Consider the following 144,179-nt stretch of genomic DNA (forward strand, 5'->3'; position numbering starts at 1 on the left):
TTCCAGTGCTGCACTGATTTTTCTGGATTCTGAGTCATGGGGAATGCAAAAGAATTGTCAAAGGATCTGCAGGAAAAGGTAGTTTAACTATATAAAACAGGAAAGGGATATAAAAAGATATCCAAGGAATTGAGATTGACAATTAGCAGTAGGGATGAGCCGAACAACCCCCAGTTCGGTTCGCAGTAGAACATGCGAACAGGCAAAAAATTTGTTTGAACACGCGAACACCGTTAAAGTCTATGGGACACGAACATAAATAATCAAAAGTGCTAATTTTAAAGGCTTATATGCAAGTTATTGTCATAAAAATTGTGTGGGGACCCGGGTCCTTCCCCAGGGGACATGTATTAATGCAAAAAAAAGTTTTAAAAACAGACGTTTTTTCGGGAGCAGTGATTTTAATAATGCTTAAAGTGAAACAATAAAAGTGAAATGTTTCTTTAAATTTCGTACCGGGGGGGGGGGGGGGGGTGTGTGTCTATAGTATGCCTGTAAAGTGGTGCATGTTTCTCGTGTTTACAACAGTCCCTGCACAAAATGACATTTCTAAAGGAAAAAAAGTCATTTAAAAGTACTCGCAGCTATAATGAATTGTCGGTCCCGGCAATACACTTAAAAGTCATTGAAAAAAACGGCATGGGATTCCCCCACAGTCCATTACCAGGCCCTTTGGGTCTGGTATGAATATTAAGGGGAACCCTGAACCAAAATATAAAAAAATGCGTGGGGGTCCCCCCAAATTCCATGCCAAGCCATTCAGGTCTGGTATGGATTTTAAAGTGGAGGTCCATGAGAAAAAAAATTGCATCAAAAAATTCCTAAAAAATTGGAGGAAAAAAAAATTTTTTTAACTCACCTGAAATGGCTGTTGCTAGGCAGTCTTCCTAATCTGCCTCTTCCTACTCTGCGGTGATGTTCAGTCTTCTCCTCCCCGCGTTGTCTTCTGGGGAATGGGGTGTGTTTTGGGAACTGTGTGTGTCCCACAACAGATCGCGTCCCATTCACAAAGCGCTGCGCGACTCCCTTAGTTAGGATGGCAGCGTCGGGACCCAAGAGCCGAGGGACGGGTCGGCCTCGGGCGGCCGACATCGCGGGCACCCAGGACAGGTAAATGTGCTTATTAAAAGTCAGCAGCTACAGTGTTTGTAGCTATCGACTTTTAAATGTTTTTTTCCCACGGAACCCCCCTTTAAGGGGAACCCCACGCCAAAATTTTTAAAAAAATGGCGTGAGGGTCCCTCTAAAAATCCATACCAGACCCTTATCCGAGCATGCAACCTGGCAGGCCAGAGGAAGAGGAAGATAGAGGAAGAAGTGGGAGAAGAACAAGATGGAGGAAGAAAAATAAAACCGAAGGAAGACCAGAAGAATGTGGAAGAAGAAGCGGGGAAAGAAGAAGACATTAATAAAGGAATTGTCAAATCTGGCTATTGTCTTTTTTAACATTTTTGACACTTTTTTTGTGAAATGGTGTACCCCATTACCAATTCACACGGGGGGGCGGGATCTGGGGGTCCCCTTGTTATAGGGGCTTCCAGATTCCAATCAGCCCCCCACCCGCATACCCCCACCGAGCAAGGGTTGTGGGGATGAGGCCCTTGTCCCCATCAACATGGGGACACGGTTCTTTGGAGGGCTACCCCAAAACACCCTCCCCATGTTGATGGCATGTGGCTTTGTTTGGTGCAGGAGGGGGGTGCTCTCTCGTCCCCCCTCTTTTCCTGCGGCCTGCCAGGTTGCATGCTCGGTTAAGGGTCTGGATTTTTGGAGGGACCCCCACTCCATTTTTTTAAAAATTTTGGCGCAGGGTTCCCCTTACTATCCACACCAGACCTGAAGGGCCATTTTCTTCAATGACTTTTAAGTGTATTGCCGGGACCGACAATTCATTATAGCCGCAAGTACTTTTAAATGACTTTTTTTCCTTAAGAAATGTCATTTTGTTCTCGGACTGTTCTAAACACAGGAAACGTGTGCCACTTTATAGGCATACTATAGACACACCCCAGGTACAACATTTAAAGGAATATTTAACTTTTTTTTGTTTCACATATTATTAAACTCACTGTTCCTGAAAAAAACGTCCTTTTTAAAACTTTTTTTTGCATTGATACATGTCCCCTGGGGCAGGATCCAGGTCCCCAAACACTTTTTATGACAATAACTTGCATATTAACCTTTAAAATTAGCACTTTTGATTTCTCCTATGGACTTTTAAAGGGTGTTCCGCGGCTTTCGAATTTGCCATGAGCACCCCAAATTGTTCGTTATTCGGCGAACGGGTGAACAGCCAATGTTTGAGTCAAACTCATGTTTGAACCAAACATAAAGCTCATCCTTAATTAGCAGTTTTCAAACTCTAATCAATAAGTGGAAAATGAGGGGTTCTGTTGAAACCAAACCACGGTCAGGTAGACTATAACGAGCCCCTTGCTCGCTAGATTCCACTCTCTCGACACTCCTCTGCGGCTATAGAATCAGATTGCAGATCGCAACATCTGATGGTTCAGTCATCCGATGCTCCGGGAATTGAACTACAGCTATGTGCCGTTCAAATCCAGTTGTGATAGCTCAGAACAAACACCAGGCAGGCTGTATGTAAGTTCAACCAGGAATCTCTTTTATTGAAAGGAATACAGGCTCTTTTATACAGTAAAAGAGGAGGTGCATACCTCCTGCTCATATTACTCTGAACATACACCTGTGACCAGAAACCTAATTAACATGGGCTAATTAACTAATCCCTTTAGACAGCCTAGATGACTCAGACATGACCTTTAGGCCAGACTGGCCGTCTTGTAGCTCAGAAAACCCAATCAACATTATCAGACAATAGCAGAGTTAATTAACACAAACAACAATGGGGATCTAATGACTCTTAGATCCCATACTAGACTTATTTACAATAGACATTCTAGCAGGCAACAGAAAGACAGGTGGCTGGAATTGACATCAGCATCTCCTAATAGTATTTGTCCCAGCATTATGAATCAGCCACTATTTCTAATGTGGCAAATCCAGGGTCCCCAGAGTCTGTGTGGGGGACCAGGACCCGAATCCACAATAATACCACCTCAAGGGTCCCCAGGCATACAGCTCACAAAGAGCACCGTTCCCCCAAATGCCAGGGCCCATGATCGATTGGCAAGAGGCTAGCATTCAGCCCCCTCCAAAAGTCTCTCTCCCGGCTAGGTCTGTCACATAGACCAACTAAAATTTCAGCAACAACTGCCAGGAAAATTGTTCAGGATGCAAAGAAAAACCCACAAATAACTTCAGGTGAAATACAGGACTCTCTGAAAACATGTGGTGTGGCTGTATCAAGATGCACAATAAGGAGGCACTTGAAGAAAGATGGACTGCATGGTCGAGTCATAAGAAGAAAGCCATTACTACTCAAACGCACAAAGTTACCCTTCTTACAATACGCCAAACAGCATAAAGACAAGCCTCAAACCTTCTGGCACAAAATCATCTGGAGTGATGAGACCAAAATTGAGCTTTTTGGCCACAACCATAAACACTACATTTGGAGAGGAGTCAACAAGGCCTATGATGAAAGGTACACCATTCCCACTGTGAAACATGGAGGTGGATAGCTGATGTTTTAAGGATGTGTGAGCTACAAAGGCACAGGAAATTTGGCCAAAATTGATGGCAAGATGAATGCAGTATGTTATCAAAAAATACTGGAGGAACACTTGCATTCATCAGCCAGGAAGCTGCGCATGAGACGTACTTGGACATTCCAACATGACAATGATCCAAAACACAAGGCGAAGTCGACCTTTCGTTGGCTACAGCAGAATAAAGTAAAGGTTTTGGCATGGCTGTAGGCTTTTTGTCAAGAGGAATGGGCAGTTTTACCATTTGAGAAGACAAAGAGCCTCATCCTCAAATAACACAAAAGACTTCAAGCTGTCATTGATGTTAAAGGGGACAATACACAGTATTAAGAACTGGGGTATGTAAACTTTTGATCAGGGTCCTTTGGGTAGTTTCTGTTGTTAATATGATTTAAAAAGAGTAAACACAGTTGATTGATAATAAATGGCTTCAGCCAAACACTAACCATGAGTGAAAGAAAAGTTTTTGTGTTATCATTCATATTCTTTGAAAAATGGCCAAGAAATCATAAATTCTGCCATGAGACCACAGGGCATGCTTCCAGTAATCTATGTCCTTAGTCTGCTTGTCTTCAGCAAACTGTTTGCAGGCTTTCTTGTGCATCAACTTTAGAAGAGGCTTCCTTCTGGGATGACAGCCATGCAGATCAATTTGATGCAGTGTGCGGCGTATGGTCTGAGCACTAACAGGCTGACCCCCCACCCCTTCAACCTCTGCAGCAATGCTGGCAGCACTCATACCTCTGTTTCCCAAAGACAACCTCTGGATATGACGCTGAGCACGTGCACTCAACTTCTTTGGTTGACCATGTCAAGGAGTATGAATACTTTTTCAAGGCACTGTATGTACTGTATATATATATATATACAGTGGGGACGGAAAGTATTCAGACCCCCTTAAATTTTTCACTCTTTGTTATATTGCAGCCATTTGCTAAAATCATTTAAGTTCATTTTTTTCCTCATTAATGTACACACAGCACCCCATATTGACAGAAAAACACAGAATTGTTGACATTTTTGCAGATTTATTAAAAAAGAAAAACTGAAATATCACATGGTCCTAAGTGTTCAAACCCTCTCAGTATTTAGTAGAAGCACCCTTTTGATCTAATACAGCCATGAGTCTTTTTTGGGAAAGATGCAACAAGCTTTTCACACCTGGATTTGGGGATCCTCTGCCATTCCTCCTTGCAGATCCTCTCCAGTTCTGTCAGGTTGGATGGTAAACGTTGGTGGACAGTTTTAGGTCTCTCCAGAGATGCGTAATTGGGTTTAAGTCAGGACTCTGGGTGGGCCATTCAAGAACAGTCATGGAGTTGTTGTGAAACCACTCCTTCGTTATTTTAGCTGTGTGCTTAGGGTCATTGTTTTGTTGAAAAGTAAAACTTTGGCCCAGTCTGAGGTCCTGATCACTCTGGAGAAGGTTTTCGTCCAGGATATCCCTGTACTTGGCCGCATTTATCTTTCCCTCGATTGCAACCAGTCGTCCTGTCCCTGCAGCTGAAAAACACCCCCACAGCATGATGCTGCCACCACCATGCTTCACTGTTGGGACTGTATTGGACAGGTGATGAGCAGTGCCTGGTTTTCTCCACACATACCACTTAGAATTAAGGCAAAAAACTTCTATCTTGGTCTCATCAGACCAGAGAATCTTATTTCTCACCATCTTGGAGTACTTCAGGTGTTTTTTAGCAAACTCCATGCAGACTTTCGTGTGTCTTACACTGAGGAGAGGCTTCCGTCTGGCCACTCTGCCATAAAGCCCCGACTGCATCTCTGGACTGCATCTCTGGAGCTCAGCCACAGTGATCTTTGGGTTCTTCTTTACCTCTCTCACTAAGGCTCTTCTCCCCCGATAGCTCAGTTTGGCCGGACGGCCAGCTCTAGGAATGGTTCTGATCATCCCAAACATATTTCATTTAAGAATTATGAAGGCCACTGTGCTCTTAGGAACCTTAAAGTGGAGGGCCACCCTGAAAAAAAAAAAATTCAGCAAAAATCCTAAAAAAAAATTTTTTTTAAATTTGAAAAAAAAAATATTTTAAACTTACCTAAACCCTTGTGGCTAGGCAGTCTTCCTAATCTGCGTCTTCCTTTTCCATTCTTCTCCACGGTGAGCAGCCCCATTGTCTTCTGGGAACTGTGTGTGTTCCCAGAACACCACGGGGCCATTCACAGAGCGCCGCGCCGCTTGCGCATGCGCAGTAGGAAACTGGCAGTGAAGCCGCAAGGCTCCACTGCCTGTTTCCCTCACCTAGGATGGCAGTGCCAGGACCTGAGAACCGAGGGACAGGTCGGCCTCGGGAGGCCGACATCGCAGGCACCCAGGACAGGTAAGTACTTATTTAAAGTCAGCAGCTACAGTGTTTGTAGCTGCTGACTTTTTTTTTTTAAGGCCAGAATCCCGCTTTAAGTACAGCAGAAATTTTTTTTGTAACCTTGGCCAGATCTGTGCCTTGTCACAATTCTGTCTCTGAGCTCTTCAGGCAGTTCCTTTGACCTCATGATTCTCATTTGCTCTGACATGCACTGTGAGCTGTAAGGTCTTATATAGACAGGTGTGTGGCTTTCCTAATCAAGTCCAATCAGTATAATCAAACACATCTGGACTCAAATGAAGGTGTAGAACCATCTCAAGGATGATCAGAAGAAATGGACAGCACCTGAGTTAAATATATGAGTGTCACAGCAAAGGGTCTGAATACTTAGGACCATTTTCTGTCAATACGGGGTGCTGTGTGTACATTAATGAGGATAAAAATGAACTTAAATGATTTTAGCAAATGGCTGCAATATAACAAAGAGTGAAAAATGTAAGGGGGTCTGAATACTTTCCGTCCCCACTGTATATATATATATATACATATCAGAAAAGGGTATTAGACAAGTGAGCCGGTGGTATCTATCCCGTCAGTGCATAAAGCATACAATATAGATAATATAGGGAGATGCTAATCTACTTGTGTTATATTCAATCACACATACATCATGTACCATACTGACCTACAAAGCTGGAACCATGATGATAACAGTGTGTGTCTCCAAGATGGTATAGCAGTCACTGGCCCAGCATGCATCAGTCGGTGATATCACTAGGGGGGTGATGTCACCAGGTGGCCCCATCCCTTATCTATTTAAGCCATGTCACATGGCGGTTCAGGCATTCAGCAGTTAGCCTTTGTCACAGGTGGAGCTTTTTTTTCTCTGGGTCCTGAGGTGCAGCGGGTGTCATGATTGTTGATGGATCTACATCGGGAGGCATTGTTTTTTTATTTTTCAAATAAAGGAATTATCAAAAACTGCCTCCTGTCTTTATCTTGTATACCTATACCTTATCTCTCATTTTGGTAAATGAGTAGGGGTACAATGTACCCCATACTCATTCACATGGGAGGGGGCTGGGATCTGGGTGCTCATTGGTCCTGATTCTGATAAGCTTACAGACCCCCACAACCACCACCCAGTGTTGTCGGGAAGAAGCCCTTGTCCTCATCAACATGGGGACAAGGTGCCCTCCCCCCATGTTGAGGGTATGTGGCCTGGTATGGTTCAGGAGCCCAGGGCTGCATGCTTGGATAAGGACCTGGTATGGATTTTGGGGGAGACCCCAAACCATATTTTTAAAAAAAATTGGTGTAGGGGTCCCCTTCAAAATTAATACCAGACCTAAGGGTCGTATGGATTTTGGTGGGACCCCACACCGTTTTTTTTTTTTTTTCATTTTTCTATTGTCGGCAATGGGTTTTTTTTTTTGCAACTGGGAAAATCTATTTAAATGTCATTTTTTTTTCTTTATATACAGTATCTCACAAAAGTGAGTACACCCCTCACATTTTTGTGAGTATTTTGCAACACTGAAGAAATGACACTTTGCTAAGTAGTGAGTGTACAGCTTGTATAACAGTGTCAATTTTCTGTACCCTCTAAATAACTCAACACACAGCCATTAATGTATAAACTGCTGGCAACAAAAGTGAGTATACCCCTAAAAATGTGAAAATGTCCAAATTGGGCCCAATTAGCCAGTTTCCCTCCCCGTTGTCATCTTATCGCTCTCACTCTCTCATACTGATCACTGGAAGTTCAACATGGCACCTCATGGCAAAGAAGTCTCTGAGGATCTGAAAAAAAGAATTGTTGCTCTACATAAAAGATGGCCTAGGCTATAAGAAGATTGCCAAGACCCCGAAAGTGAGCTGCAGCATGGAGTATCTTTTCAGAGTTGTCAAATGAAAAGATATTAAAAATAAAAATAAATAAATAAATAAAATATCTCTCCACTCCCCAGCTCTCTCCATTTGTTTCCTCATGCATTACCAACTTACTAGCAGACATATCATCCTGGATGTCACTTCCTCAAACTCAACCTATCCAAAACCGAGCTCATGATATTTCCTTTCTCAGGTGCCGCTTCCCCTGATTTCTCTGTCAATATCAACGGCTCAACTATCAACTTGTCCCCCCACGCCAAGGTCCTAGGTGTAATCCTGGACTCTGAACTAACCTTTCAGCCCCACATCGTATCGCTATCCAATATTTGCCACCTCAACCTCCGCAACATCTCCAAGATACGCCCCTTCCTAACCAATGTCACCACAAAGCTTCTAATCCACTCCCTGATCATCTCCCACCTCGACTACTGCAACGCCCTCCTCATTGGCTTACCTCTAAACAGGCTATCCCCACTTCAGTCCATCATGAACGCTGCTGCCAGGCTCATCCACTTCACAAACCGCTCAGCGTCTGTATTACCCCTCTACCAATCCCTCCATTGGCTGCCACTCAGTCACCGAATTAACTTCAAGATACTAACTATAACTTACAAAGCCATCTACAACCTGGCCCCCAGCTACATCTCTAACCTAGTCTCAAAATACCAACCTAATCGTTCTCTTCGCTCCTCCCAAGACCTCCTGCTCTCAAACTCCCTTGTCACCTCAACCCATGCTCGCCTTCAGGACTTCTCCACAGCCTCTCTCATCCTCTGGAATGTTTTACCTCAATCTGTCCAATTTTCTCCTACTTTATCCACTTTCAGATGATCCCTGAAAACTCATCACTTCAGAGAAGCCTATCTGGCCCCCACCTAACAACTGTACATTTATCTTCTCAATCAGCACATCTCCCACAGTTATTACCTCTTGTATCTCTTGACCTTCCCTCTTAGATTGTAAGCTCTAAGGAGCAGGGCCCTCTGATTCCTACTTCATTAAAGTGTATTGTATTTGTACTATCTACCCTCAAGTTGTAAAGCGCTATGTAAACTGTTGGCGCTATAAAAATCCTGTATAATAATAATAATAATAATAATAATATTTACAAAAATGTGAGGGGTGTACTCACTTTTGTGAGATACTGTTTTTCAGTTTTGCTGCAGCAGGTTCTATACATGGTACAGATGTGTCGTTTTACAGTCAGACTAAGGAGACCCACAATGTACTATATTTAACCACTTCCCACCCGGCCTATAGCAGATTGACGGCCAGGAAGTGGTTCTGTTGTCCTGACTGGGCGTTTATGATGTCCAGCAGGATAACATGCGGGCGCACACCCGTGGGGAGGCAGCGATCGCGAGTGTGGCATGTCAGTCTGACACGCCGAATCTCCGATCGTGGTAAGAAGCCTCTGACAGAGTAAACGACATTCCTCGGTTCGCACTGACAGGGAGAGACGATCGGCGGCTCTCCCTGTCAGAGGGGGAGTCTGTGCTGATAATCAGCAGATTGATTATCAGCACAGCACCATCAGATGTGCCACCACAGCTGTCAAAAAGGTGCCCATCAGCTGCCATTCAGTGCCCCCTCAGGACCTCCTGTCAGTGCCCAATAAAGTGCCAATTAGTGCCCACCACAGTGCCAGTCAGTGCCCATCACATTGCCAATCAGTGCCCTACAGTAACACCTGTCAGAACCTCATCAGTACCTCATCATCAGTGCTGCCCATCAGTGCCACCTTTCAGTGCCAATCAGTACCGCCTATAGGTGCCAATCAGTGCCTCCTGTCAGTGCCCATTACAGCCGCCTGTCAGTGCTCATCACAGCAGCTTGTCAGTGCCCATCTGTGCCACCTATCAGTGCCCATCAGTGCCATCTATCAGTGCCCATCAGTGCTGCATGTCAGTGCTGCCTATTGGTGCCCATCAGTGCTGCATATCAGTGCTGCCTATCAGTGCCCATCAATTCTACATATCAGTGCCTCCTATTAGTGCCCATCAGTGCCACCTTATCAGGGCCAACTCATCAGTGCCCATCAGTGCCACCTCATCAGTACCCATCAGTGAAGGAGAAAACAAACTTTTATAACCGAAACAAAGAAAAAAAATTTTCTTCTCAAAAATGTTGTGCTTTTTTTTAGTTTGTTTAGCAAAAAATAAAAACCCCAGTGGTGATCAAATACCACCAAAAGAAATCTCTATTTGTGGGAAGAAAATGCAAAAAATTTAGATTGGGTACAGTGTTGTATGACCGCGCAATTGTCATTCGATGAAAATTGTCCTGGGCAGGAAGGGGCGAAAGTGCCTGGTATTGAATTGGTTAAAATAATTTTTCATTTTTATTGTTTTACTTTAAGCATCACTAAAATCATGGCTCCTTTTAAAACAATATTAAAAAAAAAAAAAATGTTTGCGTTGATACATGTCCCTCATGGAAGTACCCAGGCTCCCATGCCCTTTCTATGGCCAAAAACTTGCATATAAGCCTTCAAAATGGGGACATTTGATTTTTCAGGTTTGAGTCCCATAGACTTTACTAGTTTGTGGCTCAGGTCTGAACTTTTTCTCTATTCGGGATTTCTGGTGCGAACTGAACTGGACGGTGTTCAGCCCATCACTATTTGGCATTGACTGTCCAAAATCACAGATTTCATTTGTAATGAAACACGCATGACAGGACGAATAGTGCTGGACAAAACTGTGCAAGGTACACAGAGGAGTCACATGGCTGTATTAGTGCTCTAAATACTAAAGGAAACGCTACAGAATACTGACCCCTGCATGGAGTACGCATAGGGCCTTGCCTTTAGTGATGGAGAGTTTTTTGGGGACAGACAGGACAGAGGTTACAAAGGTTACCTTTCAGGACTTTGCTGGAGCACTATGAACATCTGAGCAGTAAAAGATATGAAGATATTTATTCGATTTAGACTTGCCTAAAGCCACCATGTTGGAAAGGCATCTTTTTTTATTTATTTATTTTTTTATATATTTATTAAATTTTCGCACAAAAGTATACAATTTTTGAATCAGGAGTAGTATGCAAAAAAGATAAAGACATAGTACGACATAGTAAGCAAGATAGAACCGCGTGGCTTGGAGCCTACAAACATTCATATGATAACTAGTAACATACCTGTACCTGGTCTAACAAGAGTAACTAACCAATAATTCTATCAAAGAGGTGAATTAAGGAGTGGAAGCTGGTGAACATTCCGACCGGAAACGGTTAGAAAGATTAATAAAGATATGAAGACATAAAAAACATTTCACATCAAATAAGGTACAACTTGATCACATAGAGTGGGTGGAATGCCTAGGGGAGGGAATATGGGTGGTGAAAGAGTTGGAGGTGTCCTGGATCCTAAGTTTGCCCAGTGTATTGACAAGGTCTGCATGCAGGTACCAGTCCGTATAGCAGAAGGGAGTCATGTAAAAAGAGATCTCTTCTGGAGAGAAAGAATGTTCCATGAAGCAATGCCATCTAGCAATAAAGCATTTTAGCAATGTGGAATGTTGGGTGATCGTGTCCAATTTCTCAATGTGAAAAAGGGTTTGGAGTGCTTCTTTCACCAAAGCAATTTGAGACAGAGAAGGGTGGATCCAAGCTCACATTAGTGCCCTGCGAGCTGTCAGAAGGTAGATATGGACCCATTGAGGGAGAGAGTCACAGGTAGATGTCGATGAGGAAGCCTGCAAGGTGTCACAGGGAAAGGCATCTTTATGAGAACAAGATTGTTTGATGACAGTTGTGTTGCATTAAAGTTGTTAAAATGCTCCCTAAACCAGCTGAGTGTTCTGTGTCTGTAATGTGCTGGGGTGAAGAGTGAGTGAAACTGCAAATGGGCTCTGTGGGGAAGGAATCGTTGGCCTGTACAAGGGATGGCACTGTGATGGAGTAGTTCTCTTGGGTTTACCATTACTTGAAGCAGACTGGCTGCTTAGGGCTGTAGGATCCCATTGGCCTGGTGGAGTGTTGGTAGTGCCTGGAGCTACTGGGAATCAAGAGGCCTCTGGAGTCAAGAAGTTCCGTTTCTGATGTTGGACTGAGTAATAATGAGCCATGGATATGGCCTGAATTACCAAAACCCTCTATATCTGAATTTTCTGGAAAGCCCTTCCAGGATTCTGAGGCTTAGATGATCCTGCTGGAAAGGTGTTTGCAATTTTGACAAATCCCAGTCACTAGGGTGAGAGCCTGGTCTTAACAATCTGCTATACATTGGGCATAGTTGGCCTTAAAAATGACTGTAAACAGTTCCAAAATTATTGAAGTTTTTTTATGTTATCATAATGTATGGAACGTTTAAAAGCATCAGGTGTGCAGTAGTGTATTCAGGTTTTGTGCTGCCCTAAGCCTGACTAAACTTGTGCACCCCCTAATTTAAATATGACCCACCCCTTCATGTCAAGACCACACCTCTTGTTGTTTAAGACCCGCCCTGAAATTTTTGAGTAGGGACACTAGTTTTGGGGGCCTGGGAGGGGGGGGGAATGGATTCCCTTAATTTGCATAGACTTCCTCTCACTTCCTATTTGGCTATGGGGCAGGAAGTGAAGGGAAATCTCTGCAATGGGACAGGGATGGTAAAAAATAAACTGACAGGGGTTATAACCCTCCCTTACTCTATCCAAAATGAAAAAAAAAAAGTGTTGCCTATAGTTCTACTTTAAGCACAAATTTCTGATAATTTTATGGAGAGGACTAAGAAGATAGAACCATGCCAATGGTGCAGAAGAAAACATAAAGCACAGTGAGGAAGGTTTGTGGTCCAGGATGAGAGGACAGTCAAAATTAGAGGCGGCGCCCGCCCCCCTCCACAGTTGCGGAATGCCAGCCACCTGCATACTGGAAGCAGTGAGGCCACTTTATTGGGGTGCTAGACTAATTTGCCCAGTCCACCCCATAAGACTGGTGCTACACTAACAGCGTAGCGCAAGTCGGCGGGGACTCTTTCTGTGCTGCACCCCTGCAAAATGCTGCCCTAGGCCTGGGCCTTGTCGGCCTAGGCCAGGATACAGCGTTGCAAGTGGGTAAGAAAACAGAACAGACACATAATCATGAAAAGAAAGAGAGAAAAATGCTTTTTATCACATTACATATTTTATTAGAAATGCTTTATTTTCTATTTTCTATTTAACTATTGTTTTTAGAAAATCTTTTCATGTACATTTTAAGCAGACAAAAGCTTTAACTAAAATACAAAGACCTATTTTCCTCTTTTTTACAGCTAAATAAACTTGAGGTTCTAAATCTCTGCATTACACGTCTTTATAAACTGAGCACCGAGGGCTCCGAAGTGCTGCACCGACAGACACGGCAGCTCACACCATCCAGTGTACAGATTTTTTCCTCTGCATTTGTTCAGATTTAAGGAAATATTTAATTTTGTAAAACAATGTGGCTTGTTTTATTTGTGTGTTTAACATTATGTCTGATCAATATCCACAGTCCATCACCAGCTTGTCACCTGCAGATTGTACCAGCGTACGAGGATTATGAATTTTTTCAGGATGGAGACATCATCATCGGAGGAGTCTTCACCGTCAACTGTCTCACGGCCGGATACAAGATCCCTGAGAAGCCGAATCTTACTAAAATATTTTGTATAAAGTATGTAACTTGAACAAAAAAAGCATTTTGATACTCATATCTGTAAGGTAATGAAATAATGATGAACTGAACAATTGCAATCACGTCTAACAAACATAATTTATGATGCCAGATTATTGGATGACGGATTATGTATTGCTGCATTTTCCATATCATTTGCTCCCTTTATTCAAAACAAGTGACTGTGTTGCTTTTACTAATGCAAGAAAATTCTCTCTAAGTTGGTAGAAAAGTCTATACATTTGTCTATAAAACATCTTAAAAGAGGCACCCCCCCCCCCCAAAACAAATGAAAGTATTCTGCTGTAGAATAAGAAATCTATTGATCTTTCTGAAGACCCATGTCTCCTACCTCTGCCCTGTTGCAGAAATTACATATATTTCAGCAATCAATTGCTCTTCTATTTCAGGGACCGTTCACAGTCACTTTAAGCCCAAAAGAGTTTTTCCAGTGTTTTTGATTCACAAGTTTTCTACCATATAGATACTAAGGTGAATCTTTCAATAACTCAAATATTCCAGCAAACAAGCTAAGTTGGGTTACAACTCTTATCTAACCCGACCCGAATGTCTTCCCTATTCTCAGCTTTACAGTCATGATATAAAAATGAATCCATCACACATACCTCTGTGGGAAGCTTCAGATTCAAGCTGACTTTTTCTCACTTTTTGGCTCAGGTTAGTTTTAGGGCAATTAGGCCGTGCATATTATTGCTATTATACTACAACAGAGTTCAACCCAGTCAGACTTCATAGATCAATTTTGCTAACTTTATTGACTGGGGAGTAGGGATGGGCCAAACACCCCCCTGTTCAGTTTGCAGCAGTACTACCCAACAGGGGAAATGTTCTAACCTGAAAGGAGAACCCCATTCATGTCTATGGGAGCCGAACAGGATAATTCAAAAGTGCCCATTTTGAAGGCTTATATGCAAGTAATTAGCCATAAAAGGGGTATGGGGGTCTGGGTACTGACCTGGGGGACATGTATCAATATATATATATATATATTTTAAAAGCAATCATTTTTCCGGAAGCAGTGATTTTAATTATGCATAAAGTGCAGCAAAGAAAAAAAGAATTCTTTTAAATATAAGAAAAATCCCATTTAAAATGACTTGCGGTTACAATTGCCGACACCCGGCTATTAACCACTTGCCGACAGGCTCATGCCATTATATGTCAGCAGAATGGCTCTCCTATGCAAATGGGTGTACCTGTACGTCAGTCCACAAAACCAGGATAGCGGGAGCGCCGCGTGAGTGTGCCTGTCGGTCCCACGGACTCTATGTCTGCCGACAGCCTGCGATGTCCGCCAGCAACCTGCGATTGCGGCAAGGAGAGGCAGAACGGGGAACTGCCTATGTAACCAAAGCATTTCCCTGTTCTGCCTAGTGACATGACAGGGATCTGCTGCTCCCAGTGATTGGGAGCAGTGATCTCTGTCCTTTCAGTGGTAGCCCATTCCCCATACCATTAGAACACGCTGAAGAAACACACTTAACACCTTGATTGCCCCCTAGTGTTTAACTCTGCCAGTGACATTTATACAGTAATCATTGGCCATTTTTAGCTCTGATTACTGTATAAATGTCAATGATCACAAAATACTGTCAAAAGTGTCCGATCTGTCCGAAAAAAATCGCAGATCACAGCCATTACTAATAATAATAAAAAAAAAAATAATAAAAATACCATAAATAAGTATACTTTTTTTATATAGTTTTTCAATTTGTGTCAGCAGCAGTCCTCAATTTATAGTGCACCAAACACCACATTTCATTAAATAGAGTGCAACGAATCACCCATTTCCTATTATGTAATATATTTGTGTAATAAGCCACCCCTCATCATCATGGGAGGCCAACAAGGAGAGACAGATGTTCCCATGCCACTATGAGGGGGCGATCAGTGTCTGTATCCACAGTAAAGGTGGACGTGGTCCGTCCTCAGGCAGGGCACATTTGTCTCTGTTTACTGATATTGGCCATGCTATCCAGCCACAGCATGCAGAGGTGGTGGTGGACTGGCTTACTATTCCATCATCCTTGCTTGAAGATGTAGCTTAGATAGATTGAATTAACTATTTAGGCATAGGAGAATACCACTCCTGGGATGAAGGAAGACAATGATTTTTCCCTCCCCATTTTTCTTCCAATTAGTTGAACCAATATACCTTCAGATCTTATAATAAATACTTAAAATAAATTAATACATATACATATGACCAGATCAAACCAACATTAAAACTATTTCTGTATTTAATTTTGTATATTCTTCCAATATTATGGTTTGGTATTCAGCGTTCATCCTCCATGGACCATCGCATCCAGCCCCGTGACACTGGGTGTGTGTTCCCCTTTCCATCCGGCTTCCCCTTTCCATCCGGCTTCCCGGCATAGTGGGGAGACACAATCATTTTTGCGGTTCTCCCCAATTTGTGTTCCCCACAGATGAGCCCTTTCACTAGGGCCATTGTGAGGAGCCTTCTTCGTGCCGGCAGCTTCCCTTGAACACTGCCGGATTGTCAGTGACCTCACACGCACGTGGGTCATCCCGCACTCGCGCGTGACGTCGTGACGTCACATAATTGCATCGGAGGTGACGGCGAATGTCGGGGCTCACCCCTTCTGGAGCGCTGAGGGGGCCATGAAGATGGTGCTATCAAGCAATGGGAACGAGCAGGGGAGGTTTTGACGAGGAGGAGTCAAGCACCTGCAATTCACGGGCAATCAATTGAGACACAACATAAACCGGCAGTTCCCAGATGACCCTGAGGTGATCTCGGGAATGCCACCATTACATATATGAAGAAGCAAGCACTAGATAAGCGCAGTGCTTTGAACACACCAGACTGGCCGATATCGGTACTTCCTTGAACATTTCATCTACCCACATTTTTCCTCTCTGGGGCTCTTTGTATAACAATTACTGAGCACTGTTACTATATTTTGTTATTGTTGTAAAGTTATGGTTCTATTTACAACATTTCAAAACTCTCACCCAGCACTTTACACTCTTCATTTTGTTTAGCTTAACCAACACATGGACTTCTTCACCAGCACAGGCACCTAATGTATACTTCAAAGCTCTTTTTAATTTCCACAACTATTCAACATAGGTTTATTATTAACACTATATTGTTTTTTTTTCCACATCACCTTTACAGTGCTTTGTATCACGTTCGCATCATACCCCCACACTCTTTTTCATCATCACTTACACTACTGCACACTTAGCACATTCACTTTTACACCTTGATTAAATCGGGTACCAATACCCCCTTTTTTCATCCTATTCTAATTTAATTTATTCTACTTATATTAATCTGAACTAACTAAACTATAAATTAATCCAATTAATGGTTGAATCATACAATAAAACTAATATGTCCAATCAATATGAATTAAATATTTGATTCAGTACAGGCCAGTCTGTAGTCGTAAAGCTGTAGTAGATACTCACAGAATACCTGAATAATAAGATTTCTCAATGCCCAATTGCAGGTGTCTTTCCCCCTGTCCTCCCCTTCAGGTCCAAGAGCGTGGCCCCTTGCAAGTCCGATGGACTGTGGATCCACCTGGAGGGCGCCGAGGGGAGGTGTGGAGTCGGTGTGGTTGCTGAACACGAATGTTTTTTAACAATCTGGTTTGTGCGATACATCCTCACTCTTTCATCTACTTAATGGTAAATATACCTCCATGTATATGGAGATACATTTTTCGCACAATTTGAAATGTTGTAATGATGTTTTGTATATTATCAAATGTCTTAAATCAAATTTTATTTTTCGATATATTTCCCTAGAATATAAATGCCCCTGAAGAAGACCAGAATGGGTCGAAATGCAATGGGATAGTCATGTGGCTATTAATGTTGTTAATGCAATTGGCTAACTATGTTCTCCTGGGGGCCTCTTTGCTATGAGTGATGTTTTATGTTGTTGTTTGTAACGTGAACCAGAGTTTGTATTTTATAATAAATCTACTGTACAGTGGAACCTCGAATTACGAGCATAATACGTTCCAGGAGTATGCTCGTAATCCAAAGAACTTGCATATCAAAGTGAGTTTTCCCATTGAAGTCAATGGAAATGAAAATAATTGACTTCAATGGGATGCAATACCGCATGCGGCCAGATGCGGGGGCGCCAGAGAGCCTCAGAAACGCCCGAAAAGGTCTGTTCATGAGTCTTTCTGAGGTTTGCCGAGGTCAGTCAAACTGTCCTCGGGCCTTTCCGTGCATTTTCGAACTGCGCCGATTGGCGACTTTTGACTCTGCTCGGCTCCGGCGCCCCCCATCTCAGGCCAAAAGTTGTACTGCATACCACTTTTGCCTGAATCCTGCTTGTCTTGTGAGAAAAACCGAGTTACGATTTTTAAAAATTTAGTGCTCGTATTGCGAAAAGCTCGTTAACCGCGTTACTTGCAATCCGAGGTTCCACTGTATATTTGAACCTATTTTTAATTCTTGATTTATCTAATATTCCTATACAAATGTCTAAATGTTTTGCTGCTTAAAAAACCCCTGGGGAAACTTTCCATTCTTTGAACTAATACACCCTCATCCTCTATCACCCAAGCTGACACTAGTTCACAGTCCACTGCAGCTGGCCTATTCTGCCTAATTATCTACAGCTACTTCTGCCATAGGCTCAGCATGATGCACAGAGGAGTCAGCTGAATTATTTGAACACAGCATCAGCCACTTGCTTCTTGAGGATGCACAGACATTACTTGATTCTGATGTTGGTTCTGAGGTTGGGGAAGGGAGTAACATGAGTCCACAGAGAGAGGAGAACACTGATAAACAACAAATTGGCAGTCATATTCCCCCAGCGTATTGCCAAGTTGGCTCCAGTGATGAGGATGGAGGGGATGATGATGATGAGGTCACTGATGTTACTTGGGTGATGGTTAGAGCAGAGGAGGAAAGTGAGGGTGAGGCACAACACCAATTAGGCAGGATGTCCTCCAGAGGCAGCCATCATAGAACAGTAGGGAGCAGCCATCCTATTCCATCTGATTGTAGAGCTCTCTTCTTCCAGCCCACTTCCCACAGCTCAGCTGTGTGGGCCTTTTTTAGCACATGTGCAGTCGCTCGCACTGTTGCAATTTACAATCTTTGCCTCCAGCAGATCATGCATTGGAAAAACACCAGCTATTTGGGTATCACATGCATGAGAAGACATTTAAAGTGGTGTTCCGGCCAAAATTATACTTTTTAAATAAAAGTACCCCTATAATACACAAGCTTAGTGTATTCTAGTAAAGTTAGTCTGTAAACTAAGGTCTGTTGTGTTGGTTTATAGCAGTAGTTTGTTATTTTATAAACTTACAGCAGGCCGTGGCCATCTTAAGTGTGGGCATCTGAAGCCAGACTGTATTTCTTCCTGGATCTCATCCTTGCAGATCTCGCACATGCTCAGTGCAGCACAAGCAGTGTAATAGGTTTCAGGTCAGGTTCCCATAGCAGCAACAGTGTCAGAGGGAGTTGCCGCCCCTTCCCAGAAGGCACTGCAAACAGGAAATGATGCGATGGGCCACGGCCAGGGAGGAGAAAGTGAAAAATGAATACAGCAGATATACAGTAGGTGCTGAGAAATTTTTTTTAAAAATATCCAATTCGTTTACAGTGCACAGTTTAGTGAGGGATGCTGAAGAGTTGTAAAAGTGGGTGGAACTCCACTTTAACTCCCCAACACTCAGCCTATTGGCAACAGAACCCAAAGCCTAATTTTTCTGCAACTGTTTGACTGGGGTGTCAAATTTCTATTTTTTATAGCAAGGCCAATTATTGCTTTCATCAACAGTACCTCTAGAAAGTTATGGGGTGAAGGCACTACCAACACCCAAAGCCCAATTTTTCTGCACGTGTTACTCTGCAAAAGAGACAACAGACTTGTACTATAATTTGGCTTCTTCGCATAAGGTTTGCTCTCTGTGGTGCAAAACATTGTTATTTCCATCCATCCAAAGTCTACCAAAGAGACACCAGAATTTATCCAAAAAAATCTCTAATCTTGTTCCGAGTGCACTAAATTGTGGCCTAATCATACAGACTGGATCCCCAAGCCGTTGTTGATAAATTAAAGAAAGTTTGCAGGAAAAATCCATTTAAATGTCATTTTTTTTCTTTATAAATGTCAGTTTTGCTACAGCAGGTTCTATACAAAGTACAGATGTGCCACTTTACAGGCTGATTAAGGGGACCCCCCAGGCACTATATTTAAAGCAATTCTTCAATTTTATTGTTTCACTTTAAGCATCATGAAAATCACTGTTTCTTTAAAAACAGTATTTTCTTAAAGTTTTTTTTGCATTGGTACATGGCCCCCAGGGCAGTACCCAGGCTCCCATTCCCTTTTTATGGCCAACAACTTGCATATAAGCCTTCAAAATGGGAACTTTTGATTTTTTAAGTTCGGATCACATAGACTTCAATGGGGTTCATGGTTCGGGTCCAAACATTTGCGATGTTTGAGAGTTCTGGCACGAACCAAAACATAATAATATCACTTAGAAAACATATTTTTATTTTAATGACATTAAAATCACAGCTGATGATACTAATATCAAGGTCCTTGTTTGGGCACTTTGGGATTTATTTACTAAAACTGGAGAGTGCAAAATCTGTTGCAGCTCTGCATAGAAGCCAAACAGCTTTCAGGTTTTATTGCCAAAGCTTAATTGAATAAGCTGAAATTAGAAGCTGATTGGCTGCCATGCACAGCTGCACTAGATTCTGAGTGCACCGGTTTCAGTAAATCTACAATTTTCTGAAACCGCCCCCCCAAAAATCCATACCAGACCCTTATCCGAGCACGCAATCTGGCAGGCCTCAGGAAAAGGGGGGGACGAGAGAGCGCACTCCCCCTCCTGAACCGTACCAGGCCAGATGCCCTCAACATGGGTAGGGTGCTTTGGGGTAGCCCCCCAAAGCACCTTGTCCCCATGTTGATGGGGACAAGGGCCTCATCCCCACAACTGTTGCCCGGTGGTTTTGGGAGTCTGCGGGCAGGGGGGCTTATTGGGATCTGGAAGCCAATACTCTGTCTCTACCAGACACAATCTCCCACTTGTAAATTATCTTCTCTCATGCTTTCCCAAAGGAAACTATAAACTTTTGTGCTCTTTCACATTGTCCAGCTATAGGCGTATGAAATCCCACAGAATGCACTCCAGCAGGGGCATATCCTCAAAAGCAGGCAGGTCTGAGGAATGGTGACATCCTCACAGCGTCGGTGTCAATAGGATCTTTTGAGTAAAAGGGATGTGCAATATGCGGTGAGAAGAGCACTAATTTTAGAGGGCACTTTGATAATGAATCCTGAGGGGAATTGTAAAGCCCCTTTGTGAGTTGAGCAATGGCGGTCAGAACACAATTTTGCCAAGAGCTTACCCGTTTTGTTGCCATGTCTATGAAATTGGAAAGCTGAGTAAGACTGTTTTGTTGCTTCCTGCTGTGCAGCCCAGTAATCAAATCAAAAGTGCAGTTGGTTGCTTGCTAGGCTCGACAGTTAGCAGGGGTATGGCTCTGGGTCAGGGAAAGATGAGCAAGACAAAGATATTTGCTGGCCTGTTGGTATTTAAGATGAGAATGTCTTTTGAATTGGGAGGTATAGGAGATAATGCACTCTCTGAGAAAAAACCTTGCCAGGTTCCCAAAATAGATAAGGGGTAGTCACATGGGCTCCATTGGTTTCAGAAAATTCCACCCAGCCATCAGGTGTGTTTGAAGTCATCGTTGTTTGCAAGGTAGGAGAGGAAGTGCCACTTGCCCACGGGACGAGGGGATTTGAGCCCTGACAGCTGCATGATGATAGAACTGTGGTCTGAGATGACCATGTCACCTATGTCAGAGGAGATCACCAGAGGAAGTAGGGCAGAGGAACAGAGGAACAGAAAAGGTATATTTATGGTTGGTAGGATGAGAAGTGCACCATACATCTAAGAGATGGAGCGTAGAGATCGAGTGGGCACGCATAGTGGAGGCTGTGGTCTGAGGAGTCCATCAATTGAGGCCCGGAGTACGAGCCTTGGAGGGGTGCGTAACTGAATTAAAATCACCACCAAGAAGATTACAGAGGTGTTAAGGGGCCGTCTGCTACCAGGTGAGTCTCCTGAAGGAGACAATATCTGTCCACAGGTGTTTCAGGTGTCACAAAATTTGCAAGCATTTATTAGGGGAATGCAGCCCTTAACATTCCATGAAATTACCTTCAGATGATCCCCAGCATCCAAAGGAGCCATGGCTTTTGCAATGAAGTGAAGTAAAGCAGTCCAAAAAAGGGCAATACCGCATCAGGTATCGCCCTGTCGAGCTCGGTATCATTGTTGTACTGGTAGAATCTTACGAAAATAAAGAAAAAAAAGCAAATAACAAATTAGGCAAAACAGAAGCAACAAGAAGGATAGGCCTCAAACAGAACATTATGGACTTTACATCTTTCCACACGGAGCTAACTCCCAGAATGCTCCCGCAGTGGGTGCTTCCTCTAGGACAAAGAGCATTGAACAGCTACAAGGTGGGGAAGAGGGCATAGGGAAAAGATAGTAGGATGGAAGAATAGAAGGAAGGGGAGAGGAGGAGGGGGAGAGCGAGGGGAAGGAGGGAGAGGAGGGAACCCAGTAATTCAAGGTGCCTGTGCAGCAGATGAAATGGCAATTGGTGAAGGCGAATATAAGAGAGTTTATGCAAGAGAAATAAAATGGGCCAGATTCCTACTTTCCATAATGGGGAGAGCCCATATGTTCAAAGAGAGAAACCAATTTGTAGTATCTAGCAGATAAGAAAACAAACTAAAAACCAACCAGAGGGCGTTAACAAACAATTAGAGTAAACCAAGTGTAAGCTTAGATAGAGTAGTTCAGCAGTTTACAGAGATTCCATCTGGAAGGCCAAAATGAACACGCTTATGAGAAGGCTTCTGAGGGCTCTGTGGATTCCATGAGGATAAAGCACATGTTCTAGGGGAGGAGGGTCCATGAGAGGGGGAATATTCTTCTTGATCCATAGCTGTGAGCTGAGTAGTGTTGAGGTAGTGCTCCTCCTCCGAGGGAGATATGAAGAAGATGCAGTCTACAGTGGAGGGCTGAATATGGAGAACAGCCAGGCATGCCAAGGCAAATTTGACATAGTTGTTGTAGAGGTAGGAGCAGATGCATGAGAAGGCTTTCCGTTGGAGCAGCACCTCAATGGAGTAGTCAGCAAAAAGTAGTAGCGGATGATCAGTGGAAAGATTACGTATCCACAGGAATTTTTTAAGAAAGGCATGTTTGTTGGCATAATTGAGGTAGAGGACAATTAGCGTTCAAGGCTTGAAATGGGACTCTGAGGGTTGCCCAATGTGATGAGCACGCTTCACCAGGCATTTTGAGCGGAGATGGATGAAGGGAACTGCTGCGCCAACTTAAGATGCGGAAGCAGTCAACACTAACAATAAGACTAATTGTGCAAAGCAACTAAGAAAACAATAAAGTGTAGCGCTATAACTGTTGTAAAAATCTACATTGGGGGTGTAGAATCACAATGGTGAGAGTGATATCAGAAAACTCACAAGTGTATAAACAACCTCTGCGTTTCGTGCTAAAAACAGAGAGTAAATGTTTTCAGAAATTCACGACTAGGTGAATGTCTTTAAACAGTGCAAGTGTATCTCATTGAAGGTCACATCCAAAAGAGCAAAAATTAAAATAAAAAATAAAAACAAAAAATTAGAAATAAATAAAAAAGGCTAAACCCAAGTGTATGGAAAGTCTGGGATATTACACCAACATGTTCATGCAGACATATAAAGGCAAATCTATATGTCTGATGTGGCTACAAAAAACAGAAGTTATAAACAAAGGAATATAATGGAATGGCTGATGGACATATACATAATAAAAAGTCTGTATGGATTGACAGTTCTTGGAGGTACAGGATGTTCAAAACTTGTGTATATGTCTTTCACCGCAAGGTGTACGGTATACCAGTATCCAGGGCCAAATCTTCTTACAAAATGCACACTTCAACTGAGAGAAATGAAATGCCCTTACCAGAGATGTTGGACTCACTGGCCATTGGCGGTGAGTCATATAAGCTTGTACCGTCTGAGCAGTAGGGTTAACGTTGGTTCCAATTTTGGAGAAGTGCCGGATAGGCAGGTAGGACCTCACGGCTTTAACTCTCCTAGAAGGGATGAAGGTAGGCCTGATACTCCTCTTCTCGTTTTCCTTAATCAGGTTTCTTATCCGGATGTAGGCTGGGATCTTCCACCGGGTTCTACTTGCTCAGCGGCAACCCCCCACATATAGTACGGAAGAAACAAAGAAACAAGGCTTCCACATAGTGTAAATTTGGTAGTACAAGGAAAAATTTATTGATAAAAAATATTTCCAATAAGTAGTAAAACGGGTGGTAAAAATGTGGTTCAACTGAACAGAGTTAGTGCAGTAAAAAGGTAGCTGGGGTAGCGTACAGAGCCCGACGCGTTTCATCTGCTAAGACTTCGGCTGGGGTATAGGCTAACCAGCCACCAACTGCGCTTTATATAAAACTGAAATACAAATCATAAAACATCAATTGGGAACACTTGTGCGGCGTGACTTCTGGGTTTACGGGCAGTCCATGTCATCACGTATGGAGAAGGGAATGAGGAACCAAGCCTCTATGTCGTCCTCCAATCAAGCGCTTCCAAGTGTTCATCAGTGATAGGAGTCACATGACCGCCACGTCATTCGGCGTTAGCGTGATGATGCGGTATACACTCAGAAAGAATGCATCATCGGAGGCAGGAAGTGCAAATGCATACCAGCTCAGTTTGGAATGCAAACACGTTGCAAGAAACCAAAACTGGCTGCTTATTGGATAGATGTAAGCCAACACTCAGCTTAAAAGAAGACAAAGATTATAAATAAAAAATATAGAAAGGTATAATACTATACTTTGATCGACGGGCCCTCACACCATACATACTGCATCAAAGTTACATGCATGTTAAAAACACATATCGCTCAAAACGAAAATGTCAGAACGGGCAACTGTATATGGGTGGAATATACTGTGTCTTAATCAGAGCCTTATGGGTGGAATATACTGTGTCTTAATCAGAGCCATTTGTGATAGGTGATTAGAAAACAATGAATGTGTATAATACACTCAATCTCTATTAAGAGAGAGTAATGGAAGAACATAGTAGTGTGTATATCAAAATACCAAAGTGACATCACAGTTGGGGTAAAATAATAGGAGCTCTATATAGTAAATGGTGTAGAAACAGTAATAAATCACCAATAATATTAAACATACTCAATTCTCATAAGGAGATAATAATGGGAAAACATTGTGGTATATATCTCTAGTAGTACTAGACAAAAAAATGTGAAAAAATACGTAGATAAAATTAAAATTAAAAAATAAATAAAAAGGGTAAAAGTAGAAATAACGGACGTCTACACTAAACGTGATCCCAGACTGGATAGTAACCAAATAAATTCTACCAGGTACTTAAAATGCATCTATTAAATTTAAAAAATTTTAAAATATATCCTATGGTTGTGAATCACCCCCAAAAGGGAAAAAATCTACATTCTAAACGACACAAACAATGGTAGACATTCAAGATTGATTTATAAATGCATTTATGTCCCAGTCAATATTTAGTCCGTGGGGCGTATAGCATTTCATTTGATGAACATGTTGGTGTAATATCCCAGACTTTCCATACACTTGAGTTTAGCCTTTTATATTTATTTCTAATTTATTGTTTTTATTTTTTATTTTATTTTTTGCTCTTTTGGATGTGTCCTTCAATGAGATACACTTGCACTATTTAAAGACATTCACCTAGTCGTGAATTTCTGAAAACATTCACTCTCTGTTTTTAGCACAAAGCGCAGAGGTTGTTTAGACACTTGTGAGTTTTCTGATATCACTCTCACCATTGTGATTCTACACCCCCAATGTAGATTTTTACCACAGTTATAGTGCTACACTTTATTGTTTTCTTACCTATATTGAGCGGAGACCCAACTGCTCTGGGGTAGTAGTGGAATGTGTAGGATTCTGATAGCCCTACGATGCGCAAATTGTTGCATATTGATCGATTTTCCAGGTCATTAACCTTATCTTGAAGCTCCCTTTGAATGTTAGAGAGTCTAACCACTCACGTTTGACTCGAACATCAGCTGTTCGCCAGTTCGCCGAACAGCGAACAATTTGGGGTGTTCGCGGGAAATTTGAATGCCGCGGAACACCCTTTAAAAGTCTATGGGAGAAATCAAAAGTGCTAATTTTAAAGACTTATATGCATGGTATATAATAAAGATGAATTTTGCACAATATTAAATAACTATATGTAACTACATACTATCACTTTGAAACAAGTTTAGCATTTCATCATCCAACGAGCGCGAAGGACATTTTTATTCACTTATATGCATGGTATTGTCATAAAAAGTATTTAGGGACCTGGGTCCTGCCCCAGGGGACATGGATCAATGCAAAAAAAAGTTTTAAAAATGGCTGTTTTTTCGGGAGCAGTGATTTTAATAATGCTTAAAGTGAAACAATAAAAGTGTAATATCCCTTTAAATTTCGTACCTGGGGGGTGTCTATAGTATGCCTGTAAAGGGGCACATGTTTCCCTTGTTTAGAACAGTCTGACAGCAAAATGACATTTCAAAGGAAAAAAAGTCATTTAAAACTACTTGCAGCTATTAATGAATTGCCGGTCCGACAATACACATAGAAGTTCATTGATAAAAACAGCATGGGAATTCCCCACAGGGGAACCCCGAACCAAAATTTAAAAAAAAAATGACGTGGGGGGTCCCCCTAAATTCCATACCAGGCCCTTCAGGTCTGGTATTTATATTAAGGGGAACCCCAGCCAAATTTTTTTAAAAAAATGGCGTGGGGTCCCCCCAAATATCCATACCAGACCCTTATCCGAGCACACAACCTGGCAGGCCACAGGAAAAGGGGGGGACAAGAGTGGTTGTTGGGCGAGTAGTTTTAAATGACTTTTTTTCTTTGAAATGTCATTTTGCTATCAGACTGTTCTAAACACGGGAAACATGCGCCCCTTTACAGGCATACTATAGACACCCCCCAGGTATGAAATTTAAAGGGATATTACACTTTTATTGTTTGACTTTAAGCATTATTAAAATCACTGCTCCCGAAAAAACGGCCATTTTTAAAACTTTTTTTGCATTGATCCATGTCCCTTGGGGCAGGACCCAGGTCCCCAAACACTTTTTATGACAATAACTTGCATATAAGCCTTTAAAATTAGCACTTTTGATTATTCGTGTTCGTGTCCCATAGACTTTAACGGTGTTCGCATGTTCGAACAAATTTTTTGCCTGTTCGCAAGTTCTGGTGCGAACCGAACAGGGGGGAGTTCGGCTCATCCCTAGCCACCACTGCAGATACTTCTGCAGCTTCATCTTCAATAGGGGAGATCAGCTGCTCAGTCTGTGTGATTCACAAGGCTTGGATTTGTAGATCCTGATGCCGTTGCTCTAGGCCTTTAAGAACCGCTTGGTCCACAGCCTCAGTGATCATGGGGGTGAGGAGTGCTACCACTGCTTGGGCAATGCCAGCTGGAGAAGCAGGATCCATCAGTGCTGGCAAGCCATGTGTCTGAGGCTGCTGACATGCCACTGAGGCGCCAGAGTCAGTGTAAACAGTGGGTGACATATTGGCTGCATTGGGAGCTGTGTCCCCTGTGGCTGTTTGGGAAGCCAAGACTGTGTGGAGGAGCAATCACTCTGCAAAGCAATGCATGGTGTTTCCCTGGGCAGTGTTGTGGCAGCAGGGGGTATACCTCAGGTGGTGGTAGGCTTGAAAAGCAGGGAAAGAAGGAGCGCAACGGGAGCCAATGCAACCTAGCTCCTCTCCATGTGGCGTCGGAACTGGAATTCTCGGTTTTAGTTTAATGTTCAGAACTTCAGCACAATTCAGCAAAACTCCTGCAGAACAAACTGAGATACATTTTACTCCCAGACAAGCTTCCCTCCTGGTGTTGAGAGTGGAATGGTCTGTTATGGTTCAGGAAAGGGGTCGCCTGTTAGCTGCCCCTTTGCCATTCCCTTCCAGCTAGGCTGCACATAATGGTCTGGAGTTGATTCCAGGAGGACTGCATCCCTTATTTTTTTTTGTTTTTTGAGTGATGCCCCCTTCAAAACCCATAAGGAAAGGACTAGGCTATGACCATATCTGATCAATGAAATCACCCAGGATAGCTGCTGGATTGGTCACAATTTAAAACAAAGATGGGGGGCAGCTGTAAACTGACTAGTTAGTTACTGTACTGATACCAACATTAAATGACTTCCTTCTTCAGTAGCCAATAATTCAGGTGGTGGGTGAACTTACCAATACAAACCATTTAGTTTGTCCACTCAGCAAATGGCAAACAGCTTGGGTTGAGGTTGAACTCATGACTGACTTGAACCTGAAGCTCATGCCTATTGGTAAGCCAGTTTATGAGATATTAACACAAACAATACTGATTTCTGTATCTGTCTAAGTTCAACTTTAATGGGTTGGTATAAGCTTTTTTCATTTCCCTTTTGGTATTAAACTAAAAAGTGTTAGGAAACTGGTGACCTCTTGTACCCATATTATGAATCAATTATATTAACAGACCCATGCAACATTACTACAAGAATATTCAAATGTTCCTTTTTGCCATTGACCAAATGAATAAAAATCCAACAATCCTGCCTAATGTGACCCTAGGATATCATCTTTATGACTCCTGTTCTGATCCCAGAAAAGCCATTAAAAGTGTTTTACAGATTTTATCCGGAACGGGAGAGACTATCCCAAATTATTCCTACCGAGACTACCAGAAATTAGCTGGTTTTATTGGAGACCAGAGTTTAACCACAACCTTGCCTATATATCAACTGTTATTTGTATATAACTACATGCAAGTGAGTATAATAACATGAATTATGTCTGAAGTCTGGTATATCAGGGCTGTTTTGTCAGTCTCATCTGTTATTTATTTATTTTTGCATAAACATTTTCATAAAACTTTTTAACATTGCAGAAGTGCAGCATATCTATCATATGCATAAGCATACAGGTACAATTAAAAACATATATATATATTTGTAAATATTTTATTCTATCTTTTCATGTGACAACACTGGAGAAATGACACTTTGCTACAATGTAAAGTAGTGAGTGTACAGCTTGTATAACAGTGTAAATTTGCTGTCCCCTCAAAATAACTCAACATACAACCATCAATGTCTAAACCACTGGCAACAAAAGTGAGTACACCCCTAAGTGAAAATGTCCACATTGGGTCCAAAGTATCAATATTTTGTGTGGCCACCATTATTTTCCAGCACTGCCTTAACCCTCTTGGGCATGGAGTTCACCAGAGCTTCACAGGTTACCACTGGAGTCTCTTCCACTCCTCCATGATGACATCACGGAGCTGGTGGATGTTAGAGACCTTGCGCTTCTCCACCTTCCATTTGAGGATGCCCCACAGATGCTCAATAGGGTTTAGGTCTGGAGACATGCTTGGCCAGTCTATCACCTTTACTCTCAGCTTCTTTAGCAAGGCAGTGGTCGTCTTTGAGTGTGTTTGGGGTCGTTATCATGTTGGAATACTGCCCTGTGGCCCAGTCTCCAAAGGGAGGGGATTATGCTCTGCTTCAGTATATCACAGTACATGTTGGCATTCATGGTTCCCTCAATGAACTGTAGCTCCCCAGTGCCGGCAGCACTAATGCAGCCCCAGACCATGACACTCCCATCACCATGCTTGACTGTAGGAAAGACACACCTGTCTTTGTACTCCTCACCTGGTTGCTGCCACACGCATCAGACACAATCTGAACCAAATAAGTTTATCTTGGTCTCATCAGACCAAAGGACATGGTTCCAGTAATCCATGTCCTTAGTCTGCTTGTCTTCAGCAAACTGTTTGCGGGCTTTCTTGTGCATCATCTTTAGAAGAGGCTTCCTTCTGCGACGACAGCCAAGCAGACCAATTTGATGCAATGTGCGGCGTATGGTCTGAGCACTGACAGGCTGACCCCCCACCCCTTCAACCTCTGCAGCAATGCTGGCATCACTCAAACGTCTATTTCCGAAAGACAACCTCTGGATATGACGCTAAACATGTGCACTCAACCTTCTTGGTCGACCATGGTGAGGCCTGTTCTGAGTGGAACCTGTCCTGTTAAACCGCTGTATGGTCTTGGCCATCATGCTGCAGCTCAGTTTCAGGGTCTTGGCAATCTTCTTATAGCCTAGGCCATCTTTATTCAGAGCAACAATTCTTTTTTCCAAATCCTCAGAGAGTTCAGGTGCCATGTTGAACTTCCAGTGACCAGTATGAGAGAGTGAGAGCGATAACACCAAATTTAACACACTTGCTCCCCATTCACACCTGAGACCTTGTAACTCTAACAAGTCACATTACACCGGGGAGGGAAAATGGCTAATTGGACCCAATTTGGACATTTTCACTTAGGGGTGTACTCACTTTTGTTTCCAGCGGTTTAGACATTAATGGCTGTGTGTTGAGTTATTTTGAGGGGACAGCAAATTTACACTGTTATACAAGCTGTACACTCACTACTTTACATTGTAGCAAAGTGTTATTTCTTCAGTGTTGTCACATGAAAAGATAGAATAAAATATTTACAAAAATGTGAGGGGTGTACTCACTTTTGTGAGATACTGTAGATATACATTATTCAATATTAATGCCAAAATGTCTCAATTTATGCCAGGGTATGCAAACTTTTGAGCACAGCCCCGGAAGATTTTACCCCCTTCCTGACCAGAGCACTTTTTGCGATACGGCACTGCATCGCTTTAACTGACAATTGCGCGGTCGTGCGACGTTGCACCCAAACAATATTGATGTCCTCTTTTTCCATAAATAGAGCTTTCTTTTGGTGGGATTAGATTACCTCTGCGGTTTTTATTGTTTGCGCTATAAACAAAAAAAGAGCGACAATTTTGAAGAAACTGCAAAATTTTTTGCTTTTTGCTATAATTAATATCCCCAAAAATATATAAAAAAAACTATTTTTTTCTTCAGTTTAGGTGGATATGTATTCTTCTACATATGTTTGGTAAAAAAAATCACAATAGGCATATACTGATTGATTTGCGCAAAAGTTATAGCGTCTACAAAATAAGGGACAGTTTTATGGCATTTTTATTATTGATTTTTTTTTTATTAGGAATGGCGGCGATCTGTGATTTTTATTGGGACTTTGACATTATTATAAAGGACATGTCGGACAATTTTGACACATTTTTGGGACCATTGGCATTTTTACAGCGATCAATGCTATAAAAATGCATTGATTACTATAAAAATGTCACTGGCAGTGAAGGGGTTAACCACTAGGGGGCGATCAAGGGATTAATGTGTTCCCTATTGTGTGTTCTAACTGAAGGGGGGAGGGGACTGTGCAGGGGAGATGACAGAATGCTGTTCATGCTCTGTATGAACAGACGATCTGTCTGTTCTCCCCTCAGATAATCGGAAACTGTGTGTTTACACACACAGATCCTGGTTCTCGGTGTGCCCCTAATGATTGGAGGAGCCCGGCGGTGATGGCGACCGCCAGGCACTCGCATCGGCTCCGTGGGCGAGCAGGGGGCATGCACCCGCCCCCCTAGTGGCCGAATATGTTACCGACGTAACATGATGGTGATTCACGCAGCCGAGCCATGTTGCCGCAGTACAGCTGCGGCGGCTGGTTGGCAAGCAGTAAAATAAAAGACAGTTGTTTGGCATGATCAGTCATATTTTCAATAATAATGTCAACATTTCACAATTTCTGCCAGGGTATGCAAACTTTTGGGCACAACTGTATGTATACCTGTACTCTCCACTACATCCATTGCTCCATCAGAGAACATAGACACATAAGCAGTGACTAGTAATCAGTAATCATAAATAGTGAACATAATTTAGCTCCTTTCATTTTGATCCCAGCAGAGGATCTGGCATTAGTAAAGATAACTTAGAACAAAAACTAAAAGGCTCCTAACGGGTCCTTGTGTTTTTCTATGGTGTTCCACACTGTGTATTGCCATATCCCTCAACTGTTGGCTCTAGCATAATGTTGGACTATAGCTGTAAACACCTCCTACAGGTAACGGAACCTTTACACTAAAAAAAAAACAGTTGGTGTAAAAGTGGCAATGGCTAGCTGTAGGCTGAAAGCTTTTTTTTTTTGTCAATGAGGACCATAGCCTACATGTGATCACTATGTCATATGTGGATACTGATGATCATTAGTTGCATTCCATCTGTCAGTGACAGAAGGGATTGAGAGGCAGCAGTCATGCAAAGTTTCCACTAGTGGCCCTCAAAGGGAGGCAATCTTTATAGCTTTATGGATCTGCAAGAAAAAAGTTTTTAGGTGGCTATGAGGTGAATGTCACTTTTTCCTGCTGAAGTGCAGATTTTGGTGAATGAGGGTATATGTTGCTTGGCCCACTGAATGTGCAGATTATTCTTTATGTGGATGTATTTCATGGACGCAGCTAAGGATTTGTATGTAAATGTTTAGAGAATGTGCAGTAAATCTCATTTTAGAAAAAGTGTGTCTTCCTAAATCCTTTGAAGCTTAGCCATTTCTTGTAAGTTTATAGCCAAAATGTTGAAACACATCGTCCTGTGTTTTAGGTCAGTTATGGGGCAGTGGATCATACTTTGAACGACAGAGCTAGCGTTCGCATTTTTTACCGTACAGTCCATGATGACTTTATGATTTATCATTATATATCAGAATTACTGAGACATTTTGGATGGACTTGGGTTGGAATAATAACATCTGCAGATGAAAGTGGAGTAAAAGAATCATCTTGGTTATTTAGAATTTTGTCATATTTTAAGTATTGTGTGGCATTTATAATAACAACTGGTATCAATGTATTAATGCCTGATAGTCGTGCTTTGGAAAGTGTATATAGCACCATTGAGAAATCATCGGTAAAAGTGATCATACTCTGTGGAACATATCATGATGCCATATTTCATTCCTCACGGAGAAGATTATTCAAGGATGTAACATTCATCCTCCCTCCTAATTGGGCCTCAAATATTCCTCTTTTAGAAAAGTATCCAGATATTTTGAATTGTAGCTTATCCTTGAACTTTTGGTCTGAAGCTGATAAGAATTTTAAGAATTTTGTTGATGGTTTCCATCCAATGATCCGCCCAAAAGACAAGTTACTTGAAAATCTGTGGATGACAACACTTTTCTGCTTGTCAGGGAACACAAAAAAAGATACTTTGTATGAAAATCTTTATCGTATTTCTCTTCACAATTGTACGGGTCAGGAACATTTACCAGACTCCGGAGATTATTCATCTAACAGAACTACAGATCCTGTGTATCGCGCGGTGGAACATGTGGTTAATGCTCTACAAATTCTGTACTCATCTCAGAATTATTCTTCTCTTAAAGGTCAGACAGATGAAGGAAAATATAGACACAAGGTGAGCACAAATGTGGCCAAAAAATAGACTTTTATTAGAATCCTTCAGTGGAGATGTGTCAACGAGTCATGATTTGTGACAAGTGACCAACTTGCAGCTTACTGTTTGTAACATTAGGTATAGCAGATTAGCCATCCCAATGGACAACTAAAGAAGTAAGTACAACAGGTTGACAACACTGCTGAAATTTGTGAAGCATCAGCTTAGTGTTGTCAACCTGAAACAGGAAGTGCTGCTCTCTGGCTAAGAAACTTTGCAACACATTTACAAAAAAAGAATATGCTTAACCACCTCAATAAAGGGCACTTACACCCCTTCCTGCCCAAGCCAATTTTCAGCTTTCAGCGCTGTCGCTGTTTAAATGACAATTGCGCAGTCATACAACACTATACCCAAACAGAATTTTTATCATTTTGTTCCAACAAATAGAGCTTTCTTTTGTTGGTATTTGATCACCTCTGGGGTTTTTATTTTTTTCTATCAAATAAAAAAAGTCCTAAAATTTTGAAAAAAAAAGTTTTCTTTTTTTTCTGTTATAAAATTTTGTAAATAAGTATGTTTTCTCCTTAACTGATGGGCACTGATAATGCGGCACTGACAGGCACTGATAAGGTGGCACCAATGAGGTGGCACTGATGGGCACTGACGGGCACTGACGATGGGCACTGATAGGTGGTACTGATAGGCACTGGTAGGTGGCACTGATATGCAGCACTGATGGGTATTGATAGGCAGCACTGATGGGCACTCATGGGTGGCACTGGTGGGCACTGATGGGCACTGATAGGTGACACTGATGGCCACTGAAAAGCTGCACTGATGGGTACTTAGTGGTGGCACTGCTAGGTGGCACTGTTGGGCACTGATAGCCGGCACTACTGGGCACTGATAGGCGGCACTTCTGGGCACTGATGGGCACTGATATGCGGCACTGATAGATGGCATTGATAGGCATCACTGATGGCACTGGCACTGGCTGGCATTTGGGATGGGCACTGATTGGCATTTCCCTGGTGGTCTAGGGTGGCATACCTGGTGGTCCAGGTTGGTGCCAATCCCTGCTGGTTCTGGCAGCATCCTGGTAGTCTTGGGTGGGCACCTGAGGGGGGCTGCACTGATAAACAATCAGCACAGACCCCCCCTGTCAGGAGAGCAGCCACTCAGATCTCCTGTACTCGCATCTGTCAGACGCGAGTGAGGAAAAGCCGATCAACGGCTCTTCCTGTTTACATTGTGATCAGCCGTGATAGGACATGGCTGATCACATGGTAAAGAGCCTCCGTCAGAGGCTCTTTACCGAGATCAGTGTAGCGGTGTGTCTGAATGATACACTGCACCACCGATCCCCGCGATGTGCTCCTCAGGGGCACGTGAGAGCGGTCGTTCTGGGAGGACGTCATATGATGCCCACCCAGAACGAGAGCTGCGCCGCCTGGTGAGGCAGTTAATAACACTATATATAGTGAGGCATCATATGAAATATACCAAAAATAAATTTAGCGTTCACATACTCTCTTCCTGTTGTCTTGTCTAGATATATATTTAGGTGTCAGGAAAAATTAATGGTGCTACAAAAAGGTTTGGTTTGTGCCAGAACTCTCGAACATCGCAAAACTTTGGTAACAAGCCACTAACCATATTGAAATCTATGGGACCCTGAAAAAATTTAAATTCCTAATTTTGAAGTCTTATATGCAAGTCATTGGCCATAAAAAGGGTATGGGGGCCCAGCTACTGCCTTGGGGGACATGTATCAATGCAAAAAAAAACTTTGAAAAAAGATTGTTTTTAAGGGAGAAGTGATTTTAATGATGCTTAAAGTGAAACAATAAAAATGAAAATTCCTTTAAATATAAGGCCTACGGGGTCCCCTTAGTCTGAATGTAAAGTGGCCCATTTGTACCATGTATAGAACCTTCTGCAGCAAATCTGACATTTATAAAGAAAAAAAAATACATTTAAATTGATTTTCCCTGCAAGCTCTATATGATGAGGCCACAATTTAGTGCACTCGAACAAGATTAGAGATTTTTTGGATACATTTTGGTGTCTCTTTGGCAGACTTTAGATGGAAATAACAAAGTTTTGCACTACAGTGAGCAAGCCTTATGTGAAGAATCCAAATTATAGTACACTCAGGACAAGATTAAAAAATGTTATTAGATAAAGCCTGGTGTTTCTTTTGCCAACTTTGGATAGAAGTAAAAGGTACGGAAAAATTGGGTGTTGGTAATGCCTTCACACCATAACCCTCATAGAGGTACTCTTGACAAAAGCAAGAAATGGCCTTGCTGTAAAAAAATGAAATTTGGCACCCCTGTCACGCAGCTGCAGAAAAATTGGTCTTTGGGCGATGGTGGTGCCTTCACCCCGTAACCTTTTAGAGGTACTCTTAATAAAAGCAAGATTTGGACTTGCTGTAGAAAATTAAAATTTTATGCACCTGTCAAACACAGAAAAATTGGTCCTTGGGTGTTAATTGTGCCCATGAGGTCAGAGATGGGAGACGTGAGGATGTGGGGACATAACGTCCGTCATGGAAGGAGGGGCCTGAGTGTGTTAGCTGGCCGGGAAGCGGACGCCGACCCGAGGAGAGCTGCAGCTGTACACGGCGGAGGAGACGATATGAGAGACGCTTCGTCCCCGCAGAGGATACCTACGCTGGCCGATCCAGAACCCAGACGCCACAGCGGCGACCCCCGCTCATAGAGAGATATGGGATCAGCTGGACTGTGACAGAGCGGGACGGCATATGAGAACGGTGGGGGGCCGACCCCCCCTACCTTCCCTCACCGAGCCTCCACCCCGATTTCCCTGTGTGTGAGCGCCCTAAGACCTATTCATTGTGGCCCCTGCAGAACCCTCGCAGACCAAGAGGTTCCATGTGGCTGACAAGGTGAAGACTGGGAGGGAACCCGGATATGTTGAGTAACAGGAGCCGATGAAAAAGAGCACGGAAGGGCAGAAAAGAGAGGTACCCCGTAAGGGATGGTAGAGGATAGCACTGGATTTGTATCATTGTTACAGTATATGAGAATAATCTGCCGGTTACTAAATGGGATTGTATCATAGACAAAATAACAATTGGTGGATTGAAGAGGTAAAGTGCCATATCCCAAAAAGGATTATCGAGAGGTATGACTTTGCCTATTGCACAATACAGAGAACTTATGAGGTGGTCTGTTCTTTTGTTGTTCTTTCACTTTTAATAGAGGAATAAATAGCAGTGTCGGAATTATACAAAGCCAAGAGGAGTACTGCATTTGACCAAAGAAGCAGCTGAACCTGCATATGATAAGAAATGGTGACCAGGTGTACTATACTTGAATGACGCATATCTGGTTAAATTATTCCTAGTAAGCACATCAAAGAGCAGTTCACCACATTGTACTGTATTGTTTGTGCGGGAGCACAAAATATAAACTAAAAATCTTCTTGGCAATAGCATGTAATGCAGTCAGAATTGTAAAATCATACCGTCTTTATACCCTTTACTTGTATAGAAAAGCAGGGGCCCCGTGACAGCCGATCTCAGCTATTTTAGCAGAGTGATCCCCCGCCCCCCTTTTTTTTTTCTCTTCCTCCATTTCATTAAATTGATTTGGAGGGAGTAGAGGGAGTTAAGGCTGGGAAAACGGATAAGAGGGATATAAAGGAAAGGTAACATGAGTAAAGTTTCAACCAAATCCCCAAGTCCCCTAAAGATAAAACTGTGGCCAGTTCGATCAAACAGTTTATGTCACAGGGAGCCAGTCCCAGGAGCACGGATACGGAGAAACAGGGATCAACTAAAAGGGAAAAAAAAAGGTACTAAAAAAAAACTGGAGAGACATCATACCACTCCAGGTAGAACTTTACTACAGAGAGCGAGCTAGAAATGAGCAGAGTAGAGGGGAAAACAGTCGAGACAAAAGGAGAAATGATGGAGATATTCCTGAGGTTGGAAAATTCAATAAAATCAAACATAAATATGCTGAGAGGGGACTTGGGAAATCTGCTGGAAAGATTAGAGAAGAAAGAAAAAAAGAACAGAAAATCAAAGACAGGAGCTCTGCAACCACAAACAGCAAATTAAAATAACACAACAAAAACAGAAGAAAATCCTATACAATCCTATAGGAACAGAAGGCAAAACATTAGAATTCGCTCAGCCCCAGAAAAAACGGGAGAGGACTCGAGAAAAATTATTAATACAATATTTGGCCCCCTTTTAGACAAAGGAGCAGAAGAACCCCTAAGAATAGAGAGAGTGCACTGGGTCGGAAATTTCTACAATTCTCAAACAGAAAGGCCACATATTAGTAAGATTTAGATTCTATGAAGATAAAATAGAAATCTGGACGAAATTAAGAGGAAAACTGCCTTTGTCCTATGAGGGAGCTGAGTTACAGGTGTGCTCTGATCTGGCCCCAGAAAATCTTGCAAAAAGGCGACTACTTAGGCCCCTACTGGAGATGATGAGAACTCAAAACATTAGATATAGCTTAATCAGCGACATCGGCATCAGGGGCTTAATAGCTGCTGCTAATCTAGGACTGATTAATTTTGACAATTATCAGCCAGTCAACAGAGTCTGTGGACAGAAGTGCTCTTTTATCTGTCACAAAACCACCAGCAGCACTGAATGCCCATTCGGAAAGCATGTTGGATGTGGGGCAGCCCAGCAGCTCAATTGCATACTGGGCAAGTTCTGGCCAGTGGTCTGTTCTCATGACCCAGACACCCAGTGGATCATCTACTGGAAAGCTCTCCATGTTTATTCCCACCCCTGAATAATCTTCCACCATATGATGCAGATGCTGACGATGGAATATGGAAGCTGACAGTAAACTACCAGAGTCTGGAAAGGCATTACATAAACTCGTCTTTAAGGTGTCCTCAAGATATTTCATCCTCTGCTCCCTCTGTGAGGCAGAATGAGTTCCGTGACTTTCCCCTTGTAACGGTGGTCAAGGAGGGTTGCCAACCAATAATGGTCCTTCTCCTTGATGCCACAAATTCTCAGGTCTTTTTGCAGGCTTTGAAGAATAAGGGAGCCCATGCACTGCAAGTTTGTGGAGGTATGAGAAGCAGAGTCCTTGGGGTCACTGAGGTAAACAGTATCTGGAACTACCTCCTTCTAGCCACGTACTACTCTCAAGATTTCTGGGGATGGAAAACATTCCTTTAAGGTTTGACGTATGCCTGCCTCTCCTTCTATGCCTCTATGCCTCCAAAACTGTCAGAATCCTCCTCCTCTTCCCTCTCCTCTTGTTTATTTTGTGGCATCACAAATATAGTGCCTGCATAAACTGGGCCTTGAGATGAAAAGAAGTCCTCCTTTTCCTCCCGCTGCTCTGCCTTGAGCGCCCTGTCCATAATGCCTTGCAGAGTATGCTCCAGCAGGAACACAACTGATGCATGCTCACCATCCTTGTGGCCTCCTCAAATGGTGACAGTACAGTGCATGTATCCTTTATCAGCATCTATTGGCGTGGAGAAAAAGCTCTCCTGAGCCTTTCTTTGTGCCATACTCACACAGGTACTCATTGATGGCCCTCAGCTGCATGTGCAGCAACTGCAGCATTGCCAAAGTTGAGTTCCACCTGGCAGACATGTCACAAATTAGGTGGTTTACAGGCAGGTGGAATTGTCGCTGAATTTCAGCCAACCGAACTGGTCTGGCTGTGTATGACTGGCTACAGACTTTTCTGGCCTGCCTTAGAAGATCTTGCAAACCTGGGTATCTGTTTAAGAGATGCTACACCACCAAATTGAGGACATGTGCCAGGCATGGCACATGTGTCAATTTTCCCTGTCGAAGTGCGGACAGAAGGTTAGTGGCATTATCGCACACCACCATTCCTGCCTCAAGCTTCCATGGTGTGAATCACCTCTGGGCCTGCCCCTGCAGAGCTTAAAGAATCTCTGCTACAATGTGGCTCCTGTCCCCTAGACAGACCAGCTGAGGCACTGCATGACATCTTTAGTCTGACTCGTTGAATGGCATGAGGCATGTATGAGCACTGATGGGCACAGAGGAGGCATAGATGAGCACTGATGGGCACCAATGAAGCATGGATGAGCATTGATGGGCACAGATGAGGGATGGATGAGCACTGATGAGCACTGATGGGCACGGATAAGGCATGGATGAGCACTGATGAGGCACGGATGAGCACCGTGGGCACCCCAATGCAACCTACTCAGGCTGCTGCAGTCTCCTCACACGCTGTATCAATCGGTGTGAGGAGAGCACAGAGATGAACTGGACATGGCGCCAGTTTGACAAAGTGATTGCTCCATCATTGAACTGAGTGATCACGTGGGAAAAGGCCTGTGATTGAACCTTTTCCCTAATGCTTCATGCGCTGGGTCCTGAACACCCAGCCATCATGGACACTCCCGGCTGCGAGCCCCAGGGGGCATGCGAGAAGGACGAAACGTACGTCGGAAGGCAGACGCGCTGACATCATCGTTTCTACCCCACTGTGAACGGGTGCATGCAGGCCAGCCGGCTGTCCTACGATACATGCTTTTAATTCGTTCTTTCCATGTAAGTGCAATTACTTTTATTTAATAAAATTGTCTATGCGGATTCACACTATGGAGGATGTGTTTTTTATTTCCCTGGGTTCCTCCTGCTATGTTTTGGTTTCTTTGGACGGAGAGTTCCGGGTTGTCCTCCCCCTGTGCTGAGACCGATGGTGGTGTCCCTGTAGAGTGGATTTCTAGCATAAGCTTGAATAAAGCTTACCTCTGGTAAGCGTACATCATTATAGGTGGCGGATCCTTTTCACTGGGTGTTTGCTGATTAAACCTTCAATCACTACTGGTGGAATCATCTGTGTTAAGGACTTTTTTTATTTAAAGTCACTATCAGTCACTGATTCATTTTTTATCACTTTTTTGAGGATTCATTTGTTCTAAGGACTTTTACATTACAGTCACATTATTCACCGATTTTTTTATTAAATATTTATTTTATTTATTTAGTCACACAAGGTGTTCAAATGTTAATATTTGGGTTTCAATATATATTGTGTTGTTTCAATCCTGGCACAATTTGTGAGATATTTTGATAATGTTAATTTTATCTAGATATAGATTATTCACGGTTATATAAATATCTCTTTACTAGCGTGGTTCTGTTTATTATTCTAATTTATGTGATTTTGGTACCTACAAATTAGAACTGCAGCTTGGGGTTATAGGGAAGCACAGTAATTTTGTATTTTTTGGTCTATTTATCTATTTTGGTTTATTGCTGCTGCTACCGATTATAGGTTTACACTTGTTAATTTTAAGGTGTTCACATATTTGTTGGATTACTAGCACCTATGGATGTATTTGATTACAGAGCCACTAGGGTGGTTAACACTGAAGGTGTGTTCGAAATATATAAAGAGGATGAGGGTGACCTCAGTGGCCTGTTCATGAGGCTTAAGAATCTTACAATTTCTGAGATACACACTCAGTGGGATATAGGCTACCTCGACACATATGTGAAAGGAGGTATGGTTCCCAGAAGTCTTAGGTGGGAGGTTAGCCCGCAGAAGGGCGACGTCCAACTTGAAGATTGGTTTAGATATTTCAATACAGCAGGGATCGACTTTTTGAAATTTCTTATCGATCGTAAAAAAGCTAAACTCACTAGACTAGATGAAGAAATAAAAACTATTAAGGATAAATTGAGCCCCCTCAGGGAGAGTAATGAATATAAAGAAAGATCTCTCTCTCTCCTTACTCTTTTGGAGAAGGAGGAGAGGGATCAGAGAACCAAGAAGAAAATATAACAGAGATTTGTTAGATTACCAAGGGGCAGTGGTATTTGAATGGCAAAAGAAACTGTTGGCTGAACAGACCTCCACTAATCTTGTCGATATGGAGGTAGGTTCGGCGAATATAGGGGGATTGCCTTCCTCTTTGCCATATGCCCCCCCCCCACCACAGCCTGGCAATGTTAAACATTTCCCTGGTGGCCCTAATGGTCCCCCGGGGAGATTTAGACAAGGACCTCAGCAGTCCCCTGCAAGACGGGGTGGTGGAGGGAAGAGGGGTACTACATCCAATTATCCACCCACATTCCCACGACGGTCTCGTGGGATGGGCGGTTCCCATCAGGGGGGACGTGGTGGAGGTGCTGGTCATGGCAATGGTGGATCCTTGTTGGCCCCACAGTTTGGTGATAGGCCATATGACCATTATAATACCTATGGGGATTATCCGCCCTCTCCTCGGGCTTTTGATTTTGGACCGTACCCTGATCACAATTACGGCCCTAATAAGGCTTTAAACATGATTATTATGATGGGCAGGTGCGTGGTTTTCAAAATCCTGGATTTTTGAACAATAGAAGAGGTTATCCTAATTATAATATCAGTACCTCCAATCAGTTCTATCCCCTCAGTGATCTTGAGGGACCCTTGCCCCATTCCAATTCAAGGGATGATCAAAATGAAGGTGCTTTACAGCCTACCACCACATTGAGGGGATCCACCGTTGATGGTGGCAATCCGGGCCCTTCGGGTTCTAGTTACCAACAGTGGGGTTTTCACAGGCCAAGTCAGGGCACCAAAAGGTCGGCAGACCAAAGAGAGGATCTAGAGGGGGGCGGCGATTGCGAGCTAAAAAGGAAAAAACCGTAACTACTGACGGGATATTTAACTTGAGTTCAGTCACGTTAAGTGATTCCGAAAAAACCCTGCTCAATAAGGGTCTTAAATTTGCACCTCCTCGGGGTTTGGATAAATTCCAGACCTATATAGACATACATAAATTTGTACGTAAAATTAATATCAAAAGATATATGGCCTCCAACCCCATTTCAAATACTGTGACCAGCTCTAGTGAGTACCGCCATTCGGGGTTGGCGAATGCGTCTCTATTTAACCCCCCTGGTACTATGGCCCCCTCTTTGAGGGTGTTTAGGGACCTAATGCTTAGGGATTTGGAACAACTACCCCTGAGAAAAATACATTTCGATAAGGATTTGAAGTCTGGTTTAAATTCTCTATGTGAGAATAAGAACCTAGTAATTAGACCTGCTGAAAAAGGGGGAGGCATCATCGTCTTAGATAAGAAGGACTATCTTGCTGAGATATCCAAGATATTAGGGGACCGAGATACATATACCCCCCTCAGATCGGACCCCAAGGCTCAGTATAAGAAAGAGCTTGAAGCAATTGTCCAATATGGTTTTGATCAAGGTATTCTGAATGGTAAGGAGAAATCTTATTTGGTACCCAGGGCTCCACGTACCCCGGTGATTTATTATCTGCCAAAAATCCATAAGCATCCTACCTGCCCCCCAGGACGCCCCATTGTTAGTGGTATTGATTCCATCTCATCCCGGGTGGGCAGGTATATCGATTTCTTCCTACAACCATTGGTCACTAAGATGCCGTCACATCTGAAAGACTCCCGCCATGTGATTCATTTACTCTCCAATTTTACCCCCAATTCAAGGTGGTGGCTGGTGACAGCTGATGTCGCCTCATTATACACGGTGATACCGGACAATTTGGGGTTATTCGCGGTGGAATATTATCTGAGGCGTGAGTCCACATTATTTGATGAACAGATTTGTTTCATCATGCAATTACTTCATTTTGTAGCCACCCGGAACTACTTTTGGTTTGGGGGTCAGTTTTATAGGCAGGATAGAGGAGTTGCCATGGGGGCTAAATACGCCCCCAGTTTGGCGAACCTTTTTATGGCCCTATGGGAGGAGGATGTCATCTATGCCCACCAGAGACCCCAGGTGGTCTTGTGGGCTAGATACATAGATGACATCCTCCTCCTGTGGAATGGAGAACCCCCTCGATTTAGACTCCTTTATGAGTGAGTTGAATGACAATAATCGGGGTATACGACTCTCTTATGAGGCAAGCCAAACCGAGATTAATTTCTTAGATCTCAAGATTGGAATTAGAGATGGACAATTTACTACGGCAACTTTTTTTAAAAACACGGACCGTAACTCTTACATATCCACCGATAGTTGCCATCATGAAGCCTGGCTAAAGTCAGTGCCGAAAAGCCAACTCATACGCCTGAAACGTAATTGCTCCGATCATGAGGAGTTTTTGGCTCAGGCTGATGTCCTAATAAGATGTTTTCTTGAGAAAGTTTACCCTGAGGCGTCTCTTAAAACCACATTGGATGATGTTACTACTCTCGATAGGGGTATTCTGCTTAAGAATAAAGCTCCCAATATGGATAGGGTACCGTCTGTTCCATTTATTACCACCTATTCCTTACAACACAGGAATGTGGCGGAGCTGGTAAGGAAATATTGGCATGTTCTTAGAAACGATCATATATTGGGTAACATTCTTCCAGTCAAACCACAAATGGTGTATAAAGGTGCCCCCTCACTTAGAGGGAGAGTGGCCCCTAATATTCTTGATCCTCCTCCTATTAAGAGGGGGTTTTTTGAGTACATGGCGGGTTTCTACCAGTGTAAAAAATGTAGGGTATGTTCCCTGAGTGGATGTACGCATAGAAGAACACATAAGTTTACCTCTACCAGTACTTCGGTTGAATTTGAAATTAAATCATTTATTACGTGTTCTACTGAACGCGTGGTATATCTCTTGCAATGTCCTTGCGGATTGCAATACGTAGGGAGGACCAAACGTCCTCTCTCTGTAAGGCTTAACGAACATGTAACCAACATCCTGACAGGTTTCCCTAAGAACCCGGTCTCTAGACATTATCTCGAGACACATAATCGAGACCCCAGTAAGACCATTTTTTTGGGGATTGATAGATATACTATACCTTGGAGGGGGGGCTCCCTTCTAAGGGGGATTTCTAGACTTGAGATGGCCTAGATATACAAATTAAGGTGCTATACTCCATTTGGGCTTAACGTTGAGATAGACCTTAATGCCTTCCTAGACAATTCATGAATTTACATTTTTCATACTACACATATTGGGATGTGAGGGTTATGTGACTATAAAGAGGAACCTAAACACAATATGTGACTATTAGCCACTGGCGGTCTTACTTTGAATGTATTGCTTTGTTGTGAACCCGCTTTGAACCTCTGGAGGCCTGGTTTTAATAGTATCAAGCTATTGTTAATTAGCCATTAGTGGTTTTATTTTAAATTATTTCTTTGTTATAAACTTCTATGAGCATAACCTTTAGTGCCATGATTGTTAATTTTGGTTTTGGGGTGTTATACACCCCTGTGGGGGAGTACTTATGTTTTTTTTTAGTATCTGATTTTACCTCATTAATTATTGTTTATTGTGTGGAATGCGTAGTTGTTCTATTAGCAATTTGGGAAGGCACATCATATGCATGAGGCCTTTTCGCCCTCCTTATTATTTTTATAATAATTGTCTGGAAAATTTACTCATGGAGGCATATTTATTGTATGAGGCTTTTAAGCCTCCCCCTTCTTTATAGTTTGAATATATTATTAGGGTGGTATATGATATCAATTGAGCTTTATCATAGAGTGGTATATGACTCTAGGAATATCATAATTAAATTTGCCTTCATTGACATCCCTAGGAGATGGTGTGTGCCATTAAGGGACACATGTATTTCAACATTCCCCACTAGATGGCGTTTTTTGATTAATTATTCTTATTTTTATGACTATATTCCTTAAATGATGTTTTAGAATTAGTTATTTTTATAGGATGGTTAAAAATTTGGTAACATTATCCTGTGTGATTCATTTAGTGTTGCCCACTATTAATACATTTAGGGATATATACATATGTTTCCTGTCTCTCCAGTGATTGAGTAGTGTCATCATTTGAGAGCTGGAGTGAGGTTTGGTTCTGTGTATATCACTTCCTGGTTTCCTGTAAGATAGGGTCGATTAGCGTCATTATTCAAACGCTGGAGTGAGGCTTGGTTTTATCTATAATACTTCCTGGTTTCCTGGAAGATAGGATGTGGCCACCAGAGTTTCAGAACGAGGTGTGGTTTTACACTTGTATTTAATGAGCGATGAGTCAGTGCGTCGCCCGTTCCTATGACAACGTCCAATAGGATGAAGCGTATGTCGGAAGGCAGACGCGCTGACATCATCGTTTCTACCCCACTGTGAACGGGTGCATGCAGGCCAGCCGGCTGTCCTGCGATACATGCTTTTAATTCGTTCTTTCCATGTAAGTGCAATTACTTTTATTTAATAAAATTGTCTATGCGGATTCACACTATGGAGGATGTGTTTTTCATTTCCCTGAGTTCCTCCTGCTATGTTTTGGTTTCTTTGGACGGAGAGTTCCGGGTTGTCCTGTGCTGAGACCGATGGTGGTGTCCCTGTAAAGTGGATTTCTAGCATAAGCTTGAATAAAGCTTACCTCTGGTAAGCGTACATCATTATAGGTGGCGGATCCTTTTCACTGGGTGTTTGCTGATTAAACCTTCAATCACTACTGGTGGAATCATCTGTGTTAAGGACTTTTTTATTTAAAGTCACTATCAGTCACTGATTCATTTTTTATCACTTTTTTGAGGATTCATTTGTTCTAAGGACTTTTACATTACAGTCACATTATTCACCGATTTTTTTATTAAATATTTATTTTATTTATTTAGTCACACAAGGTGTTCAAATGTTAATATTTGGGTTTCAATATATATTGTGTTGTTTCAATCCTGGCACAATTTGTGAGATATTTTGATAATGTTAATTTTATCTAGATATAGATTATTCACGGTTATATAAATATCTCTTCACTAGCGCAGTTCTGTTTATTATTCTAATTTATGCGAGAAGCATGAGCATGGGAGGAAGTCAATAGATGCTCTCCCGGAACTAACTGGCTGTGCTGTAGCCATCATTCAGCTATAGCATGGTCAGCTAGTGGTTAACAACCAATTAGTCATCAGCTGTCAATGGGCTTCCCCGCTGACAGCTGAATAAAAAGAAACATTGCCAGCAATAAAAAAGTTTTAAAAAAAATGCACGGGGGTCCTTCCCCAATCCATTTTTGGCCCTTTGGGTCAAAAATGGGTGAAATTCATACTAAACCCTTATTCGAGCATGCAGTCTGGCAGGCCCGGAAAAGGGAGGGGGATGAGTGAGTGCCCCCCCTCCTGAACCATACCAGGCCAAATGCCCTCAACATGGGGGGTGCTTTGGGGCATGGGGGGCTCTGTCCCCCAACCCAAAGCACCATGTCCCCATGTTGATGGGGACAAGAGCCTCATCCCCAAAACCCTGGGCTGTGGTTATGGGGGTCTGTGGGCAGGGAGCATATCAGAATTTGGAAGCAAGGGGGCCCCCAGATCCTGTCCCCCATGGGAATGAGTATGGAGTGCATTGAGGTACATTGTACCCCTACCCATTCACCAAAAAAGTGCCAACAATAAATAAAAACACAGAGACAGTTTTGTCAATTTCTTTATTAAAAAATAAAAAAACAGTGTGCCCCAATATAACACCATCGTCAATCACCACACCCGCCAAGGCAGGCTAAGGGGACCCCCCTCCAGGCACTATACTTAAAGGAACTTTTCATTTTTATTGTTTTACTTTAAACATCAATAAAATAACTGCTCCTATAAAAACAATCTTTTAACCACTTCAGCCCCGGAAGGATTTACCCCCTTCCTGACCAGAGCACTTTTTACAATTTGGCACTGCATCGCTTTAACTGCTAATTGCGCGGTCATGCAATGCTGTACCCAAACTAAATTTGTGTCCTTCTCTTCCCACAAATAGAGCTTTCTTTTGATGGTATTTGATCACCTCTGCCATTTTAATTTTTTGCGCTATAAACGGAAAAAGACCAAAAATTTTGAAAAAAAAAAATTTTCTACTTTTTGTATAAAAAAAATCCAATAAACTCAATTTTAGTCATACATTTAGGCCAAAATGTATTCGGCCACATGTCTTTGGTAAAAAAATGTCAATAAGCATATATATATTGGTTTGCACAAAAGTTATAGTGTCTACAAACTACGGTACATTTTCTGGAATTTACACAGCTTTTAGTTTATGACTGCCTATGTCATTTCTTGAGGTGCTAAAATGGCAGGGCAGTACAAAACCTCCCCAAATGACCCCATTTTGGAAAGTAGACACCCCAAGGAAATTGCTGAGAGGCATGTTGAGCCCATTGAATATATTTTTTTTTGTCCCAAGTGATTGAATAATGACAAAAAAAAAAATTTACAAAAAGTTGTCACTAAATGATATATTGCTCAAACATGCAATGGGCATATGTGGAATTACACCCCAAAATACATTCTGCTGCTTTTCCTGAGTATGGGGATACCACATGTGTGGGACTTTTTGGGAGCCTAGCCGTGTACGGGGCCCCGAAACCAAGCACCGCCCTCAGGATTTCTAAGGGCGTAAATTTTTTATTTCACTCCTCACTACCTATCACAGTTTTGAAGGCCATAAAATGCCAAGATGGCACAACCCCCCCCCCAAATGCCCCCATTTTCAAAGTAGACACACCAAGCTATTTGCTGAGAGGCATGTTGAGTCCATAGAATATTTTATATTTTGACACAAGTTGCGGGAAAGTGACCAATTTTTTTTTTTTGCACAAAGTTGTCACTAAATGATATATTGCTCACACAGGTCATGGGCATATGTGGAATTGCACCCCAAAATACATTCTGATGATTCTCCTGAGTACGGGGATACCACATGTGTGGGACTTTTTGGGAGCCTAGCCGCGTATGGGGCCCCGAATCCAAGCACCGCCTTTAGGATTTCTAAGGGCGTAAAGTTTTGATTTCACTCTTCACTGCCTATCACAGTTTTGAAGGCCATAAAATGCCAAGATGGCACAAAACCTCCCCAAATGACCCCATTTTGGAAAGTAGACACCCCAAGCTATTTGCTGAGAGGCATGGTGAGTATTTTGCAGCTCTCATTTGTTTTTGAAAATGAAGAAAGACAAGAAAACATTTTTTTTTCTTTTTTCAATTTTCAAAACTTTGTGACAAAAAGCGAGGTCTGCAAAATACTCACTATATCTCTCAGCAAATAGCTTGGGGTTTTGAACTGTCCTGGCATTTTATGCACAACATTTAGAAGCTTATGTCACACATCACCCACTCTTCTAACCACTTGAAGACAAAGCCCTTTCTGACACTTTTTGTTTACATGAAAAAATATTTTTTTTTTGCAAGAAAATTACTTTGAACCCCCAAACATTATATATTTTTTTTTAAAGCAAATGCCCTACAGATTAAAATGGTGGGTGTTTAATTTTTTTTTCCACACAGTATTTGCGCAGTGATTTTTCAAACGCATTTTTTTGTTACACACTTTTTAAAATTTTAATGCACTAAAACACACCATATTGCCCAAATGTTTGATGAAATAAAAAAAAGATGATCTTAGGCCGAGTACATGGATACCAAACATGACATGCTTTAAAATTGCGCACAAACGTGCAGTGGCGACAAACTAAATACATTCTTAAAAGCCTTTAAAAGCCTTTACAGGTTACCACTTTAGATTTACAGAAGAGGTCTACTGCTAAAATTACTGCCCTCGATCTGACCTTCGCGGTGACACTTCACATGCATGGTGCAATTGCTGTTTACATTTGACGCCAGACCGATGCTTGCGTTCGCCTTTGCACAAGAGCAGGGGCAACAGGGGTGCTTTTTTTTTTTTTTTTTATTTATTTTTTTTGCTTTTTTAATCTTATTTTTAAACTGTTCCTTTCATTTTTATTTTTTTTAATCATTTTTATTGTTATCTCAGGGAATGTAAATATCCCCTATGATAGCAATCATATCCCCTATGATAGCAATAGGTAGTGACAGGTACTCTTTTTGATCTCTCCTCTGCCCTCAAAGCATCTGACCACACCAAGATCGGTGTGATAAAAAGCTTTCCCAATTTCCCAATGGCGCTGTTTACATCCGGCGAAATCTAAGTCATGAAATGCTTGTAGCTTCCGGTTTCTTAGGCCATAGAGATGTTTGGAGCCACTCTGGTCTCTGATCACCTCTATGGTCAGCTGGCTGAATCACCGGCTGCATTCTCAGGTTCCCTATTGGGACAGGAGAGCCAGAGAAAAACATGGAAGAAGGTGGGGGTGATTCCCTCCCACTGCTTGTAAAAGCACTCTAGAGGCTAATTAGCTGCTAGGATTGCTTTTACATGAAAGCCGACCGCTAGCTGAAAAGAATGATACCAAGATAATACCTAAACCTGCAGGCATCATTCTGGTATAACCACTCAAAGTCCAGCAACATACCAGTACGTTGCTGGTCCTTGTTGGGCATATATTGTAAACTTTTTTTTCATGCAGCCTGTGGGCTGAACGAAAAAAAGAGATTGATCGGTGGGTATGCCCACCATTAGAATACCTCCCTTCATCCTCCCACTTCTAATGATGGGCATACATGCACCGTATATATATGCCGAAGCATGGGGGCATCCTCCCGCAAAAGTTAGGAGCAAATCGCTCCTCCGCCCTCTGCTGCCCCCACGCTTCGGCATATATGCTGAAGTATGTAACTGTGGTGGAGTCGCGGCTTTATATATTGTGGGAGCAAACGCTGTTGCTGTCAAGATAAATAAATCTGCGCTGCAACTGAATGGCGTACCTGCTAAGCAAATGATGGTTAACAATAAAACAAAGTAACATTACAGTATAACAGTAAGACTTACCATACCTGCAAAGCCAATACAAAAAAAACATAGTAAAAAATAAAACATTTAACGCAACCTGTGCCTAAAATATATATATGCCGAAGCATGGGGGCATCCTCCCACAAAAGGCAGGATCAAATTGCTCCTCCGCCCTCTGCTGCCCCCACGCTTCGGCATATATGCTGAAGTATGTAACTGTGGTGGTGAAATCACCTCCGACAGCGCTGGAGTCACGGCTTTATGTATCGTGGGAGCAAACGCTGTTGCTGTCAAGATAAATAATTCCGCTCTGCAGCTGAATGGCGTACCTGAAAACAAAAAAAATGGTTACCAACAAAACACAGTAAACAGTTAAGTATAAAAAAATTGCATATCTGAAAAACAAACATGGTAAAACATAATAACAATAAAACATTGCAGAATAGAATACAGTAAAAAAGAGCAGAACAAAAGAGAGAGAATAGAGAGAGAGAGAACAATCAAATGACAACTATGTTTGTTTTTTTTATTTTATATTTTTTTTATGTTTTTATTTTTTTAATATTTTTTTTACACTTTTTTTCGTAACTTTAACTTTTGTAACTGGTACCAGGTTTGGGTCTCTCAAAATGCGATGGCATCTTGGGAGACCCTCGTGAAAGTGTGTCCTAGTCTGTGCAATGCTGTACCCTACGCTAAAACTAACTAGTGTATGGTAGCATTCAAAACATTCACCAATGCATAGACCAGGATTGTCAGGATCGGAGGGACAATAATAACGGGTGTCACACCTAAATCCACGCTTGCTACAGACACAACATCTTCTTTGGGGGGCTCGTTGGGTAGGGGTACTCGAGAGGACATAAGGAAAATGCCTCTCATGCAGCTGGCTTACTGCATTTGGTTGGGGAAGGTGAGGTGGAGCACCGTCTGGAAACAGAAGGGCTCTGACGATCTCTTCCTGGAATTTAAGGAAGGATCCAGTCTGTCCTGAAGCTCTGTATAGCACATGAGCGTTCAGCAAAGCCAATTGAAATAAATAAACAGACACTTTTTTGTACCAGCATCTGGCCTTACGGGCAACTAGGTACGGCGCCAACAACTGGTCGTTGAGGTCCACCCCTCCCATATTTTGGTTATATTCGTGGACACAGAGGGGTTTCTCCACAACACCAGTCACCGTAGTAATTTGGACCGTCGTGTCTGCATGAAGGGAGGTAAGAACGAAAACATTCTTATTGACCCTCCACTTCATAGTGAGCAAACTATTACACTGCAAGCAGGCTCTCTCCCCCAGCCTAAGACGGGAATCTACAAGCCGCTGGGGAAAGCCCCGGCGATTAGGTCGCACGGTGCCACATGCTCCAATCTGCTGATCAAACAAGTGACTAAAAAGTGGCACGCTCGTGTAATAATTGTCCCCGTACAAGTGGTACCCCTTTCCGAATAAGGGTGACACCAAGTCCCACACTATCTTGCCAGCACTTCCTATGTAGTCAGGGCAGTTTATCGGCTCTACGTGACTATCTTTGCCCTTGTAAACCATAAATCTACATGTATAGCCTGTGGCCCTGTCACAGAGCTTATACATCTTGACCCCATATCTGGCACGCTTGCTGGGAAGGTACTGTTTGAATGACAAGCGACCAGAAAATTTAATCAGGGACTCATCAACGCAGACAACTTGATGGGGAGTAAACAAGTCTGCAAAACGCTGGTTGAAGTGGTTTACGAGGGGCTGAATTTTGTAGAGCCGATCGTATCCAGGGTCTCCACGAGGATGACAGAGTTCATTGTTGTTGAAGTGCATGAACCGCAAAATCTGCTCGTATCGTGCCCTGGCCATGGAAGCAGAGAACACGGGCATATGGTAAATTGGGTCAGTGGACCAATATGACCGCAACTCACTCTTTTTATTTATGCCCATGTTGAGGGAAAGGCCCAGAAAGATCATAAATTCGGAGACCGTAATTGGTCTCCAATCTCTGGCAAGGGAGGACTGGGGATTAGCGGCGATGTGTTGACCAGCGTATAAATTGCTTTGGTCCACAATAGATCTATAGAGATCTTCGGTGAAAAACAGCGAATACAAATCCAGTGGCGTAAAATCAACTGTTTCCACCTGAATTCCGGGTTGGCCAGTGAAAGGGGGAAGTACGGGTGCTGCGGAAGTGGTGGGTTCCCAATTCAGATTGGCGAATGCAGCAGGAAGGGCACTATGGGCACGGCGGGCCTGTGTTCATCTTCTTGGTGGCAGCGGGACACTACTAGTGCTTGCCACCTCGCCAGCTTAAACTGCAGCTTGGACTCGCCACGTCACCACGTGATACTGCAGTGCTAGATGTACGACCAGGGTGTACTAGGCTGCTGGTGCTTTCCAGTTCACCAGAAGGAATAGCGGCACTAGTACTTCTCTGCTCCATAAGAGAGACCTGTGGTTCTTGCACTTCAAGGACAGAAGAAGAAGTTCGGGGTCTGGTACGCCTGACCCTAGCAGTGACCACAACTCTGTCGTCAGAGCTATCTGTCATGGAGCCGCTGTCCTCTAGGGTCGTATTTTGAGCCTGAATCTGACAGATGAGTGACTTCCTCTTCACTATCTGTCATGCTCAGAAACGTGTAGGCCTCTTCACTAGTGTACCTTCGATTTGTCATTTTGGGCTCTAAATTTAGGGGTACACTAGTGAAACTCACAGGCAAAAAGCTCCTGACTGTTAGCGACTGATTCAAAACGCTACCAAAAAACTGTTAGCGATCGCAGGAATCAGGCCTGACTCTGCGAACGCTGCAGTTATGTGTGCTTAGTGTTTTGTAAGTGTCAGTGATCGATCGATACTGCACTTGGGTGGGCTGGGCTGGGCTGGGCCGAGGGGCAAAACGCAGGTGCTAGCAGGTATCTGGGCTGATCCCACTAACACTGTGTTTATCGGAACCCTAAACTGCTGGGGATGCTAGTATAGATCTGATCGGATCAGATATTGATCCGTTCAGATACTATAGCACTAAGGGAGGTGTATGTTGCGTGCGTGGGTGTTAGCGGTACTGGCACTAACCTGACGATGCCTGGGGCGACGCAGACCTTATCTGATACGAAAAACGTACCTTATATCACCGCCGGGCAATTAGGGGGTTAAACCTTTATAAGATAATAAACGGCGGGTACCCTAAAACTATAATAAACTATAAAAAACAAACTAACTAACCAGCGTCACCCGTAACATTTATAGGGTGATCTCTGGTGAAAGGGTTAACTAGGGGGCAATCAGGGGGTTAAAACCTTTAGTAAGTAGTATATGGGGGTCCCTGTCGTTATAAAATGCTGACGACGAACCTATATACTTACCTCCCTAACTAGCGTCACCAATTACACTAATACAGCGATCAGAAAAATGATTGCTTGGTGACACTGGCATCAGGAGGTGATGAAGGGGTTAACCTTTATTGGGGGGGTTAGGGGGGTACCCCAGACCTAAAGGGGGGCTAACCCTAACTGCCCTAACACTTATAACTGTCACAAACTGACACCAATGCAAAAAAAAAAACTGCTATTGGTGTCAGTGTGACAGGGGGTACAGGGGGGTGATGGGGGGGTGACTGGGGGGTGAAAAGTGTGCCTGCGTGTTCTACTGAACGTGTAGTGTTGGTGCACTTACTTGATGTCTTCTCTCCTCAGCGCCGGAACAAAAAAGAACGGCTCGAGGAGAGATTACATCACTTCCTCTGCCTCTGTTTACATTACAGAGGCAGAGGAAGATCCTCATTGGCTAGGAGCAATCGCGAGGGGGGGGGCACGAATGGATGGCCTTCCCCTCACCTCTCATTGCTCCCAGACACAAGCCGACCACCTCGGGCACCGGGGGGGGTCCAATCGGACCCCACGCCCGCGGGAGGCAGATCACGTACAGGTACATGATTCTGCCTGCCTGTGCCATTCTGCCAACGTACATCATCGTGAGGCGGTCGGCAAGTGGTTAAAAGAAAATGTCTCCTAGGGCAGTACCCGGAGCCCCATACCCTTTTTAAAATAACTTACTTGCATATAAGCCTTTAAAATGGGGACTTTTCATTTTTCATGTTCGGCTCCCATAGACTTTAATGAAGTTTGCAGCTCAGGGCCGAATGGTTCGCACCAGAACTTCCAAACAGGGGGGTGTTTGGAACATCTCTATCAGTGACCTCATCATCATCATCCCCTCCATCCTCATCATCACTGGAGCCAACTTGGCAATACTCTGCAGCTGGGGGAACATGACTGCCAATTTGTTGTTTATCAGTGTTCTCCCCTTTTCTGCATGTTCCTACCTTTCTCTACCTCAGAACCAACATCAGAATGAAGTCATTTCTGTGCATCGTCAAGAAGCAATTGGCTGATGCTGTGGTCAAATAATTCAGCTGACTCCTCTATGCATGATGCTGGGGCTATGGCAGGAGCAGCCGTTGAAAAAGAGGCACAATAAGCCACTCTGGCAGCTGTGGTGGACTTTGCACTAGTGTCAGCTTGGGTCAAAGAGGATGAGGAGGATGAAGAGGATGAGGATGGTTTAGTAAGCCAGTCCAACATCTCCTCTGCATGCTGTGGCTGGATAGCACGGCCAACATCTCTAAACAGGGACAAAAGTGTCCTGCCTGAGGACGGACCACATTCACCTTTGCCTGTGGACACAGACGCTGCTGGCCCTCTCATAGTTGCATGGGAACGTCTGCCCCTGCTTGTTGGGCTCTCAGACATGATGGGGGGGCTTGAGGGGAAACACCAGCATTACAGTCAGAAAAGCTGCAGCTGACAATTTAAAACAAAGGGGGCAGGCAGGGGACAAAAAAGACAAAAAAATGCAAAAAAAAAGGTATACAGCACTGTATACAGCACTAAATGTTATGCAATGCTGTGTTAAACACTGCACTACACTAACACACTACACTGACACTACACTTTACTCACACTACACTGAGTGACACACTATACTCACACACTATACTGAGTGACACAATATACTCACACACTATACTAACACTCTACACTCAGAGTCACAATAAGTGAACACACTAACTCGCTAGCAGCAAACTGAGCCCTGCTCTATCTCCTCTCCGCTATGGGAAGTAACCTTTTATAGTGTGGGGTGGGACTATAAGCACTGAGCCAAGTCATGATCACTTTCTCCAATCATGGTTCTGACAGTGCTCTGTGCCCTAATTTCCAAAGCCATACACTTGACCAGCAGTCAGGTGCAAGGCTTCATCCAATTAGGGCCCTAGAATGCACTGTGATGTGTGCAGTGCATTGTGGGGCACTCAGCAGGTGAACATGCTGCTTAGCAACCCACAAATTTGGGTGTTCGCCGAACGAATGAACAGGCGATGTTCAGCCCGAATTTTTGCTCAGCCCGAACCATTTGACCCAACTCTGGTGATGAGATACAAAAATGTGGCAAAAAATGATATAAAGAAAAAGAGAGTAAGAGGCGGGACTTTGAATGAGGCAACGCGGGAGCAGGGATATAAATTGGATAGAATAGCATTTTTTAATGAATTCATTCATATATTTACATATTATTGCACATAGCTATAAATTAGTATTTTGTATTCAATTTAAAAATACATTCCAACAAGGACTTTTTAGGCAAACATATGAAGAATTTGACATATAAAAAATATAAATGATATATCATTGTGTGACACATTGAAGTGTCACTTGGAAAAAATAACAAAAACAAAAAGATAAATCAAGATGGAACCTCCATACATGGTTAATGATTGAGTACACATAACGGTAATTGAAAGCTCTACACGTTTCGGGACCTTATAGCCACTCATCAGGAGAAAAACCGTAGTGACCACCTATGAATAAGGAGAGCAACAATATTTTAACTAATCTGAACAACAAGTGGGCAAATGCAAAACATGAAGCCCCACATAAGTACATTTGACCCACGGGCTTACAAAAATATCTGCACAATGGTGGTACAGCCATGGAAGTCCAGCCAGCCAGAAGTGCCACATCCCGGAGCTGAGGTCGCACGTCCGGGTGATGAACACCCAACACAGGCAAACCCCGGGTGGGTCAGGGTGCAGGAAAGAAAACACACTAGTAGGTGATGACAGGAAAGTGGCCTTGTTTTGGAGGAGCACTAAAAAAAAAAAAAAATGAACAATACATTTCTGAGTGAGTGAGAAAAGATGAAGTGTATGGAGGGTGTGGGAGAATGAAGAAGAAATAGGCAGAAGGTAAGGTAGAAAACAGTAGAGAAGGGAGAAAAAGAGGGGGAAGAAAAAGGAAGTAATGAAAGAAGGATGGAATGAAAGAAAAGAACCTAAGAGAGAGGCTGTAGCAAAGAAATAGCAGAAAAAGGGAAGGGAGAACAGTGGGGAGGAAGTGAGTATAGAGGGGGGAGAAGAAATAAATACCTGCTGTAAGGTAAAATGGGAGACAAAAAAAGTGTGGATGCAATGAAAAAATGTGATAAAAAGTGACCGGGGTGAGAGACCCTGCACAAGGAGAGGCTCATGCGGGATGCGCCGCCACAGAACTGCCCCCAACGTCATGCACCAACAACTCAAGGGAGCCGGAAGGTGCCACAAGGCCTCCAAGCCTAACATCCAAGCTGGCCAGCCATAGAGCGTCACACCGGGCCCCCAAGCGCTGAAGAAGGTGCACTGAGCAGCCGGTATAAGAGGCAGGGCCAAAATAAAAGTGTCACTTGGAAAAAATAACAAAAACAAAAAGATAAATCAAGATGGAACGATCATACATGGTTAATGATTGAGTACACATAACGGTAGTTGAAAGCTCTACACATTTCGGGACCTTATAGCCACTCATCAGGAAAAACCATAGTGACTCAGGGACTTACAATTGTCATTCAATTGTCATTCAAAGTGCGACAAGCAGAGAGCTGAAAATTGGCCTGGGCAGGTAGGGGGTGAAAGTGCCCGGTAAGCAAGGGGTTAAATTCCACCATAAGAAAACTCTATCTGTTTAAGAAAAAAGAAAGGAGGTGAATAGTGTCTGGTACTGTGTCAACCTGACTTGAGGGTATGACAGTATTTCACTTGTTTTCAACTTCTTGGGGTTGATTTACTAAAGGCCAATAGACTGTGCACCTTGAAAAGTGCAATTGCACTCTGCAAGTGCAGTTGCTCCAGAGCTTAGTAAATGAGGTAAAGCTTCACTTTGCAAAGAATACCCAATCACATGCAAGGAAAATAAAAAAAAAACAGCATTTTAGTTTGCACATGATTGGTTGATGAAAATCAGCAGAGCAACTGCTCTTGCCATGTGCAACTGCACTTTCCAAAGTGCACAGTCTTTTTGCCTTTAGGAAATCAACCCCCTAGTGTTGCAACCTGCTGCAACCTATTTGCAACCACTTCCTCTCTGCATTCACTCCATGATGGATGTATGGCATTTTCTAGGGTGGGTTTCCTGATGGTGACAACAATGGACCATGCTTGCTTATAATGTATTGAATCGGTCACTTGTAGTCAATGGTGGAATCTCATGTGACAAGGTGGTAATGTAGCAGCCGCAACTGGGAGACAGGAGTCCACCATACAACAGGAAGGGCCTGAGCAGGGACTTTCATGGCAGGATCACCAGGAATTATTTACATGGAAGCTACAAATAAAAAAAACAAAACAAATATATATATATGTTTGGAAAATGAGTTTTGAAAATGAAATGAATAGTAAACATATTTTAGTAATTGGGTTTGCAGCTAATTAAATGTAGTAATTCAGTAACCGTGATATATATTATATTATGGAATGTTTTTACTCTGCAGTTGAACTTGTGCGCAAAAATGATATCAAATGATAATGTCCGTAATAAAGGAAATGAAGATCTTTCTATACAGTTCACCATTCAGAACCATGTTTTTGTTAATGGGAGTTTGCTTACAAGATCTGTCGGGAATTTCCTTAGTGATGGGTTTGATTATTGGAAACTTGTAATTAATTCTACTTTAATTAAATGGAAAAATAAGAAAAATCAGGTAAAGCTACCGTATATACTCAAGTATAAGTTGACCCGAATATAAACCGGTATATGAGATTCTCTAAGGTCCTACAGAAAAAAATCTTAAAAATGTGGGTCATTCATATCATAACTATTAACTATCAGAACTATTACCTCCCAGCAAAGACTCTTCTTTTCCCAAGGTATAGCAAGAATTATGTAAGTCTATGTATGTATGTCTTTTCTCCAGCATTTCTCTCTAAGACCCCATACACACGATTAGATTTTCTGCAAATTTTTGTCAGATTTACCAAAACCATATAATATGAGGTCAAACCATAATTCCCCGTACACACGATAGGATTTTCCGACAACAAATGTTGGATGTGAGCTTGTTCTCAGAAAGTCCGACCGTGTGAAAGCTCCATAGAACATTTGTTGTCGGAATTTCCGCCAACAAATGTTTGAGAGCAGGTTCTCAAATTTTCCGCCACCAAAACTTGTTGCCGGAAATTCCGAGCATGTGCACATAAGTCCGATGCACAAAAGTCCACGCATGCTCGGAATCAACAAGAAGAGCTGCACTGGCTATTGAACTTCATTCTTCTCGGCTCATCGTACGTGTTGTACGTCACCGCGTTCTTGACATTCAGAATTTTTGACAACATTTGTGTGACCGTGTGTATGCAAGACAAGTTTGAGCCAACATCCTTCGGAAAAAAATACACGGTTTTGTTATCGGAAAATCCTATCATGTGTACAGGGCATAAGAGTTTCAACTTGTATGCAATTAGGCAGGCCCTTGTGCTACATGGTTTTGGTAAATCTGAAGATGAAAATCTGCAGAAAATCTAATAGTGTGTATAGGATCTTAAGCCTCGTACACACGATGCGATTGTTGGCCAATCGAGCATCTGATTTTTATCAAAAGGGCATGTGCCAGAATCTTGTCTTGCATACTACCGTTACACAATTGTCGTGCCACAAACACAAACGTAGTGACGTACTAGGAGGAATTTCAGCTCTTGAGCGCCACCCTTTGGGCCCCTTCTACTAGTATCGTGTTTGGTGAGCATTAATTCCGAGCATGCATGTTTGTACGTTTCGACTTTTGTGTGACGGATTTGTGTACTGACCATACGAAAATAAGACATCAAGCCGTTGTCCGACGAAAATTTACTAGCCTATCATCCAACATTTGTTGGCCGGTAAATTATTTTTATTTAAATGGTTTTTATTGAGTTTTTCACAGAGTATACATGCGATACAGCCATACACCAGTAAGATGCTCGAAAAGACATGAAGAGACTAATACAAGAATATTGTATGGTCCGAGTTACATTGAAGTTATCATAAGAATATTATCTCCAAAGGTGTACATATACTCTGGCAGTATAGATAAAACCGTAGAGAAGAATAAGGAAACATAAGATATAACAATAGGAAAGTTGGATAGGGAGGGGAGAAACAAAAAAAAAAGGGGGGGGGGGATTTATCCCTGGTCTGACCCTCACATGAACATAGTATATATAGTTAGAGTAAGATGAGGTTATCTCTAAGATTGTTCAGCATTTATTACCTTTAAACCATGTTGTCCATATTTTCCATTGGTTATCAAACTTTTCCTTTTGACCACTTCTACTAGCTAGTAGAGATTCATACACATAATGAATATGAGTGTTTGTAAGGACTTCAGACACGTTTGGAGCTTGTCTGCCTTCAAGTGTTTGGCTATTAAAGTTCTAGCTACTAGAAAAATGTGGGTGATCACAGTTCTAAATTCGGGTGGGAACATTTCTATACCTATATTTAATATCGCCAAGCTTGGCTTTGGACGGGTCAAAATCCCTGTGATACTTGATATTGGCCGAAAGATAGGGTTCCAGAAGCTGGTTAAATGTTTACAGGTCTAGAACATATGTAGCAAGTTGCCTGTTGAACCACAATTTCTCCAGCACAGTGGAGAGCTGTGGTTTCCAAACTTGGAGATTCTATATGGGGTGAGGTACCATCGGAGTGCTATCTTTTGGGATAGTTCCCAGTGGTTAACGCATCTGGATGCTTTGTAAAGCGATCAAAATGGGTGTTGCCACTGTACATTTGTAATATGTATTCCTAGGTCTGATTCCCATTTCTGATAGGGCTGGGATTTTATGAAATCTAGTTTATGTTGAAAGAGATTATAGAACAAAGAGATACCTTTAGGTGGAGTTGGTTTCTTTGTGAAGTATTCCCATACTTCTTTTGGAAGGTAAATATGATAAGATTTGATGGTGCGTAGGAGGTGAGCTATTTGATTGTATTTATATTGGTCGGTAGAGCAAAGGTTGTAATGATTCTTGAGCACGGGAAAGGGGATAAGGGAGTTATCATAGTGTAAATTAGCAATTGTTTTAATGCCTTTATCGTGCCAGTCTCTGATATTAAGATTTGGAATGGCATGAGAAAGAATAGTTTTAGGTATAGGAATGTCCTTTTGATTGGTTATTGGGGTTGGAACGTTGCATAGGTCTCTCCATGCCAAGACAGATGCTTGGATAGTAAGTGGTAGTTTGTTAATGGGGAGGGGTCTCCAAGCATCTAATAGCAGGAAGCATTCCAGATTATTAGACGGGATCAGAGTTTGTTCTATGCTGCACCACAAATTTTTAGGTGCTAGGTTGAACCACTCTTTAAGTTGTGTGAGGATAGCTGCTCGATAGTAATCTTTAATATCAACTAGTCCCATACCCCCCGTCTTTCTATGTTTGACCAATAATGTTTTGGAGCATCTCGGTCTTTTAGATTTCCAGATATAGCTAGAAAGCAGTGTATTTAATGCTTTGATGTACGTGTTGTGTATTGGGACTGGTAAGGTACCAAATATATAAAGTATTTGGGGCAGGATCAACAATCAAATGAGGATAGGCGTCCTGTCCAAGTTAACTCAATATTGGCCATTCTTTTTGTTTCCTTGGAGAGTTTATTAAACAGAGCAGAATAATTGGCTTCTGCTAAGTTTTGAGGATTCTTAGTTAGTATTAGGTCTAAGTAGGTAAGACTTGAGTTACTCCAGGTATAGGGAAGGGATGTGAGTAGTTGGGATTTTAAGGAGGGTGTTATTCCCAAATCTAGTATGACTTTTTGAAGTTAACTTTGTAGTATGAGATCCTGCTGAATTAATTGAGGGTATCATGTGCATGTAGCAGTGATATATCAGGTGATGATAGGAATAGAATAATATCATCTGCAAATAAATTTATATTGTGGGATTGTCCTCGTATGGAGAAGCCTGAGATATTAGGATGAGTCCTAACTCTTTCTGCGAGGGATTCAATACGTAGATTAAAAATCGAGGGAGAAAGGGGGCATCCCTGCCTATTACCCTTAGATATGGTGAAGGTGTCTGACAATAAGTTAGAGGTAAAACTTGTGCACAGGGAGAGGAATATAAAGCCAGTATGGCAGATAAGATGGGCCCATGGAAGCCAAATTTTTGTAATGTATGTCTCATATAGCCCCAATGGATCCTGTCAAATGCCCTCTCCGCATCCAAAGAAAGGAGCAGAGAAGGCACCCAACAGGATTGAGCGTATTGCATGATATTGATGACCCTCCTAGTGGCATCAGCAGCTTGTCTTCCCGGTGTGAAGGCAGATTGGTCAGATTTTACAAGAAAAGGAAGGATGGGGAGTAATTTGTGGGATAAAATTTTCACATAAAGCTTAACATCAGTGTTAAGTAATGATATCGGTCTGAAGTTGGGCAGGGATGTGGGCTCTTTACCATGTTTAGGGATAGTTACCACGTAGGCTTTTAGCATTTCGGGGGGAAACGAGGCAGAGGACATCGCAGTCGAGAAGACCACCTGCAGGGTCAGGGTTAGTTTGGAATTAAATGTTTTAAAATAGTCATTGGGCAGGCCATCTGGGCCTGGAGATTTACCCAATGGGAGTGTTCGTATCACTTTCTGGATCTCAGACTCCGTTATAGGGGAGTTGAGGGATGCGAGTTGTGATAGTGAGAGAGAGGGAAGTTTAATTTTTGACAGGAAGGTCTGTATGCTTTCCTCTGTTGGTTGTGGTGTGTTGGGGTCTTTATCTAGATTGTATAGTGTTGAATAGTATTCAGCAAAGGAATTTGCTATTTCTTTAGGGTTGTATATTTTATGTTTATCTTTTGAATGGAGCAAAAATGAGATTTTAGATTTGGTCCTGTCTGTTTTGAGCCTCTGGGCTAGGAATTTTCCTGCTCGGTTACCGGATGAATAATGTGACAGTTTTAGAGATTGTATGTGTTTGTCGTAACGTTCAATTAGAAGGAGTCTGAGATCAGAGAGGAGTTGGGAAAGTTTTTGGGCCGTATGAGGGTTGGAGTTTTGTTAATTCAAAGTCTCCAGGGTTTTTATGTCTTTAATAAGTAGGTTTAGCTTATGTGTCCTCTGCCTCTTCTCCCTTGCACATATCTAAAGTAATATCCCCCTAATAAAAGCCTTATGTGAGCACCATAACATTGGAGGATCAGATACAGTATTGGTATTCACTCAAAAAAACTCAGATAATTTATCGTTAATATTCATGACATGTTGTGGCATTTGGAAAATACGTGAGTTAGTTCTCCAGGTATAGGTAGGACTCGGGGTGTGCCCCTCCACCACAGTGATAGATACAGGAGCATGGTCAGACCATGTTATATTATGTATGGTGGAGGAGGACACAGCTTGTAGAAGTACCTTGTCTACCAATATCAGATCTATTCTGGAGTAAGAGTTATGCCTGGTAGAATGGAGGGTGAAGTCTCTTTTGTTAGCATGTTGGCATCTCCAAACATCATAGATGTCCTGAGAGTGTAGCAGAGGTTGAAGCGAGGGGGGAGGTGGTTTGGCATTGGATGTGGTTTTCGGATGGTCAGTACAGAAATCAGCACACAAAAGTCGAAAGTACAAACACGCATGATCGGAATCTAGGAACGACCAAGAAGAGTTCGATCTTGGTCGTTCTTCGTAAACCAGTGGTCATCAACCCTGTCTTCAGGGCCCACTAACAGGCCAGGTTTTATGTATTACCTTGGAGAGATGTAGACTAGACTACTGCAATCACTGAGCAGCAAATGATAACACCTGTGATGTACTTCAGTTATCTTGCATACCTGGCCTGTTAGTGGGCCCTGAGGACAGGGTTGATGACCACTGTTGTAAACTACCATTCGCAATCTAGAATTAACATTCGTGACGTGGCAATTGATGAAATGTTGAAAAGGCAGCGCACATATTTATCTTCTTTAATGGGATTATAATGAAGCTGCTTTGCTGGTGATACTGATGTAGTTATGCCAAACATATTTTAAAAGGCATTTGTTTTGTAAGATCTGAAAATCGCGAATCAACGCTCACCAAACTTCTACTAACACGAAATTAGCAGAAGGGGCCCAAAGGGTGGCGCTTGAGAAACAAACTTTCTCTTTACACTCTTGTAGTACGTCATCAATTCGCGGATAGTTAGTATGCTAGACAAAATCCTGCGCACGTGCTTTTGACAAGAATCAGACGCTCAGTCGTACGACAATCTAACCATGTGTACGAGGCTTTACATATGATTTGGGGGCCAGACATATGTATCAGTCAACCTCAATCACCTTTTGTAATGGGGAGATCCCCAAGTGTGGGGGGTGAAAAGAAAAAGAAGGAGTGGGACCAGATGAGGAGGAGAGAGAACCCAAAAAAGGAAAAATCTAGCAATCAGTCACTCAACTATTAAGATTTTTAGTGTATCTAGTTGGGTTTACAGAAGTGGAAGCAATTTTTCATACGTAATAGTATACCTATGCTCCATCTTGAACCCCTCCCCCCATTACATCTGTATGAGGTGTTTGTGGATCTAAAAAAAAAAATCATTATAAATCTTACTGTGAAAATGTATTATGCCATGATGGGTGAAAATAACGCTAGTGAAGCAAAAACACTGGCAGGAAGTGAAATAGGCTATAATGAGATGTTGGCTTTGGATATTTTGGAGGAACTCTGGGAAGAGGGGTAGTTGAAATTGAATTGCTGGAGAAGGCAATAGGAGGAAACTTTGAGGGTGAACTATAATGCCGCGTACACACGGTCGGACTTTTCGTCTACAAAAGTCCAACGGACGCTGACGGACTAAAGCTGGCTGGTAATCCGATCGTGTGTGGGCTTCTCCGGACTTTCAACGGACTTTTTTAGCCTCAAATCCGACGGACTTTAGATTTGAAGCATGCTTCAAATCTTTACGTCGTAACTACGACGGACCCCGAAGTCCGCTCGTCTGTATGCTAGTCCGACGGACAAAAAAACGACGCATGCTCATAAGCAAAAACTAAACGGAAGCACTCGGTCTAGTAAAACTAGTGTTCGTATTGTAGGTAGCACATTCATCACGCTGCAAAATCTGTGATCGTTGAATGCAGCGCATTTTATTTCTTCTTTACGAAGGCTCTAAAGAACGAAGGTGTTTTGCTGTTCATAATCAGAGTTCTCCCAAACTGATTTCTGGATTCTTTTTCTCTTTGATCTCATGAATGATATAGTATGCATTTTAAAAACAATGTTTCCATACTAATAATACTTTTTCCCCTTTTTTTTTTTTTTTTTTTAGGTTTGTAAAGTTACCACAAAGAACCCATTATTCTGTTTTTTTTTTATAGTGATTATTTTTTAGTTTTTAGATAAAGTTAACCCAAAGCACCGTTTTTGGTTATGTAAATTTTTTTATTTTCAAGACTTACCACTTGAACATTATTAACATTAGTAATGTATTTTTGGTGTGTTTTTTCCAAACTCAATGAGATTGTTGTCCCTTGTTAATTTAACATTGTGTGTAAAATCAATGATTTCAAAGAAAAAACATAAAAAGTCTTTTGCTAAACTCAAAAAAGATCCATTTATTCATGGTCAAAATAAAATAAAGAGGAAGTCAACGCTGGAAAAAGTAGGTGTACCAGAAAATTGGGATCTTGCGGAGTCCATATAAGAGGGAGCACAATCTGGTCCAAGAATCCCAGAGATCAACAGCACCAGCAGATGATCTAGATGTCCCCAGACTGTGGTCCTACAACAGCCTGCGTCTTCTGTCAGACCAGACTGAACCCAGGTCATCACTTTCTTCTCTTCCCTGCAGCCTTTCCTCCACGCTGCCCTGCAGCCTTCCCTGTAGCCTTCTTTTGAGGCTGTGGCTCTGGTGTTTCAGTTGTGGCAGGAGGAGGAGGAGGAGGAGGAGGAGGAGGAGGAGGGGGGGCTGCCTCATGTAGTTGGGTGTTTTGTGTTAGCGTGCCCTGCAGCCCCTTATGGATTGTTTCCCCAAATAGGCGCTCACAAATGAGGCGCTGCTCCCAATCCATCTGAAGAAGCCTGCTGGCTAAGTAGCAGCCATAGGATTCTTCCGCTTCGGGGGGGCTCCTTAAAAAACGGGGGGTGGCCTCTTGCATGAGGCGCAGGGATGCGTCCTGTGTGACCATCCCCTTCCTGGCCCTTTTTTTGGGAAGGTGGAGGGGAGGCACTTGGGATTCGGTCAGGCTCCTACTGGGCCCAGCCACCTCACTTGGCCCAGCCACCTCACTGGGAGCAGCCACCTCACTGGGAGCAGCCACCTCACTGGGAGCAGCCACCTCCTGCCTGACACTGGGCCCAGCCTCCTCCAGGATGATGGTGAATCCGGCCTCCTCCAGGCTGTCCATGGGCCCGGTCTCCTCCTGCCTGCCACTTTCCCCACATTCCTCCTGGATGGACTCATCCTGTGTATAAAAAAAGGACAATAGTTTGAGTATATTTTTTTGGGTTCATCAATGACACACAGTTTGCTTCTCATGAATAGCAAATTCAATGTGAATACTTCTCTTTAATAAAAGAGTCTAATCAGACACCCTAATTATTTCAAGCAGGTGCCAAACATATTTAGCCACTACCGTCAATTGATATGTATACACAATTTTGAGTGCCAAATTATTTTAGACAATTATAACATCCAGTTAACATCATTAATATTAGTACAGTAAATATTTGTTAAAATAATTTACCTGACTCCAGATGGTCATATCTGGTTCATCCAGGATGGAAGACCCAGCTTGCTCCTCATCAGCCTCTGCTGGGGTGGAGGGAAGGGTGGAGGGAAGGGTGGAGGGAAGGGTTGAAAGTGATGGCCTGGCTTCATTCTGGTCATCCAGAAAACGGAGTTGATTGTAGTACCACAGCCTGGGTACATAAACATCATCTGCTGATGCTCCTGATCTCCTTGATTCCTGGATCTTCTTATGCTCCCTCTTATACATGTTCCTCAAGACCCCAATTTTCTTGAGCAATGTCTCCATTGTTCCTTCCGGGATGGTCGCCTGGACAAAGGCCAGAAGTCTCTCCAGCGTTGATTCCTCACATGCTTTGCATAATACTGAGGGTGTTTCACCTCCCACAAATTCCTCATCTCTCGATATTTCGAAATAAAAGCTGTAAGGAACTCTGGATCCTTAAATAGGGGATTCATTATATCTGGAAAAGATGAAGTCACAAGACAAAAAACACTTTTATTATAGGTTTCTGCTAACCCCTCATCATCTTCTCCCTATGTAGGCCTCATCAATCTATCAAGCCATATAGGCCGCTTGCTACAAAGTCATGACCATAAAATCCAAAAAATATATATCTAAAATTACCTTCGTTTTGTAACGTCCTGGTCCACTATCACCTACCACAGAACGTACGTACGACACGTGCGCAAGGGCCCTCTTTATACACTACGCATGTGTGAAACTCCGCCTGCGTCGCCCGCCCCTGACGATCGAAATTAACTCATGTTCTCCGCCCCCTAATTCGACGCACAGAACGTACGTACGACACGTGCGCAAGGCCCCTCTTTATACACTACGCATGTGTGAAACTCCGCCTGCGTCGCCCGCCCCTGACGTTCGATTTTAACTCATGTTCTCCGCCCATTTTTTGTGACGGCGCGTAGTGGAGTTAAAGAATGGCGGAGACACCTGAAATGTTGACGACCTCAGGTAGTGGAGACAGCCCGGAGGCTGGAACGTCAACGAAATCTATGAGGCCTAGATTTAAGGCCTCTAATATGAGTTTTAAAGAGATGGTGGAGATGGTGGCCATTCTTCACAAAGACGACTATGATGGCAATTATGGGCCGTACGCACGGCCAAATTTGCGCAAGGCCAAAATAATGGCGAAGGTCGTGGAGACTTTGCAGGCATCTTTTGGGGTCCAGCGCTCCAAAGATCAATTGAGAAAAAGATGGTCTGACCTGAAACTCAGGGAGCCGGATCAATACCGACGTATCCGGAAAGTTCTTAAAAAAAGTAAGTACTTGTCGTGTTTTTCTCTTGTGTTTATTACCTTGTATACTGCTCCATGTGCTTTTCCTTCCTATACGATTTTTTGTTCATCGTTTTAAACGATCTTTTAATAAACCTCGTTACATATCTATAGATAGATCTCTATATATATATATATATATATATATAGATATATAGAGATATATCTATATATATATATATCTCTATATATATAGATATATATAGAGATATATATATATATCTATATATATATCTATATATATAGATATATAGATAGATATATATATATCTATCTATATATATATATATATAGAGATATATATATATATATATAGATATATAGAGATATATATATAGAGATATATATATATAGATATATAGAGATATATATATATAGATATATAGAGATATATAGATATATAGATATATAGAGATATATATATATATATAGAGATATATATATATATATAGATATAGATATAGATATAGATATAGATATAGATATAGATATAGAGAGAGAGAGAGAGAGAGAGAGAAATATAGAGATAGGTAGATAGATAGATATAGAAATGTAAAACATTCTTTTTGAATATTTTAAGTTATCTTAATTTTTTTGCTTTACATTTAGTTAGATATTTAGAGATTTTGTTCCAGATATAGAGAGAGAGATCAAAAGATTATTAACTATATTTTGAGATATTGATATCTATCTATCCGATATGTCTTTATAATTTTAAATATTGAGGTAAAATAGGAACTCTACACAAACCACTTCACTACAAATGTTGGAAAATTACTATGTACTAAAATATCTGTGTGCTAATTAGATTAATAATTTTTTGTTTCACATAGGGGAAAAATCACTCAGCCAACAACAAGAAGACAGTCCACCCCAAGTCAAACATGATTGGGAAATCAGCCCAAGTCCCATTGAGGATGTGGAGGAAGGAGAGGTGGGCGACATGGGCACCCCACAAGGTGAGTGTCTGACACACCAGCTTACGTTAATCTATGCATGGCTGCCTTTTGTTTACTGTAATTTGTCTACTCTATTTTAGGGGATCTGGTTGTGCTTCATTCAAGCAACAGTGCCACCCCCGAGGATGTGGAGGAATTAGGCTACATGGGCACCCCACCAGGTCAGTGTCTGAGACAACAGCTTTATTTATGGTAAGGTAAAAACTATGTATGTGTGCATATTTCTAAAGACATTTTTTGGTTTCATTCCACTTTAGGTACAACAACAAGAAGTGACTATTTCACCTCTGAAAGTGCCCAACGGCTAATTGGTCAAATAATGGCCTGGAATAAGGACATCGATGAAATGCGGAATCGGCTGGATCGTATGCAGCAGGAAATGAAGGACATGATTGATGTTTTGGGTCGAATCTAAATGCCCTTTTTTAAACCCCAAAACATCAATCATGTCCTTCATTTCCTGTTTTGCTGACCCCATTCTGGGCCTTCTCTTTTTTTTTTTTGGCAGAACATAAATGGCTGTTTAACCTAATGTAAAAAAGGAGGGCTGTTTCTCGTAAATACCTCAAAAATCCACAAAAAAATAAAACTTGATTTTCTAAAAAACACACACAAAAAAAAAAGTGATTTTAAAAAACCAAAAAAAAATAAAAAACTTGTTTTTCAAAAACCAAAAAAAAATTAAAAAAAATGATTTGCAAAAAACCAAAAAAAATAAAAAAATTAATTTTAAAAAACCAAAAAAATCAAAAAATTAATTTTAAAAAACCAAAAAAATAAAAAAATTGATTTGAAAAAACCAAAAAAATAAAAAAATTGATTTGAAAAAAACAAAAAAATAAAAAAATTGATTTTCAAAAACCAAAAAAAAAATAAAAAAAAATGATTTGCAAAAACCAAAAAAAAATAAAAAAATTGATTTTAAAAAACCAAAAAAATAAAAAAATTGATTTTCAAAAACCAAAAAAAACTAAAAAACTTGCTTTTAAAAAACCAAAAAATACTAAAAAACTTGATTTTAAAAAATCAAAAAATACTAAAAAAACTTGATTTGCAAAAACCAAAAAATACTAAAAAAACTTGATTTGCAAAAACCAAAAAATAAAAAAAAAACTTGATTTTCAAAAACCAAAAAAAAAAAAAAACTTGATTAAAAAAAAATAAAAAATAAAAAAAAATTGCTTTTAAAAAAAAAAAAAAACTTGATTTTCCAAAAAAAAAAAAAAAAAAGCCTGTTTGCGAAAATCAAAAAGCCAAAAATATTTTTTTGTGGATTAGGTAGAAATATTTTAATATAATTATATTTTGCTACATTATTAAGATATCATTATATTTTTGTCTATGAACATTTTATACTAAATGCAGAACTGAATGCATAACAACCATTAATAAAAACATCTCCTTATAGGAATTAAATAAATGTGTGGTTTGTTATTTCAAGGCTCAGTATCAGTTTGGTTATAATTGTAAAAAAGTTGTTTACAGTGGCAATGGAGCTTATTTAGACATTTAAAATTAAAATACAGTTGGCACTACAACTGCTCGACCATAACCTAGGAGACAGCCCAAAAGAAAGGCAAGCAATAAATATAATGCAAGATTTCCTCAATATTTTTTTTATTGTCAAAAATTATATATCCTGGCCCATTGCAATGGCCCCCCTACCCATAAAATAATTAACATATTGCTGTCTAACTTGACGGGCACTTTGGGGGGCCAAGCCAGTACGGACAGTATCCAGGCCTGTAAGGTTGGCTTCTATTTGTCCGGCCTCAGGCCCAACTGTGCCTATATAATTGGGAGAATGCTTGTTTAAAAAGTTGTGCAGAATGCAGCACGATAAAATGATAAAATTAAGTTTGTATTCCGCCAAATTAATGGCTGTTTGAAACAGGCGGAACCGGCTGGCCAGAATTCCAAACGCATTCTCAACCACTCTTCTAGCTCTGGCCAGCCGGTAATTAAAAACCCTCCTCTCCGGGGTGAGGGTTCTTTGGGGGAATGGCCTCATGAGGTGCTTGCTGAGAGCGAAGGCTTCATCGGCAATGAAGACAAAGGGGAGTCCTTCCACGTTATCCTCATCAGGTGGCAATCCCAGGCCACCACTCTGGAGACGCTGGCAGAACTCCGTCTGGGCAAATACTCCTCCATCCGACATCCGGCCATTCTTCCCCACGTCCACATATAAAAAATCATAGTGTGCCGACACCACCGCCATTAAAACAATACTGTGGAACCCCTTATAATTAAAATAATATGACCCCGAATGGGGTGGTGGCACAATGTGGACATGTTTCCCATCTATAGCCCCTCCACAATTGGGAAAGTCCCAACGGCTGGCAAAATGGGATGCCACAGTCTGCCATTCCTGTGGCGTTGAAGGAAACTGGGGAATCAAACAAGAAAACCAAAATCAATTAATTTGGAAGCTAACATTGCAAGAAAATTAGACAATTGAAAACATTATTCCCCAGCATCAGTATAACATTCAATAATTTAATTCTTCTGGAATAACTAATATGGAAAGGCACACTTATCAGATTGCTCACCCCCTCTGATGGAACATTGATTACATTTTAGGGGGTTGTGAAATCCCTAAAAAAAATTACTTTTAGGACACGCAGGAATTTAGGGACTAAAAAGGCTACAAGACTGCAGTTGTCGCACTCTGCAGGTGCAGTTGCTAACCAGCTTACAGTAAATGAGGTAATGTAAAAAGGCATTCATGTTGCAAGGAGTACACAATCACAGGCAAGGGCAATTAATGAAAACACTTTGAGGCTTGCATATGATTTGATGATGGAAATCAGCAGAGCTTCTGCTCATTTACTAAAGCACTGGAACAAATGCACTTGTAGAGTGCACATGCATTTTGCAAACTGCAACATATATTTGCTTTAGACAAATCAACACCACAGAACATTCAAGCAAATTTGAACGAGGGTGGGGGTGGGGGGGGTTGTGAAATCTAGATAATTGCTCATTAGCAGCACACTATTTGGAGTGAGTTTAGGTGGGGGGGGTGGGGGGGTTGTGAAATCTAGATAATTGCTAATTATAAGCACACTAAATACACTCAAACAAAATACATTCTAAATGAGTAGACTAGGTGGATATGTTCCCATCACTTCATGCTGGGAAGGTTATTGAAGGAAAATATACATGCATGACAAAAAATAACAGGAAAAAAATCCAGCATGTGTGAGGATAAAAAGGGGACATTCACACTATATTGCAATGATGGTAAGTAGTGTTTGAAGCAAGAAATACATCACATTATCAAAGATTACATAAAAGAACATGTGATGCTAATAAAAGAAAAATATCTTACCTTAATATAGTCCTTCTGCAGGACCTGTATGATGGCAGAACAGGTCTCTGGGATAATGATCCCCAGAGCCTGGGGGGAGATGCCTGTCGAGAACTTAAGGTCCTGCAGGCTTCTCCCTGTGGCCAAATACCGCAAGGTAGCGACCAGCCTCTGCTCCGGAGTGATGGCTTGCCTCATGCAGGTATCCTGCCTGCTGATATAGGGGGTCAGCAAAGCCAACAAACGGTCAAAAACGGGGTCCGTCATCCGGAGAAAGTTCCTGAAATCCTCAGGATTATTCTCACGGATCTCACGGAGCAAAGGCATGTGACAGAACTGGTCACGCTGAAGCAACCAATTCTTGGTCCATGAACTCCTCCTCGCCCTGTTCATGGACTGGTCTTGGGCTGAAGAATAAACTACAGCACCAAGCACATACAATGCACGAGCTCTACGACGAGTACGTACAGGTAACATGGCTTCAAAACGGTCGGCTGGTCAGAACGCACTAAACAGAACGCACTGAAGAACAGCAAGGCCTGTGAAGAACGACCTGAAAATCAGGAACGAGCGGCCAATAAAACAAAGATTTCTCAATGCCAACTGACCAAACGCACTGAAAAGCAGATACAAACCTCACAAGCACAGACTGAACAACAGTTAAAACGAACTGAAAAATACGAGTCTCACAAGCGCGAATCGTCTCTCACCAAACTTCTACTAACACGAGATAAACACGAGATTAGCAGAAGGAGCCCAAAGGGTGTCGTACGGGCTATTGAACTTCCATTTTATAGTCTCGTCGGACTTGGTGTATGTCACCGCGTACTAGGCTGTCGTACTTTTGTGTGGTCGTGTGTGTGCAAGTCCGTTCGTAAGAAAGTCTGCCGCAAGTCCGCCGAAGGTACGTCAGAAGTATGTCGGACAGGCTGTCGGACTTTTGTAGGTGAAAAGTCCGACCGTGTGTACGCGGCATAACAGATGACAGTCATGTCTAAAGCCTCCTTCCATCCCCACTGACTGAAAGGCAATTTCATTCCCACTTTCTAGGGAGCGGTTTACTCTGAGATCATCCCGGTTTGTAAGGAAGCCAGAAAATATTTTAGATCTAATTTGTCATGTAAGGAGACGTAAGTTATATGGGGTCTGATGGATAATGTCAATGTGTAGTTGTTTATGGTGCACAAAGCTATGCCAGAAGAGATGTGTGGTGGCATTAAGTACATTTGCACTGCACCTTGCCACAGCTTGTGTTTGGGTTCCATTAATAACATCTGAAGTACTTTCTGATGGACGTCCAGAAGTTCTGCCTTAAGAAATAAAACTTAAGACAGTCTCACCTTATAAAAACACAAATAATATTATGTTGTCATCTCTTTATTGAATGAATAATTTCATGAATCAAGTTCATTCATGCATGAAATATGTAACATATCAAAAAATGATTAGCTGAAGTCAAGTATGTAAGATAATAAGTTGGCTTTTAAAATCTAGTTAGGTGTAAGCATAACATGATATTTAAAAAAAAAATCACACACATTCATTTGGTCATTTACTAATCATAAATAATGTTTTAGAGTTTGTGTAATTAAAATAAAAATAAAAAGTGTTGTTGAAGTCCACAGTCAGCAGATGGTTTACAAGTTGAAGAATCTCAACACAATAATTTCTCTCCATAGGAGAAGAGATTTTATCTGAGAAAGTAGGATAGAGATGAGATTACATCACTTGTAAAGTGTCAATTATACATTTGAAAACTTGGTTTTCTAAAACCAATATAAAATATATACTGTATAACATACAACATGTTGCTTTCTGTTAGGTTCCAAAATCTCAGTGCTCAATAAGTTGTCTCCCAGGATACCGGAAAGTTCCCAGCTCTTCCATACACCCTTGTTGTCATAGTTGTGTCCTGTGTTCATATGGAGAAATATCAAATATTACAGGTAATGCCTATGAAATATTACTGTGGGTATGCTCTTTTTGTATGTATTGTCTCTAAAGAACATTAAAAAGGCCGAATTGTAAACTAGAAATAAACGACATAGCTGATTTGAATATATAAACCAAACAAGATATCCTGTAAGTGATCACAGTATTCATTGATTTTATTTTGTTTTCCAGATAGTGAAAACTGCATGAAATGCCCCAATCATGAATGGCCAAATGAGAACAGAACTCGCTGTATTCCCAAGGAAGTAGAATTTCTTTCCTTCACTGATGACACACTCTCACTAGTTTTTATAACCTTCTCACTGTTGTGTTTTGGGAAGACTCTTCTAGTACTCGTCATTTTTATTTTACACCAGGACACACCAGTTGTGAAAGCCAATAACAAGAGCCTCAGCTTTGTCCTCCTGGTCTCCATCATGTTGGGTTTCCTCTGTGTGTTCCTCTTTCTGGGTCGTCCTGTGGATGTAACCTGCTTGTTACGCCAAATTTCTTTTGGAATCCTCTTTACAATAGCCGTATCTTCTGTTTTGGCCAAGACTATTATGGTTTACATTGCCTTCAAAGCCACCAAACCCAACAGCGTGTGGAGGAAATGGATTGGAGTAAAACTGCCCACCTGTATAGTCTTAGCTTGTTCTTCTATTCAGATTATAATCTGTGTTAGTTGGTTGTCCATCTCTCCTCCCAACCAGGAATTGGACACACACTCCTACCAGGAGAAGATCATCATTCAGTGTAATGAAGGGTCAGTTATCGGGTTCTACTCTGTCCTGGGTTATATGGGGATCCTGGCTGCTGTCAGTTTTATTATAGCTTTTTTTGTCAGGACTTTACCGGACAGTTTTAATGAAGCCAAATACATCACCTTCAGCATGCTGGTGTTCTGCAGTGTCTGGATTGCCATGATCCCGGCCTATCTGAGCACCAAAGGGAAATACACGGTGGCTGTGGAGATATTTGCCATACTGATTTCTAATAATGGTCTCTTATACTGTATATTTCTTACAAAATGCTTTATAATTCTCTGTAGGCCGGAATTGAATACAAAAGTCTATCTGCACAGTCAAAGAAATATATAAAAACTCTTTTATTTTAAGACATCACAAAATGTGGAAAGTTATGCAAATGATACATTACTTTTTGATTTGGCAAAGTTGAAAAAAGTAATGTAACATTTTAAAATCCTACTCATAGTGTAAGAGAACATCATTCAAAAGTAAAAAATCAAATATACAGTATGTCAACTAAATGTAAATACTTAATAAAGAATCCAATCATCAAGATATGCATGCTTCCAAATCATTAAAAACCACAAAAACAAAGAAACAAACACAGAGCCATAAAACCAGACATTTGTACTGGTACCATAAAACCTAAAGTGTGAACTCCAGACAGATATGAAAGACACAAATGATTTCATTTCTGTATTCATTAATACATCAGTAAATCTTTTTCAAATGCTAGAAGTGTAAGTATCTGAATGTGATATAGTTTTAACCTCTTTTGGTCCCTTGACTGCAGATGTCCGACCGGGAGAGGGGGAAGCCATACAAGTAGCCAATCGGTTGTATTGAATTATACGAAGCATGCTGATAGAAGTGATATGTATGTACACAGTACAATCCTCCTCACTCCTCTTTCCCTCTGTAAAGCTAAGCCCTAGGTTTCAATTATAGGTGGAGTGTCTGAAGGGAGGCAACCCCATCCTTATAGCAGCCTAGGCGGGAGATACTCTTATTCTATTACTATGCACGATAGCAGAGTTATTAAACAGAAAAGTAGTGATTATTAGGCTTTCATTCCCAATTCCAAGATGGTGGGAGGAGCCAAGGGCCCCATGCTAAAGATGGCAGGGGTGCCGTGGTTACCTGGTCAACATGTGGTGGCAATATATACAAGCATAGACATCCCATTTCCCCGTGAAATGATGGGTGTGGTGAAATGCATTGGGGGTGGAGCTACATGCTTTTTGCATTTTTGTTTTGTTGAGCACAGCAATATATATATTGTAAGATTTGCACATACAGTAAAACCTTGGTTTGAGAGTAACTTGGTTTGAGAGCGTTTTGCAAGACAAGCTAAATTTTTAAATAAATTTTGACTTGATATACAAGTAGCGTCATGTCACAACTGAATATAAACGAGAAGAGAGGCGCCTCTAAGTGTAGCAATATGGTTACATTTAATGAAGGTACAACATTTAGCAACTCACATGGTTGATGATTAAAACAGGAACATCTAAGTATGCAGGCATCCGGGCTAAAGCTGTCCACATAGACCATCCTCCTCACCGCCATCAACGCCGAACCTTCCACGCTGCGGTCCATGAGCCGTTCAATCGCTCTACTGCAGGGTAGTCTTCCTGGTCACGATTTCAGACTCACAGCGGTGAGAGCCGGCGGTGAGGAGGATGGTCTATGTGGACATCTTTACCCCGGATGCCTGCATACATAAATATTCCTCTTTTAATCATCAACCATGTGAGTTGCTAAATGTTGGACCTTCATTAGCCACTGAAGATTTTACCCCCTTCCTAACGAGAGCACTTTTTGCGATTCAGCACTGCGTCGCTTTAACTGACAATTGTGCGGTCGTGCGATGGTACACCAAAACAAAATTGATGTCCTTTTTTTCCCACAAATAGAGCTTTCTTTTGGAGGTATTTGATAACCTCTGCAGTTTTTATTTTTTGCGCTATAAACAAATAATAAATATCCCCTAAAAGTATATTTTAAAAAATCATTTTTTCCTCGGTTTAGGCCAATATGTATTCTTCTACAAATTTTTGGTAAAAAAAATCACAATAAGCGTATATTGATTGGTTTGCACAAAAGTTATAGCGTCTACAAAATAGGGGATAGTTTTATGGCATTTTTATTAATAATTTGTTTTATTAGTAATGGCGGCGATCTGCGATTTTTATCGTGACTGCGACATTATGGCGGACACATTGGACACCTTTTTTACACTATTTTGGGACCATTGTTATTTATACAGCGATCAGTGCTATAAAAATGCAGTGATTACTGTGTAAATGACAATGGCAGGGAAGGGGTTAAACACTAAGGGGCGATCAAGGGGTTAAGTGTGTCCTAGGGAGTGATTCTAACTGTGGGGGATGGGCTACCACTCACATGACAGCAATCAGTGCTCCAGATGAAAGGGAGCAGTGATCTCTGTCATGTCACTAGGCAGAATGGGGAAATTCCTTGTTTACATAGACACTTCTCCATTCTGACACGATCGCCGGGACACCAGCAGACATCGAGTCCGCGGGTCCCGCAGGTGGGGTCACGCTCTACGCGCACGCCTGCTAGCCTCGCCAATTAATTACAGGTACGCCCATTTGCCCAGTGCTGCCACTGTGCCGACGTATCTCGGCGTGCAGTGGTCGGCAAGTGGTTAATGATAGTGTCAGGAGCATCTAGTGCTCCTGCTCCTCATTCCAGCATCCCGGGTTAGGCAATGGTACTCTCCTTATCCGTCTGTCCACCTGCAAGGTGATTAATGTGATCAGTCTCTGGATGCAAACCAGGCCTGTTATAAGCCATCCAAACCCTCACTCGCATGCTTGTCATAGAGAGTGATACGTAGGGTTGCCACCTTTTCATCAAGTCAAACCCGAAACACTTTAGTGACGCACATCAATTTTTTTTATAGTATAAACAATACATATATTTTTCTATTAAATAACATTTTTAATCATATGAAGTTAATAACAAGAGTCCCCCTTTATATCAGAGTCCACAGAGTTCCCCTTTTACATCTGAACTCGCAGAGTTCCCTTTCACTGTCAGGGGGGACTCTGCAAACTCTGATGTAAGAGAGAACTCTGGGGACTCTAACATAAGGGATGCTCTGGGAACTCTGATTTAAAGGGGGAACACTGAGAACTCTGATGTACGGAGAGGACTCTGATGTGAGGGGGAACACTATGGCCTCTGGTGTAAAAGGGAACTCTGATGTAAGGGGTGCTCTGAGAACCCTGATTTACCTTAGTGTACTCACTCAGAGGCAGGAGAGAGAAGGGGGAGACTTCAATCACAGACAGGGATGTATGGTGAGCTCACTCACCCCTTGGCAGTCAGCACCTCTCATCCAGATGTATCTGAGGCTGCTGGACTTCAAATTTCCAGCCCTGACTTTCCTTTTCTGAGGCACAGCGACGGGGAGTGGAGTGTGGGAAGATACAGAGGGGAAGGGGCGGGAGGAAGAGGTGCAGATCAAGCCCTCTCTCCTCTCCCATCTGTGTGTGTTTTGGGGGGGTTTGTTAGTGCTGGCCTTGGGCAGCATGAAAGAGCATGTAACAGACACTCTCGGCCAGCCAGCAACCCTGCTGGGAAGCCATAGTCCAGTCTGAATCATGTGTCCAGGTTTCAGACAGCCTGAAACCTGGACGCATGATTCCAAACCAGAACTGCCTGGGTGAATCCTGGACAGGTGGCAACCCTAGTGATACGTGTGTTATTGCTGATCAAGCCGCCCGTCTGTCTGCCCTGCTCTGCTAGATTGTATTTCCTTGTGTATGACCTTGGACTGGAATATTGGACTATTCCCTGAACTCAGCCTGCCTTTTTACCTGGACTGTCATAGAACCACTCTGCCTATCGGCCAACTGCAAGTACCTATTTGCTTTGCTCAGTTCATGCCTCGTGCATGGTAGCCAGGCACTATAATATTGTGTATAAGTCCTGGGGGCAACCGTGCACTGGTAGGTCTGCTTGCCTTATGGGAAAGGGGGGCTGCTATAGGTGAAGCACACAGTAGCCAGCTATAATGTCTGACCACCTGCATTAGGGTAGACGTGACATTATCACAAGCCTTTAACAAAAAAATAAAAAATTCTGTGAAGATGGACACTACTCAGGCTCGCTTATTTGTTGAGGAAATTTGCAAACTGACACGCCAAGTCCATGAACTGTCTGTGCGTGTAAATGCACATCTAGCAGTAACGCAGAAGCCAGAAACCAAAGTTTATCTGTCTGATCCTTTTTCTGGTGACCTCCATGTGTTTTCCAACTTTAGAAAATAGTTGTATGCTATACTTTAAGCTTAAGCCACACTCTTCTGGTTCTGAAGCACAGCAGATTAGTCTGATTATTACATTGTTGCAGGGGGATACCCAGTCTTGGGCTTTTAGTTTCCCCGCAGATGACCCAGCCAGAGGGTCAGATGAAGCTTTTTTCAATGCCTTAGGCTTACTGTATGTTGATCCTGATCATGCCCACTCAGCTGAAACTAACATTAGTTCATTATGTCAGAAAAAATGCATCGTTGAACAATACTGTTTTGATTTCCACCGCTTGGCATCTGACTCAGGGTGGAATGACCCAGCTCTAAGAAACCAGTTCAGGTCAGTCTTAACTCCATCAAAGATTCCTTAGTACGCTACCCTGAACCAAAGTCATTGAATGAAGCCATGCAAGTAGCCATCCATATAAAAAGGCGTTTACGAGAAAGGCATACAGAAAGGTTTGTTTCTTTGCCCCCCAGTACGCCGCCTACTTCTTCTTCTTCATCAATCCTTCCTGAGCCCTCTCAACCTCTCCTGGAGGATGAGCCCATGCAAATTGGTGCTACCCATTTATCCGCTGGGGAAAGGGCTAGAAGAAGATCTCAGGGACTCTGTGGCAATCACGGCCACTTTTTTCGCCAGATGTCCTAATAAGCCGAGAAACACCAAAGGTCTACTGCAGGTGGGTTCTGCTTCTATAAACTATACTGTGTCAGTTTCCCTCGGAAATAATTCCTGGGCAATAACCTTAGAGGAGGTATTCCACAGGGGTAGCGCCACAGGATATCGGGTGTCATAGTCGAGAATCACCAGTATGTAGGAATGACCTTGAACCGACTTTACCAAGGGTCCCACTATATCCATGGCTATCTTCTAGAATGGGACTTCAATTATGGGCAGAGGGACCAAAGGGCTCTGAAGTGGGTCACCGGAGCGGTCAAATGACAGGTGGGACAAGAGGTACAGTATCTCCTTACCTCTGCTTTCAGACCTGGCTAGTAAAACCGGTCGGTGATCCGTACCTCCATCTTTCAACTCCCAGGTGTCCCTCTAAAACATTGTCATGGGCCATGTCCAGGACCTTGCATCTATACTGTTGGGGTACCAATAATTTTTCTACCACATTTTTTCTCACTTTGGTAACCCGATAAAGCAATCCATTACATATTGTGAAGTGTGGCCACTACTCAGAGCGTCTGTGAACAGCAATTTTCAAATCATGCCACAGATTCTCAATTGGATTTAGGTCTGGACTTTGACTGGGCCATTCTAACACATGAATATGCTTTGATCTAAACCATTCCATTGTAGCTCTGGCTGGATGTTTAGGGTTGTTGTCCTGATGGAAGGTGAACCTCCGCCCCAGTCTCAAGTTTTTTGCAGACTATAACAGGTTTTGTTTTAAGATTGTCCTGTATTTGGCTCCATCCATCTTCCCATCAACTCTGACCAACTTCCCTGTCCCTGCTGAAGAAAAGCATCCCCACAACATGATGCAGCCACCACCATGTTTCACAGTGGGAATGGTGTGTTCAGGGTGATGTGCAATGTTAGTTTTCTTCTACAGATAGCGTTTTGCTTTTAGGCCAAAAAGTTGAAATTTTGTCTCATCTGCCCAGATCACCTTCTTCCACATGTTTGCTGTGTCCCCCACATGGCTTCTCCTAAACTGCAAACTGGACTTCTTATGGCTTTCTTTCAACAATGTCTTTCTTCTTGTCACTCTTCCATAAAGGTCAGATTTGTGGAGAACACGACTAATGGTTGTCCTGTGGACAGATTCTCCCACCTGAGCCGTGCATCTATGCAGCTCCTCCAGAGTTACCATGTGCCTCTTGGCTGCTTCTCTGATGAATGCTCTCCTTGCCCGGCCGGTCAGTTTAGGTGGATGGCTATGTCTTGGTAGGTTTGCAGTTGTGCCATACTCTTTCCATTTTAGGATGATTTATTCAAAGTTTGGGATATTTTTTTCTAACCTAACCCTGCTTTAAACTTCTCCACAACTTTATCCCTGACCTGTCTGGTGTGTTCCTTGGCCTTCATGATGCTGTTTTTTCACTAAGGTTCTCTAACAAACCTTGTAGGGCTTCACAGAACAGCTGTATTTATACTGAGATTAAATTACACACAAGTGGACTTAGGTAACTTCTGAAGGCAATTGGTACCACTAGATTTTAGTTAGGGGTATCAGAGTTAAACGGGGCTGAATACAAATACATGGCACACTTTTCAGAAATGTATTTATAAAAAATGTTGAAAACCATTTATCATTTTCCTTCCACTTGACAAATGTGTGCACTTTGTGTTGGTCTATCACATAAAATCCCAATAAAATACATTTACGTTTTTGGTTGTAACATGACAAAATGTGGAAAATGGCAAGGGGTATGAATACTTTTTCAAGGCACTGCATGTACTGTATATATATATATATATATATATATAAATATATATATATAGACAAGTGAACCGGTGGTAGATATCCCGTCAGTGCATAACGCATACAATATAGATAATATAGGGAGATGCTAATCTACTTGTTTTATATTCAATCACACATACACCATGTACCATACTGACCTACAAAGCTGGAGCCATGATGATAACAGTGTGTGTCTCCAAGATGGTATAGCAGTCACTCGCCCAGCATGCACCAGTCGGTGACATCACTAGTGGGGCGATGTCACCCTGAGGCCCTGTCCCTTATCTATTTAAGCACTGTCACATGGCGGTGCAGGCATTCGGCAGTTAGCCTTTGTCGTGGGCGGAGGTTTTTTTTCTCTGGGTCCTGAGGTGCAGCGGGTGTCATGATTGTTGATGGATCTACATCGGGAGGCATTTTTTTTTTTTTTTAAATAAAGGAATTATCAAAAACTGCCTCCCGTCTTTATCTTTATTTATTTTTAATGCTTTCTTTGATTAATGAGTAGGGGTAGAATGTACCCCATACTCATTCACATGGGAGGGGGCTGGGATCTGGGTGCCCCCTTGTTCCAGATTCTGATAAGCCCGCAGACCCCCACAACCACCACCCAGGGTTGACGGGAAGAAGCCCTTGTCCTCATCAACATGGGGACAAGGTGCCCTCCCCCCATGTTGAGGGTATGTGGTCTGGTATGGTTCAGGAGGCATGGGCTGCATGCTCGGATAAGGGCCTAGTATGGATTTTCGGGGAGACCCCAAACCATCTTTGTTCAAAATTCATACCAGACCTAAGGGCCGTATGGATTTTGGGGGAGACCCCACACCGTTTTTTTTTACATTCTTCTATTGTCAGCAACGGGGTTTTTTTTTTTTGCAACTGGGAAAATCTATTTAAATGTCTTTTTTTTTCGTTATATACAGTATCTCACAAGTTAGTACACCCCTCACATTTTTGTAAATGTCACTGAAGAAATGACACTTTGCTACAATGTAAAGTAGTGAGTGTACAGCATGTATAACAGTGTCAATTTTCAGTACCCTCAAAATAACTCAACACACAGCCATCAATGTCTAAACTGCTGGCAAAAAAGTGTGTACACCCCTAAGTGAAAATGTCCAAATTGGGCTTAATTAGCCATTTTCCCTCCCCGGTGTCATGTGACTCTTTAGTATTACAAGGTCTCAGGTGTGAATGGGGAGCAGGTGTGTTAAATTTGGTGTTATCGCTCTTACTCTTTCATACTGGTCACTGGAAGTTCAACATGGCACCTCATGGCAAAGAACTCTCTGAAGATCTGAAAAAAAGAATTGTTGCTCTACATAAAGATGGCCTAGGCTATAAGAAGATTGCCAAGACCCTGAAATTGAGATCCAGCACGGAGTATCTTTTCAAAGTTGTCACATGAAAAGATATAATAAAATATTTACAAAAATGTGAGGGGTGTACTCACTTTTGTGAGATACTGTTTGTCAGTTTTGCTGCAGCAGGTTCTATACATGTTACAGATGCGTCACTTTACAGTCAGACTAAGGAGACCCACAATGTACTATATTTAACCACTTTCCGCCCGGCCTATAGCAGATTGACGGCCGGGAAGTGGTTCTGTTGTCCTGACTGGGCGTCATATGACATCCAGCAGGATAACATGCCGGTGCACGCCCACGGATGGTGCAGTGATCACGAGTGCAGCATGTCAGTCTGACACGCCGCATCTCCCATCATGGTAAGAAGCCTCTGACAGAGGCTTCTTACCACGTGATAAGCTGTGACCAATCACAGCTCATCATTGCGTGAACCAGGAAGTGCCGGTAAACGGCATTCCTCGGTTCGCACTGACAGGGAGAGCCGATCGGCGGCTCTCCCTGTCAGAGGGGGGGTCTGTGCTGATAATCAGCAGATTTATTATCAGCACAGCCCCATCAGATATGCCACCACAGCTGTCAAAAAGGTGCCCATCAGCTGCCAGTCAGTGCCCCCTCAGGACCCCCTGTCAGTGCCTAATAAAGTGTCAATCAGTGCCAATTAGTGCCCACTACAATGCCAGTCAGTGCTCATCACATTGCCAATCAGTGTCCTACAGTAACACCTGTCAGAACCTCATCAGTACCTCATCACCAGTGCTGCCCATCAGTGCCATCTGTCAGTGCCACCTGTCAGTGCCAATCAGTACCACCTATCAGTGCCAATCAGTGCCTCCTGTCAGTGCCCATCACAGGTGCCTGTCAGTGCTCATCACAGCCGCTTATCAATGCCCATCAGTGCCGCGTGTCAGTGCCCATCAGTGCCACCTATCAGTGCCCATCAGTGTCATCTATCAGTGCTCATCAGTGCCGCCTATCAGTGCCCATCAGTGCTGCATATCAGTGCGGCCTATCAATGCCCATCAATTCTACATATCAGTGCCTCCTCCTCAGTGCCTATCAGTGCCACCTTATCAGGGCCAACTCATCAGTGCCCATCAGTGCCACCTCATCAGTGCCCATCAGTGAAGGAGAAAACAAAATTTTATAACCGAAACGAAGAAAAAACTTTTTCTTCTCAAAAATTTAGTTTTTTTTTAGTTTGTTTAGCAAAAAATAAAAGCCCCAGTGATGATCAAATACCACCAAAAGAAAGTTCTATTTGTGGGAAGAAAATGCTATAAATTTAGTTTGGGTACAGTATTGTATGACCGCGCAATTGTCATTCAAATTGCAACAGCGCTGAAAGCTGAAAATTGTCCTGGGCAGGAAGTGGCGAAAGTGGCTGGTATTGAAGTGGTTAAAAGAATTTTCCATTTTTATTGTTTCACTTTAAGCATCATTAAAATCACGGTTCCTTTAAAAACAATCTTTTAAAAAAAAAATGTTTGCGTTGATACATGTCCCCCATGGCAGTACCCAGGCTCCCATGCCCTTTCTATGGTCAAAAACTTGCATATAAGCCTTCAAAATGGGGACATTTGATTGTTCAGGTTCGGGTCCCATAGACTTTACTAGAGTTTGTGGCTCGGGTCTGAACTTTTTCTCCGTTCAGGATTTCTGGTGCGGATCGACCTGGACGGTGTTCAGCCCATCACTATTTGGCATTGACTGTCCAAAACTTTAATTTGTAATGAAACGCTCATGACAGGACGAATAATGCTGGACAAGACTGTGCAAGGTACACAGAGGAGTCACATGACTGTATTAGTGCTCTGAGTACTAAAAATACTGACCCCTGCATGGAGTATGCATGATGAGAAGGGCCTTGCCTTTAGTGATGGAGAGTTTTTTGGGGACATACATGACAGAGGTTACAAAGGTTACCTTTCACTACTTTGCTGGAGCACTATGAGCATCTGAGCAGTAAAAGATATGAAGATATTCATTCGATTTAGACTCGCCTAAAGCCACCATGTTGGAATGGCATCTTTTATATATATATATATATATATATATATATATATATAAAAAATATACATTTTCGCACAAAAGTATACAATTTTTGAATCAGGAGTAGTATGCCAGCAAGGGCAAAAAAGTAAAAGACATAGTACGACATAGTAAGCAAGATAGAACCGTGTGGCTTGAAGCCTACAAACATTCATATGATAACTAGTAACATAGTACCTGGTCTAACAAGAGTAACTAACCAATAATTCTATCAGAGGTAACCAGTGGAAGCCGGTGAAAATTCAGACGGGAAACGGGTAAAAAGAATAATCAAGTTATGAAGAAATAAAGAACATTAAGGTACTACTTGATCACACAGTAGGTGGAATGCCTAGGGGAGGGAATATGGGTGGGTGAAAAAGTTGGAGGTGTCCTGGATCTTAAGTTTGCCCAGTGCATTGGCAAGGTCTGCATGCAGGTACCAGTCCATATAGTGGAAGGGAGTCATGTGAAAAGAGATCTCTTCTGGAGAGAAAGAATGTTCCATGAAGCAATGACAACTGGCAATAAAGCATTTTAGCAATGTGGAATGTTGGGTGATCGTGTCCAATTTCTCAATGTGAAATAGGGTTTGGAGTGCTTCTTTCACCAAAGCAATTTGAGACAGGGAAGGGTGGATCCAAGCTCGCATTAGTGTCCTGCGAGCTGTCAGAAGGCAGATATGGACCCATTGAGGGAGAGAGTCACAGGTAGACGTTGATGAGGAAGCCTGCAAGGTGTCCAGGGAAAGGCATCTTTATGAGAACAAGTTTGTTTGATGACAGTTGTGTTGCATTAATGTTGTTAAAATGCTCCCTAAACCAGCTGAACGTTCTGTGTCTGTAATGTGCTGAGGTGAAGAGTAATTGGAACTGCTAATGGGCTCTGTGGGGAAGGAATCGTTGGCCTGTACAAGGGATGGCACTGTGATGGAGTAGTTCTCTTGGGTTTACCATTACTTGAAGCAGACTGGCTGCTTAAGCCTGCAGGATCCCATTGGTCTGGTGGAGTGTTGGTAGTGCCTGGAGCTACTGGGAATAAAGAGGCCTCTGGAGTCAAGAAGTTCCCTTTCTGATGTTGGACTGAGTAATAATACTGAGTAATATTGAGCCATGGATACGGCCTGAGTTACCAAACCCCTCTATATCTGAATTTTCTGGAAAGTCCTTCCAGGATTCTGAGGCTTAGATGATCCTGCTGGAAAGGTGGTTGCAATTTCAACATATCCCAGTCACTTGGGTGAGATTCTGATCTTAACAATCTGCTATACATTGCGCATAGTTGGCTTTAAGAATGACTTGACTGTAAACAGTTCCAAAACTATTGACATTTTTTTATGTTATCATAATGTATGGAACGTTTAAGAGCATCAGGTGGGCAAGAAAACAGAACAGACACGGAATCATGAAAAGAAAAATGCTTTTAATCACATTACATATTTTATTAGAAATGCTTTATTTTCTATTTTCTATTTAACTATTGCTTTTAGAAATTTTTTTCATGAACATTTTAAACAGACCAAAGCTTTAACTAAAATACAAAGGCCTATTTTCCTCTTTCCCACAACTAAATAAACTCGAGGTTCTAAATCTCTCCACTACACGTCTTTATAAACCGAGCACAGAGGGCTCCGACCTGCTGCACCAACAGACACGGCAGCTCACACCATCCAGTGTACAGATTTTTTCCTCTGCATTTGTTCAGATTTAAGGAAACATTTAATTTTGTAAAACAATGTGGCTTGTTTTATTTATGTGTTTAACATTATGTCTGATCAATATCCACAGTCCATCACCAGCTTGTCACCTGCAGATTGTACCAGCGTACGAGGATTATGAATATGTTCAGGATGGAGACATCATCATCGGAGGAGTCTTCACCGTCAACTGTCTCATGGCCGGATACAAGATCCCTGAGAAGCCGAATCTTACTAAAATATTCTGTATGAAGTATGTAACTTGAACAAAAAAAGCATTTTGATACTCATATCTGTAAGGTAATGAAATAATGATGAACTGAACAATTGCAATCACGTCTAACAAACACAATTTATGATGCCAGATTACTGGATGACGGATTATGTATTGCTGCATTTTACATATCATTTGCTCCCTTTATTCAAAACAGTTTACTGTGTTGCTTTTACTGATGCAAGAAAATTCTCTCTAAGTTGGTAGAAAAGTCTATACATTTGTCTATAAAACAATCTCTAAAAGTGACCCTATCAGGTTAGAAGAGGCAAAAAAAAAACAAACAAAAACAAATGAAAGTACTCTGCTGTAGAAGAAGAAATCTATTGATCTTTCTGAAGACCCATGTCTCCTACCTCTGCCCTGTTGCAGAAATTACATATATTTCAGCAATCAATTGCTCTTCTATTGCAGGGACCGTTCACAGTCACTTTAAGCCCAAAAGAGTTTTCCAGTTTTTTGATTCACAAGTTTTCTACCATATAGATAATAAGGTGAATCTTTCAATAACTCAAATATCTCAGCAAACAAGCTAAGTTGGGTTACAACTCTTATCTAACCCGACCCGAATGTCTTCCCTATTCTCAGGTTTACAGTCATGATACAAAATTAAATCCATCACACATACCTCTGTGGGAAGCTTCAAATTTATGCTGACTTTTTCTCACTTTTTGGCTCAGGTTAGTTTTAGGGCAATTAGGCCGTGCATATTATTGCTATTATACTATAACAGAGTTCAACCCAGTCAGACTTCATAGATCAATTTTACTAAGTTTATTGACTGGGGAGTAGGGATGGGCCAAACACCCCCCTGTTCAGTTCACAGCAGTACTACCGTACAGGGGAAATGTTCTAACCTGAATGGCGAACCCCATTCAAGTCTATGGGAGCCGAACAGGATAATGACAAAAGTGCCCATTTTGAAGGCTTATATGCAAGTAATTGGCCATAAAAGGGGTATGGGGGTCTGGGTACTGCCCTGGGGGACATGTATCAATGTTTGTTATTTTTTTAAAAGCAATCATTTTTTCAGGAGCAGTGATTTTAATTATGTTTAAAGTGCAGCAATAAAAAAAAATATTTTAATTATAGTCAAATCCCATTTAAAATCACTCGCGGTTACAATTGCCGGCACCCGGCTATTAACCACTTGTTGACCGGCTCACGTCGATATAGTCGGCAGAATGGCTCTCCTATGCAAACTGATGTACCTGTACGTCAGTCTGCAAAAACAGGATAACAGGCACGCCCGGCGATTACAGTGAGGAGAGGCAGAACAGAAAACTGCCTATGTAAACAAGGCATTTCCCTGTTCTGCCTAGTGACATGATAGGGATCTACTGCCCCCAGTGATCTCTCTCATGTTCTAGTGAGCCCATCCCCCCTACAGTTAGAACACACAACGAGGGAACACAACTAACCCCTTGATCGCCCCTTAGTGTTTAACCCCTTCCCTGCCAGTGACATTTATACAGTAATCAGTGGCCATTTTTAGCTCTGATCACTGTATAAATGTCGATGGTCCCAAAATAGTGTCAAAAGTGTCCAATCTGTCCGCCGCAATGTCGCAGTCCCCAAAAAAATTGCAGATCGCCGCCATTACTAATAAAAAAATAATAATAATAAAAATGCCATGAATCTATCCCCTATTTTGTAGACGCTATAATTTTTGCGCAAACCAATCAATATACACTTTTTGAGATTTTTTTTTTTACCAAAAATATGAAGAAGAATACATATTGGCCTAAACTGAGGAAGAAATTTTTTTTTTATATATTTTTTGGGGGGGTATTTATTATAGCAAAAAGTTGTCGGTCCAAATTTTTTTCAAAGTTGTCGGTCATTTTTTGTTTATAGCGTAAAAAAAAAAACACAGAGGTGATCAAATATCACCAAAAGAAAGCTCTATTTGTGAGGAAAAAAGGACGTCGTTGTCAGTTAAAGCGCAAAAAAAGATTACACCGCACACATAGCAAAATGACATTTAACTCCTGCAAGGCTATTTAAAAACACTTGAGCATATTCAGAAAATATGGGGATTTAGTTGCACCATATGGCCATATAGTGCTAAGCCCACTACTACGTCAAAGTACCCCAATATCAGTGGGTCCTACGCTATCCATAGAATGGAAGATCCTGCTTCTCTGAACCATGGGAGACATACACTCCTCTATATGGGAGAATTAAAAGGACTCCTCCTATGTTTGATTGTCAGTTAAAGCGACGCAGTGCCGTATCGCAAAAAATGCTCTGGTCATTAAGGGGGTCAAATCTTCTGGGGCTGAAGTGGTTAAAAAAAAGGCATGTCAATGGGGGGGTGGATTGCCAGACTCTTATCTGAGCACACAGCCCAGCAGGTCAGGAAAGGGGAGGGATGTGCAAGCGCCCCCCCTCCCCGAACCATACCAGGCCACATGCCCTCAACATCAATACGGGGACAAGGGGCTTTGGGGTGGGGGGGGGCAGAGCATGTATTTTTCACTGCGTCCTTTTATTTGTTTCTTTTTTTTTTTAAATTGTCAGTTGCAGTTTGTCTTATTGCGATGCTGGTGTCCCCACTTTTTTTAAAATATATTTCATTTTTGTTTAGTTTTTCAATTTGTGTCAGCAGCAGGCCTCAATTGTACACAGTTTATACTGCACCAAGCACCACATTTCATTTTTTTTTTTTGCTCCATCTTTTTCATTATTATTGGTGTTGTTCCCCTGTCTTCTTTCTTTAAATTGTTAGCCGCAGTTTGTCTTACTGTAATGCTGGTGTTCCCCCTTTTTTATTAATATATAAATATATATACACACATATATATATATATATATATATATATATATATATATATATATATATATATTTTTTTTTTTATAAAGTTTTTCAATTTGTGTCAGCAGCAGTGCTCAATTTATAGTGCACCAAACACCACATTTCATTAAATAGAGTGCAACAAATCACCCATTTCCTATTATGTAATACTTTTGTGTAATAAGCCACCCCTCACCATCACGGGAGGCCAACAAGGAGAGACAAATGTTCCCATGCCACTATGAGGGGGCAATCAGTGTCTGTATCCACAGGAAAAGGTGGACGTGGTCCATCCTCAGGCAGGGCACATTTGTCTCTTTTTACTGACATTGGTCATGCTATCCAGCCACAGCATGCAGAGGTGGTGGTGGACTGGCTTACTAATCCATCCTCATCCTCTATCACCCAAGCTGACACTAGTTCACAGTCCACCGCAGCTGGCCTATTCTGCCTCCTTATCTACAGCTACTTCTGCCATTGCCTCAGTGTCATGCACGGAGGAGTCAGCTGAATTATTTAAACACAGCACCGGCCACTTGCTTCTTGAGGATGCACAGACATTACTTGATTCTGATGTTGGTTCTGAGGTTGGGGAAGGGAGTAACATGAGCCCACAGAGAAGGGAGAACACTGATAAACAACAAATTGGCAGTCATATTCTCCCAGCCTATTGCCAAGTTGGCTCCAGTGATGAGGATGGAGGGGTTGATGATGATGAGGTCACTGACCCGACTTGGGTGTCAGATAGAACAGAGGAGGAAAGTGAGGGTGAGGCACAACACCAACGAGGCAGGATGTCCTCCAGAGGCAGCCATCATAGAACAGTAGGGAGCAGCCATCCTATTCCATCTGATTGTAGAGCTCTCTTCTCCCAGCCCACTTCCCACAGCTCAGCTGTGTGGGCCTTTTTTAGCACATGTGCAGTCACTCGCACTGTTGCAATTTACAATCTTTGCCTCCAGCAGATCATGCATTGGAAAAACTCTAGCTATTTGGGTACCACATGCTTGACAAGGCATTTAACCCCCCAACACTCAGCCCATTGGCAACAGAACCCAAAGCCTAATTTTTCTGCAACTGTTTGAGCGGGGTGTCAATTTTTTTTTTTTTTTTTTTTTTTATAGCAAGGCCAATTCTTGTTTTCATCAACAGTACCTCTAGAAAGTTATGGAGTGAAGGCACTACCAACACCCACAGCCCAATTTTTCTGCATGTGTTACTTCTATCAAAAGTCTGCAAAAGAGACAACAGACTTTATCTGAAAAAAAAAATTGTTAATCTTGGCCTAAGTGTACTATAATTTGGCTTTTTCACATAATGCTTGCTTACTGTGGTGCAAAACTTTGTTATTTCCGTGCAAAGTCTACCAAAGAGACACCAGAATTTATTACAAAAATCTCTAATCTTATTCCGAGTGCACTAAATTGTGGCCTCATCATAAAGACTGGTTCCCCAAGCTGTTGTTTATAAATTAAAGTGGTTGTAAACCCATTACAACCTCTTTTACCTACAGGTAAGCCTAAATTAAGGCTTACTTTTAGGTGCTTGAAATATCTCCCAAACCTCCACGGTTTAGGAGATATTTAGAAATTAGACGAGCGCCGATGTCTATGGCGCATGCACCGTAGACAATGGCGCAGGCGCACTCAAGACTCCTTTAGAAGCGGCGAGTGTGCAGTTTCTAAATGAGATTGCTCCGTGACTGGCGGCTCCCGCGCACATGGAAAAGGGTACAGTGGTGGCATCGCAGGCTTCGGTTTCAGGTAAGTGACACATAATGGGCTACTATGCGATTCATAGTAGCCCATTATGCTTTACCTTTGCAGGGAAACAAAGAGGAAGTAAAACCCATCAGGGTTTACTTCCTCTTTAAAGAAAGCTTGCAGGAAAAATCCATTTAAATGTCTTTTTTTTTTCTTTATAAATGTCAGTTTTGCTGCAGCAGGTTCTATACAAAGTACAGATGTGCCACTTTACAAGTAGATTAAGGGGACCTCCCAGGCACTATATTTAAAGCAATTGTTCAATTTTATTGTTTCACTTTAAGCATCATGAAAATCACTGCTCCTTTAAAAACAGTATTTTCTTAAAGTATTTTTTGCATTGGTACATGACCCCCAGGGCAGTACCCAGGCCCCCATACCATTTTTATGGCCAACAATTTGCATATAAGCCTTCAAATGGGAACTTTTGATTATTCAAGTTTGGGTCCCAATGAATTCAATGGGGTTCATGGTTCGGGTCCAAACATTTGTGATGTTCGAGAGTTCTGGCACGAACCAAAACATAATAGTATCACTTAGAAAACATATTTTTATTTTAATGACATTAAAATTACAGCCGAGGATACTAATATCAAGGTCCTTGTTTGGGCACTTTTAGATTTATTTACTAAAACTGTTGAGTGCAAAATCTGTTGCAGCTCTGCATAGAAGCCAAACAGCTTTTAAGTTTTATTGACAAAACTTAATTGAATAAGCTGAAATTAGAAGCTGATTGGCTGCCATGCACAGCTGCACTAGATTCGGAGTGCAGACTGTTTTGTTGCTTCCTGCTGTGCCGCCAGTAATCAAATCAAAAATGCACTTGGCTGCTTGCTAGGCTCAACAGTTAGCAGGGGTACGGCTCCGAGTCAGGGAAAGATGAGCTGGACAAAGAGATTTGCTGGCCTGTTGGTATTTAAGATGAGATTGTTTTTTGAATTGGGAGGTATAGGAGGTAATGCGCCCCCTGAGAAAAACCTTACCAGGTTCCCAAAATAGATAAGGGGTAGTCAGATGGACTCCATTGGTTTCAGCAAATTCCACCCAGGCAGCCATCAGGGTGTGTTTAAAGTCATCGTTGTTTGCAAGGTAGGAGAAGAAGTGCCACGTGCCCACGGGACGAGGGGATTTGAGCCCAGACAGCTGCAAGATGTTAGAACTGTGTTCCAAGATGACCATGTCAGAGGAACAGAAAAAGTATATTTACGGTCAGTAGGATGAGAAGTACACCATACATCTAAGAGATGGAGCATAGAGATTGAGTGGGCAAGCAATATCTGTCCACATGTGTTTCAGATGTCACAAAATTTGCATGCGTTTATTAGGTGAATGCAACCCTTAAGATTCCACGAAATGATCTTAAGATGATCCCCTGCATCCAAAGGAGCCATGGCTGTTGCAATGTGAAAAAGTTAAGTGAAGCAGCCCAAAAAAGGGCAATACTGCATCAGGCATCGCCCTGTCGAGTCCGGTATCATTGTCGTATTTATAGAATCTTATTAAAATAAAGAAAAAAAAGCAAATAACAAATTAGGCAAAACAGAAGCAACAAGGAGGATAGGACTCCAACAGAACATCATGGACTTTACTTCTTTCCACACGGAGCTAACTCCCAGAATGCTCCCGCAGTGGGTGCTTCCTCTAGGACAAAGAGCATTGAACAGCTCCAAGGGGGGGAAGAGGGCGTAGGGAAAAGATAGTAGGATGAAGGATAGAAGGAAGAGGAGAGGAGGAGGCGGAGAGCGAGGGGAAGGAGGGAAAGGGGGAACCCAGTAATTTAAGGTGCCTGTGCGGCAGATGAAATGTCAATTGGTGAAGGCGAATATAAGGAGCTTACGCAAGAGAAATGAAATGGGCCAGATCCCTACTTCCCATAATGGGGAGAGCCCATACGTTCCAAGAGAGAAACCAATTTGTAGTATCTAGCAGATAAGAAAACAAATTAAAAACCAACCAGAGGGCGTTAACAAACAATTAGAGTAAACCAAGTGTAAGCTTAGGTAGAGCAGTTCAGCAGTTTACAGAGATTCCATCTGGAAGGCCAAAGTGAACACGTTTGTGAGAAGGCTTTTGAGGGCTCTGTGGATTCCATGAGGATAAAGCAGATCTTCTAGGGGAGGAGGGTCCATGAGAGGTGGAATATTTTTCTTGATCCATAGCTGTGACCTGAGTAGTGTTGAGGTAGTGCTCCACCTCCGAGGGAGATATGAAGGAGTTGCAGTCTCAAGTGGAGGGTTGAATATGGAGAACAGGCGGGCATGTCAAGGCAAATTTGACATAGTTGATGTAGAGGGAGGAGCAGACGGATGAGAAGGCTTTCCGTTGGAGAAACACCTCAATGGAGTAGTCAGCAAAAAGTAGTAGCGGATGATCAGTGGAAAGATTGATGTTTCTTGGCATAATTAAGGTAGAGGACACTTAGCGTTCAAGGGTTGCCCAATGTGATGAGCACACTTCACCAGGCATTTTGAGTGGAGACCCAACTGCTCTGGGGTAGTAGTGGAATGTGTAGGATTCTGGCAGCCCTATGATGTGCAAATTGTTGCATCTTGATCGATTTTCCAGATAATTACCTTATCTCGAAGCTCCCTTTGAATATTAGAGTCTAGCCACCACTGCAGATACTTCTGCAGCTTCATCTTCAATAGGGGAGATCAGCTGCTCGGTCTGCGTGATTTGCAAGGCTTTGATTTGTAGATCCCGATGTCATTGCTCTAGGCCTTTAAGAACTGCTTGGTCCACAGCCTCAGTGATCATGGGGGTGAGGAGTGCTACCACTGCTTGGGCAATGCCAGCTGGAGAAGCAGGATCCATCAGTGCTGGCAAGCAATGTGTCTGAGGCTGCTGAAATGCCACTGAGGTGCCAGAGTCAGTGTAAACAGTGGGCGCCATATTGGCTGCTTTGGGAGCTGTGCCCCCTGTGGCTATTTGGGAAGACAGGACTGTGTGGAGGAGCGATCGCTCTGCAAAGTGATCCATGGGGTTCCCCTGGGCAGTGTTGTGGTAGCAGGGGGGTATACCACAGGCGGTGGTAGGCTTGAAAAGCAGGTAAACGAGGAGTGCAATGGGAGCCAATGCAACCTAGCTCCTCTCCATGCGGCGCCGGAACTGGAAGTCTTAGTTTTAGTTTAATGTTCAGAACTTCAGCACAGTTCAGTAATCCTCCTGCAGAACAAACTGAGATACATTTTACTCCCCGACAAGCTTAACTCCTGGTGTTGAAAGTGGAATGGTCTGTTATGGTTCAGGATGGGGGTCGCCTGTTAGCTGCCCCTTTCCCATTCCCATCCAGCCAGGCTGCACAATATGGTCTGGAGTTGATTCCAGGAGGACTGCATCCCATATTTTTTTAGTTTGTTGTGTGATGCCCCCTTCAAAATCCATAAGGAAAGGACTAGGCTATGACCATATCTGATCAATGAAATCACCCAGGATAGCTGGTGGATTGGTCACAATTTAAAACAAAGATGGTGGGGAGCCGGAAACTGTCATCAGTTAGTGGCTGTACTGATACCACCATTAAATTATTTCCTTCTGCAGTAGCCAATGGTGGGTGAACTGACCAATACTAGCCTTAGTTTGTCCATTCAGCAAATGGCTTGGGTTAAGGTTAAACTCATGACTGACTTGAACCTGAAGCTCATCCCTATTGGTAAGCCAGTTTATGAGATATTAACACAAACAATACTGATTTCTGTATCTGTCAACTGTAATGGGTTGGTATAAGCTTTTTTCATTTCCATATTGATATTAAACCAAAAAGTGTTAGGAAACTGATGACCTCTTGTACCCATGTTATGAATCCATTATATTAACAGACCTATGCAACATTACTACAAGAATATTCAAATGTTCCTTTTTGCCATTGACCAAATGAATAAAAATCCAACAATCCTGCCTAATGTGACCCTAGGATATCATCTTTATGACTCGTGTTCTGATCCCAGAAAAGCCATAAAAAGTGTTTTACAGATTTTATCTGGACCAGGAGAGACTATCCCAAATTATTCCTGCCGAGATCACCAGGAATTAGCTGGTTTTATTGGAGACCAGAGTTTAACCACAACCTTGCCTATATATCAGCTGTTATTTGTATATAACTACATGCATGTGAGTATAATAACATGAATTATGTCTGAAGTCTGGTATATCAGGGCTGTTTTGTCAGTCTCATCTGTTATTTATTTATTTTTTGCATAAACATTTCCATAAAACTTTTTAACATTGCAGAAGTGCAGCATATCTATCATATGCATAAGCATACAGGTACAATTAAAAACATAAATATATAAAGTGTCAATATAATATTGACACTTTGACACTTTGACACTTTGCTACAATGTAAAGCAGTGAGTGTACAGCTTGTATAACAGTGTACATTTGCTGTCCCCTCAAAATAACGCAACACGCAGCCATCAATGTCTAAACCACTGGCAACAAAAGTGAGTACACCCCAGAGGTAAAATGTCCACATTGGGCCCAAAGTGTCAATATTTTGTGTGGCCACCATTATTTTCCAGCACTGCCTTAACCCTCTTGGGCATGGAGTTCACCAGAGCTTCAAAGGTTGCCACTGGAGTCCTCTTCCACTCCTCCATGACGACATCACGGAGCTGGTGGATGTTAGAGACCTTACACTCCTCCACCTTCTGTTTGAGGATGCCTCACAGATGCTCAATATGGTTTAGGTCTGGAGACATGCTTGGCCAGTCCATCACCTTTATCCTTAGTTTCTTTAGCAAGGCAGTGGTCGTCTTGGAGTGTGTTTGGGGTCGTTATCATGTTGGAATACTGCCCTGCGGCCCAGTCTCCAAAGGGAGGGGATCATGCTCTGCTTCAGTATACCACAGTACATGTTGGCATTCATGGTTCACCAATAAACTGTAGCTCCCCAGTGCCAGCAGCACTCATGCACCCCCAGAGCATGACACTCCCACCACCATGCTTGACTGTAGGAAAGACACACTTGTCTTTGTACTCCTCACCTGGTTGCCGCCACACACATCAGACACCATCTGAACCAAATAAGTTTATCTTGGTCTCATTAGACCACAGGACATGGTTGACCCCCCACCCCACTGCAGCAATGCTGGCAGCACTCATACTTCTATTTCCCAAAGACAACCTCTGGATATGACACTGAGCACCTGCACTCAAGCTCTTGGTCGACCAAGGTGAGGCCTGTTCTGAGTGGAACCTGTCCTGTTAAACCTCTGTATGGTCTTGGCCATCATGCTGCAGCTCAGTTTCAGGGTCTTGGCAATCTTCTTATAGCCTAGCCCATCTTTATGTAGAGCAACAATTCTTTTTTTCAGATCCTCAGAGAGTTCTTTGCCATGAGGTGCCATGTTGAACTTGCAGTGACCAGTATGAGAGAGTGAGAGTGATAACACCAAATTTAACACCTGATCCCCATTTACACCTGAGACCATGTAACACTTACAAGTCACATGACACCGGGAGGAAAAATGGCTAATTGGGCCCAATTTGGACATTTTCACTTAGGGGTGTACTCACTTTTGTTGCCAGAGGTTTAAACACTAATGGCTGTGTGTTGAGTTATTTTGAGAGGACAGCAAATTTACACTGTTATACAAGCTGTAAACTCACTACTTTACATTGCAAGAAGCAGTGTAATTTGTTCAGTGTTGTCACATGAAAAGATATAATAAAATATAATAAAATATTTACAAAAATAAGAAATTTTCCACTTCTTATTAAGTGATTGAACAGTATTGATTGGCATATTCATGGCTTTGGATATCTTTTTATATCCTTTTCCATTTTTGTAATGTTTCATTACCTTGTTACGCAGGTCTTTTGACTGTTCTTTACTACCTCCTCATGGCTCAGTGTCTAGCCTGCTTAGTGTATCCATGTGAGAGCTAACAAACTCATTGACTATATACAGACAGTAATCGTGATTTAAAAAGCCACAAATGTGGGAAATTAAACTTTAATTGCCATTTTAACCTGTTTGTGCCACCTTCTATGTCTGTACCAAGGTTAAACATTCCAGGGTATGTAAACTTTTTAACAGGGCCATTTCTGTTATCATTATGATTTATAAAGGATCAAAAAAATGATGTGATAATCAATGGCTTCATGTGATTATTAAATAAAATAAAAGACATTTGTTTGGCATGATCAGTAATATTTTCAATAATAGATTCAAAATGTCACAATTTCTGACAGGGTATGCAAACTTTTGAGCACAACTGTATATATACCTGTACTCTCCACTACATCCATTGCTTCATCAGAGAACATAGACACATAAGCAGTGATTAGTAATCAGTAATCATAAATAGTAAACATAATTTAGGCTCTTTTCATTTTGATCCCAGAAGAGGATCTGGCATTAGTAAAAATAACTTAAAAAAACTAAAAGGCTCCTAACTTGTCCTTGTGTTTTTCTATGGTGTTCCACACTGTGTATTGCCATATCCCTCAACTGTTGGCTCTAGCATAATGTTGGACAATAGCTGTAAACCCCTCCTACAGGTAAAGGAAGCTTTGACCTAAAAAAAAAAAAAAAAAAACAGTTGGTGTAAAAGTGGCAATGGCTAGCTGTAGGCTGAAAGCTTTTTTTTTTGTTGTCAATGAGGACCATAGCCTACATGTGATCAGTATGTCATATTTGGATACTGATCATTAGTTGCATTCCATCTGTCATGACAGAAGGGATTGAGAGGCAGCAGTCATGCAAAGTTTCCACTAGTGGCCCTCAAAGGGAGGCAATTTTTATGGCTTTATGGATCTGCAAGAAAAAGTTTTTAGGTGGCTATTAAGTGAATGTCACTTTTTGCAGCTGGAGTGCAGATTTTGGTGAATGAGGGTATATGTTGCTTGGCCCATTGAATGTGCAGGTTATTCTTTATGTGGATGTATTTCAATGACGCAGCTAAGGATTTGTATGTAAATGTTTAGAGAATGTGCAATAAATTTTATTTTAGAAAAAGTGTGTCTTCCTAAATCCTTTGAAGCTTAGCTATTTCTTGTAAGTTTATAGCCAAAATGTTGAAACACATCATCCTGTGTTTTAGATCAGTTATGGGGCAGTGGATCATACTTTGACCAACAGAGCTAGCGTTCCCTCTTTTTACCATGCGGTCCAAGATGACTTTAGGGTTTATCATTATATATCAGATCTACTGAGACATTTTGGATGGACTTGGATTGGAATAATATCATCTGCAGATGAAAGTGGAGCAAGAGAATCATCTTGGTTATTAAAAATTTTGTTAAATCGTAGGTATTGTGTGGCCTTTATAATAACAACTGGTATCAATGTATTAATGCCTGAAAGTCATGCTTTGGAAAGTGCATATAGCACCATTGAGAAATCATCGGTAAAAGTGATCATACTCTGTGGAACATATCATGATGTCATGTTTCATTCCTCACTGAGAAGATTATTCAGGGATGTAACATTCATCCTCCCTCCTAATTGGGCCTCAAATATTGCTCTTATAGAAAAGTATCCGGAGATTTTGAATTGTAGCTTATCCTTGAACTTTTGGTCTGAAGCTGATAAGAATTTTAAAAATTTTGTTGATGGTTTCCATCCAATGATCTGCCCAAAAGACAAGTTACTTGAAAATCTGTGGATGACAACACTTTTCTGCTCGTCAGGGAACAAAAAAAAAGATACTTTGTATGAAAAATTGTATCACATTTCTCTTCACAATTGTACAGGTCAGGAACATTTACCAGACTCCAGAGATTATTCATCTAACAGAACTTCAGATCCTGTGTATCGCGCGGTGGAACATGTGGTTAATGCTCTACAAGTTCTGTACTCATCTCAGAATTATTCTTGTCTTAAAGGTCAGGCAGATGATGAAGGAAAATATAGACACAAGGTGAGCACAAATGTGGCCAAAAATAGATTAGACTTTTATTAGAATCCTTCAGTGGAGATGTGTCAACGAGTCATGATTTGTGACCGGTGACCAACTTGCAGCTTACTGTTTGTAATATTTGGTATAGCAGATAGTCATCCCAATGGTCAACTAAAGAAGTAAGTACAACAGGTTGACAACACTGCTGAAATTTGTGAAGCATCAGCTTAGTGTTATCAACCTGAAACAGGAAGTGCTGCTCTCTGACTAAGAAACTTTGCAACACATTTACAAAAAAAGAATATGCATATATATATATATATATATATATATATATATATATAGTGAGACATCATGTGAAACAAACCGAAAAATAAATCTAGGGTTCACATACTCTCTTCTTGTTGTCTTGTCTAGATATATATTTAGGTGTCAGGAAAAATGATGGTGCTACAAAAAGGTTTGATTTGTGCCAAAACTCTCGAACATCGCAAAAGTTTGGTCTTGAGCCGCTAACCCTATTGAATTCTATGAGACCTGAACTTGAAAAATTAAAAGTCCTAATTTTGAAGTCTTATATACAAGTCATTGGCATAAAAAGGGTATGGGGGCCCAGCTACTGCCTTGGGGGACATGTATCAATGCAAAAAAAACTTTGAAAAAAGATTGTTTTTAAGGGAGAAGTGATTTTAATGATGCCCCTGTCATGCAGCTGCAGAAAAACTGGTCTTTGGGCGATGGTGGTGCCTTTACCCCATAACTTTCTAAAGGTACTCTTGATAAAAGCAAGATTTGGACTTGCTGTAAAAATTTCTAATTTTATGCACCTGTCAAACAGGAGTGGAAAAATTGGTCCTTTGGTTTTAATTGTGCCCATGAAACCTATATAATGAATTACTTCAATAAAAAATCAACGCCCACAAAGCTAGGTAGCCTAGACAGTCTTGCAGAGATTTGAGATCGCAATAACACTTAATCAGCGACAACGGCATCAGGGGCTTGATAGCTGCTGCTAATCCAGGACTGATTCATTTTGACAATTGACAGCCGGTCAACGGAGTCTTTGGACAGAAGTGCTCTTTTATCTGTCACAAAACCACCAGCAGTACTGAATGCCCATTTGGAAAGCATGTTGGATGCAGGGCAGCCCAGCAGCTCAATTGCATACTGGGCAAGTTCTGGCCAGCGGTCTGTTCTCATGACCCAGACACCCAGTGGATCGTCTACTGGAGAGCTCTCCATGTTTATTTCCACCCCTGAATAATCTTCCACCTTATGATGCAGATGCTGATGATGGAATATGGAAGCTGACAGTAAACTACCAGAGTCTGAAAAGGCATTACATAAACTCGTCTTTAAGCTGTCCTCAAGATATTTCATCTTCTGCACCCTCTTTGAGGCAGAATGAGTTCCGAGACTTTGCCCTTGTAACGGTGGTCAAGAAGGGTTGCCAACCAATAATGGTTCTTCTCCTTGATGCCACAAATTCTCAGGTCCTTTTGCAGGCTTTGAAGAATAAGGGAGCCCATGCACTGCAAGTTTGTGGAAGCAGAGTCCTTGGGGTCTCTGAGGTTAAAAGCATCTGGAACTACCTCCTTCCAGCCACGTACTACTTTCAAGGTTTCTGGGGATTGAAAACCTTCCTTTAAGGTTTGACGTATGTCTGCCTCTTCTTCTATGCCTCCAAAACTGCCAGAATCCTCCTCCTCTTCTCTCTCCTCTTGTTTGTTTTGTGGCATCAGAAGAATAGTGCCTGCATAAAGTGGGCCTTGAAAGAAAAATAAGTCCTCCTTTTCCTCCCGCTGCTCTGCCTTGAGCGCCCTGTCCATAATGCCTTGCAGTGTATGCTCCAGCAGGAGCACAACAGAGATTGTGTCACTGATGCATGCATTGTCATGGCTCACCATCCTTGTGACCTCCTCAAATGGTGACAGTACAGTGCATGTATCCTTTATCAGCAGCTTTTGGTGTGGAAAAAAAGCTCTCCTGAGCCTTTACTTGTGCCATACTCTCACAGGTACTCGTTGACGGTCCTCTGCTGCATGTGCAGCAACTGCAGCATTGCCAAAGTTGAGTTCCACCCAGTGGTGTATTTAGGTTTTGTGCTGCCCTAGGCCTGACTAAACTCATGCACCCCCCTAATTTAAATACGACCCACCCCTTGCTGCCGAGGCCACACCCCTTCCTGTTTTAGACCCGCCCTATCATCTGTAAACCACACCCCTTCCTCTTTAGGCTCATTTGGCTCCTTTTAGGGGGGAGGGGGGAACAGGTACCCTTCCCCACTCCCTGGAGACTGCAACTAAATGTGGACTGTTTAAAGGGTTTGCATTGATTTTAGCATGCATGGAGCACTTTGCACATGCCAGTGGCGGCTGGTGCTCAAAATTTTTTGGGGGTGCAAACAAACTAAGAAATTCTGAAAAAAAGACATCAATTGTAGCCTCACTGTGCCCCATCAAATGCAGCCACTGTTCCATCAAACGCAGCCACTGTGCCCACCAAACGCAACCACTGTGCCCATCAATTGCAGCCACTGTGCCCACCAAACGCAGACACTGTGCCCCATCAAACGCAGCCACTGTGCCCATCAATTGCAGCCACTGTGCCCACCAAACGCAGACACTGTGCCCCATCAAATGCAGCCACTGTGCCCACCAAACGCAGACACTGTGCCCCACCAAACGCAGACACTGTGCCATCAAACGCAGCCACTGTGCCATCAAACGCAGCCACTGTGCCATCAAACGCAGCCACTGTGCCCACCAAATACAGCCACTGTGCCCATCATTTGCAGCCACTGTGCCCACCAAACGCAGCCACTGGGCCCACCAAACGCAGCCACTGTGCCCACCAAATGCAGCCACTGTGCCCATCATTTGCAGCCACTGTGCCATCAAATGCAGCCATTGTGCCCCATCAAACGCTGTCACTGTGCCCCATCAATTGCAGCCACTGTGTCTTTAAATGCAGCCATTGTGCCCCATCAAACGCTGTCACTGTGCCCATCATTTGCAGCCACTGTGCCTTTAAACGCAGCCATTGTGCCCCATCAAACGCTGTCACTGTGCCCCATCATTTGCAGCCACTGTGCCTTTAAACGCAGCCATTGTGCCCCATCAAACGCTGTCACTGTGCCCCATCAATTGTAGCCACTGTGCCTTTAAACGCAGCCATTGTGCCCCATCAAACGTGTCACTGTGCCCATCATTTGCAGCCACTGTGCCTTTAAACGCAGTCATTGTGCCCCATCAAACGCTGTCACTGTGCCCCATCAATTGTAGCCACTGTGCCATCAAATGCCAACACTGTTCCCATAAAACTCTTATAATTTTTTTCAATAACTTTACCTGCTGTGCCGAGGAGAAGGGTCAAGCAGTGTGGAGGAGGGTAGGCGGAGCATAAGGCTCCACCTCCGCCAGTCATCGGCCGCTTATGGGGGCGTGAGTCACACGCCGCCCCCCGCATGAGAGAAAGTCCCCCCACCCGTCTTCCTGATTCCCGGCTCCCGCGCCCGCCCCCGCACACATGCAGCCCATGGCAGCCACCTTGCTGTAGCAGGCGGCGCTGCTGTGTATGGGCGTGCTTGTCAGAGGGTGGTGGGGCGTGAGCTCTGCTAAGCACGCCCATACACACGCCCCTCCACTCTCTGCCAAGCACGCCCATACACAACAGCGCCGCTACAGCAAGGCGGTCGCCGTGGGCTGCATGTGTGCGGGGGGGCGGCCGCGGGAGCTGGGAATCGGGTGGGGGGACTTTCTCTCATGCGGGGGGCGGCTTTTTTTGCCGCCCCCCACAAAGTGCCGCCCTAGGCCTAGGCCTTGTTGGCCTAGGCCAAAACACAGCCCTGGTTCCACCTGGTGGGCATGTCACAAATTAGGTGGTTTACAGGCAGGTGGAATTCTCACTGAATTTCAGCGAACTGTACACTGGCTTGGCTGTGTATGACTGCCTGAAATGGCTACAGACCCTTCTGGCCTGCCTTAAAAGATTTTGCAAACCTGGGTACCTGTTTAAAAAATGCTACACCAACAAATTGAGGACATGTGTCAGGCATGGCACATGTGTCAATTTTCCCTGTCGGAGTGCGGACAGAAGATTAGTGGCATTATCACACACCACCATTCATGGCTCAAGCTTCCATGGTGTGAACCACCTCTGGGCCTGCCCCTGCAGAGCTGAAAGAATCTCTATTCCAATGTGGCTCCTGTCCCCTAGACAGACAAGCTGAGGCACTGCATGGCATCTTAAGCCTGACTCATTGCATGGCATGAGGCATGTATGAGCACTGATGGGCACAGATGAGGCATAAATGAGCACCAATGGGCACAGATGAGGCATGGATGAGCATTGATGGGCACAGATGAGGCATAAATGAGCACCAATGGGCACAGATGAGGCGTGGATGAGCATTGATGGGCACAGATGAGGCATGGATGAGCACTGATGAGCACTGATGGGCACGGATAAGGCACAGATGAGCGCTGTGGGCACCCCAATCCAGCCCACTCAGGCTGCTGCAGTCTCCCTCCTCTGTTCACATGCTGTATTGATCAGTGTGAGGAGAGCACAGAGATGAACTGGACATGGCGCCAGTTTGTTCACAAAGTGATTGCTCCATCACTGAATGGAGTGATCACATAGTAAAGGGCCTGTAACTGGCCCTTTTCCCTAATCCTTGATGCGCTGGGTCCTGAGCACCCAGCCATCACAGACACTCCCAGCTGCGAGTCCCAGCGGGCGTGCAATAAGCATGAGCACGGGAGGAAGTCAATGGATGCCCTCCCAGAACTAACCAGGCGTGCTGTAGCTATCATTCAGCTATAGCATGGTCAGCAAGTGGTTAACAACCAATTAGTCATCAGCTGTCAATGGCTTCCCCGCTGACAGCTGAATAAAAAAAACATTGCCAGCAATAAAAAAGTGAAAAAAAAAATGGCCCTTTGGGTTTTGTATGGATTTTTAGGGGAACCCCACAACAAAATGTAAAAAAAAAACTGCGGCCCCCCATAAAATTCATACTAAACCCTTATTCGAGCATGCAGCCTGGCAAGCCAGGAAAGGGAGGGGGATGAGTGAGTGCCCCCCCTCCTGAACCATACCAGGCCAAATGCCCTCAACCTGGGGGGTGCTTTGGGGCATAAGGGGGGGCTCTGTCCAACCCAAAGCACCATGTCCCTATGTTGATGGGGACAAGGGCCTCATCCCCACAACCCTGGGCTGTGGTTGTGGGAGTCTGTGGGCAAGGAGCGTATCAGAATTTGAAAGCAAGGGGGCCCCAAGATCCTGTACCCCATGGGAATGAGTATGGAGTGCATTGGGGTACATTGTACCCCTACCAATTCACCAAAAAAGTGTCATCAATAAATAAAAACACAGAGACAGTTTTTGTCAATTTCTTTATTAAAAAATTAAAAAACAGTGTGCCCAATATAACACCATCGTCAATCACCACACCCGCCACACCAATGGACCCTAAAAAGAAAAAAAATGCTCTGCACTTGTTGGTGGCTGACCACTGAATTCCTCCTCAGCCTTTTGACAGTTCCTATATAGGTAAGGGGTGGGGCAACCTGGCAGCATCAGCTGATGGCACTGCCCACTTTTTTACTTCACCGACCGGTGCATGGAGAAACACTGTTTTATTTTGTTTTTAAATAAAGGAATTGTCAAAAACTGTCTGTGATTTTAATACTTTTTCATACTTTATGTACCCCATACTCATTCACATAAGGGGGAGCTGGGATCTGGGGGGCCCCTTGTTAAAGCCCCCTGCCCACAGACCCCCACAACCACTAACCAGGGTTGTGGGAATGAGGCCCTTGTGCCCATCAGCATGGGGACAAGGTGCTTTGGGGTGGGGGGCAGAGCCATGTTCAGGGCGTGTGGCCTGGTATGGTTCAGGATGGGGGGCTTGTCCCCCCCTTTCCTGGCCAGCCAGGTTGCGTGCTTGGATAAGGGTCTGGTATAGATTCTGGGGGGATACCAAGCCGTTTTTCTTTTTTTAATTGTGAAATGGGGCTCCCCTTAAAATCTATATCAGACCCGAAGGGCCTGTGTTGGATGGGGGGACCAAACACCATTTTATGTTACATTTTTCTATTGCTGGCAATGGTATTGCAATTTAAATGTCATTGTATTCATTTTTTTTCTTTAGAAATGTCAGGTTTGCTGCAGAATGTTCTATACATGGTACAGATGCGCAGCTTTACAAGACAGACTAAGGGGACCCCCCATGCACTATACTTAAAGGAATTTTTCAGTTTTATTGTTCTACTTTAAACATCAATAAAATCACTCCTCCTATAAAAACAATGTCCCCTAGGCAGTACCCGGACCCCCATACCAAAAAAGTGTCAGAAAATTAGATGCATAATTTACTTATAATTTATGCTTCTTGAAAGCCTAATGGCGCTCCTTGGATTTTGGGCCCCTCGATATGGCTAGACTATGAAAAAGTCTCCCCATACTCAAGAGGCATAGCAAAATGTGTTTTGGGGTGTAATTTTAAGCATACCTATGCTGAGTGTGAGACATACACTATATTACAAAAAGTAATGGGACACTTGCCTTTACACGCACGTGAACATTAATGGCATCCCAGTCTTAGTCTGTAGGGTTCAATATTGAGTTTGCCCACTCTTTGCAGCTATAACAGCTTCAACTCTTCTGGGAAGGCTGCTCACAAGGTTTAGGAGTGTGTCTATGGGAATATTTGACCGTTCTTCCAGAAGCACAGGTCAGGCACTGATGTTGAACGAGAAGGTCTGGCTTGCAGTCTCCACTCGAAGTCACCCCAAAGGTGTTCTATCGGGTTGCAAGCTAGTCAAGTTCCTCCACCCCAAACTCGCTCATCCATGTCTGTATGGACCATGGACCTTGCTCTGTGCACCGGTGCGTAGTCATGTTTGAACAGGAAGGGGCATCCCCAAACTGTTCCCATAAAGTTGGGAGCATGAAATCGTCCAAAATGTGTTGGTACGCTGACGCCTTAAGAGTTCCCTTCACTGGAACTAAGGAGCCATGCCCAAACCTTGAAAAGTGACCCCACACCATAATCCCCCCTCCACCAAATGATTTGGCTAGTGCACAAAGCAAGGTCCATAAAGACATGGATGAGTGAGTTTGGGGTGAAGGAACTTGACTGACCTGCACAGAGTCCTGACCTCAATCTGATAGAACACCTATCGACTGCTAGCCAGGCCTTGTCGCCCAACATCAGTGCCTGACCTCACAAATGTGCTTCTGGAAGAATGGTCAAACATTCCCATAGACACACTCCTAAACCTTGTGGACAGCCTTCCCAGAAGAGTTGAAGCTGTTATAGTGGCAAAGGGTGGGCCAGCTCAATATTGAATCTAATGGACAAAGGAAGGTCATTCATGGGTCAAATTCCAAAAAAAATTTCTTTTCGAAAATCTTATCTAAGAATTTTCATTTGAATTTTGCACCATTAGTGGGCCGATTTTCATGCAGCCATCGAATCTGAGTGATCGGCTTGTTGGAAATTTTTTTTTAAAAACGAATGACTTTCTAATTAATGATGGGAGAATCGTGTGAGAAATATAATTGGAAAAGAAATGCGCATGAGCACAAGAAAAGAAAATTTCTGGAAAGAAAAGAAAATTCCCGGAAAGAAAATAAGATTCCCGGCCACAAAAATTCTTTTCTGTAGCAACATTAGGGGAAATTGAAGGCTTGGTTAGTCAAATTTCGAAATCAATGGTGGAACCATCGGATCACAAAATGCATGAAGTTTCGGATTTTTGAATTATTGTGCAATTCGACTCAAGCACAGTATGGCCTGCATAAGACTGGGATGCCATTAAAGGTAATGTGTGTGTAAAGGCAGGCGTCACAATACTTTTGGTAATATAGTGTAACTTAAATGGTTAAAATGGCAACATTGTGAAAAAAAATGTACTTAATTTCTTCATTTTCAAAAAATTGCAACAACAAAAAACTCACCATGCCTCTTACTAAATACCTTGGACTGTCTACTTTCCAAAATAAGTATTTGTACTGTCCTGGCATTTTATGGCCCTAAGGAATGAGCTAGGCCGTCAGTACATCGGGTGTGATCAATTTTCAAGTACAATAGCTTGTAGACTCTATAACCCTCACGCAGACTAAATCTTATACACTGATTTTTAGGTATTTTTTCATCTATTTAGGAAAAAGTAAACAACCCAAAGGTGATTAACCGATTGCCACCCGCCCTTCCCCAACCTTCAAATGACAGAGGAGTGGTGCGGCTCTCGCTCTGGGACAACATCATATGATGCCCACAGGGGGCATGCAGTGCGGCAATCACTTCCCCTTCTGTGTTGCTAGGACACGGCGCGACCCTGACCTCTGCAAAGAGCTGCGGCTCCTTCACCATGTGATCGGCTGTGTCCAATCACAGCCTGTCACATGTAAACACGGAAATGCCGGTAATCAGCTCTTATTGCCTCCCACTGACAGAGTGTGTGGCGAGGAGAGCCGATCAGTGGCATCTCCTTGCAGGGGACATTGAGACATGTAATAGGTCTGATTACAATAAAGCGCCACCAGTGCCAGCAATCAGTGCCCACCAGTGCCAGCAATCAGTGACCACAGGTGCCACTAATCAGTGCCCATTAGTGATGCCAGTCAGTGCTGGCTATCAGTGCTGGCTATCAGTGCTTCCCATCAATGCCCATCATTGCTGCCTATCAATGCCCATCAGTGCCACCCATCAATGCCCATCAGTGCCACACATCAATGCCCATCATTGCTGCCTATCAATGCTCATCATTGCTGCCAATCAATGCCCATCAGTGCCACCCATCAATGCCCATCAGTGCCTATCAGTGCCACCCCTCAATGCGCCCATCAGTGCCACCCATCAGTGCTGCCTATTAGTGCTCATCAGTGCCACCTATCAGTGCCCATAAGTGCAGCATATTAGTGCCTCCTCATCAGTGCCACCTAATCAGTGCCCATAAGTGCCACCTAATCAGTGCCCATAAGTGCCCCCTCATCAGTGCTCATAAGTGCAGCCTCATTAGCGCACATCGGAGAAGGATAAAAATTACTTATTTACAAAATTTACTGACAGAAACTTAGACATTTTTTTTCAAAATTTTCTGTCATTTTTTTGTAAAAAGTAAAAAACCCAGCAGTGATTAAATACCATCAAAATAAAGCTCTATTTATGTGAAGAATACAATACAAATTTCACATGGTTACAGTGTAGCATGACCGCTCAATTGTCATTCAAAGTGTGACAACGCTGAGAGCTGAAAATTGGCCTGGGCAGGAAGGGGGTAAAAGTGTCCGGTAGGCAAGGGGTTATATGCCACCATAAGAAAACTCTATCTGTTTCAGAAAAAAGGAAGAAGGTGAATAGTGTCTGGTACTGTGTCGACCTGACTTGACGGTATGACAGTATTTCACTTGTTTTCAACTTCTAGTGTTGCAACCTGTTGCAACCTATTTGCAACCACTTCCTCTCTGCATTCATAATGTATGGCATTTTCTAGGGTGGGTTTCCTGATGGTGAGCGCCACCCTTTGGGCCCCTTCTGCTAATTTCATGTTTGGTGAGCATTGATTCCGAGCATGCGTGTTTGTACATTTCGACTTTTGTGTGACGGATTTGTGTACTGACCAATATGAAAATAAGTCATCAAGCCGTTGTCCGACGAAAATTTACTAGCCTGTCATCCAACATTTGTTGGCCGAAAAGTATTATTCATCTTCTTTAATGGGATAATAATGAAGCTGCTTTGCTGGTGATACTGATGAAGTTATGCCAAACCTATTTTAAAAGGCATTTGTTTTTGTAAGATCTGAAAATAACGAATCAACGTTCACCAAACGTCTACTAACACGAAATTAGCGGAAGGGGCCGAAAGGGTGGCGCTCGAGAAATTAACCTTCTCTTTATACTCTCGTAGTACGTCACTACGTTTTCGTGTTTGTCGAACGACAATTTGCAGATTGTTAGTATGCTAGACAAAATTATGCACACGCGCTTTTGACAAGAATCAGACGCTCGGTCGCACAACAATCAAACCATGTGCACGAGGCTTTACATGTGATTGGGGGCCAGACATATGTATCAGTCAACCTCAATCACCTTTTGTATTGGGGAGATCCCCAAGTGTGGGGGGTGAAAAGAAAAAGAAGAGGAGTGGGACCAGATGTGGAGGAGAGAGAACCCAAAAAAGGAAAAATCTAGCAATCAGTCACTCAACTATTAAGATTTTTAGTGTATCTAGTTGGGTTTACAGAAGTGGAAGCAATTTTTCTTATGTAATAGTGTACCTATGCTCCATCTTGAACCCCTCCCCCCATTACATCTGTATGAACTGTTTGTGGATCTGAAAAAAAAATCATTAGAAATCTTACTGTGAAAATGTATTATGCCATGACGGGTGGAAATAACGCTAGGGAAGCAAAAACACTGGCAGGAAGTGAAATAGGCTATAATGAGATATTGGCTTTGGATATCTTGGAGGAACTCTGGGAAGAGGGGTAGTTGGAGGAAATTGAATTGCTGGAGAAGGCAATAGGAGGAAACTTTGAGGGTGAACTATAACAGATGACGGTCATGTCTAAAGCCTCCTTCCATCCCCACTGACTGAAAGGCAATTTCATTCCCACTTTCTAGGGAGCCGTTTGATTTTAGATCTAATTTGTCACGTAAGGAGAGGTAAGTTATTAAGGGGTCTGATGGATAATGCCAATGTGTAGTTGTTTATGGTGCACAAAGCTATGCCAGAAGAGATGTGTGGTGGCATTAAGTACATCTGCAATGCACCTTGCCACCGCTTGTGTTTGGGTTCCATTAATAACATCACAGGTACTTTTTGATGGGCATCCAGAAGTTCTGCCTTAGGAAATAAAACTTAAGACAGTCTCACCTTATAAAAACACAAATAATATTATGTTGTCATCTCCTTATTGAACAAATAATTTCATGAATCAAGTTCATTCATGCATGAAATATGTAAAATTTTGAAAAATGATTAGCTGCAGTCAAATATGTAAGATAATAAGTTGGCTTTTAAAATCTAGATAGGTGTAATCATAACTTGATGTTTAAAAAAGAAAAAAAACACACATTCATTTGGTCATTTACTAATCAGAAAAAAAAAGCTTTAGAGTTTGTGTAATAAAAATAAAAATAAAAAGCATTGTTAAAGTCCACAGTCAGCAGATGGTTTACAAGTGGAAGAATCTCAGCACAAATAATTGCTCTCTGTGACACACCCTTGTCCTCAACAGAACTTTGTCCGCCGTAAATGCTTCCTTTGTCCAGAACCAGCACTATCCAAGACTCTTTAACCCACCCAGTCACCAGACAACACCAGTCTTGGAGTAGATCAGGAATAGCCTTTTATTTGAGATCTCACACAAATATATACACAAGGATGACAATACAAACTGTAACCAGAAACCTAATAACATGAGCTAATTACCAATCCTTTAGACAGCCTAGGTGACTCAGAGGCATGACCTTTAGGACAGACTTGCTGTCTTTTAGCTCAGAAGACACAATCAACATGATCATTAATAGAAACACAGAAAACCTTCACACAATAGCAGAGTTAACTGATGCAAACAACAATTTGTGAAATACTCTTAGAGCCCACACTAGACTTATTTACAATAAACACATTATAGCAGACAACAGACAAACAGGTGGCTGGAGTTGATGACATCAGCATCTTCTATGAGCCCCAAACATTATGAATCAGTCACTGTTTATAATATGGCATATACAGGGTTCCCAGAGTTTTGTGTTTTGGGGGGACATGGACTTGAATCCAAAATAACATTACTTCAAGGTCCCCAGGCATACACCTTGCAAAGAGTATTGTTCCCTTAAAATCCAGGGCCCATAATCAGAAGGCAAGGGGTTAGCATTCAGTCCTCTCCAAAAGCCTCTGTCCCGGTCTGTCACACTCTCCATAGGAGAAGAGATTTTATCTGAGAAAGTAGGATAGAGATGAGATTACATCACTTGTAAAGTGTCAATTATACATTTGAAAACTTGTTTTTCTAAAACCAATATAAAATATATACTGTATAACATACAACATGTTGCTTTCTGTTAGGTTCCAAAATCTCAGTGCTCAAAAAGTTGTCTCCCAGGATACCGGAATGTTCCCAGCTCTTCCATATACCCTTGTTGTCATAGTTGTGTCCTGTGTTCATATGGAGAAATATCAAATATTACAGATAATGCCTATGAAATATTACTGTGGGTATGCTCTTTTTGTATGTATTGTCTCTAAAGAACATTAAAAAGGCCGAATTGTAACCTAGAAATAAACGACTTAGCTGATTTGATATGTTGACGCATATTAATATTTGATTATATTAATATATATAAACCAAACAAGATATCCTATAAGTGATCACAGTGTTCATTCATTTTATTTTGTTTTCCAGATAGAGAAAACTGCATGAAATGCCCCGATCATGAATGGCCAAATGAGAACAGAACTCGCTGTATTCACAAGGAAGTAGAATATCTTTCCTTCACTGATGACACGCTCTCACTAGTTTTTATAACCTTCTCACTGTTGTATTTTGGGAAGACTCTTCTAGTACTCATCATTTTTATTTTACACCAGGACACACCAGTTGTGAAAGCCAATAACAAGAGCCTCAGCTTTGTCCTCCTGGTCTCCATCATGTTGGGTTTCCTCTGTGTGTTCCTGGGTCGTCCTGTGGATGTAACCTGCTTGTTACGCCAAATTTCTTTTGGAATTCTCTTTACAATAGCTGTATCTTCTGTATTGGCCAAGACTATTATGGTTTGCATTGCCTTCAAAGCCACCAAACCCAACAGCGTGTGGAGGAAATGGATTGGAGTAAAACTGCCCACCTGTACAGTCTTAGCTTGTTCCAATGTTCAGGTTATAATCTGTATTAGTTGGTTGTCCATCTCTCCTCCCTTCCAGGAATTGGACACACACTCCTACCAGGAGAAGATTATCATTCAGTGTAATGAAGGGTCAGCTATCGGGTTCTACTCTGTCCTGGGTTATATGGGGATCCTGGCTGCTGTCAGTTTTATTATAGCTTTTTTTGCCAGGACATTACCGGACAGTTTTAATGAAGCCAAATACATCACCTTCAGCATGCTGGTGTTCTGCAGTGTCTGGATTGCCATGATCCCGGCCTATCTAAGCACCAAAGGGAAATACACGGTGGCTGTGGAGATATTCGCCATACTGATTTCCAATAATGGTCTCTTATATTGTATATTTCTTACAAAATGCTTTATAATTCTCTTTAGGCCGGAACTGAATACAAATGCCTATATGCACAGTCAAAGAAATATATAAAAACTCTTTTATTTTAAGACATCACAAAATGTGGAAAGTTATGCAAATGATACATCACTTTTGATTTGGCAAAGTTGAAAAAAGTAATATAACATTTTAAAACCCTACTTATAGTGTAAGAGAACATCATTCAAAAGCAAAAAAATCAAATATACATACATTTAAATACTTAATAAAGAATCCAATCATCAAGAAATGCATGCTTCCAAATCATTAAAAACCACAAAAACAAAGAAACAAACAAAACCAGACATTTGTACTGGTACCATAAAACCTAAAGTGTGAACTCCAGACAGATATGAAGGACACAAATGATTGCATCTATGTAATCATTAATACATCGATCAATGTATTTTTCAAATGCTAGAAGTGTAAGTATCTGAATGTGATGTAGTTTTGACCTCTTTTGGTCCCTTGACTGCAGATGTCTGACCAGGAGAGGGGGAAGCAATACAGGTAGCCAATCGGTTGTATTGAATTATACGAAGCATGCTGATAGAAGTGATATGTATGTACACAGCAATAGGCAAGCAAGTCAGAGTATAATCCTCCTCACTCCTCTTTCCCTCTGTAAAGCTAAGCCCTAGGTTTCAATTATAGGCAGAGTGTCTGAAGGGAGGCAATCCCATCTTTATAGCAGCCTAGGCGGGAGATACTTTTATTCTATTACTATGCACAATAGCAGAGTTATTAAGCAGAAAAGTAGCGATTATTAGGCCTTCATTCCCAATTCCAAGACGGCGGGAGGAGCCAAGGGCCCATACTAAAGATGGCAGGGGTGCTGTGGTTACCTGGTCAACATGTGGTGGCAATATATACAGGCATAGACATCCCATTTCACGGTGAGTAATCCATGACGGGTGTGGTGAAATGCATTGGGGGTGGAGCTACATGTTTTTTGCATGTTTATTTTGTTGAGCACAGCAATATATATAGTGTAAGGTTTGCACATACAGTAAAATCTTGGTTTGAGAGTAACTTGGTTTGAGAGCGTTTTGCAAGACAAGCTAAATTTTTTAATAAATTTTGACTTGATATACAAGAGATGACTTAATATACAAGTAGTTTCATGTCACAACTGAGTATAAAAGAGAAGAAAGGCACCTCTAAGTGTAGCAATATGGTTACATTTAATGAAGGTACAACATTTAGCAACGCACATCGTTGATTATTAAAACAGGAACATCCAAGTATGCTGGCATTCGGGGTAAAGCTGTCCACATAGACCATCCTCCTCACTGCCATCGACGCCGTCCATTCCACACTGCAATCCATGAGCTGTTCAATCGCTCTACTGCAGGGTAGTCTTCCTGGTCACGATTGCAGACTGACAGCAGTGAGAGCCGGCGGTGAGGAGGATGGTCTACTTAGATGTGCCTCTTTTAATCATCAACCATGTGAGTTGCTAAATGTTGGACCTTATTTAAATGTAACCATATTGCTACACTTAGAGGAGCCTCTATTCTCTTTTATACTCTGTAGTAGGGATGAGCCGAATACCCCCCTGTTCGGTTCGCACCAGAACATGCGAACAGGAAAAAAGTTTGTTCGAACACGCGAACACCGTTAAAGTCTATGGGACATGAACATGAATAATCAAAAGTGCTAATTTTAAAGGCTTATATGCAAGTTATTGTCATAAAAAGTGTTTGGGGACCTGGGTCCTGCCCCAGGGGACATGGACCGTTTTTTCAGGAGCAGTGATTTTAATAATGCTTAAAGTCAAACAATAAAAGTGTAATATCCCTTTAAATTTCGTAGCTGGGGGGTGTCTATAGTATGCCTGTAAAGGGGCGCATGTTTCCTGTGTTTAGAAAAGTCTGACAGCAAAATGACATTTCGAAGGAAAAAACCCATTTAAAACTACTGGCGGCTATTGCATTGCCGGTCCGACAATACACATAGAAGTTGATTGATAAAAACGGTATGGGAATTCCCCACAGGGGAACCCCGAACCAAAATTAAAAAAAAAAATGACGTGGGGGTCCCCCTAAATTCCATACCAGACCCTTCAGGTCTGATACGGATTTTAAGGGGAACCCTGCACCAAAAAAAAACAAAAAACGGCGTGGGGTCCCCCCAAAAATCCATACCAGACCCTTATCCGAGCACGCAACCTGGCAGGCCACAGGAAAAGAGGGGGGGACGAGAGTGTGGCCCCCCTCATGAACCGTACCAGGCCACATGCCCTCAACATTGGGAGGGTGCTTTGGGGTATCCCCCCAAAACACCTTGTCCCCATGTTGATGAGGACAAGGGCCTCATCCCACAACCCTGGCCGGTGGTTGTGGGGGTCTGCGGGTGGGGGGCTTATCGGAATCTGGAAGCCCCCTTTAACAAGGGGACCCCCAGATCCCAGCCCTCCCCCCTGTGTGAAATGGTAAGGGGGTACTTACCCCTACCATTTCACTAAAAAAACGTCAAAAATGTTAAAAATTACAAGAGACAGTTTTTGACAATTCCTTTATTTAAATGCTTCTTCTTTCTTCTATCTTCCTTCTATCTTCCCGCTCTTCTCTTCATCTTCTTCTTTATCTTCTTCTCTTCTTTTTTTCTTCTCTTCTTCTCTTCTTGAGAGGTGACCCCGTCCCCCTCTGATGCACGGTGACTTGACGGGACTTCCCTGTGACGTCACGGGGAATGCCACAGGGAAGTCCCGTCATGTCCCGTGCGTCAGAGGGGGCGGGGTCACCGGGTGGCCCCGCCCCCAATTATTTAAGAACCGTCAGACGAGGAGACGCATCACACAGCGGAAGCCTCCCTGCATGCCAGCATGGGTGCGGAGCGGCCCGGAGAAGAAAATGAAGAAGAGAAGAAGAGAAGAAAAGAAGAAGAGAAGAAGATGCTTTAATCTTATTATGCTTTAATCTTATTATGTGGACTTAAAACTGAAGGACCTATGAATAAATGGTTGTGGAACGAATCATTTGAGTTTTCATTATTTTTTATGGGGAAATTTGCATTGATATACAAGCCCTTTGGATTACAAGCATGCTTCTGGAATGAATTATGCTGGCAATCCAAGGTTTTACTGTAGTTACAATTTGAGATTGCGCAGCACTTTTTAGGAAATGTCATTGACATTACTGTATATACAATTCTGATTATAGTTGTAAATGTGTAACCCTAATGAAGTTGACTTGACAAAACCCCTGAAATGTGTTGGATATAATTTTAACATTTATGATAATTTTTTTTTAAATGTCAACCATATATTATGCTCTCTCTTTATTATACCAAACTAACCACTGTCATTCCAGGGGACCCATCAGAACTTAGTCAGCAGCTTCTCAACTAAAATTACAAAAAATCTAAATATCTAGCAAACTTCTGATCCAGCTCTCCACCAACATTACCTCCTCCTCTACTCTATGGTATATTTTAGAGAAGTGGTCACCTTCTAGAATTTGTAAAGCCTCGTACACACGATCGGATTGTTGGCCAACAAAACCGTGGACTTTTGTCCGAAGGGCGTTGGCCCAAACTTGTCTTGCATACAAAACGGCAAGAAATTGACGGTCAAAAAATACGAACGTAGTGACGTACTACGTTGTTTTTCAGCTCTTTAGCGCCACCCTTTGGGCTCCCTCTGCTAATTTCGTGTTAGTAGAAGTTTGGTGAGTGTTGATTCGCGCTCTTCATTTCACAATTTTCATTTTGAGCTTTTCAGTCGTCAGACATGTTGCTAAATCGGAGGAGATAACGTGTTATTTATTATTGACCTTGGAGTTATTGCTTTGACATTATTTTTTTGGTTGAATAATAATGATTTGATTTGGTATATTTTCGGATGCATAGAATGCACTTTTTGGTTAAGTTCTATTGGCAGATAGCATGTCTAATTTTTATTTGTTTTCTTTTTTTAATGCACAATAAAAAAATTGTGGAGAATAATACTTGGCTGTGTGTTTTACTTCATATGACAGTTTGGGAGTAGGCAGTTACATTTAAAAAACTACAACATAAAAAATTAACAAGGGACACCAACATAGTTGTATCTTTGATCTTAAAAACTACAGGATAATGGTGTTGTGGCAATTTGCCCAAATAAAGAAAAAAAAAAAAAAAAAAACATTATTCTTGATATCACTAGAAAAAAAGCCTTTGAAAATGTGTTTGCAATAACTCCATCAGTATCACCAGCAAAGCAGCTTCATTATTATCCCATTAAAGAAGGAGAGAATTGTGCGCTGCATTTGGAGATTTCATAATTTGCCCCATCACAAATGTTAATTCTCTATTATGAACGCTAGTTTACAAGACCGACCGCTTCTGCTTCCGAGCATGCGTGTGTGTACTTTGGACTTTTGTCCGACGGACTTGTGTACACGCGATTGGAAAATCCGACAACAGACATTTGTCCGCGGAAAATTTTAAAACCTACCATCCAACATTTATCCGTGGAAAATCCGACAATTGTCCGAAGGAGCATACACATGCTTGGATTTTACGCCAACAGCCTGTCATCACACATTTCCCATTGGAAAATCCAATCGTGTGTACAGGTGTTAAGTCTTCAGAGAGCTCCCTCCCCCCTCAGTAATGAAATTATGATGAATGATCAGATATTTTGACAAAGTGGTATACAGAGCCCCCCTCCTCCTTAACATGAAAAGGAGAGCTGTGCTTTCTGCCCCTACTCATCCCAGCTCTGCTCCCACCATACTAGATGGACATTATCAAATTATTTATTCATTTTATGTCAGATAAGCAACATGAGTTCCTTTTTTTGCAGTAGAAAACTTTATTAATGGGGGCGTGTCCAGACACGAAGCGGAGCAGACGTGTCTGTGTTGAGCTCCGCACAGACAGTGATAACCCGTTGCTATCCTGCCTTGTTCTACCCCCTTCTACATTTAAGACATCGGCATACTTCTGGGGACTTTGTGCACTGCCGCCACAACTATTTATTTTCAGTGGACTTTACTCGGCCGTGTACTTCCAGGCCCGGCTTCTTGATTCTCGGGCTCGAGGCCCGCCGCCATCTTGGGGCCTGCGGGCCCTCCTTCTCAGTACACCAAGACCTGAGGGAGAACTGTTCGCTACATCCCGGGGCTCCGGCAACCTATCCCCAGAGGGCTTCGGAAGACTCTGCGGCGGGGGAGAACTACCTACAGCCACCCGGGGTCTCCCAGACTCGGATACTCTTCGGCTGCCACTGTGCTGGGTCCTGCGGCCTATTGATCTGCCTCCTACATCCTTCCACGGGCACAGTGAGTAACAGGTTATCCGCCTCCCCCATACATAGCTGACACTCTTGACAGCAACTATTAGCCATCACAACGGTTGGGCTGCGCAGAAAATAACTGGCCTTGAGCAGAGCGGAACTCTTGTGACCGGCAGCCACTCTTAGGAAAGACCACGGCTTCGGCCTAGGTGCGGAGGTCGGCGGCCATCTTGGGACTCTGCATACACCCAGTCTCTCTTGCTCTGCCCGCAACCCACTCCTGCACTCACTGAATGGTGATCTAAGTTCACCATCTCACCCCACAGCTACTCAAACAGGTACTTTTAAAACTTATGTAATTAACAAATGAATGGTGGTCACCCCACTTCATATGGGCTATGTCCCCTAAGTGAACATAGAGGCCCGCCTGCTCCCCGAGACCTCTGCTATGCCATATTAAACAACTATAGATCCAGAGGTAAGCCAGATTGTCTGCCACAATTCCTGACTATTACATGGGCAAAGTTGGCCAGCAGCGGCGAAACTATAAGCCCCTATTTGGGTCACGCAAAGGTTCAAATATGGAACGCTATGTCACCAGGCCACAACTTATGACCTCAAACTCCCCCACAGACCCTTTTGCGGTGATGGATACATCCATGGGAGAGGAAAATGCTGTGAACATACCATATACTATTACTCAAGGTCCAGGTCTTGACTCTCCCGCTCCACGCGAGATTCTTACCCCAGACATACTAGATGCCAAGCTTGATGCCAAGTTACAGCTCTTACTACAACAAATCACAAATAATATCTCATCAGAGGTAAACAAATTAGCTGCAGAACTGAGAGGAGAGATCGACCAAATTGGTGAACGTACTAATACTCTGGAGAACAAATTCGATGAGATTATAAACTATGTACAAGCTATTGAAGAAGAAGACCATAACTTACGTTTGTCAGTCTCCCAATTACAGCTACAGCAGGAGGACTTGGAAAATAGAGAAAGAAGACAAAACTTACGCTTTCGAGGTATCCCGGAAACGGTGGGAGACCCTGACCTTCGTCCCTATCTCCTGGGTCTCTTTAATACTTTGGCCCCTACGGTGGTGGATATTGATTGGCGCCTTGATAGGGCCCATCGGTCTTTGGCCCCAGGCCTCCGGTTGTGGCCAGACACAGGGATGACCCAGAAATTTGATTATTTTGAAAGCAAGGAAGCGCTCATCATTGCTACTCGCAACAAACATACAAGGGGACAAAACTCCAGATCTTCAGCGACCTTTCTCCCATTACCCTTGCTAAACGTAGGAATCTGCGCCCAATCACACTCCACCTACAACATCACAAGATCCCATACTACTGGGGCTTTCTATTCTGCCTCACCGTATCCAAGGATGGCGTACAGCATACTCTGCGTGAGTTATTGGAAAGTGAGGCATTTTTGAAAGGTCTCGGCCTACCTCCACTCCCGGAAGAGGATTTGATCCCTCCTAACAATCAGGCTCGTCCACCTCCCAATACACAGCCGCATCTGGACCCCTGTGAGAGACAAATCCAGGAAACGCTTCTCCACTCCCCAGCGTCTTCGTACCTCCAAGCAACCTCCTTGATCGCTCAACATCTATCTTCATGGATTCATTCACATAGTACTACTCAGAACGTTCTCATCTTCATATGTTCTTAGAGTAGTAGAAGTTGATACTCTGATCTACCATATTTTTTCCTTTGGACATCTACCCTACTCCTTTGGTTTTGGTTTTGTTTTTATTTTATTCAAGGGTAGAACTATTTTTCCTCAACCTGTGAGGTCTCATAGCTAATGTCCATTTTTCCCTCCTGGCCATAAGTGTCTCAGTTGACAGACCCTTCAGTACGTTTCGCTGTTTTTTTTTGTTTTTTTGTTTTTCTATTAGGTTAACCACTTTTTTAATGGCAGAATCTATTCCTAATGCTAACGAGTTCTCAGTTCTATACTTAGAGTCTCCTGATGGAAGTCCGTATACGCCCCTACCTGGTCTTGACATTTGTTCAAGGCCTCCTGAGATGCAGTTGCCTCTCAGGCCTTATAGAATTTCAGTTTTTGTTTTTATTTCTTTTCCAGTTGGTTCTTGTTTTTTTTTTATGTTCATGGATATCACTCTGGTGCTAAGGATCCAAATGTCTTATTCCTACCTTTCTAATCAAATGCAGTTTTATTACAGGATATGTCTGATGATATGTGGGTATGTTTCTTTGTTCCTCGATGTCTGTAACCTTACAAGAGCTAATCTAACGGGTCCATACATATGGTTTTCAAAATTATGTTGTATAATGTTAAAGGTCTGAGTTCTGTCCGCAAGCACTGGATGGCCCTGAAGGATTTTCAGGGCCTCAGACGCAGATGTGGTGATGGTTCAAGAGACCCATTTTAAGTCTGACGGTTCACTTAAATTTGCCTCAAGGTATTTCCCCACTTCCTTCCTTGCCTCGGATCCCTCGGGCAGGGTGGGAGTGGCGATTTTGATTAGGGAGTCATGTCCTATTAAGGTTAAAAGATCCCATGCTGACCCTCTTGGTAGATACCTCATTCTGGATTGTGAATATATGAGTTTTCCCTCATTAATCTTTATGCTCCTAATACAGGCCAGATTGAATTCCTTAATAAATTGTTTGACTCTCCTCATTACCCATCGCAACCTTTCATGATCATAGGAGGGGATTTCAATCTGGTTATGTCCCCCAATAGAGACAGACAAACCCGCTTTAATACCATGCCCTCTAAAAAGATTTCATCCCAAGCTAACTCTTTTCGCAAATGTATAAGGTCTCATCGACTGTTCGACTCATGGAGGATCAGACACCCCTCCTCTAAACAGTTCACCTTCTATTCCTCAGCCCATAAAATGTACTCACGCCTTGACCACTTCTTTATATCTTTATATCAGCCTCACTCCTATCTTATGTGGCTGAGGTTGATATATCACCTATTACATGGTCGGGCCATGCTCCCATCATGTTGCATCTCACGCTTTCCCAGGCCTAACCTAAGTCATGTCATTGGTGCCTAAACGACCATTTGCTACAAACTGAGGTCTCACATACTATACTGGCAAAAAATCTAGAAGAATATTTTCAACATAACATAGGGTCAGTCTCAGATTTCTCCACACTCTGGGAGGCACATAAAACAGTTTTTCGCGGCGCTTGCATAGCCGAAAGCTCCAGGCTAAAGAAAGATAAAAATAGTCTTTTACAGTCACTTACCTCCGCTTTGGTTACTGTGGAGTGGAGACTGTTGAGTGGCCCCACAGTATCAAAACTACGCAGAGTTATCTCCCTTAGAGAGCAAATCAAATCAATACAACTGGGCAGGGCAGCCAGGTCTTTACTATGGACAAAGCAAAAGTTTTATGAATACTCAAACAAACCACATAGAATGATAGTTAATAAACTACGCCCGCGTCCATTTAACTCATTTCCTGATTTCCTTCAACAGACAGATGGATCTAGAGTATATTGCCCTCGTGCAATGTCCAGCACCTTTGGCAAATTATACCATACATTGTATAACTGCCTCACTCCTAAACACGGTTTTACCTTTGCTCAGGAAAAATTTGAAAAATTCTTTTCTAATATAAAACTCCCAAAGCTGTCTTCGGAAGATTTGGACAGTTTGAATATAGACTCAACGACTGAAGAACTTTTGTCCATAGTTAAGAAACTTCCATTACACAAATCACCCGGCCCTGACGGTTTACCCTATTTTTACTACAAATCTTTTTTTGATATTCTATCTCCACACATGCTAACCCTCTATAAGTCCCTGTTTAAGGGTATATCTCCTCTTTCACAATTCTCTCATTCATTTATCTCCGTCATCCCGAAGCCAGGTAAGGACCCCTCTATCCCAGATAATTATAGGCCGATAGCTCTTCTAAATTCAGATTATAAGATTTTTATAAAAATTCTTGCATCCAGATTATCTAGGATTATTCCTAAATTCATTCATAAGTATCAGGCGGGTTTTGTGCCTGGTAGACATGCGGGAGACAATACCCGTCGTACAATAGATCTGATAGATCTTTTGGATAGAACCTCTAGACAGGCACTGATCTTAAGTCTAGATGCACAAAAGGCCTTCGATAGGTTAAGCTGGCCTTATATGTTTAATGTTTTAAAGACGTATGGCTTTGGGGGTCCTTATCTGAAGGCTTTGGAGGCTATATATTCAACAATTACAGCTCAAGTACAGATGTCATCTTTCCTGTCACCAAGCTTCCCCATGAATAATGGTATGCGGCAGGGTTGTCCCTTATCACCATTGCTTTTTATTCTCTGTTTGGAACCCTTGGCCGAGTCCATGCGCACTCATCCAGATATTCGGGGGGTGGTAATGCAGCAGGGGGAATATAAATTATCACTTTTCGCGGATGACATCTTGCTCACGATCACCAATCCATTGATTTCTCTCCCCTCTCTACACAAATAGTTGTCTTCCTTCGGGGGCCATCTCGGGCTATAAGGTTAACACGTCCAAAACTGAAGCCCTGCCCATACATATTCCATTACCCATATTATCACAGCTCAAAGAATCATATCCCTACAAGTGGTGCAAAACTTCCCTCAAATACTTAGGTATTCTTCTCACCCCATCCTACTCTTCTCTTTACTCTGCTAACTTTTCACCCTTGGTTCTGGAAATTAATAAATCCTTGATGACTTGGGCTAAGTACCCGTTGTCTTTGTTGGGCAGGATAAATGTTTTAAAAATGTCTATTTTACCTAGACTGCTATACCATTTTGAAACGTTACCAGTTGTTTTGCCCTCATCCCAATTAAAGACACTTCAGCGTAACTTTCTAAAGTTTATATGGGGTGATAGGGCTCATCGTATAGCAAGTTCAGTGGTGTTTGCTCCAAGGTCCAAGGGGTGGAATGGATGCACCGGACATTATCAAATATTGTTATGCTTCACATTTAAGACCTATTATTTCTTGGTCCTCTCTATTTGCTCCAAATCAATGGACCGCTATTGAAAAAGGTGTGATTTACCCAGTTCACCCGAGTTCCTTGGTTTGGGAGGGTTCCTTATCTTTTTTTTTTAACTTTCTTATTCTTTATTAATTTTTTCTTCTTTAAAAAAAAAAAAGCATGTATTTACACATCAAATTAGACAATGATGAATCCACTTACACAAAGATGCTTTACAATCAGCAGATATTAAGGCATTAAACAGTAGATCCTGCCCCATGCTTTTAGAACCCTCTCTTCCCCCCTCCCCCCGCCCCCCTGGAGCAACCCCCTCCCACCTAACCCTAGTAATAATCTTTAGCGAAAGGGTGCATGACCGAATCACTGTGTTATCCTCATGCCAGCTACTTGGCCTATCTTCCCTGGTACACTTTCACTTCCCCTCTGTGCTACTGGATAATCTAATGCCTTAAGCCCTTGTCGGATTAAATTCAAGTCAGGGGGCTATGCCCAGCCAGTGTAACCAGGGTCTCCAGATCTTTATGAATTTACCATTGCTACTCCTCCTGGTGTAGACTGTCTTTTCTGTCCATACCAGTTTGTCCATTGTCCTAAGCCATTCTTCGAAAGTTGGAGGCGAGGTGGAAAGCCAGGATTGTGCTATTAGTTTCCTAGCTTGGTAAAGGCGCCTCGTTATGGCAATATTCATATTATTACACCCCGTGTTTTCACCTATCAGACCAAAGATACAAACCCTGACCTCCTGTTTCAGTTTAATGTTATACCTAGTTTCTATAGTCTTAACTATCCCTGCCCAATATCTTGCCAATTTTGGGCATCACCACACCATGTGTATTAGATCTCCTGTCTCCAGGCATCTAGGGCATTTGTCATCCATTCTACGGCCGAACCTAAATAGTCTCTTAGGGGTGTAATAGACTCTGTGTAACAGAAAGAGATGCGAGGCCTGCTGCGACGGAGAGACGAACACCAGCGGACCAGCCTCCAAAATTCTTTTCCACTGGCTATCAGTGATCTCCCCCACGTCCTCCTCCCATCTCTCCCTGACACGCAGAGTCATTTGTAGAGCCAACAGCCTTTCAGAGATTTGCCCGTATGACATTGCTATCAAACCCTTGGTGGTATTTGTTCTAGTAATTTTATTCCAATGGGCGATTTCTGAATTGAGTGTCAAGGGCGTGCCTAATCTGCATGTAAGTGTAGAATGTTTTATTTGGAATACCGTATTCTCGCCTCATCTCAGCAAAAGATTTCAAAGCGTTGGCTTCATATAGCTGTGCCAGCCTGCATATTCCGTGACGCACCCATATCAAGTTTTTTTCCAATGTTAGCAGCTCGTTCAAGCCTTTATTATGCCATATGGGTGAGAATTCGATAAGTCCCCCATAACCCATAATCCTCTTAGCAGACTGCCAAATTTAGTAACTAATTTATATGTTGGGGGCCCGTCCTGAAATGACCCGGCCTCTAGCGCTTCCGCCAGAGAATTATGTGGGTTATCCTGCAACATAAGTTTCTCGTTAGTATTCAACATACTTTGCGATTCACAGCCTCCTAAGTGTTGTAATTGAGCCGCCAAGTAGCTATATGGATGAGGTATTGCCATATTGATTGCCATTCCCCCTTCCCTAACAGGTCTCTGTAGCGTTTGTAATCTGATCCTTGCCAGCCCTTTCTTCCATATTAATTCTCTAAATAAGGTGTTTATTTTTAAAAACCAGTTCTTCCCGATCCAGACTGGGGAGTTATGGAGCACATACAATAGTTGTGGCATCCATACCATCTTGATCAAGTTAACTCTGCCTGCCAGGGATAGCGGGAGTTGGCTCCAAATAGCACTTTTCCTTTTAAATTTTTCCAGCAGGGGGACTAAATTGTCTCCGATATATTGAGCAGGATCGTTTGAGATGACTATACCCAGGTAGCACATCTTCTCCATTACCCTCAACCTCGATATCCCCCCCTATGAATGCTGCATGTTGAATCTATCGGGAGCAGTGTTGACTTTTCTCCACTAGCTGTATTGCTTTTTCAAGGGATGGCCCCATATCCCCCAGAAAGAGTAGCACATCATCAGCGTATAGTGCCACTATTTCCAGCCTATTCCTCCCTCCAAATCCCTGTATTCCGGGCGAATTTCTTATTACCTCTGCCAGTGGCTCCATTTCTAAAGCGAATAACAGTGGTGAGAGTGGGCACCCCTGCCTCGTCCCTCTCTCAAGAAATAACCACTCCGTATATTCATTGTTGATCTTAAGTCTAGCTCTTGGGTGGAAGTATAGGGTTTTGACCCACTTAATGAATTTTGGGCCAAACCCAAACCTCTCCAGCACCCACCAGAGATACCCCCACTCCAGGCTGTCAAATGCCTTGGCAATGTCCAAGGCAAGGACCGCTCTGGAACCCTTGATCCCCAACGGGAGCTGGAGGTTCAGGTATGCCCTTCTGATGTTAACACTGGTAGATCTGTTTGGGATAAACCCTGCCTGGTCCGGGTGCACCAACTCTGAGATGCATTTATTTAGCCAAGATTTTTACATCAGAGCATAGCAATGAGATTGGTCTGTATGATGCTGCTTCAAGGTGATCTTTCCCCTCTTTCTGAATCAAAACTATATTAGTCTCTGCCGTCGAAGAGGGCAGCCTGCCCTCTGTGACCGCCCAGTTCAATGTCTTCAGGAGTTCTGGGAGTAGCACCTCCCCGTAATATTTATAAATTTCCACAGGCAGGCCGTCAGGGCCTGGAGATTTGCTTGTGTCACAGACCTAGCCGGGACAGAGGCTGTTGGAGAGGACTGTATGCAAGCCTGTTGCCTTTTGATTATGGGCCCTGGATTTTCAATGGAGTCATTCTGTTGGGACACATCCTGTGAGGAGATGCTGGTGTCATCAACCTGTGTTTATGTTAATTGAATGAGCTAATGACATTGTCCTCTATACAATGTAGGAGCCGGGACGACTGCTATTGTGTTGATATAACGGTGTGAAGCTCGGTGACCACAAGTCTGGGCGAAAGGTCATGTCCCAGTCACCTAGGCTGTATAAAGGATGAGATAATTAGCTCATGTTAATTAGGTTACGTTTGTATTGTTAGAGTAATCTTCTCCTGTGTATATAAGACTGTATTCCGGTTCTGAATAAAGTGAGTTCATGGTAGCAACAAGCAAGTGTCGCCTTGTCTTGATGCTCAGAGAGGTTGGAATATCTGATATCTGTATACAGACTGGGAGGAAGTGGTATATGACGGAAGCACTCAAGCGGAGTGTGGGACGTTCCGTGACAGCTTGCTGTAGTTCTTCTGGGTTCCTTATCTTTGGATCCCACTTTCAAACACCAGTGCACTGCCCCAATGTCTTAAAGAATATCATCTTGCCTCGTTACCTCATTAATGTATTGTTTAACCCACTTATACTAGACAGTTTGTCCTTGGGCAGGATCTTCCCATGGCTTAACGCCTCCCTTTTCCAACTTCGAAATTTAGTACACTCTGTTACGCGAAGGCTACATCCCTTTGACACTTTACGTGAGAAATTCAATATTCAATATTCCTCCCCAACTTTTCTACTTCTACCTGCAGGTTAGACATTTTTTTCACTCTAAATCTTCATTTTTAACTCTCGACAGTCCAACTACCTTCGAATACATATGCGCTCAAGGACCCCACCAACTACAATTAATATCCTCTATCCATCGTATCCTTCATGAGTCAATACCTCTTGCTGAGATCATGCATCATTATATGGGAAAGTGGTCCCATTTGATAGGCAGATCTATTTCAATTCAGATGTGGGATAAGATTTGGTCTTCTGTTTCCAAGTCTTCCAAGTGTGTGACCCAACGGGAGACTTCTATGAAAATTCTTATGTTTTGGTATAGAACCCCTGATGTTATTCATAAATATGATCCTTCAGTTTCGCCATGCTGTTGGTGTTGTGGGACTTACACGGGTTCCTTATTCCATATATTATGGCAGTGTTCAATGATACAGCCTTTTTGGGGTGAGGTGAGGCTCCTGATACAGAAAGTGTTGGATAAATCCCTCCCACTCGACCCCTTACATTATTTGTTGAGCCTTCCTTTTCCTGGCTTAACCAAAAGAGCAAACCGGCTTCTTTCTTACATACTGCTGGCTGCCAAACGACTTATTCCCCTGTGTTGGCTGTCCAACGCCCCTCCTCCTTGGCCCAAATTTTTACAACTAGTGGCTGATATCCGAAGGATGGAATATCTAACGGCCTCAGTACATGACACTATCCCCCAATTTGAAAAATTGTGGGAACTCTGGGATAGGTCGGAATTTGGGACCCCTATGCCAAATACCGTTTTTTAAACTTTTACTGGCATAGGCCTTCCATGTGATCATGAGATTCCACCCTCCATTTGTCCCATTTTCACATATGTTATTTAGAACTTATTATTCCATACCACATATCCTCCATGGAATCTATGTTCTTCTTTTTTATGCAATTAACTTATGGTTTTGATCCTCCACTTCTATTTTAGGATTGTTTATTTTCTATATCCTGGACATAATGTGCAGAGCGCCTCTGTGCTCTGTAATTGTGAATTCTGTTCCTATGTACTCATCTTGTTTTGATATCCAGATGTTTTCAATAACATTATATTCTATATTGTACAATAATGCTGTACTTGTTCATTTTACAATGTTAAAAATTCTAATAAAAATACAATTATAAAAAAAGAAAACTTTATTAATACTAAAAAGCAGCAAATATCCTCCTTCTAGGAAACAATCCTCAGATTGTCTCTCTGCATTTGGTAAACTATTAACTGAGAACTCGGCTCAATTGATATATAGTTTATGAAACATCCTAAATAGGAAAATTGTTATTGTTTGAAAAGAAAAATGGAAGATCCCTGTGGGGATTTTAGCAGCAATTATAAATCAAATAAAGTTTTTATGCAAAATGATTGATTTTATTTGAAAAAAGGCTCTGGACATAGACTATACAAGACACAAGTTTAAAAACATGAGCTCCGGTTTACATAATGCATAACACAGCAAATTGAGGTAACAGATCAGATAGTAATTTTGGTGTCGTGGAAACATTATTATGAAGGTTATGCATACAACAATGCCACCTTAGAACATTGATTGAAGTTATACTATCTGATGACAGAGAAAACCCCAATGCATTTCAACCTTACTGGGTCTTGGTCTTCCTCAGGGGTTCATAATAGCTCTACAATTGCATCAGAGAAAAAGGATCAAAGTATTAGTACTATAAATGATGTCTTCTATAGGAAATTGGAGATAGTGTTTTAAATAGTTACTCTCTATGTCATGTATTGGTTTATCCTGAGATTTCTTTTAAAAAGACAGACAAAAGACAAAAGGTTTCCCACTTGTGATTCTTGACTCCGCTGGGACATCGTCCCTACTCACACTTCAAGGGGAGGCAGGGCCGACCCGTGCGACTTGCAGGTGGTCACAAACGGCGTGGCCCCCACCCACAAGCGGAGGGAGGGGAATGGAAAGAGAGGGACACCTGAAAGTGGTCATAATAATATGAATTAGAAAATGTCCATCTATGGTGTCATGATGGTTTGCAAGATGTTTTAATTTATTTAGAAATATATTTATCTTAAATGATGATGTTGGTATTAATCTACCAATATTTATCTGTTAATCTAATTTTTGTCTATATCCCAAAGTGGGATCCCTCAAGGGGTGTATATATATTTATATATATATATATATATATATATATATATATATAGGATAACTATCCCTTGTATTGTGACTAGATTTACACTTAAGACAAAAGTATCTATATCAATATTTCTCAATATCTATGTTAGCAAAGATGCAAAATGTGACTAAAATGGTGAGGGTGCAGGGTGAAAAAAGGGGGATTTTTTTTTTTAAAGGGTTAGTGCAAGCATGCGCCATGAAAAGAAAAGAAAAATCCTTTGTTGTGACTCCTCAAATTCAGTTAAAAAGGAACCAGTGCATCACCCGTGAGAGGTAAGAAGTAAAAAAGTGCATTGAAAGTGAAGGGATAATGTGCAGGGAAGTGCTAGTGAAGGATATATATGATTGCCTTGGTAAGTATATCCGGCCAACAAAAGTACCAAAAAGCCAGGAAAACAATAATGGTAGGGCAGGGTGGGGAGACGAGTTGTTTCACGTCTCCCTAGCCAAGCATTCACCATCAGGTGGAGCTTCTTACCCTGCTGGCGGCGTTCCGTGTTTACCTTCGGACATGGGGTTCGGCCATGCGTTGGGGTAGACGTGACATTATCACAAGCCTTTAACAAAAAAAATTAAAAATTCTGTGAAGATGGACTCTACTCAGGCTAGCTTATTTGCTGAGGAAATTTGCAAACTGACACGCCAAGTCCATGAACTGTCTATGCTTGTAACTGCACCTCCAGCAGTAACGCAGGAGCCAGAAACCAAAGTTTATCCGCCTGATCGTTTTTATGGTGACCCCTGTGTGTTTTCCAACTTTAGAAAATAGGTGTATGCTATACTTCAAGCTTAAGCCACACTCTTCTGGTTCTGAAGCACAGCAGATTAACCTGATTATTACATGGTTGCAAGGGGATCCCCAGTCTTGGGCTTTTAGTTTCCCCACAGATGACCCAGCCAGAGGGTCAGTTGAAGCTTTTTTCAAGGCCTTATGTTTACTGTATGATGATTCTGACCGTGCCCACTCAGCTGAAACTAACCTTAGGTCATTACATCAGGATAAACACACCGCTGAACAATACTGTTCTGATTTCTTCCGCTGGGCACCTGACTCAGAGTGGAGTGACCCAGCTCTAAGAAGCCAATTCAGGTTAGGCTTAACTCCATCAAAGACTCATTGGTACACTACTCTGAACCAAAGTCATTGAATGAAGCCATGCAAGTAGCCATCCGTATAGACAGGCATTTACAAGAAAGGTGTACAGAAAGGTTTGTTTCTTTGCCCCCCAGTACGCCGCCTACTTCTTCTTCTTCATCAATCCTTCCTGAGCCCTCTCAACCTCTCCTGGAGGATGAGCCCATGCAAATTGGTGCTACCCATTTATCCGCTGGGGAAAGGTCTAGAAGAAGATCTCAGGGACACTGTGGCAACCACGGCCACTTTTTTCACCAGCTGCCCTAATAAGCCGAGAAATGCTAAGGGTCTACTGCAGGTGGGGTCTGCTTCTATAGACTATACTGTGTCAGTTTCCCTCGCAAATAAACTATTTGTTCCTGCACAACTTAGTTCTGCACCACCTCTCAGCTTTCATAGATTCTGGTGCTGCTATTTGTCTTATTAAAACAGATTCCCCCTGGCTGTGCTGAAGGTCGTCTCTGACATGACATGTGCAGCTAGGCAGGCTAGTACCTCAAACACATATTAGGCCACCTCCAGCTACATCCTTGGCAGTACATCCTTGACACTCAGCAGTAAGTAGATATGGTCACTTGTAAACATTTTAGTGACATTCTTGCTGTTCCTGCCCGTGTTCGCTTGACTAGGGTAGCCATTTAAAAAATACAATTCAATAATTAAAAAAAAAAAAAAACATACCTCTGTAAATTATGTTTAACAAAACATAAAACAATAAAACTCTCTTGAGCATATGCTTAAGGGTCTTATTAAAGCGTTCTATCAACCCATCCATATGGGGATGGTAGACCGATGCGTGAAGCAGTTTAATCCGAAACAGCTTGCATACATAGGCCATAACCCTCAACAGAAACAGGGTGCCCTGGTCCGTGAGTATTCCTTGGGAAAACCAGTCCATGTAAACAACTGGAATAATTCCTGGGCAATAGTCTTAGAGCAGGTATTCCAAAGGGGTAGCGCCTCAGGATATTGGATGGCATAGTCGAGGATCACCAGTATGTAGGAGTGACCTCGAGCCGACTTTACCAAGGGACCCACTATATCCATGGCTATCCTCTCGAATGGGACTTCAATTATGGGCAGAGGGACCAAAAGGCTCCGGAAGTGGGTCACCGGAGCGGTCAAATGACAGGTGGGACAAGAGTAGGGATGAGTCGAACACCCCCCGGTTCGGTTCGCACCAGAACCTGCGAACGGACCGAAAGTTTGCATGAACGTTAGAACCCCATTGACGTCTATGGGACTCGAACGTTTGAAATCAAAAGTGCTCATTTTAAAGGCTAATTTGCATGGTATTGTCCTAAAAAGGGTTTGGGGACCCGGGTCCTACCCCAGGGGACATGTATCAATGCAAAAAAAACTTTTAAAAACGGCCGTTTTTTCGGAAGCAGTGATTTAAAAAAAAAAAAAAAAAGGGAAATATTCCTTTAAATATCGTACCTGGGGGGTGTCTATAGTATGCCTGTAAAGTGGCGCGTGTTTCCCGTGTTTAGAACAGTCCCTGCACAAAATGTCATTTTTAAAGGAAAAAATCTCATTTAAAACTGCTTGCGGGTTTAATGTAATGTCGGGTCCTGGCAATATGGATGAAAATCAGTGAGACAAATGGCATGGGTACCCCCCAGTCCATTACCAGGCCCTTTGGGTCTTGTATGGATATTAAGGGGAACCCCGCACTCAAATTAAAATAAGGAAAGGTGTGGGGCCACCAGGCCCTATATACTCTGAACAACAGTATACAGGCGGTGCAAACAAGACAGGGATTGTAGGTTTGTTGTTAAGTAGAATCTGTTTGTCATTTTGAACGGGTACATTTTTAACGTGTTTAGCTCCAGCCAAAAAATCTTTTTTAAGATTTTTGGAAAACACAGGGAAGGGTTATCACTAGACATGTGCACACTGAAATATTTTGTTTCGGAATTTCGTTTTCGTCCGAAAAATAAATGTATTTAGTTACACCTGAAATTTGTTTTTATTTATCTCGTTTTTCGTTAAAATTTGCATTCGTCCGAAAATCCAAATTGAGGTCGAATCTGTCATTGAAGGCTTATGGTGTCTGTCGAATGTGCAAAGAAGATTCGACGGAGCAGCTAAACTGTACAACGCTGTATAGTTTACCTGCTCCGTCGAATCTTCTTAGAACTTTCAACAGACACCATAAGCCAAAGTACGTGTGTACTTAGTTCTAGCTATTTTACTGCTCCTCCTCTTTGGTTACAATCAGCCAATGACATTCATCATCATCATCATTATTTTTATTTATCTTTTCTCCCCTACGTCGAATCTTTTCTCCCCTACGTCAAATCTTTTCTCCCCTACGTCGAATCTTTTCTCCCCTACGTCAAATCTTTTCTCCCCTACGTCAAATCTTTTCTCCCCTACGTCGAATCTTTCCTCCCCTACGTCGAATCTTTTCTCTCTACGTCAAATCTTTTCTCCCCTACGTCGAATCTTTTCTCCCCTACGTCGAATCTTTTCTTCCCTACGTCGAATCTTTCCTCCCCTACGTCGAATCTTTTCTCTCTACGTCAAATCTTTTCTCTCTATGTAGAATAATCTTCGACTAATAGAGTTAAGCTTAGGCACATTCGACCACAGGTTTGATGGACACAGATTGTTATTGTCATCATCATGTCGAATCTCCTATCTATATCGAACTGTTGTAGCAATGAAAACGAAAATAAAGCATTTGTTTATGTCGGATCTTTCGTTTTTCGGACTCTACACTTTCATAATCGTTTGTTAAAACGATAACGAAAATACCTGAAATTCGGACGAAAATGCATTTGGACGAAAACGAATGCACATGTCTAGTTATCACCCCTGTGACATTTGTTTTGCTGTCTTTCCTCCTCTTTAGAAGAAGCCACCTCACTTTTTGTCCCAATGACAAATGTTTTTTGAGAATTTGGGGTTTTTTGTGGAACAAGGATTGGAAAGCATCAGTGGAAAGGAGAAATGTTTTTCCCATATTAACTCTTATGCCCCGTACACACGGTCGGACTTTGTTCGGACATTCCGACAACATAATCCTAGGATTTTTTCCGACGGATGTTGGCTCAAACTTGTTTTGCCTACACACGGTCGCACAAAGTTGTCGGAATTTCCAATCGACAACAACGCGGTGACGTACACCACGTACGACGAGACTAGAAAAGGCCGGTTCAGAACCAAGCGCGGCACCCTTTGGGCTCCTTTTGCTAATCTCGTGTTAGTAAAAGTTTGGTGAGAGACGATTCGCGCTTTTTCAGACTCGTGGCTTTCAGATCGTTTTCTGCCGTTCAGTTTGTGCTTGTGGGTTTGTATCTGCTCTTCAGTGCGTGCAGTCAGTTCGTATCGGAGTTTTCTGTGTGATCTTGCCCGCTCGTTGCTGTTTTTCAGGTCGCTCTTCACAGGCCTTGCTGTTCTTCAGTGCGTTCTGTTACTTCGTTCTGAGCAGCCGACCGTTTTCTAGCCATGTTTCGTATGCGTACTCCTCGTACAGTTCGTGCTGTGCAGGGGCTTGGTGTTGGGGTCCTGACCTTGACACAAGTCAAGTCCATGAACAGGGTGGGGAGGAGTTCATGGACCAAGAATTGGTTGCTTCAGCGTGACCAGTTCTGTCATATGCCTTTGATCCGTGAGATCCGTGAGAATAATCCTGATGATTTCAGGAACTTTCTCAGGATGACGGACCCCGTGTTTCACCGTTTGTTGGCTTTGCTGACCCCCTATATCAGCAGGCAGTATACCTGCATGAGGCAAGCCATCACTCCGGAGCAGAGGTTGGTCGCTACCCTGAGGTATTTGGCCACAGGGAGAAGTCTGCAGGACTTGAAGTTCTCGACAGGCATCTCCCCCCAGGCTCTTCTTTGTGGACATTTACTGCTTGTGTTTGTTTGAGCTGACCCTGACAGAAATGTGTGGAGTGCAGAAAATGTCGTGATTGTGTAAGCTTATACAAAGCACTGTTGGCTGTTATTTACTAAATGCAAAGACACTTTTCACTACAAGTGCACTTGCAACTGCACTGAAACTGCACTTGTAGTGCAAAGAGGATTTGCCCTTAGGAAATTACCCCCATTTTCTCATAAAACAACAATTACATCACCCCAAAAGTGTTGTAGCGTTGAGACAATAATCCACACATTCTTGATGAGCAATCTTTTTAATACCTGCACAATCACATGTGCATTTACCAAAGGTTTTTCTGACAAACCAACATGTTTGTTGTATAACAATTTTTGTGGTGTCATTATCCAAAATCAAAATGTGCATTTTATCGAAAACAGGCCTGTGTAAAACCCACAAGAAAGACACAAATCTTGATCTTACAAAGTTCACATTTGGTAGAACTTGAAAGCAATATCAGACATGAGTATTTAGGAACTGTGTTTGATATTGCGTTCAGATGGGGGGAAATCACCCCAGGAAAAGCCAAATTTGGAAGATGCACACAAATTTCACAATGTCAACATGTGCGACCTGCCATCAGGGGGGATCAAGGGATGTGTTTTGGGGGAGAAAGCCCTTCTTCACCGCTACTTTATTATTGAGGAAGGGGTTGCACCCCCAAAACGCGTCCATTGATCTCCCGTGATGGCAGATAGCACATGTTGGCACACTGTGTGCATCCTCCAAATTTGGCTTTTGGAAAAATCACAAAAACATTTAGCACATTGTAGCACACAAAAGAAGAAAGTGATTTGGAGGGGCTTTAAACTCGCCCCAAAACATCAATGATGTTTTTATATTTTGGAATAACATCATTGATGTTTTGCTTGATGATTTCCAATTGTAAATTACACCCCATGATCTCCCCGATCACGATCTGGGCACTTTCTGATGTGAAAGGATCTTCATCCACAACCTCACGATCACCTAAAAAGAGAGGAACCCAAAATAAATTAGGTCTAAAAAAAATGCCGCCATCCATCTCTTATCTGAGCCTGTGGTCGCAGACACTCACCTGTTGTGGTGACTAGTTCCACCACATCTTCTTCCTCCTGCTCATCTTGTGTTGGGGGGATTTCCCCTTCTTCCAGAGGGGGGGGGGTCTCTGGTCTCCTCGGATGAGGGGTGTCCTCCGAGTCTTTTCTCCCCTATGTAAAACAAAAATGGTATAATTAGCACACAGATCTTTAATGTCAGAACTATAAAGATGAAACATTGCTTGGAAGTGGGGTACAATTGTCTATTTTAGCTGAGTTCCAAGATGTAGCATTTTTAGTGTCCTTTGTCAAGCTGCAATACTTCACCTGTTTGGTAAAAGCTTCACAGATGGAGACCCCCCTATAGTATACACTGGAGCACCTGTGTGGCCCCCCTAATAAAAATGGTGTTCTGGGTCCCACACTAGTGCTCCAGTGTCCAGATGTGAAAACAGCTGCTCAGTGTCCTCTCCTTACACAGAAGCTAGTTTGCATTTCATTCTAGTAACAAACCCATCTACACAACCCAATTCTTTGAAGACAAGTATAGGGCGTCAAAATGGTGGCCAAATGCATATGGCCTAAACAATGGTATTTTATAGTCCGAAATAAAAATGTGTGATCCGAACGAATAATGTGCCCATGAACATGAAAGTTGCCATTTTAAACTGTACAACAGTTCCTAAAAGCACATGGAGCAGAACGAACGTAATAAACATAAAGAATAGAAACACAGCACAACTACTTACTTTTTTGCAGCACTCTCCGGATCTTTCTGTACTGCTCATGTTCTCGTAATTTCAGGTCCGACCACCGCTTCCTGAGCTGATATTTCGATCGTCGTACCCCAAATTTCCTGTGCAGACTCCTGACCACTTTCGCCATGATCTTGGCCTTTCGGATATTGGGGTTGGGGTAAGGCCCATACTTTCCATCATAGTCGGCCTTCTTCAGGATGTCCACCATCTCCAACATCTCCCCAAAGGACATATTTGAGTCCTTTAATCTCCTTCTGGATTGGGACGTTTCAGGCTCCGGCCTTTCCTCCTCCTCCTCCTCGTTGCTGTACTTAGCACGATCCTGCTGTCTATCCACCATGTGCTCTTCCTCCACTGCGCCGAACGAAAAGGGGCGGGGAATAGAATAGAAAGAACGTCAGAGGCGGGCGGAGTTTTATGCATGCGCAGTGTGTATAAATCGTAACGCGCGTGTCTTACGTACGATCTGTGAGCGGAGGAAGGAGCATCGGAGACGCCGATAGTGCTAACGAAGGTAGGATCTAAACTTGGGCCTATACTGCTTCGAAATTGAAGCCTATATTGTAACAAGATTAGGGGAGTTTGGCCTGACATTAGGGTTTGTCTTGTGTTGTGTCTTGCAGAGAAAATGGATGGGTTCAACGACCACAATTTCCTGCCCCTGTTCATAGACAAGTACAGGGAGCTGCCCTGTCTGTGGCAGGTGAGACACCCCCACTATAATCACAAACAGAAGAGGCAGGCAGCGCTGGAGAAACTGCTGGAGTTAGTGAAGCCGGTGGTCCCCACAGCAACCATCCCTTATTTAAAAGCTAAAATTGGTGGCCTGAGGAGCACATATCTTAGGGAGCGCAAGAAGGTCACAGATTCCCAGAGGTCCGGAGCTGCAGCAGATGACATTTATGTCCCCAGGCTGTGGTACTACGAGAGACTGCGATTTCTATCAGACCACACTGAAGTCAGGGAATCCCTCTCCACTCTTCCTTCCACTCTTCCTTCCATCCCATCTGAGGCTTCTGATGTCCAACCTGGGCCTTCCAGCCAGGAAGAAGTGGAGGAGCCCAGCTGGAGTCAGGTATAGCATTCTTCTACAGATTTCTGGGCAATAAATAAATGATGTTTACTAGATGTTATTATTGATCATTAATTGCTGATTCCAAAAAGTGTTTTACATATCAATAGACAGTAGTGGGAACCCAAAATTGGGACAAGAATGCAAAATGCTGAGCTCAGAAGGATAGTCTGTTATATTTGTTAACATTCAATTTGCAGCAGTCAGGAGGTGAAAATTGTGTGTGATTGATGTAAAAAAAACTAAAACTATGTCCCTTTTTCATACACAGGAAGACCTCAGCCAGGAGGAGGCTGTGGAATGTGGCAGTCAGGAGGAGGCGGGGATTATTAGTGTCAGCCAGGAGGAGGCGGGGATTAGTGGCAGCCAGGAGGAGGCGGGGCTAAGTGTCAGCCAAGAGAAGCCTGGGACAAGTCGCAGCCTGACTGAGCCTCAGGTTCCTCCCCTCCGCCTGCCATACAAAAGGGCCAGGAAGGCCACTCCCAGTCCTGTGCAGGATTCAACATACAGGCTGATCCAGGAGGCTTCTGCGTCCCTGAGAGCCTTCCCCAGTCCTGAAGAGGCCTTTGCCTGCATGGCTGCCACCAAATTGCAGGGCATGCAGGAGGGCCAACGCAAGATCTCTGAGGACCTGATTTATAAAGTCCTACATAAGGGGGAGAGTGGGGAACTGACACACAAGACGGATGTCATTGAGATCGACGATCCTCCTCCTCCTCCTCCTGCTCCCACAACTCCACCACCACAGCCAAAGCCTGTAAGGAAGCGTGGAAGGAAGACCAAAGAGTGATTGCCCTGGGTTCAGTCTGGTCTGACAAAAGCTGCAGTCTCTCGTATGACCACAGCCCGGGGACACAGATGTCATCTGCTGCTTTCCGGATCTCTGGGACTTCTGGACCAGACTGCCCTCCCTTAGATAAGGACTCCTCAGGCCACCAATTTTGCTTTTAAATAATTGATGTCTGCCCTGGGGGTCCAAGGTTTCGCCCACCTCTGCAGTTTCTCCAGCGTTGCCTCCCTCTTTGTTTATAGTTATGACCCCTTAATAAAATATTTTTAGGTAAATTCTACTCTCCTGTGTGTGTTTTCATCCAAAAAGGACAGTTTGTTGGTGACGATTCAGGTACATTTCTAACATAAAATGTGAAATTAACAAGGGACAACAACACCAAACAATCTCCTACAGATTAAATAGAACAACATATCAATGGTGTTGTGGGAACTTGTCACAAAAAACACACAAACATTTTTGGGAGTACAAATCAAAATCACCAAAAAAAAATTAAAAAAGAGAAACACAAAAAAAGATTCTACATTAAAGTCAAAAAAAAAAAAAAAAATATGTTGTCAGATGTGAGAAATCAAAATATATTGAGGGAATCCCGATAAATAGTAACGAAAGAAGTTTGTGAGAAGTGTGTGTGAATATGAGCATCAAAACGACTTAATTCTTGTCACATTATAAAGAAGAAGAGAGTGCGCTGTATTAAACCATTTTGAACATTGCAGCGTGACGAAAGTGCTGTATCCATTACGAACGCTAAGTTTACCAGAACGAGCTGTCCCGTGTCGGAATTTCTTCTGAGCATGCGTGGCACTTTGTGCGTCGGAACAGGCCACACACGGTCGGAATTGACGCGATCGGATTTTGTTGTCGGAAAATTTTATCTCCTGCTGTCCAACTTTGTGTGTCGGAAAATCCGATGGAAAATGTCCGATGGCGCCCACACACGGTTGGAATTTCCGACAACACGCTCCGATCGGACATTGTCCATCGGAAAATCCGACCGTGTGTACGGGGCATTACAGGAGAGAATTTCCCTTCCTAGGGGTAGATTTCATCTCACTTCCTGTTGTCTCCTTCCGTTTGCAAGGAGGAGTTGTTTGTAAGTTAGATGTTTGAAAGTAGGGGCCTGCCCTATATACTCAGCAGAAATTTGGGCCTTAGGTGTTGTTGTGGCCACAACAACGTAAGCCCTCACAGGGCCCTGCTATGAAATATTAGATCAAGAATTGTAATTACATGCCCCTGTTGAACCGGGGCAGAAAAACTGGGCCTTTGGTGGTGGTGGTGCTGGTGCCACAACACTGTAAGTCCTCACTCGCTCTTGGTGGGTGCAGAAATGGGCCCTGCTGTGAAATATTAGATCAAGAATTGAATTACATGCCCCTGTTGAACAGGGGCAGAAAAATTGGGCCTTTGGTGGTGGTGGTGGTGGTGCTGGTGCCACAACACTGCAACCCCTCACAAACACTCTAGTTGGAACACAGGAACGAGCCCTGCTGCAAAGTATTGCATCAAAAATTGTAATTACACGCCCCTGTTAAACAGGGGCAGAAAAATTGGGCCTTAGGCACTGGTGCTGGTGCCACAACACTGCAACCCCTCACAGACACTCTAGTTGGAACGCAGGAATGAGCCCTGCTGCAAAGTATTGCATCAAAAATTGTAATTACACGCCCCTGTTAAACAGGGGCTGAAAAATTGTGCCTTAGGCACTGGTGGTGGCGCCCAGAACCAAAAATGTTCTTACAAGCTATCAGCATGATGATTGAGGAGGAAGAGGATAATTACTCAGGGATAGTCACTCAGCATCAGCATAGGAAGTCTTTGAAGGGATCTGAGATTTCAAAAAAAATTATTCGGTTACATCAGCATCAGGTGCTTGGTAGCTGGTGGTGATCCAAGACTGATTCATTTTTATGAAGGTGAGTCGATCGACCGGGTCGGTGGACAGACGCACCCTGTGATCAGTTACCACTCCTCCAGCAGCACTGAATGTGCGTTCCGAAAGAACGCTGGATGCAGGACAGGCCAGTGGCTCAATTGCATACTGTGCAAGCTCTGGCCAGTGATCCATCCTCAAGACCCAGTAACCCAGAGGATTTTCGGTGGGAAAGGTGTCCAAGTCTGATCTTGCCCCTAGGTATTCCTGCACCATGTAAAACAGACGCTGGCGATGGTTGCTGGAACCGATCATACCTTGGGGCTGCGGACCAAAAAATTGTCTGAACGCATCGGTCAGACGGCCACCTTCTCCACCGCTCCTTCTTTGACTGACCGAAGCCTCAGCAACACGTTGTCCAGAAACAGGAGTTTGTAACCTCCCAGTCTCTGGGAACGCATTGCACAGACCTTTCTGCAAGGCCTCCCGAAGATGTTTCATCCTCTGCTCCCTCTGCGATGGCAAGATAAGGTCCGTAACCTTACCCTTGTAACGTGGATCAAGGAGGGTTGCCAGCCAGTATTGGTCCTTCTCCTTGATACCACGAATACGAGGATCCTTACGCAGGCTTTGCAGGATCAGGGAGGCCATGCAGCGTAGGTTTGCTGAGGCATTCGGTCCGGAGTCCTCTGGGTCACTAAGGACGACATGGTCCGCAGCCACCTCCTCCCAGCCACGTACAAGTCCATGTGTTTCTTGGGACTGATCCCTTAAAGACTGCTGCTGATGCTGAGTGCCAGGCTCCACCTCCATACTGACACAATCTTCCTCCTCCTCCTCTTCCTCCTCGTCCTCTTCCTGTGTGATCGGCGGGCACGCAGGAACACTGTCTGGATAAAGGGGGCCTTGAGAGCTAAGGAAGTCCTCCTCTTCCTGCCTCTGTTCTGCCTCAAGTGCCCTGTCCATTATTCCACGCAGCGTGTGCTCCAACAGGTGGACAAGGGGGACAGTGTCACTGATGCATGCACTGTCACTGCTCACCATCCTCGTGGCCTCCTCAAATGGTGACAGGACAGTGCATGCATCCCTGATCATGGCCCACTGGCGTGGGGAAAAAAAACCAAGCTCCCCTGACCCTGTCCTGGTGCCATAGTCGCACAGGTACTCATTGATGGCCCTCTGCTGCGTGTGCAGCCGCTGCAGCATGGCCAACATTGAGTTCCACCTGGTGGGCATGTCACAGATTAGGCGGTTCTTGGGCAGGTTAAACTCCTTTTGGAGGTCCGTCAGCCGAGCACTGGCATTATATGACCGGCGGAAATGCACACAGACTTTCCTGGCCTGCCTCAGGACATCCTGTAAGCCCGGGTACCTGCCCAAGAACCGCTGCACCACCAAGTTAAGGACGTGAGCCAAACAGGGCACATGGGTCATTTGTCCCTGTCGGAGGGCAGAGAGGAGGTTGGTGCCATTGTCGCAAACCACCATTCCTGCCTTAAGTTGGCGTGGCGTCAACCACCTCTGAACCTGCCCCTGCAGAGCTGACAGAACCTCTGCCCCAGTGTGGCTCCTGTCCCCAAGCACACCAGCTCAAGCACCGCATGGCATCTTTTGGCCTGCGTACTTGCGTAGCCCCTTGAACGACTACGGAGCACCGCTGGTTCCGAGGAAGAGGCCATGGAGGAAGAAGAAGAGGAGGGGGTGGAGGAGAGAGGTGTGTCACAATCATTAGCATTTTGGAGGCGTGGTGGCGGAACAACCTCCAACACTACTGCACCTTGTCCTGCATCCTTCCCAGCTGCCAGCAGAGTCACCCAATGCGCCGTGAAACTTAGGTAACGTCCCTGTCCATGCCTGCTGGACCATGAGTCAGCGGTAATATGCACCTTACCGCTGACCGCCCTGTCCAGCGAGGCATGGACATTGCCTTCCACATGCTGGTAGAGAGCCGGAATCGCCTTCCGTGAGAAAAAGTGGCGTTTGGGTACCTGCCACTGAGGAACTGCACATTCCACAAACTCACGGAAGGGGGCAGAGTCTACCAACTGAAAAGGCAGCAGTTGAAGTGCTAGCAATTTTGCCAAGCTAGCATTCAACCGCTGGGCATGTGGATGGCTGGGAGCAAACTTCTTTCGGCGGTGCAGCAGCTGGGGCAGGGAAATTTGCCTGGTACAATCTGACGTCGGTGTACCAAAATCAGATTGCCCACAAGTACGTGGCTGTGACACACCTAATTCTACACCTTCATTCCTCTCAGTGCAGGTCTCAGAGAGGACTGAAGGTCTAGTGGGGTTGGAAATCTCAGCTGATGAGGAGCAAGCAGAGGTCCTCTTTGTTCTTTGGTGTGGGTCTTTTAGATACGCTTGCCAACGAACTGCATGGCAGGTCAACATATGTCTGGTCAAGCATGTGGTACCCAAGCGGGAGATGTTTTGGCCACGCGAGATACGCTTGAGACATATGTTGCAAATAGCAGCGGTGCGATCTGATGCACTCGTCTCAAAAAAGGCCCACACCAAAGAACTTTTTGAATAACGCGCAGAGACTGCAGCGCCCTGCACATGTGGAGCTTTGGGGTGTGATGCAGTCAATGTGCTGCCCTTAGGCTGGCCCCTGGAGGGCATCCTGCCTCGTTGGTGATGTGCCGCCTCCTCCTCCTCCTCCTCTCTCCTATCAGGCACCTACGTTGAGTCAGTGACCTCATCATCCCCTCCCTCCTCATCACTGGAGCAAACCTGGCAGTATGCTGCAGCAGGGGGAGCATGACTGCCAGATTGCTGTCCTTCTTGGGCACCCCCTCTGTCCGTGCTCGTGTTACTGCCTTCATCGAGCTCAGTATCATCATCAGAGCCTTCCAAACGCTGGGCATCCTCCTGGAGCATGTACCCAACACTGTGGTCAAACAGTTCGAGGGACTCCTCAGGAGGACATGGTGGGGCTAGGGAAGGAGTCACTGATGACATTGAGCCAAGGGAAGAGGCCGCTGCTTTGCCAGACAAAGTACCCTGGGCATGGGTGAGAGAGGATGAGGAGGATGAGGACGGCTTGGTCATCCACTCGACCAAGTCTTCCGCATGTTGCGGCTCAACATGGCCAGCTGCCGAAAAAAAGGCCAAGCGTGTCCCATGGCCACGTGCTGATGAGGATGCACCGTCTCCACGACCAGCACTATACACAGAGCCTGCTTGCCCTCTCTTATTGGCTTGTGACTGTCTGCCTCTCCTTCTTGGCCTTCCAGACATACTAATGGCCTGTAGCTGCACTAAGCTGGGATATATATATATATATATATATATATATGTACTGATACTGCAGCTAGCAAAATCAACTGCCTGCCTGTAGTATGAGAACACCACCAACCTTCTACAGGTAGCTTTAGCTGAACACTGTGAGGTGGATGCACCCCACTAACTTGTAGGTTTAGCTGAACACTGTGAGCAGGGCGCACCCCACTAACTTGTAGGTTTAGCAGAACACTGTGAGTAGGACGCAGTGCACTAACTGTAAATAGTCTAGCTGCCTGACTGTGGTACTAATAGGATCAAAAGAACACCAGCAATTTTCTTCAGGTAGCTGTATTTACTGTAACAAGACAAGCCTGCCTGTCAGTAAGAATATAACAGAAACAGATCTAGCTGAACACTGTGAGCAGGACGCACCACACTAGCTTGTAGGTTTAGCTGAACACTGTGAGGTGGACGCACCCCACTAACTTGTAGGTTTAGCTGAACACTGTGAGCAGGACGCACCCCACTAACTTGTAGGTTTAGCAGAACACTGTGAGCAGGACACACTGCACTAACTGTAAATAGTCTAGCTGCCTGACTGTGGTACTAATAGGATCAAAAGAACACCAGCAATTTTCTTCAGGTAGCTGTATTTACTGTAACAAGACAAGCCTGCCTGTCAGTAAGAAGATAACAGAAACGGATCTAGCTGAACACTGTGAGCAGGACGCACCCCACTAGCTTGTAGGTTTAGCTGAACACTGTGAGGTGGACGCACCCCACTAACTTGTAGGTTTAGCTGAACACTGTGAGCAGGACGCACCCCACTAACTTGTAGATTTAGCAGAACACTGTGAGCAGGACGCACTGCACTAACTGTAAATAGTCTAGCTGCCTGACTGTGGTACTAATAGGATCAAAAGAACACCAGCAATTTTCTTCAGGTAGCTGTATTTACTGTAACAAGACAAGCCTGCCTGTCAGTAAGAAGATAACAGAAACGGATCTAGCTGAACACTGTGAGCAGGACGCACCCCACTAGCTTGTAGGTTTAGCTGAACACTGTGAGGTGGACGCACCCCACTAACTTGTAGGTTTAGCTGAACACTGTGAGCAGGACGCACCCCACTAACTTGTAGGTTTAGCAGAACACTGTGAGCAGGACGCACTGCACTAACTGTAAATAGTCTAGCTGCCTGACTGTGGTACTAATAGGATCAAAAGAACACCAGTAATTTTCTTTAAAATACTGTAACAAGACAAGCCTGCCTGTCAGTAAGAAGATAACAGGAACGGATCTAGCTGAACACTGTGAGCAGGACGCACTGCACTAAATGTAAATAGTCTAGCTGCCTGACTGTGGTACTAATAGGATCAAAAGAACATCAGTAATTTTCTTCAAAATACTGTAACAAGACAAGCCTGCCTGTCAGTAGGAATATAACAGGAACGGATCTAGCTGAACACTGTGAGCAGGACGCACTGCACCAAATGTAAATAGTCTAGAAGATAACAGGAACGGATCTAGCTAAACTGAGTACAGTGTATATATATATATATGCAACACCTGGGATGCATATATATACACAATACACTTTAAGTGCAGCTAACTGACTGACTGTCCTGCCTAATCTAGCTAACTCAAATGAAATGACACTGTCTCTCTCTCTCTCTAAGCACACCGGAACACACTGCACAGGGCCACCGTGCAGGCGGCCTTATATAGTGTGGGGCGTGTACTAAATCCCCTGAGCCATAATTGGCCAAAGCCTCCTTTGGCTTTGGCCAATTATGGCTCTCTGTTAAGGCGGCGCTGTGATTGGCCAAGCATGCGGGTCATAGTGCATGCTTGGCCAATCATCAGCAAGCAATGCACTGCAATGCCGCAGTGAATTTTGGGCCGTGACGCGCCACACGAATTTGGCGCGAACGGCCCATATCGTTCGCAATTCGGCGAACGATCGAACAGCCGATGTTCGAGTCGAACATGGGTTCGACTCGAACACGAAGCTCATCCCTAGTACTGATACTGCAGCTAGCAAAATCAACTGCCTGCCTGTAGTATGAGAACACCACCAACCTTCTACAGGTAGCTTTAGCTGAACACTGTGAGGTGGACGCACCCCACTAACTTGTAGGTTTAGCTGAACACTGTGAGCAGGATGCACTGCACTAACTGTAAATAGTCTAGCTGCCTGACTGTGGTACTAATAGGATCAAAAGAATACCAGTAATTTTCTTCAGGTAGCTGTATATACTATAACAAGACAAGCCTGCCTGTCAGTAAGAAGATAACAGGAACGGATCTAGCTGAACACTGTGAGTAGGATGCACTGCACTAAACTTGTAGGTTTAGCTGAACACTGTGAGCAGGACGCACCCCACTAACTTGTAGGTTTAGCTGAACACTGTGAGCAGGACGCACCCCACTAACTTGTAGGTTTAGCTGAACACTGTGAGGTGGACGCATCACACTAACTTGTAGGTTTAGCTGAACACTGTGAGCAGGACGCACCCCACTAACTTGTAGGTTTAGCTGAACACTGTGAGCAGGACACACTACACTAACTGTAAATAGTCTAGCTGCTTGACTGTGGTACTAATAGGATCAAAAGAACACCAGTAATTTTCTTCAGGTAGCTGTATATACTGTAACAAGACAAGCCTGCCTGTCAGTAAGAAGATAACAGGAACAGATCTAGCTGAACACTGTGAGCAGGACGCACTGCACTAACTTGTAGGTTTAGCTGAACACTGTGAACAGGACGAACCCCACTAACTTGTAGGTTTAGCTGAACACTGTGAGCAGGACGCACCCCACTAACTTGTAGGTTTAGCTGAACACTGTGAGGTGGACGCACCACACTAACTTGTAGGTTTAGCTGAACACTGTGAGCAGGACGCACTGCACTAACTGTAAATAGTCTAGCTGCCTGACTGTGGTACTAATAGGATCAAAAGAACACCAGTGATTTTCTTCAGGTAGCTGTATATACTGTAACAAGACTAGCC

The 144,179-nt window shown here is 42.8% G+C and overlaps 2 protein-coding genes across 2 annotated transcripts; both read left to right on the forward strand.

Annotated features, from left to right (window-relative positions):
• The first annotated feature begins 11,621 nt into the window (after window positions 1-11,621).
• On the forward strand, window positions 11,622-74,089 carry LOC141112922 (vomeronasal type-2 receptor 26-like). Its single transcript, XM_073606028.1, has 6 exons — window positions 11,622-11,674; window positions 13,301-13,462; window positions 28,101-28,392; window positions 32,136-32,951; window positions 72,880-73,003; window positions 73,182-74,089. Exons 1-6 carry the CDS (start codon window positions 11,622-11,624, stop codon window positions 74,087-74,089), a joined length of 2,355 nt encoding a protein of 784 aa, XP_073462129.1.
• An 11,099-nt stretch (window positions 74,090-85,188) lies between these two features.
• LOC141112923 (vomeronasal type-2 receptor 26-like) lies at window positions 85,189-111,542 on the forward strand. Its single transcript, XM_073606029.1, has 6 exons — window positions 85,189-85,214; window positions 85,629-85,790; window positions 94,190-94,481; window positions 98,070-98,236; window positions 110,304-110,449; window positions 110,641-111,542. The coding sequence occupies exons 1-6, from the start codon at window positions 85,189-85,191 to the stop codon at window positions 111,540-111,542; spliced, it is 1,695 nt and encodes a 564-aa protein (XP_073462130.1).
• The last annotated feature ends 32,637 nt before the right edge of the window (window positions 111,543-144,179 follow it).

The sequence above is a fragment of the Aquarana catesbeiana genome, linkage group LG11 (assembly GCF_042186555.1).
Source record: "Aquarana catesbeiana isolate 2022-GZ linkage group LG11, ASM4218655v1, whole genome shotgun sequence".
NCBI classification, from domain to species: Eukaryota; Metazoa; Chordata; class Amphibia; order Anura; family Ranidae; genus Aquarana; species Aquarana catesbeiana.

Bases quoted from the DNA above. Each gene is read 5' to 3' on its own strand.
- LOC141112922 (XM_073606028.1), top strand. From the start codon at position 11,622: ATGCTCCCTAAACCAGCTGAGTGTTCTGTGTCTGTAATGTGCTGGGGT. The intron at 13,463-28,100 runs GTATGTAACTTG...TTATATTAACAG, and splicing joins ACTAAAATATTTTGTATAAA to ACCCATGCAACATTACTACA. The intron at 28,393-32,135 runs GTGAGTATAATA...CCTGTGTTTTAG, and splicing joins TTGTATATAACTACATGCAA to GTCAGTTATGGGGCAGTGGA.
- LOC141112923 (XM_073606029.1), top strand. From the start codon at position 85,189: ATGTATGGAACGTTTAAGAGCATCAG. The intron at 85,215-85,628 runs GTGGGCAAGAAA...CAATATCCACAG, and splicing joins GGAACGTTTAAGAGCATCAG to TCCATCACCAGCTTGTCACC. The intron at 94,482-98,069 runs GTGAGTATAATA...ACAATTGTACAG, and splicing joins TTGTATATAACTACATGCAT to GTCAGGAACATTTACCAGAC.